Source organism: Urocampus carinirostris, chromosome 5 (genome assembly GCF_059441175.1).
Source record: "Urocampus carinirostris isolate Australia breed hairy pipefish chromosome 5, RoL_Ucar_1.0, whole genome shotgun sequence".
Lineage (NCBI taxonomy): Eukaryota > Metazoa > Chordata > Actinopteri > Syngnathiformes > Syngnathidae > Urocampus > Urocampus carinirostris.
This window is the reverse complement of record NC_142353.1, coordinates 3,895,656-4,017,655: the sequence shown is the minus strand read 5'-3', so window position 1 is coordinate 4,017,655 and position 122,000 is coordinate 3,895,656. Positions and strand designations below refer to the sequence as shown.

Sequence of the window (122,000 nt, the reverse complement as noted above, 5' to 3'; positions counted from 1 at the left end):
ATTGTTCTCATATTTTCATTAACATTTTTTTTTAAATAAACAGGAAACATAATGTGTTAAACAATGTTCCACAGGCAGATAATTGCTTTTTATTGTATGTATTTGTTTATCAAGTATATTTGTCGTATTCTATAAAAAATAAAAAATGGTAAAATTTTAACATCAGGTTAATATATAGTAAAATTCAAAATGACAGCATATTACTAACCAAAATGAATAACCTGTGTAACCTCTTGAGGCACAGTCTTTTTGTATCCCAATTATCTGCTAATTAGTGTGATACTAGGGAACATATGTAATAGCTTAATTTGATGAGGAGGATGTTTGGGTCTGCACTGGAAAAACAATAAAACAAATTAAATAAAGCAAAAATATTGCACATAATATTGCTGATTTTTATCATTATTCCTTTTTATTTACAGAAAAGTCATGTATTTGTTCCACTGGTGGATAATTTTTGCTAATTATGTATTATTTCCTTATTTTTTAGAAAGACAAGATAATCATACAGTAACATCAGAAAGAACCGCAAAATCTTTAAACAAAATGAATAACTTGGATCAACCCTTGCATCATGGTCTTTTGAAATACTAATTATAAGCTCAAGGTAGTAAAAGTAAATATATTAAATAGCCTAACCTATTTGATGAAGTTGTCTTAAGATGGCACTGGAGGAAAATAATAAAAATCAATCAAATAAAGTAAAACTCATGCACACCATTTAGCTTGCTTTAATTATTATTTTCTTAAATTACTAAAAAAATAATAAGTTTGTTTTTGCTCCGCTGGCAAAGTTTTTTTTATTTGCTCATTTTTAAGTATTATTATTTCATTTTTCTGGAAAGACAACGTAAAAATATAATTGAGTTCATAATGAAAGACAAATTATTAACCGGGAAAAAAAAACTATTACCTCCTGAGCCACGGAAAACAGAAATAATTTTAAAAATAAAACTTTCTACTCACATAATTCTGCTGTTCTTGATTATTATTTTATTATTTTCATTTTTTTTAAATAACATGGAAAAGAATGTGTCAACTAAAATGTTCCACTGGTAGTTTTTGCTCAATTTAAGTTTATTTTGTACTATATTTTTTAATCTTTTTATAGAATTAAAAACAGGTTAAAATATAGTTAAATCCTAAGTTAATAACTAACAAAAATAACCTGTATTACCTCCTGAGCCACAGTGACCACAAATGATAAGAAAAACATTATACGGTCAATTTAGACAATATAACAATTTATGATTAAAAAGACAAATATTCAACTGGTGTTGGAAATAATATTATTGTGTATTGTGACATTTTGGGGAACAACCTTCTTCCCTCAGTCAGAGCATTGAAGATGGCTCGTGGCTGGGTCCTTCCAACACGACAACGACCTGAAGCACACATCCAGGAAAACCAAGGAGTGGCTCCGTAAGAAGCATATCAAGGCCCAGCCAGTCTCCAGACCTGAACCTAATCGAAATTCTTTGGAGGGAGCTCAAACTTGTGTGTTTCTCAGCAACCGCCCAGAAACCTGACTGATCTAGAGAAGATCTGTGTGGAGGAGTGGGCCAAGATCCCTCCTGCAGTGTGTGCAAACCTGGTGAGAGACTACAGGAAACGTTTGACCTCTGTATAGCAAACAAAAGCTACTGTACCAAATATTAACATTCATTTTCTCAGGTGTTCAAATACGTATTTGCAGCTATATCACACAAATAAATTCTTTAAAAATCGGATTGATTTCTGGATTTTTCTTTTTGGTTTATCTCTCACAGTGGACATGCACCTACGATGAAAATCTCAGACCCCTCCATGATTTCTGAGTGGAAGAAATAGCAAAATAGCAGGGTGTTTGAGTACTTCTCTTCACTGTAGCTACAGAACTAAATTTCCTGTAAGCCTTAAAATTTAGCCAACATGACAAAAAATGGCTAGCACCGGCAATTCCCATTTGAGAATAGTGTTTGGCATTAAATGAGTTAATAAAAAAGTGTTTCTTGGCTCCAAAAGGGTTGGAAAACACTGATTTATGTGACCAACCTCTTCTCTCACCAGCACTGACCTATTTACCTCTGGCTGGTCACGTGTGTTTCTTAATAGGAGGACAAACTGGGAAGCTGCTGCAGAAATTGCAGGTAGGTCAGCTCTTATTAGCATTTAAATGAGCAAGAGCGCAGCAGCACACACAAACAAAGTTCACTTAAAATGACTTGTGCTATAATTACATTTTATCAACTCATTACGTTGTATGCTGACTTGTATATTCATGTTTACTCTTTGGCTTTTACTATTTTTTAAACTGAAAAAAAATGTTTTGAGTTGCCTTCCAGAGCCAAGTCATCAATATTTACATCATTTAAATATTCATGGATTGTATATGATACTGTTTGGGTTGGTTTGTTGTGATGTATTCCGGTCGCTATGCAGTTACTATGGTCCTTGCATTACCCACCCCCATATGTTCATATTTCTCGATAAAGTAGAGCGTGGGCTGAGATTTTCATTTCACTTTTTCCAGGCTGCATTTAAATCTATTTTGGGGACTCATTTGACACGTTAGTACAAAAGAAACAGAACAACTAATGCCTTTAGAAGACTTTAATAAATATTAATGTTTTCATGATTCCACAGTTACAGGGACACTGTATAATATTTGACCATTAGATGTCGCTGTATTTTGTAGTGCAACCAAAAACGAGTGCTACAAAAAATACGAAAAAGATTACAAGCTACCGAGGCTCCAAATGACCAAGCCGCACCATTTTTTCTGTTCATTTTTTGCCCAACCTTTCACCAGGTTTTTGTGGGTACCCGTAGCAGCAAGATGGAGGACAATCCTTTCAGCTCCCTGTATATAAGCCTCATGCTATGTAAAAAGATAAAAAATGTCTTGAGCTACGAGTAGTTTAAAAATATACCTTGATATGATGGTTTATATATATTGGGTTCTTATTCAAATCAATTGGAGGCACTAAATATTACTCAATGTCCCTTAAGCACAGTGTTGTTTCAAAACAAATTGTTGAGGTTCCTTTTGACTTCAGTTTCAAAATAATTTTCTTGCATCGTGATTATTACTGCAAAAAAGTAGCCTCACAACTTGTACAGAAGAAATACCACAAAAGGAAAACGATACGCTGATTGTCATAGCTGCAACAGTCACTATTCTAAAGAACACACGAGCACTTTTAACACTAAAACTGAGCCAAAATAAAAAGCACACTATTAAATTGTAAAATGACTAATTTTACCTTATGTACAAATCCCAACTAGATCTAAATAATATTTTTTTTAACCGCGGCAACTCAAAATGAGAATTACGAAGGCATCTTTTTTGAGCCAAAAAAAAAACAAAGAATGTGATCCCATTCATACTGCATATAATTCGTTAATGGTGGCTTGAAGGGTAAATATTACCCATACAAATGAAGAGTTATCATCACGCATCCCCAAAATATTTGAACGCTGAAAGCATCAAACAAAAAAACGTTTTTTGATGATGGACCTAATGCATCTAATACATTTGAATTTGTTTACTTGTAAATGCACAAGCGATTCTACATTTTTGATAATGCCACTGCGGCAATGCGCCATGTTAAAAAAATTGAGGCATCAACATTCATGACCGAATAATCACAAATCAGAAAATGAAGCACACTAAACAATAAGCTATTGCATAAAAATATTTGACCGTATGTCTAAATATACCCACCAAAAAAATGTAGTCCGATCATGCTCCCTTTATCATCAGGTGTCATGAATTCTCTGCACCGTGGGTAAAGTCGCTGGAGCTCACAGAATACAAAGCATGGCCTACATATTGCAAATGCGCTTAAAAATATGCACCCATTCACCCTTTTTTTCCCCATCGCTCGAGTACGCAAGCAGGATTTATTGGGAGTCTTTTCTATGGATCCAGAACCACATTGGCGGTGTTTGCTCCGTCTCTGCCTTGAAAGCTTGTGTGAGCCTTTTCTAGATCTTCAATCACAGACAAAAGCCTAGCGGCGAGTTTCTGGCCTGCCTTTGCACAGTCAACCTTACATTTCACGCCATCTGTGGGGGGAAAAAGATAGATGTGCTTATTTGGTGCTAATTACCGTATTTTCCGCACTATAAGGCGCACCTAAAAGTCTTGTTTTTTTTTCAAAAGCTGACCATGCGCCTTATAACACAGTGCGCCTTATATATGGCTCAATATTAAATTCGCAAGGTCTCGCAACTACGAGAAACAGCCGCCGACTCCATTTTTCGCGCTGTGCATACTGGGAAATATTAAACGATTGGTAGTTGCCGGGGCTCGTGTTGTATTTGTTTACTAAGTGGCAAAATGGCTACCCCATTAAACTGCTTAATTCATATTCAACAAATACAGTATTTGTCTGAATCCAGGGTTATGACTGGTGAAGATGTAAAGCACAATTTACCTTAAACAAACGCAGAATTATTCAGAATGTCACGTTTGAGAGAGAGAGAGAGCGAGAGAGAGAGAGAGAGAGAGAGAGAGCGAGATTCTCTTTCATACGTGCATTTGTATAAGAAAATGGCTCCTGTTAAGAGACACGCGTACAACGCCGAGTTTAAACTCAAAGCGATCAGTCACGCAGCACAACACGGCAATAGAGCGGCAGCGAGAGAGTTAAACTTAAATGAATCGATGGTACGGAAGTGGAGAAAGGATGAAGATAAGCTCCGCCAAGTAAGGAAAACTCAACAAAGTTTCCGTGGCAATAAAGCAAGATGGCCAGAGTTAGAGGAGACACTTGAACAGTGGGTTGTTCAACAAAGAGCGGCAAGCAGAAGTGTCAGTACGATAACTATACGTATGAAGGCAACAGCGCTGGCACAAAAACACCGGACGTATTGGATGGCCCATTCACTGAGATATGGTCAATTCGAACACAGCAGAAGAAGAATTCGAGGGATTCGTCGATGAGGAGCTTATAGAGTGATCTTTGTTTTTCTTTTGTGTGTTTACGTTTTACATTTTACAGTTATTATGTTATTGCTTTGCACTCGTTGTTTTTGCACATTACGAGTGTCACTTTATTGCGATTGCACTAACGTTTCATTTAAAATAACAGTATCAGACGTTTTTTTCTTTGCGTGTTGACTAAATGGACAAAAAATAAAATGATATGTCGATGTTGTTCAAAGATGTTAAAGATGTGTCACGAAAATGCTTTACCTCAGAGAAAATAATAAAACGGCTGTTTATTTATTTTGGGAGTGAATGGAGTTGTGGAAAGCTTGTTTGTTAATAAAGTTTGACCTTTTTGAATATTTTGTTGACATTCCCTTGAGCGTGGCAACATCTAGAGGTTGCATAAAGTAACTACATTCTCTACTGTAGTCAAGTCGTCACATTTATTTACCGTAAATAGCCCTTAATCCCAAAAATGTCTCCAAGGACTGCACAGGATTACAATTACAAAATTGCACAATTACCTGATCTTAAACCAGCATGCACTTATAGCGCCTTATAATGGGGTGCGTCTTATGTATGGCATAAGATTTAAAATATATCATTCATTGAAGGTGCGCCTTATAACATGGTGCGCCATATAGTGCGGAAAATACGGTATTGATAATTCAGTAATTCCCCAACATTTGGATGACTGGATTATGAGAGAAAATGTGGTTAAATTTGATTTCTCACGAGTATGTATGGGTGTTTTGTGTACAGTAATCGTTCGTTTTTTTTGCAGGGGCTGCGTTCCAAAAAGGTCCTGTGATAGTCAAGACCCGTGGAGTAGAAATATTTATTTATTGAATACTCTATGAGTGTTTCTCAACTAACGAGTTGGGCCCCAAAAGAGGGTTGTGGACACGTTTTAGGTGGGTAGGACGGTCAATTACATTCTTTACTAGTAGATGGTGATAATGCCCTGCCCTGCATCTATTCTAACTGATCAGTCAACCGGCGCCTTTGAGAGGGATCACATCTAAATGTAAATGGTAAATGGGCTGCATTTATATAGCGCTTTTCAAGTCAATAAAGACCTCCCAAAGCGCTTTACAATGTGCTTAACACTTACCCATTCACTCACACACCAATAGCGGCCAAGCAACCATGCAAGGCGCCGATCCGCTTATTGGGGGCATTAGGGATTCAGTGTCAATGACACTTCGACATAGCCGGGAATCGAACCTGCGATCTCTTGATCTCAAGAAGAGCGATCTACCTCCTGAGCTAATGCCGCCCACATCTCATTTTATTGTGATTTTGGTGTTGTTTTCCCTTTTTTGCCTATAAATATGGGTCCCAAAAATTTGTGATAAGTGGAAGGAAAAGTAGAAAACAGTGTTAACAATAATTAAGTCGAAGGAGGATACATTTGCAAAGTATAAAAAAATGCTGTTTAAGTGTTTGCCGTTGAACGACTGCTGAAAGTTTGAAAGTTACAATAAATAGCTTAAAATGTTATACTTCAATCTTTTAAAAAGTACAGTATATTAATCTTATTAACTACATAATTCAATAATAATTGATCTTTAGGTACATGCTTTATTCATATTTTAATTTCATTTAGTATTTGGCTATTTAAAAACGATTTTAGGAGGACTTATATGCAATGTTGGCTTACATTCGAGTATATACGGTACTTTGAGTCATTATGGTTTTGCAGGTAATTTTATATATATATATATATATATATATATATATATATATATATATATATACATATATATATACATATGTGTGTATAATATTTCCATCCATCTATCCATCCATTATCTGCACCGCAATTTATGATTTCACAAACAATCTTGCTTTATGGCATAACTGTATAGGGGTCACAATCCACTTTACTTCACAAAATACTAAGGAAAACTGTATGTACTTTCCGGTCGGAAACCCAAAATGTTGAAAGAGCCATTTTGGACTGCCCCAAAAAATGCAAAAAAATATGTCTTGGGCCGCAAAAAAAATAAAAGCCTTTATATGAGCCTTATAAGGATGGAAACAGATACTGTATCTGCATATAGTCATTGTTTTCCCTCTTACAGAAACCATAAAGTGTTCCATTATCAAACGTTTTTTGATAAACTGCACGGGAGCTACTAGTGAGCGTCAAAGTTTATCAGGAAAAGTCCAACTTTTTTGGTGATAAAAAGCACCTTCCTCTGCTTTTTTGTGTCTTTTTCAGTCCAGAATAGAGGTAAGAATGCACCTAAAAAATCCAGCCTCACCCCACAGGAATAAACCTCCTATGACATGCCGTCCACACAAGTGGACATAAATGCATATAAAACAAGTAGCTCGTGTCATAGAAGCTTACCCAGCCCCAACCTGACAAATTAACTGGATTCAAGGGAAAAGTCCGGAGCAAATCCAAGAATTTATATTCTATTTGTGAGGACACAGCTGGAGGGGGAGGGATTATGTCTGACTACCTCTTACCTTCCGAATTTTGGGTCGAGCTCAGGCTTAGATCTTGTCTATAGTCCAGAGCGTTATGTTGACATGATGACTATTAGTATGTATGTATAGATCAGACCCATATCCCTCTAGTTGGAGGTGGCTAGAGCCAAAAAAACACTCACATTCTTGCAGCTTTCTGAGAGAGGAGGCGATTCCCAGACCCTCACTAAACCCAACCAATATGTCACAACACATATCGTTGGGAGTCATTAGCTGACCAAACCCGAGTGCCAAGCAAGGAGGCAATAGATATGACTTAGCTGAGGCTCGAACTAGCGACCTCTAGGTCTTTGAGCAGGCGCCCTACACCCAAGGCCGAAGGCCTACAAGTTGGTCTAGGCTATTACAAAAACTTATAAATGAAAAAAAAATGCACAGACATAATGTGGGTTTGGCTGTTTAGCTAATTACAACGCAGAACACATTGGACAAAGAAAATCAGCAAAGTGGAGAAGGAGTGATTGGTGAAACACGATACACAAAGAAATTACTGTATGAGCGATTTTCTTATTAAAATATAAGCATGGCTAAGATGGATGTTGAAAATTATACAGCTTGGGACAACACCTGTACCTGTGAAAACGTGGCCTCACCTGGGTGAATGTCAAAGTTGATCTCTTCTTTATTGCTAGCCACCTGATCTGCAGCTGCTTCTGAAAGATATTTTTTCCTACGGGCAAATCAATCAGAGCATCGTAAACGGTCCCTTGGAGGATTAATTACAGTTCTAAAAGTAAATACAAGAGGTGGATGGAGCGTAAAACACTGTACTCCAGTGTTCATCTCGTGGAATGCAATTAGGCTAAGAAATTCCATTTTAAATCGGTCACAGGATGTTTTTATATTCCCTTCAGTAGAGCTGGGCAATTCTACCCTATAATTATACCTCTGTTTTTTTTCAACAAAAATAAAGTGGAGAGTGTACTTTTTTTCTGATTGTTTTAAACCTAAAAAGGTTATTTTATCATATAGTTATAAGTTATAGGTATAAGTTTATTCTTTATGTAATATTGGGCATCTGCAAAGGAAAGAGCATAAGATGCCAGTTTGATATTGTGAGGAAAACCTCACAGTTCTTCGTTGCTTAGATGGGTATGCACTGTTTACATCATGTCACTATCGGCCAATCATGTTGCTGTTCTTTGAATCCCACATCCTTCAAGGTAGATCTGCTTTTGTAACCTAGGGGATTTGATAAAATGAAAGGGCTCAGGGGAAGGCTTTTAGAGCAGCTAGGAATTTCTTATCGTGGTTTGGGCTCTCCTCTGTTCTTCTTGCAAGTTTAAAATCCATTGATGTATTTTCTCCTTATTGTGAGAGTCTACAAAACTATTAATTCAACAAATAATTATCAATAATAACTAATTACTCTGAGATAAAAGAAGTTATCCATATCGTAAACGGTACTAAATTTATAGAGCACTCTTGTGTAGTTGTTTTCCATGCTGATGCCAGCTAAGGATTTTCCTCTTGAATAGGGCTAAAGCTATCCATCTAAATGTCTGTTACAATGATAATAGAGATTCGAAATACACGTGAGCAAAACACATTTTACCTTCCAACAACCATCTGCGTCATGTTTTCTAAATAATCGTGGGTCCTCAAGTCAGACCAGTTGAGAACCAATGTTCTAGAGGAGGTTCTACTGATCACCACTCACCTGAGTTTGTCTCTTCCTTGGAGAAACTGCTTGTAAATAGTCTGAGTCTCCACATCGGGGTCAAGCGGGTCACTCCAGTCCCCCAGAGTAACGGCTGAGTGAGTTCGACTGCAACCAGGGACTGTGAGGGCAAGCACACGGTTAATGGTACGGGTATTGAAGGGCTTCTGTGATTGAGCGCTGAAAATCTTTAGGCGTATGCCACCTCTTTCCCAAGGTCACACACTCCATGAGGATTACCTGCACGGTCCATCTGCAGGCAGCACGTCCACTTGCCCGCGCGATGTGTCCCCGGGTGGAAAGAAGGAAGCATCTGTTCATTGTAAATGCTGACTTTCCTGATGGCCGACAGCCATTGGTTCAGCTCGTTTACGTTCTGTAGCGACGGAAAATACTCCACAGGTCAAACAAGCCACATATGTCATGAGTCTTTCACATATTTTTACAGAAATATGTAGTTCCATGAGGATGTTTTCAAGGCAAATGACAAAATGAATCAAATGATGGAATGGGTTAAAATAAAACCAAGAAATACAGAGAAATACATACAGATCTAAAGTGAAGAATGGGTACTGTACATGGATATTGTAAATCAGGGGTGTTGAACTCAGTCTGGCTCCGGGGCTGGATTCAAACTTTCTACTCTCAGGGAGGCCAGATCAGTATAATAATACCAACTTCTCAAAACTCCAAACTTTTAGCTTTTTTATTTCAATATTATGCTTTATCATCCAGCCTACAATATTAACCTACCCCTACATATTATAAACATGTATGACAAGGGATCCTTTCTTCATACTTGCCAACTCAAATGGTTTATGCATTAGACTACTACTTTTTGCCTTCTAAAAATGCCTACAGATGTTAAAAAAAAAAAAAAAAATCTACCGCTTTTTCATATTTAAACAACACAAAAATCTTTACTTGAGTCTCATATTTTAATCTACAGCTGCTGTATTTTGAAGCAAGACTAAATCTTTATACATTCAACAATCAAGAGAGACTTCAGTTTCGGTAAAAGTTTGCCGCTTCCAATTTGAAACAAGCACGTGTTTTTCTTCTGTGTGTGTTTTTTTTTATATTCTATAGACAGATTGTGTTTGCGTGTAAAAATGGAGTGCACGATAAACTCTACCGCTTTTCAATGTCAAGAGGTTGGCATGTATGCATTTACCCACATGCATTGAATGTGTTAATTGCAGTTGAGTGAATGCAGTTTTACACCTGAACCAACTCACCGCGTTATAAAAATTTAACACTGCCCTTTAGCACCCAGAGAGAGCATGGTATGCTTTTTTTCTTAAATCATAACTTTTTCTATGAACTAGAGACTCGCTTCTTTTTTCGACAGGCTCAGACATTTATGGCGGGCCGGATTAAACAATCAAATGGGCCAGTTCAGGCCTATGTGTCATATGTTTGACATTGCTGGTGTAAATCATTACTTTTACCTCTTCATGCTTTTGGTGTTTAAAAAAAAAGAGGCCATCCCATTTGACTGGCAAATGTACACACTTCAATTACTATTAAGGTTAAAATAGTTAACACCAGACTGAAATTGGAAAAGCCCATTTGTCAACAAAGAAACAGAAAGATCATTTTTTTAAATCAATAATGATTGTAACTGAAACTAAACTTTGTAACAAATATTATGTGTGACATTTTGGGACTTTTCATTTTTTGTCATTTCAGGATTACTTTGTAGAAGAATTAAGGTCCGCGAGCAGTTTTGAAGCTGTAATCGATTTTACTTTGTTAAACTATACAGAACTTTTTTTTTTTAAATCAATACAGAATTGATAGAAACAAAATGAAACTGCATAATTATGGGATTTAACACAAAAAACAACTTCGCTTAAAATGATTCACACAACAATAACAGTTTATTCCATAATGATTTACTATTAATATTTGTATTATTAATCTCATACTTCTTCTTCAAAACTATTAATTCAACAAATAGTTATCAATAATAACTAATTATTCTGAGATAAAATAAGTTATCCATATCGTAAATGGTACTAAATTTATAGAGCACTCTTGTGTAGTTGTTTTCCATGCTGATGCCAGCTAAGGATTTTCCTCTTGAATAGGGCTAAAGCTATCCATCTAAATGTCTGTTACAATGATAATAGAGATTCGAAATACACGTGAGCAAAACACATTTTACCTTCCAACAACCATCTGCGTCATGTTTTCTAGATAATGGTGGGAATCAATAATGATTGTAACTGAAACTACACTTTGTAACAAATATTATGTGTGACATTTTGGGACTTTTCATTTTTTGTCATTTCAGGATTACTTTGTAGAAGAATAAAGGTCCGCGAGCAGTTTTGAAGCTGTAGTCGATTTTACTTTGTTAAACTATACAGAACTTATTTTTAAAATCAATACAGAATTGATAGAAACAAAATTAAACTGCATAATTATGGGATTTAAGACAAAAAACAAATTCGCTTAAAATGTTTTTTCTTCTTCTTCTTTTTCTTCTTATAGTGTTATAATTGTAATTATCATTATTATTATTAACACACAGTAAATAGTGTTTATTTAACACCCCCAAACTAAATTTTAACACAACCCCAGTGAACTTAAAGTGTAAATTGTGCACTGAACATAAAGGTAAATGTTCAGAAATAATTTTACTCTGATAAGAGTTCTAGCTTTACACTACACTGCAAAAAGGACTGTTTGTGAAGTATTACACGAGGTGGAATGTCACACCCTTAGAGTGGTTATAATTCAACTCGGAAGAGTTCAGAGTCACTATCTGGGTGGGTGTCGGCGACTAATGAAACTTGAGTGGGCTTACTTGTATTCGTTTGAAAAATAAATGTCATTTAAATGAGTTGTGTGGAATTTTGAACTATGTTACACGCCGCTGCCATCTCTAAGCTTACCTCATCATTGCAGTCTTAGTCAGCTCGTTCGTGATGCGAGTGCAAGTATGTGCATATCTTAGGCCTGCTGAAATAAACTACTTCTTCTAGGTTTGGGTTGGCGTTAGGACAGTACTTGAAGCAGGTCTGTTCTTACTTTTACCATATTAATGCTACTCTGACAAATTAAGACAAAAATGGGCATGATATCACTCTCCAGCACTCCACACACCCTATTCCTCCTACCAAATATGTTTCGCGCCAAAGATCTTTGCTAATAGTAAGATAAAAGTAGATATGCACAGTGGAAACTAAACCAAAAGGGCTCTCAGTTGGGCATATATTTGATAGAGAAAATATTTAACAACTACTTAATGACACCTAAAATGACACACCCTACCTTTTACAACCTAAAGATAATTTAAATCACAATTATCATATATTAACATATAATGTAAGAATAATAATAAAAATCCAGGTACCAATGGCAGTATACTCTTGTGCAAAGTGCCCCACCTATGAACTTGTAATGAAAAACAATGTATGATAGGGGAAGAGTATCAAATGAAAGCACCTTGCACTGGATGTACATGCTTTGCAACTGCCCATCATGGTCCTGGGTGATGACCTGCATTACATTTTGCTGCTGGAAGGCATTTTCGTCCACTCTCTCAACGGCGCACACACAGTTGATAGGTAGCGATGAGCGCACCTGCAACAATTGAGCCACAAATTATGCCACTCATTTAGATGAGCTGATAATGAAGAATTCCATTGAGTATGGATGGGTTTGAGTAAAATAAATCCGTGATGGACTAGCAGATATATGAAATGATTTACTAAAGATTCAATGCGAAGGATTTACAGTGTGTGACAAATGTATGACATCATAATAAGAAGAAGAACAGCACAACGGCAAAGGACACTTTTAAGTGTAAATCAGCCTGCTCCAACGGGAGTTTAACCCGCTGAGAATAAAGAGCTCCAAGGGGCAGGGACATTGTTTCCGATCTGATTTGCAACATTAACATGAAAATCCGCAAGCTTCAATGAACCCGACCACAAAGCAGAGGCCTGCTCAAAAGGGGACAGTGTCCTCTGCCTCTCTTCCCTCTTGGGCCCCGGCTGGTGAATGGGAGCAGATCATTATCACGAGCTGGGAAGCACATGCTAATAACGCTGATGATGAGAGCAGCATTAGAGCAAGCTGAGCATGATGAAAGTGTTTTATTTTGACTGGGGCCAAGTTGCTCAACATTCTATTAAAGTGGCAGCCTTAATTTGCTTTTTCTTCTTGTTTCATATTATTGTAATATAGTGTTGACTGTGGGTAGTTTTTGGGGGAAGATGTAGTTGTATTTGCGCGCAAAATGGGCTCTGTGCTTGAAATATAACATCTACACGGATTGGGAATCTGCTTACTTTGAAAGGGACATATTGTGTTAATTGGTGCCTCCTAGTGGTCAAAAAACACTTAAATCATTAAATAAAGAATATTGATTTGAATACCGAAATGTCATATAAATGTGCATTTTTATAAACACTTGTAGATCGAGATATCTGTATTTACTTTACAAAGCATGAGGCAAAAAAACAAAAAACTTTGGGAAACGCTGGGCCAAAGAATGACAAGAAAAATGGTTTGGTCACTCTGAGTCTCCGTAGTTTGTATTCTTTCTTGTGCTTTGTAACACTCGTTTTCATTTGCAATAAACAATACAACGACATCTAGTGGTCGAATATTACACACTTTAACCAAACAAAATATTCAGTGAAATCATACAGACAGAACACAAATAATTTAGTATCTCCATGAAAACTGTAAGTGGGGGCTGGGGACGGACTTTTACCTGGTCTAGTCTCTTGGTGCACATCCAATCCCACTTTAAACTTTACATTTTTCACGAGAAAATGCCTATTTGTCTCAGGTTATATACATTATATTGTGTTTAAAGCGTAAGAAGAAGGATATAACAGGAAACACTTCTCAGAAACTGTAAATTACTGCATTTATTGTGATTCAAAAAAGGTGATCATTTTTTAATTGGTTAACAAATGATTGGTATAATGATGTAGGATATGATAATTTGCTTATATGATTGCATGAAGGGGGCAGCACGGCGGCGCAGTGGTTAGCGTATGTGCCGCACAGTTCTAAGGTCCTGGGAACCTCCTGTGTGGGTTCAAATCCAGCTACCGGACTTACTGTGCGGAGTTTGTATGTTCTCCCCGTGCTTGCGTGGGTTTCCTCCGGGCACTCCGGTTTCCTCCCACATTCCAAAGACATGCATTTCAGGTGGATTGGCCGGTCCAAATTGTCCCTAGGTGTGAATGAGCGAGCGAGTTGTCTGTCACTGTGTGCCCTGCGATTGGCTGGCAACCAGTTCAGGGTGTCCCCTGCCCACTGCCCGATGATTGCAGGGATGGGCTCCAGCACCCCCGCGACCCTACTCAGGATAAGCGGTGCAGCTAATGAGATGAGATGAGATGAGATTGCATGAAGAAGCATCCAAAGTTATTTTGGGGATGGGTCCCTTATAAGCCTTTGCCTTTCTGTCATCCCTCTTTTTTTAGGTGATTTGGTGATTTGTTAATACGGTGATGTGATGTCTGTTGCAACATGACTGAAAAGAAAAAATTTAAGAAAATTACAAATCACAATACACCTAAACAAGCCCGCAAAACTGTGAAAATTATTCTTGCCAGTTTCAACAAAAAGTGGTTTATTTGTTCTTTATCAAGTTTAAAAAAAATCTTGCTGCTTAAAGCCAGTGCTTTTCATTGCACTATTGTAACAATGCTCTGTGTTTCATTGCACTATTATTGGAACTCAGGCCAGTCTCCACGCACTACCCTGTAAATATTTTTCCCGCTTTTTTTGCTGACAGTGTTATCTTGGTTTCTTCTTTATTACGTGTTTATTCTGAAGTTCCATGTCTAACCCTTTTGTGAACAATTTTCATTACGTTGTTATCAATGACAATAAAGACGATTTAATTCAATTGGGGCGGCAGTAGCTCAGGAGGTAGAGCGATCGTCTTAGAATTAAGGGATCCCAGTTCGAATCCCGGCTTGTCCGTGTTACATGTCGAAGTGTCCTTGGGTAAGACATTGAACCCCCAATTACCCCCAATAAGCAGGTTAGCGCCTTACATGGCTGCACAGATCACGGCCGCTATTGGGAAATGTGAAGCACAATGTAAAGCGCTTTGGGAAGTCATTGACTTGAAAAGCGCTATATAAATGCAGATCAATTACCGGTAACTTTCATGTGACATGGGCGAAATAAATCAATGTTCCCTTGATGGATCATAAGTCAAAACACACAATTTCCTTTGGTTTTATAGATTTGACTTGTCAAATAAATTATTGAACCAGGAGATTGCTTTTACAACACATTGGCTTTACATTGTACAAAATTAGGGCTATGCCAAATATTGACCTTATATACACTTGCCTAATGTAAATCTCTTGCTTCAATTTGCAGTAACTTATTCATTGGTGCTTGGCACCATTTTAAACTTCAACATTTCAGGTCTTCCCATAAATACACTTTGGATTAAGTGTTTTATCTTCTAATAAACACAAAAAAATCCCCTAAAGGGACACAATACGGTATATACAGTGAAGAAAATGAGTATATGAACACCCTGCTATTTCTCCTACTTAGAAATCATGTAAGGGTTTGAAATTTTCATCGTAGGTGCATGTCTACAGTGAAAGAGATAAACTAAAAAGAAAAATCCAGAAATCAAAATGCATGATTTTTTTTACATTTTATTTGTGTGATATAGCAGCAAATAAGTATTTGAACACTTGAGAGAACTAATGTTAATATTTGGTACAGTAGCCTTTGTTTGCTATTACAGAGGTCAAACGTTTCCTGTAGTTTTTCACAAGGATTGCACACACTGCAGGGGGGATCTTAGTCCACTCCTCCACACAAATCTTCTCTAGATCAGTCAGGTTTCTGAGCTGTCGCTGAGAAACACAGAGTTTGAGCTCCCCCCAAAGATTTTTGATTGGGTTCAGGTCTGGAGACTGGCCGGGCCATGTTAGATCCTTGATATGCTTCTTACGGAGCCACTCCTTGGTTGACCACAAAACTTTCTCCCTTGACTCCTCTGTATCATCCAAATAGTCATATGCAAACTTAAGACGGGCCTTGACATGTGCTGGTTAAAGCAGGGGGACCTTTCTTGCCATGCATGATTTCAAACCATGAGTGTATTACCTACAGTAACCTTGAAAATGGTGGTCCCAGCTATTTTCAGGTCATTGACCAACTCCTGTCGTGTCGTTCCGGGCTGATTTCTCACCTTTCTTAGAATCATTGAGGTGATATCTTGCATAGGGCTCCACTCCAATTGAGATTGACCGTCATGTTTGGCTTTCTCCATTTTCTAATGATTGCTCCGACAGTAGACCTTTTTCACCAAGCTGCTTGGTAATGGCTCTGTTGCCCTTTCCAGCCTGTTGGAGGTGTACAATTTTGTCTCTGGTGTGTTTGGACCCCTCTTTGGCCTTCGCCATGTTACAAGTTAAAGTCCTACTGATTGTATAGGGTGCACAGGTGTCTTTATGCAGCTAACGACTTCTAATAGGTGCATCTGATTCAGGATGATACATGGTGTGCAGGTGGACTTCTAATGGGCGGACTAACTGGTCTTTCAGGGTCATAATTCATACACAGGTGTTCAAACACTTATTTGCAGCTGTACATAAATTGTACATAAATCACACATAAATTGTTAAAAAAAATCATGCATTGTGATTTCTGGATTTTTCTTTTTAGTTTATCTCTCTCACAGTGGACATGCACCTACGATGAAACTATCAGACCCCTCCATGATTTCTAAGTGGGAGAAATAGCAAAATAGCAGGGTGTTCGAATACTTATTTTCTTCACTGTAGGTTAATCACGAGTGGAAGTGGGGTATATTGTCAGGAAAGGTTTATCAACATGCATGTTTATTTTTGGGGGGATTCCGTGTTGTTGAGTAAAAATAAGTTAAAATTGTTGTGGTAGGGTTCCATTGGAACTTATGAACCCCACTAAACCTTTATATATCTATCTATACATTTTTATATATTTTGCCTATGTATACAGAAATGGGTATTCATATCTTATTTCTTGACTTGTTTTGAAAATTTGTTGCTAAATGTCATGCACTACCTTTTCATTACACTATTGTTCTGAGGCACTTACAAATAAGCCAGTTTCCGAGCACTATTTTGTAAATATTATTGTCTATTTATCCATTCTTTTGATCTTTTTGTTTATTTTTTAAGCCTTCATTACATGTTTATTCTGGAGTGCCATGTTAAATGTCATTGTAAACAATGTTTACTACCTTGTTATCAAATACAATGAAGACAAATGTAATGCTGATGTACTTGATGCAAAAGTTTTGTTAGCTACTGTACCTGCCAGTCAGGTGTCTTGGCGTACGAGAGGGTCTTGCTCGTCAACCAGAAGTAGCGCTTCTTAAAAGCAAAGCGAGACAGCAGCTGGGCTCCTTCCGCTTTGTGCTTGTGGAGGTAACCTTCTTTGACAATGACCGACGGGTGGAACACGGCCCGCTGCGGCATCTCCAACGCTGGAAGGGAAACACATTTTGTTATGATTCATCCTAAACACGAGCTAGTAGTCAGTTTCAGCCTATCATGTTTTTCAATCTTCTGGTTTAAGATCAAGTAATTGTGCAATTGTGTAATTGTAATCCTGTGTAGTCCTTTGAGACATTTTTGTGATTAAGGGCTATATAAATAAATGTGACTTGACTTGAGAACTAAAGCGTGCTTAGTTGTTTCACAGGATTATGCTGAACTCAAAAGGTCGTTTTCCAAATATCCAGTGATTTAGTTGCAAATAATTTTTAGGACTGATTCAGACACAAAGTTGTGTCACTTTTTCTGTGATCAGATGCCACCAAGATGATAATGGATTCGAAACATCCGTTGGGCTCCAGCGTTGTATCTCACCTACGTCATGGTCTATGTCAATCAACTTGTCCAGGAAATCCTTCACAGAGGCCACACTGCGAAGGATGATGGGGTGAAGAGGCGCCATCCACTGCTCCTTTCCATGACCGAGCTGAAGGCCAAGGTTCCCCACACTTTGTAATGCCTTGCAACAAAAAAGTAAATGTGAATTTGAGTCTTTATCATATGGAAGGTGCTATCGGTCCCTCGAAACAACGAAAAATAGGCTCAGAGACAGCTTTTTCCCCTGGGCCATCACCAACCTAAAGGAGCGCACAGAAAAGAGGAAAATATAACTTTCGACTTATTTTTGTTTCTTTTGTTGTTACTACATGTCATTGCACCAAACCATGAAAATACCTTGTCACATATTTGAGCTTTTTGTTGCTGATAAATGTTATTGCACTTCTTTTCATTGGACGATTCTTATGATGCCCATTTCTTTTTTATTCGCAAACATTGCACTATTATTTTAATTTAAGCAAGGTTCTTAACACTATGTTGTAAATATGTCTTTTCTGCCTTTTATACTCATAGTCTTTTTTTTTTAGATGTTTTTACTCTGGAGTGCCATGTATAATCTTGTTGCATACAATGTTTCACAACGTCAATGTCAATGACAATAAAGACCATTCGATTAAATTCAATACTCATTGAACAAGCACACACTGTGCAGAAAACTGAGTAAACTAAGTCAAGTATGGTTAAGATATACAAATCTGCAACTTATACAAGAGCTTAACGTTAGTTAAATGTGCGGCTGACTCAACGTCTGGGATGAAAAATGTCCCCTTGACTGAGCATGCTGTGAGGCCTTTTGTCCAGCCCCCACCTGTCCATGGGAGAGAAGGAAGTCCCTGTCTCTCCCTCTCTGATGCTGTCTTTGAACACATTCTGCTGGCAACCTACAGGGAAGTAAAAATAACCTTCCCTTTCACCGAGGAAGGACCCATGGCAACGGGTTTCAGAACTGTGGACAGCGGCCATAAGGGCCACAAAGGCACAATTATGGCTACATGCCTCACCTTGACATCAGTGTCTGAAGGTTGGTTGAAGATATATATATATATATATATATATATATATATATATATATATATATATATATATATATATATTATATACACATATACATATACATATACATACTTGCCGTGCTTGAATGTTCTGTGCTGTGTTTATGAGCATCCATCATTCGTCTGCCTGCATGCATGCATGCGTGCAGCATTTACTGACAGTGATACCTTGGCGAGCAGCAAAAGTGTCCTGCCTGTGCGGGTATCCGCATGCTGGTCCCTCAGCTGGAACAATTTCGGCGTGAGGATAGCGGGAGCAAAAAAACGCAGGAAAAGAAATCCGCTGATGGCAAGATATTTCACATCCTGTTGAACATAGGGTGAAGATGACAATCGTTAATAAAACCAAAAAACGATGTACGCTGAACCTGACCACCGTGACATACGCTAATATTTCACTCTGGACGTTTTCTTTATGTGCATGCTGACCTCATTCTCAGGTTCAGCAAACTGCTCCTCCACCTGCTTGTGCAGCTGTTTGAAGGCCACCCTCATGATGGGGGGACATTGTTTAACTGAGCCCACAATGGATTCTACGATGCTAGTTAGGTAGCTTTGCAGCGTCTCCACGCTGCTGTCCCGTACTTCTGCCTCCGAAATTGCCGCCTTGAAAGAAATTCGCCTTAGCAGAAGAAAAAGAACGTTAATATGGAATTATTTTAGCATCGAGGCCTTAGAACACTGAATGACACAGCAAACTTGTAATAATCCATTAATATATTACATAAGTAGCTCAGTATTTATCGGTGGTGGGCCATCAGGGCTTGCAAGGCCTTCTCTGTTGGCCTAAAAAAATCTAAATCATGTGCTGTTTTGTCCATGAAGACCCTGTAGCATAACATAGGCGTCAATAACACTGATGGTTTAGCCAATCAGATTTCGGGTTGGCAAAATAAGGGCCTTCTGGTAGGCCTCAGGAAACGTCAGCCAGAGAGCGGTAGTGCACCAAAGTCTAAAATCTATTTTTCTACTAAATCATAAAAGCATTTTTTTCACTCTACATTGACCATTTAACTCATTTAAACTTTGAAGTCTTTAAGCAACTTTTATGTCAAGCAACTCAGATTATCTGAAAAAAACAACAACTATGAAGTTCATAAATAAACTTCACATCCATCCATCCAATATCTGCACCGCTAATCCTCAGCAGGTTCGTGGGGGTGCTATATTCGGGCAGTGGGCAGAGGACCCCCTGAACCGGTTGCCAGCCAATCGCAGGGCACACAGAGACAGACAACTCACACGCTCATTCACACCTAGGGACAATTTAGAACGACCAATTAACCTGACATGCATGTTTTTGGATTGTGGGAGGAAACCGGAGTGCCCGGAGGAAACCCACGCAAGCACGGGGAGAACATGCAAACTCCAAACAGGAAGGTTCGATCTGATGACCCCAGAACTGTGCCGCACATACGATAACCACTGCGCTGCTGTGCTGCTAAACTTCACATGTGTTATGTAAAACATCATCGCTTAAAAACACAGGAAACATAAATTGAAACATTTACAACAATTTTAACTTAGATAGATAGATAGATAGATACTTTATTCATCCCCGTAGGGAAATTCACACTTCCAGCAGTCTACCCCGTTGTTTATTAACAGATTAACATGATGCCCTAGGGGTGCTTGTAGCGGAGCGGATGACGTCACGCCAGTCCAAAAGTTCGACATCCCTGCGGCAGATGGAAAACTTTTCTTTGTGAAAATCCAGGGATACACCACCTCGTGTTAGCACGTCCGCCTCCTCTCCGATTCCCCCCGGCTTTCGTGTCTCTGTTTAGCGGCGTTGAAGCCGGAAAGCTCCGGGTAGCTCCGGGTGGCTACACGTTAGCGTCCGGAATGCTAAACGTGAGCCACGTTTCCGCAAAACACAGCAACTGCGCTCCCTGTGCGCTTCGATGTTTTCCACCAGCACTCGATGAGCTTAGTTGGTCGTGAGTTCGCACTTACCATGATTACGGATGGTACCGAAGACTTATAACGCCGCTAGCCGCTTCGCTAGCTCCGGCTCTTCTTCCACGATAGGCCCCTTCATCACGCCGGCACGAGAATTCTTCAGGGCAAGGAGTTGAAATTCCTTGAATACACGCATTTTTGGGCGCTAAAACCCATGCCCCATAGGATAGAAGTAATCCATAGTGAAGTTGTCAAAACGGGAAGAAAAAACACCGAAGATAGGAGCAGACAATAAAACAATAGGGCAGCTGCTGGAAAAGGCAGCCGCTCGTGGCAGCGCCGCTTTGATGTATTGATGTAACTTATTTTTACTCAACAACACTGAATCCCCCCAAAAAATAAACATGCATGTTGATCAATCACAGCAGAAAATAAGTTTCTCATAGGGAACCAGCTCTTGATTGGTGGGGAGTCAGTTCCTGTTGTTCACTTACAAAAGCTGGCTCGTAGAGCCGATTCGTTCCCAAATGAAACATCACTAATGGCCATTACTGAAGGCCTAGGTGTGAAGTGGACGGCACGCCAATTGTATTTATATCCCAAAGTTAAATGATCTCTGCCAATCAGTATTTAATAAATATATGCTTGGCTATTGCAGGAATTCAAAGATGTTTGATTCTGGATCTCCCTCCATGTCATAGATTGATGTCTCAGGGGGCTCATAGCAGTTGCCAGGCAACAGCCATCCCCCTTCATACATTCATTTTTATTTCTATCCCAGATTCATGTGTTCTTTGCAAGGACAAAGTGTAAAGGAAGTACTCCAGCCTCCGGGCTACACATGAATTTAGAGCTACAATTGTGCAGTAACAGTTGTACAGTACATCTCAGTTACATGGGAACGCTTTCACGTTACTGATAAATGCGATAATGCATTTTGAATTTACCTTGTGTGATTCAGGTCAATCTTACATGGGTCCAATTCGATGTATTTTTTTTCATCAAAGATGCGGCTGATGATGGGCTTCAGCACTTCATGTAAATATAGCATGCCGACAGCCTGACAGTATACAAGACCATGTAACAATTCAGTAAGAGTTAAAGCAGGGGCATACTGTAATTATTTTTCGAAAAGCTAGAGAGAAAATATGTAGGCTCATTCAAAAACTGGAGTAAGATCAGAACAAACAGCTGCTGTTATGAAAAGAACAAAACAAGATCCGACCCACCTTCATAAACTGCTCCATGGCTTTGGACGCAAGAGAGTTGGAACGAAATAAAGTATTTGGATCAGCTACGGTGGCAAGGAAAGAAAACCACAAACAAATATTATTGGGGGAAATAGCAGTAACCACACAAAATGTCCCCAAAATAAAATTCTTTGGACAATGTGATCATTCTATGTTCTAAAAGATGACTCATAATGCCACATAATATTATATACACTGTTTGGCCCACTAGTGGTTGCGCAGTGTTGCCATGGAAACCTTAGGAGGAGACACACCATCTCAAACTCCGTGCAGACAAATACCAGATCTGAACTCATTGTTATTTCCACAATGACAGGCCACAGCATTATTAGCACTCGCAATGGAAGAGCTTTACCAAATATTAGTCGGTACAAAGATAACAAAGTGCACAGTGTTTGAGAGGATCTGCAAATCATTAATTCTAAGTTTCTTAACATATATTTGGCTTTGCACACTGAGTCAATATCAATATGTACTGTTTTAGATCCCTGCAAACCAGTGGTGGGCCATCAGGGCTACTAAGGCCTTCTCTGCTGGCCTAACATGAACAGACATCATAATCATACTTGTAACAAAAATCTATATCATTTTAAATGTATTTTTCCAGAGTGAATACTTGTTTATAATTAGTCCCCATATTTTGTAACTTTCATGATATATCTTATGTATTTGGCTAGAATTCGTTCCAGTAGTTATAGAGTTTTTGTCCAATTAGATTTCAGCTAACCTGTGTCTAAGCCTGTATGAAATGTGCACAAGGTCTTCAGAATCAACAGTGCCAGTCAGATCCCAAAATGGCGACAGTCAGGCCAGCTAGAAGGTTATATGTTCAACTTAACATGGATGCGTATTGTGAGGGGATACTTACTTGAGTTATGCAAAGGCCACCCTATGCAGATAAACCAAGCTAACTCATAGGGTTTTCAAAGATGAAAGGCTAAAAATGTGTCATGCTAAACATTTTAATCACTATTCCTGAAGGAAATGTCAACAAAGATTTTGTCGGAAGTGTACTTGCAAAGTTATTTTCGAGAGGGACCTTCCAAGAGAAGATCGCATTAGGAGCTAAAACTTTGAGGACAATCTTTTTGAATGTACAGCATAATGAATAGTGATACATTTTAATTACTGACTCAGGTTTATTGATATTTAAATTATATGGAAAAAGCCTGTGTTGCACACAATTAAGGCAATGTGGCTCCTAGTTGTGCGAGCACGCCCTTCTGTGCAGTATTTCTCGAATTGTGATGTCTTAGATAATTGTTTTGGATGGATGTTAGTTCAAGCTGGAGTAAGTAGGACATCACCAAAGGCCTAGGAGTGAAATACACGGGCCGCCACTACTGCAAACGATCTACTTTAAGGTAAATTATCTCATTCAGGTCATCGTGATGTGGCTGCAGTGCACATGGGCATATGAACCACAGGCATGACTAATAGAGCGCAGAACAAATGTCAATGACATTAACAGAGCTTGACCTTGCTTCACAAAGACTTGATTGTAGCATTAGTTGCCAGAAAATCAATTCTCAAGGGGAACTGCAGCTAAAACAAATAATGACTCATACGTAACAAGTAAGGTCTAACACAAGGTATAATGTTTGAAGTCCATTTTTTCCCACAGTTCAAAAGAAACATACAAATAGTAAGATAATCTTGCTTGTTAGTGTATGTTTGCTTATTTTACTACAACCTCTTAATAATTAATGTAAAGTGGGAAAACTGTTACTTAAAATGAGCAAAACTACATTCGTTTGAATTTTAAAACATATTAACCAGAACGACACCTTCGAGTCTTCAGACAAAATTAAATGTATTTTTTTTAAATGTACCGTATTTTCTTTTTTAAGTTGAAAGAGAAAATTAATTCTTAAAATAAGCAAAAATATTTAATAGGGCAGAGAAGTTTGCTTACTTCACATATGTATGATACTTTTAAATTTCTCAGATAAACTATTTTTTTGTAAGTACTTAATGATTTACTTTATTTATTATTTTGACAAATATTTATTTGTGTTCTAAGGCTTAAAATACAAGTTTGGCACAAAATTATCTGATATTGGATAATTTAGTTATTTTTTCACATTTTCCAAATATCTTAAGAAATATTTATGCTGATTTAAAAAGTAATACCTGAGATAAGGAAAATGATGGGTCAGTGGATAAAGAAAATACAGTAATCCCTCGCTATAATGCGTTTTACGCTTCCATGGCTACGAATTTGCATCGGGCATTGTGTTCTGCATTCTGATAGGCTAAACTGTCTTCCTTCCTATTATTTTTTTGACAGTACAGTAGTCATTTGTAAAGAAAATAAATAAACTTTTATACAGTACTTTTATTTGTTTAGCCAATCCTTATGCCTGTATAAAGGGGTTTGTTCTTTTGGTTTCAATGTAAAATAAAAGGTTCTACTTCACAGATATTGCCTATAACGGGTTATTTTTGGAATGTAAAATGCGCAAAAAAACTGATTACTGTGCAACTATGAAAAAAATAATGATTTGACTTTTTACAGTGCAAACTGTTATAGTAAAGTACAATTTTAATTATTTTTGTCATTCAGTAGTAATATTTATTGATTTATACTTAGCTGATGATGCATAATGTCTCACAATATCTCCATCATGCTTACACAGTGACAGAACAAATGCAGATTAAAAAAAAACAGCATTGTGATTAAGTGTGCTGTCAAACAGTGCACGGATATACCAAATTTTCCGGACTATAAGGCTCACTTGAAGAGATACTGAGATTCTAAAACATTTAAAATGTGAGAAAATAGTACACGTGTTTTATATAATGTCTATAACCAGTATGTGTCATTGGTATATTCCAATTATATTCCAAGATAATGCCTTTTGAATACAGTCAGTCTCGTCTTTGATTTTCTGAGCTCTGACATCATGTGAAGAACACCAGCATCTTCGAAAGACAGTCACCCTATTGTTTAGTCAAAAAGGTTTTGAGTGTTTTAAACCAAGGTTTGGTAATTTTTTTGTGGAGACTAGCTAGGCATTGTGTTGCAGGAGGGTGCAGCAATGGTGCAACAAAAGGCGAGCAGCCAAAACGGGGCAAATTGGCAAAAATAACACACAGAAAGCTAACAGGAGCTGACCCAGCCAGGACATGGAAGGCTAGCCGGCTGCTAAAAACGGCTAACAAGGACCGATTGGTACAAAAATGGGAAGGCTGGCTGACCAAAAACTAGTAGTAAGCACCCAGAATAACTGGCAGCCAATGACAAAAAAATGATTACAGCAACATTTGGGGCACTGACACTTTACTACTGAACACGAGGGGTACAGATGACATACGAAAAGGCATAAGAGCTTATCTCATTATGACACTGTACCAGAAACACAGATTTGCATAATGCCATCCATTATCTGCACCGCTTATCCTGCATAGGGTCACGGGGGTGTTGAAGCCCATCCCAGCTATCTTCGAGCAGTGGGCAGGGAATACCCTGAGCTGGTTGCCAGCCAGTCGCAGGGCACACCCAGACAGACAACTCACTTGCTCAATCAAAACCTAGGGACAATATGTACAAGCCAATTAACCTGGATTTTTGGATTGTGGGAGGAAACCGGAGTGCCTGGAGGAAACCCTCGCAAGTACGGGGAGAACATGCAAACTCCACACAGGAAGGTTCGATCTCATGATCTCAGATCTGTGCCGCACACGCGCTAACCACCGCTCCGCCGTGCTGCTCTGCACAATGCATTTTCATAAATTAATCTGTCTCTCCACTTTTTCACCCTTGCTTCAATGACATTGCAAAAAAAAGACAAAAACCGAAAACAGAAAGTATTTCAACAAAATACCCTTTCTTAGTTTACGTCACGCATGACGTCACAGTTGAACCTGGGGGCAAAAGAATACTTGCGCTGGTCAGATTTCAGAGGAAAAGAAAGCTTTCAGAGATGCTAGTTGTCATCATGTTGTGTGTTTGTGTGCCAGAATCGGAGCTAAAAACATTAGTGATTGCAAATTGAAGTTTTTCAGGATTCCAGTGCACATTCCTGATCAAAAAAAGAAGAGAATTGTGATTATTGCATTAAATAGAACGTTTATCATTGTTGTTATTAAGTCTATATTACTAATTATATCGGCAAAGTGTCTTGCTATTTTGAGTGCTTGAGCTAACTGTTAGCGTGTAGCCTAAATGCAATCATAAGATGCTTCTAAAAACAAAAAACACATGGATAATTAAATGTTTTGAATAATTACTTGGATTGTATGCCCAACTATTGTTTGAAATGGGTGCCTGCTTTTATTTTTAACCCACATAATGTTTACAAGGCTACTGTTGGCATTTAGGCTACACGCTAAAAACAGCGGTGTGTCTTGGGCAAGTACAGCCTGGTGGCGCCCATCCGACTCGATAGCAAAAATAGTAAATATCTCATTTCTTTTAGCTGATAGAGAGCATTTTTGAAGAGTGTTTTGGATAATCTTTTTGCTTCAATGCACAACTCTCTTCTTTTTCTTTGATTAGGTGTGACCGCTGAGATCCTGTAAAACTTTAATTTATGACCACTAAAGTTTTTGTATCTGATTCTGGTCACAAACACACAGCATGACGACAACTAGCAGCTACGACAGTTTCCTTTTATCTAGCTTCTGACCAGCGCAAGTATTCTTTAGCCTCCAGGCAATGTTAATCAGCGATTCTTATCAGTTTTAGGAGCTCTTAATATGGTCTAAAATATATGCGTTTTACAGTCAGGTGCACTTTGTGTATGAAAAACAAAAGATTATTTTTGGGGGTGCGCCACATAATGTGGTGCACCTTATAGTGTGTACAATTTTTTTAAAAAGTCATGCCAGAAATGCTCTATTAAACATTTCTGACTTCTATCTTACTGGTATGGTTGACCTCCTGGGTGTTCAAATAATCCAAAAAAGGCACCACGAGGCCTTGACCCAGGTAGATCTTCACCAAGGTCATAGCCACATCTTGTCGGCTCTCGACTGTTGTCACCTCCTCCAGCATGGTCAGTGCATTGCTGTCTTTAACCTGGTAAGAAAGCACTTTGGGTTATTTGTTTACTCATTACATTTTTGCTTTCCGCACATGGGGACTTTAATAATACTACAAAGGAGGACGTGTTGCTCTGTAGAGCAATGAAAGAAAGGTGCTAACCTCAGCAGGGGAGATGACTGACTCAACCAAAAGGTCAGTGAGGGGCTGATAGTACACAGATGGCAAAATTTGATCCTCAACCAAACGCACCTTGAGGCGCAATGCTCCTAATTTGCCACTGAACACAGAAATGGGATTCAAATCAAAAACAAATTCAAAAACAGGCTCTCTAAGTTATATTTGAAATGCTAAACAAAGCTTTAAAAGTGACCTTAAAATAGAAATCAATTCAAAAATATTCACTATCCAAGGAGATATTTGCGCTCCCAGTTGTCAAAATGTCGTTTTCTAATTCAGTCTACAACGTGGTGCTGGCAGCTTATATCCACCCGAGACAGGATAAAAACAAGTAAATTATTCTGATTAAAGGCACATGGTGTATCATTTGACCAAGAGATGTGGCTATATTGTTTAATGCCGCTAAAAATGATTGCTAAAACCACAAAGAAGAATACAAGCTACGTAGACTCAAAGTGACCAGACCGCACCAATCTCATAGAGCCAACATGTTTGCAAATGACACATCTCTAATATTTACAAGTTAGCGCTTGTTGACTGGCCTAGGTTGTTAGTGCATCATAAAAACAGGGCAATGAACGTGTTAACCGTCTTTTACTAGTACACTGTAAACAACATAATATTGTCTTTTGGCAAATATACCAACTTGAGTTTTCCTGCATATAGGTACATGAAAACTTGATAAGTAAAGACAAATTCAACAAGTCTGACAGTCATTAGAAAGTAATAACCTTCACCAAACATGCACACCCAAAATCCTCACCCTGCATCCGCTTCATTGTTTCCCAAAGGTAGCAAACGAAACCAACTGTCCAAAATCCGTGTCTTTTGCAAACAAGCACAAGGGATTTCCACCTGTAAAGATCATTTACCTTTAGGACATGGAAAATATGTGCAGGAAGCGAAGATGTAGCAATGGAGAATCACCATCCTCACCTTTCCTAGGAAGTCATTTTTGCCCACCATGTCCCAGTCCCAAACCTCCACAATGACAGTTCCGTTCTCACTGATGTCCAGTGGATCCAAATCCAGCTCCAGGGACTCTCCCCAATGAGGAAATCGGGTCTTCTTAATAATCTGAAACCCGGCAGTAAGGCATAGCCTTATTTCCTTACATTTCAAGAACAAATAGAGAAGACACAGCTCACCGAGGTCTCTGCGCTTTGTTGTTTGTAAATAACTCTTGCAAATGGATCAGAGGTTCCTGAGGTGTCTCTTGGGGCCAGGTCTCTTTGAAACAAACAAAAAGAACAAATATGTTCTTGGCGCGTTAAGCTAGTGTTTTTCAATAAAGCCGTGAAACCTTGTTTGGTTTGCTGCAGGAAATTGTCCAATCTAAATGTGCCCAATATTTTCCGTACTTTCCTTGATATTTAATCATTTGTAGTTTTCATCAACTATGCATTTGTCCCAAAACATTTTACAAAAGTAAATCAACAATTGAATCAAATTCCACTAAACTTTATTTAACTTGGGAAACTCATGCATACAAGAAAGTGACAAAAAATAGCATACAAACACTTATATAAATTATTGATTTAATGATTTAAAAGTATGTATGCGTTTCTTTTTTTATTGATTTTTGAAAATGTTTACCTGAATATGGGAACTTCACTGTTAGATTTCATATGTATTTTACAAGGTGCTAAAGCTTCTTTAAACTTCTGCAAAGAACCCAGGTGCATTTTTTATTTTGTGTATTGCCTTTAAAACTGCTTAAGTTACTTTTATTTTAAGTAAAATAACATTGGGATGGGTTTTCTCAATCATCTCTGGTTGTTCAATGGTAGTCAATAAATATAGCTACAGTGGGTGCTTTGCAACTGGAGCCTGGCTTTGGTTACATTCAGTGGACATATTTAAAGCTGCAAGTCATTGTTTGATGCTCATTTTCCTCTTGGGCTTCTCTCAGCATTGTCACGGGGGGCACATAAAATTATGTGGTGGGCCACATTTGGCCCGTGGGCTATGAGTCGAACACTTGTGAAATAAGGCTTCATTATAGCCTGTATTGACAGATTGGACGTTTAAAAGTTCAACTACACACTTTTTTAAACATTTTCTAGGCTGATGTGAGGCTTATTGTTTTAAATAATAAAAAAGTGCCTTGGCTAAAAAATAGGTTGTGAAACACTGCAATAAGCAAATAAAAATGATAATTGTGACTGCATCTTCATCTTCACCCATCAGAACCATTTATGAAGACAAGGAACAAGGCAGTCTCAGGCACTGAGTGACATGCTTATTAGTAAGGGCGAATGCAGATTGAACCCACAGATGGGATGCTGAGAGGTGTGAGAGTGCTGTGTTGACTCAAGCAGGGAAAATGATGGAACCCTGCAGTGCGATGATGATGATGATGGCGCAATTTTTGCACGGAAGATGATGTGAATGAGGGAGTTCTAGAAGAAGGAAAGAAATCTAGATACTGTGATTAGCAGGGCTTGGATACTGGTTCTCACCTCACGACAGCCATCTTTATAAAACATTAAACAAAAAACTTCTGTATATTGTTTACCTGGCTTCGATTACATCACATTGAAGGACTGTCTTGTCCGTGCCTTTCAGCAGTTGTAGAGCCAAATGGATCTCGCCTTGGACTTCTTCATCAGGATAAATTTTTGCTAGGTTCAACCAAGTGTCTAGCACTGACCACCACAAAACAGGCAAAGTAAGAGAATGAAAATAACGGCACAAAACAGACAAGCAGTTCCATAAATATGTATCTTTCACACTATAAGGCACACAAGATTAAAAGGTGCACCTTCCATATGACTTTGAGACAAATCTCTACCTATATAGATGTTGGGTAAATATTACAATAATATGTAGTTTACATTTTTAGTTGCCGGAAATTCTTCCGATTACGTCATACCACTGGGAAACACTACCTTAATTTTTTACATGGCCCACAATAAATATCCATAATTGATGTGTAATATTTGCACTAATACAGATTTAATAATTTCATAGGTTTAGCATGTAGCAAACATCTAGCAAAAAAAATCATACTTAAGCTAGTCATGTATGTCAACTACATATACATAGTATATGTATATGTATATATATATATATATATATATATATATATATATATATATATATATATATATATATATATATATATATATATATATATATATGTATGTCTAAATAAACATGATAATAAAGAAAATTCCAATTCTAATTATTTTTAGCCATTTTTAAAGGCAGGCTGTTTTAAATAAATCTGCTACTTTCTAACGCATAAATTAATGATGTCTTTATAGCAAAAAAAGCACACACAAATATCAACATTTCCTCAAGTTTGGTTTGAGAAAATAACCACAAAAACATGATATGTGAATCTGTGACCATTTGACCATTTAACCTTTGTGACTTGCAACTATCATGTGAGCCGTTACCTTTAGTTTGAGATCCAATGGCTTCTTTGGTCAGAGAAATTTTTCCAATAACATCGTCATGCCTGTTGGTGAAGAAAAAGCTTGATGAGATGTGATCAAAACTCAAGTTAAAAGGGGAGATTGTTTGCTTAAAACAGTATTGGGCGATGAATAAGTAACAGTTAAAAAGCCCCAGACTGGTGCCATGCAGAGGCATAATATTTATTTTTATTCAAAGCCTTTGGCTCTTTTCCAAAACATACAAACTGTACATGGGACTGTCTAGCTTACTCAAGAGTAATGTGACGCAAATAGGCTACCGAAAGTCCAGTACATTAACAACCAAGTTCAAAACTGTTGATATTATTTTGTGGCTTGGCAGCTTTACCCAATCGTATCCTCATCCATGACGTGGAACGAAAGCGAATGGAAACCCATTGGGAGGTGCAGCGTGTACTCTTCACCCCAGAAAGGATTCAAGTTCTTCCACACGGTGGCAGTCCTGAAAACAGAAGTCACATGTTTGACAAATGGAAGTTTCACCATCATAAATTATAACAACAGCGGAAATTGACAAAAACCCATGAAAAGAGGCATCAGTATCAGTCAAAGGTGTCATGGACATATGACAGGGGTCACGTATTGGGTGCCCTGTGGACCAAATATCCCCCAAAGAACACCAGTTGAGGGTCCTAGTGAACAATGCAACATATTCTTTGAAAGGTCTTCTATAAATCAGTGGTCGGTAACCACTGGGCCGCAGGCTCTGTTTTTTTTTATACCAGGCCGCACAGAAAGACAATAGATTGCTTATACCATATATATATGTGTACACACGCCTTTTCTTTTACCCCCAAAAAACGCAAAGTTTTGGTGTGCGTTACACCGAGGTTTTACAATAGTATACCACTGTAGTACAAATATCGCTGATCTCATTTACTCAGGATTGAATGCAACGGAATTCGAACCCAGATCACAGCAGTAAGAGCGTCAAAGACTAACCACTAAGCTATTTGGACTGTAGATGACAGAGGAAAAGGCGTTGAATCTTATCTCATCGTCTCACTACTTTTACAGACAATGGCACATTGTAATGATAAATACCTGTTGTTAAAATTATATTAAGATAGTAACAACACAGTACTGAAAGTTTTGGACTACAAGCCGCAGCTTATGCAATGATGAGGCTAATTTATAGATTCTGTCTAACAGCCGCCAGGGGCCAGTAAGGTCATTATCGACTTCAGGAAAAAACAGCCCAACCATTCCCCACTTCTCATCAACAACAAGGCTTTGGAGGTTGTCAGCAGCACCAAGTTCCTAGGGGTCCACATCACAGACAAACTCACCTGGTCCGTGAACACTGCATCACTGGTGAAGAGGGCACAGCAGCGCCTGTACTTCCTGCGGAGGATGAGGAGAGCCCACCTGCCCCCACCCACCATTAACACATTCTACAGGGGCACCATAGAGAGCATCCTGACCAGCTGTATCTCTGTGTGGTGTGGAGGCTGCAGTGCCTCCAAATGGGGTAGTGTGAGGGGGGTGATGAGGACAGCAGAGAAAATCATCTGGACTTCTCTCCCCTCCATTCAGGACATTGGCCAGAAGCGCTGCCTATCCCGAGCCAAGAAGATCATTAGGGACCCCTCTCACCCCCATCATGGACTGTTCACTCTACTAGCCTCTGGGAAGAGGTACTGCAGTGTGCGGTGCAGGACCACCAGGTTCTGCAACAGCTTTGTCCCCCTGGCCATTAGACTGTTAAATGGTCAATCACACACACAGTAAGCCTACACAGCTGCTAATCTGTACATGTGTTTGTTTGTTTGTTTTTTGCACTACTGGCCGTTCTCTTATGCCTAGCCACTCCTTTGCACATCGGTTCTCCTCTGCACTATCGTACTCCCGTGTTATTGTTATTGTATAGTGACTTGTTTACCTGACTGCCCATTTTGCCCATCTGGTTAGCTGCTCCTCTTGCACTCTTTGCACTACTGTATTATACTATACATAGCTATAATTATTTAGCATATTATTAGTACCGGTACTTCAATACTCTAACTCAGTAAAACATTTATTTATATCTGTACATTCAAGAAAACTGTGCGGGTCAGATGTATCGACATTTCGTTCTGTATACATGTGTACAAGAATGACAATAAAGTATATCTGAATCTGAATCTTAAAGTGGAATGCAAGGTTACTGTACCTTTTCTCTTTGTGCATGAATAAAACTAGCATGAACAGACCCTCATCATGGAAAAGATTGGTGACTCCCGACACATAACAACACACAGAACAATGCTAAAAAAGATATTTCAGTTATTCCGAAATGCAAAATCTATCATAACCAGGCAACATGATTTGAAGTTAATATATTTGTATAAAACAGCTGTCTTTGGTAAGGCAAAGCTTTCTAGCATGTGTTGTTGATGATGAAAGTGAATCTATTGCATTCCAATGCACTATAACTCAATTGCTGCAGACAAAGTCATGGACAAAAAAACAATTAGGGACAGAAATACAATTTGCTGGCAACTGTCAAGAATATACATGTACAGTAGCTCCATTCTCAGCTTTCCAGTGAATTCATAGTGAACGACAAAGGATTGTTCGGTAAAGACTAACATATATGAGGAGGTCATACAATTTCCTGTGATCAAAAGACCTCGTGTAGCATATTAATATTTTTTTCATTATATTTTATGTGACACACCCTGCCACAAATATTTACGTAAACTAAATGGAAAACAGAGTATATTTTCCTAAGGCATGAACTCCATCAACTTGGACAGAATATGCATAATCAACAAAAAAACACTCTTCTGCTAATGTTTCAAAGGCTACAGTTGTCTAGGTACATGCAACTAGTCATGCATTCTCTCCATGGTTACTTGCGGGTCTTTTAAAGGCCAGAAAAGTATCAGGTTCACTGCTAGGGATGGGGCCAACACAGTGTACCAGTGCATCACCACCTTCATCCTCCCCAAGACTCACAAGTGTACTAAAATTAAATCACAGCTTTAAAGAAAAAAAGAAACATAGCTCACAAATTGTCACTTACCTGGCCACAACTTCATTGTCAACTTTTACTAAGCAGTAGGGATCGCTGGTCCCAGACCTTGAGATGGGAACAACATAATGAGGAGCATTAAGCATGATATACATGTACTGTACATGATTGAGTTGACTTTTTATTGGGACATTATTGACTTTGTAGTCCATCTTATTTATAACTCGTATAATAAAAAGGCAGAATACTTGGGACCTTTCCAATGTACACAAACCTAACAAACAGCCTTGAGATGTATTAGACTAACAAAGCACACGAACACCTGCCATACTTACACATCTTTGGCTGGGAGGTTCCTGCCTTCGACTACGCGGAAATATAATGATGTGTTTTTGGCCATTTTGCAGGCAACTACAATGAATCCCAAGCTCCCATGTGCGCAGTCATGTTTCAAATGTTTTGCTGCTCCCTTCTCTTCTTCATCCCTCTGCACCCTGAGCGTGCAAGACAAGCGTGCGCGCGCCCACGTACCGGCGCGCTCCACGCACGAGCGCCCGGGATTGCGCAGGCACCCTCTTGTCGCGTCAGCCTGAGGGGCCAAAGAGGGCGCGGCCACATTGCCTGGTTTTATTGTTTTCGCTTTAAATACAGTAAAACAAAGACATTATTTGATTTTGGCATGTTGAGAACTTTCTAAACAGTCTTCCTGCCGTCAATCTATTTTTCCTTCGGATTCATTAAATTTCCTATAATGCGTCGCAGTTTTGATAAAGGTAAAACATACCGCAACCAACGGTTATTGCAAAGAAGGAAAGGAGAAAAAAAGGGAGGGAGAAAGTGAGTGAGTGAGAGAGAGCAAGAGAGAGGGGGGGAAGGGAGGGATAAAGAAAGCAAGAAAGAAAGAAAGCAAGATAGAAAGATAGATAGATAGATAGATAAATGAAATGAAATGAAATGATCTGCATTTATATAGCGCTTTTCAAGTCAATGACTTCCCAAAGCGCTTTACAATGTGCTCCACATTTCCCAATAGCGGCCTTGCAGCCATGTAAGGCGCTAACCTGCTTATTGGGGGTATTGGGGGCTCAGTGTCTTACCCAAGGACACTTCGACATGTAACACGGACGAGTCGGGATTTGAACTGGGATCCCTTGATCCTAAGACGAGCTCTCTACCTCCTGAGCTACTGCCGCCCCAATAGATAGATAGATAGATAGATAGATAGATAGATAGATAGATAGATAGATAGATAGATAGATAGATAGATAGATAGATAGATAGATAGATAGATAGATAGATAGATAGATAGATAGATAGACGGACGGACGGACGGACGGACGGACGGACGGACGGACGGACGGACGGACGGACGGAAGGAAGGAAGGAAGGAAGGAAGGAAGGAAAGAAAGAAAGAAAGAAAGAAAGAAAGAAAGAAAGAAAGAAAGAAAGAAAGGTGCCACCTGGCGCCTTGACTCAGGTACTACCGCAGCGTTTTTCGACTTCTAGACAGGCGCCTAAAAGGACAATCCAATGAGGTCCTTCTTAGTCGGTTTTTGAGCTAACATGGCCACCGACCATAATAATCCTGATGACGTTCAGTGGAAATACTTATAATAAATCAAATGAATGGTTCTAGTAGCTGTCCTTATTTCGTACCCAACACGTTTTGTATATATTATGTTAAGCTAGTGTTTTCCACGACAAACAGAACACAATGAGTTGGGCAAATGCCGACTTGAAGATGCATGGCTATCCTCCAGTAACAGACGCTGATCCTACAAAACAGCAAGGGCGACATTATTATCTGTTGTCGGAGCTCCAAACATTAGCAAAAGAATTACCCAGGTAACTTTAAGTTAGACACACGTAGCCGACATCATGGCATAATTCAACTCTACACTTTACGTTTCCTTTTGACTGTTATTAAATGCCCTTGATTGAGCTGGAAGAAATGTGCACTGCTACTCGGGACTTGGTCATGTATCAAGTTACATAGAAACTCGTTGCTTTTCACACCTATTGATTTTCCTTTTTAGTATGTAAACTGATATTAAGTCTTGCCCCATCTTTTCTTCCTAATGCCAATTGTGTTTTTTTGGGGTAGTTCATTTCAACAACGCCTGTCCTACAATACACTTGGTGACTTGGCACTTGCTCTCATAGACGGAACAGTTTATGAGATTGTGCAGGGGCTTTTGGATATTCAGCACCTGACTGAAAGGAACCTTTACACCCAGAGGCAAAAATTGCACTGTGAACACCAAGGTCAGAATGTTTTTCTATATTAAAAAACACTTTTCTGTTACTGGATACGCTACCAAAAAGAAACGTTTAGATGGAAACAACAAGAATAATATATGAGTGATTGTTTTTGCTGATCACCATATGATCCTGCAAAAAAGATTCCAGGGATAAGGTTTTCAATAGATGCTTTAAAGGTCTCACAAGTTATTAAATCAGTTATAGAAGAACACAAACAATGCTTACCTATCTCCTGTCCCTCTCCGCTGAGCTAGTCCTGACCATGCCAGTTTAACCCTCGTGGCAGGCGTTTGTATTTTGTTTTTGCTTAGTTTTATGTCACACAATGGACATCAGTGTTCATTATTTGGATGTGAACTTAAAGGGTTATAACTCTGCCATTTATAAATATTTCTGACCAACCACTCAAAAATGTTCAAAATTTAAGCTCCCAAGTATATACCTTTCAATGCTCTCCCACTGATTGAAAAAAAATGTTTTCTTTTTCACACCAGATAAGTAACATTGCAAACATCTGATGAACATCTCTTTATAGGAAATTAATGTCAGGCATCATCATTTGTTCCATGCGGTTTTAACCAGAGGGAGGCCCTATTCTTGTTGGAATAACGGTCTGAATCCGAATAAAAACATCTTCATTCAAAATCTGATTCCAGCACTCTTATATAAGTAGTCCTTACAAGTCTCTATCCAACAGTGCCTGTATTTTGGTTGCAGAGATTTTGTGATAAAAAAATACTGTTCCTCTGAAGGATTTATCTCTTTGCCTTGGCTAAAGATGACCCGAATTTGAGAAGAGGAAGACTAATATTAAATTTGATAATGCTAACTAAAATGACTGAAGGAATTAGAATAGTTAAAATGCACACTGTGTTGTGCCCAATTCTAATTTAGAAATAAAATCTACAAAAACAGCACATATGTAGCACTGAATTAGCACTGTATCAGCATTTCATCAGAAGTGAATGTTATCTCAGGACACATCTACTTTCTACAAATTGTTATTTTGACCTGAATTTAACTTTGTTCTGTATAAACTGGAAAAGAATCTTAAAAAATAAGAGATTGTAAGTTATTGTGTTTTGCAGCCTTAAAGCAAGATGTAGCAAGGAAGCATAAAGAAGCGCTGCTGTCATGCAAGTTTCACAACTTGGCACTGCTCAAATCAAATCAACAAGCTGAACAAGAGGTAAAAGGGAGAAATATAATCTCACGTTAGTAGAACTTTAGAATATTCTTAAACAGCAAGCAACTTAAATATGTCATTACCTCTCACTCATGTGTTAAACCTATGAAAACACTTGGATTACCTCATGTGCGGTCCCTTCTCAATGTTTTTTTTTTTTTTTCATTTTCCTCATGTTGAGGTTTTTAAGCTATTCCCTGCCCTCGTGTAGGTTTTAGATCAGGGGATGGTGTAGTAGTCGTCTGTATTCTGTAATAGTCTGTAGTCTGTGCAGTCCTTTGAGACTTCTTGTGATAAAGCGCTATACAAATAAACATGACTTGTGTGGTATGCAATATGCTTTACTATAATCTATGGAAATGTGCATCATCACAGTTAATTTCTTTACGTCCATATTTTTCTTTTCAGGCACTGGAAATCCGTGTGCGAGAGGAGCAAAGGATGATGGATAAGAAGATTGTGTCCGAAATTGATCAAAAAGTCACAGACCAACAAAATACCTTGGAGAAGGCTGGTGTTCCTGGATTTTATATCACCTCTAACCCCCAGGTTTGGAGCAATCTATTGTTGTCAGAGTTGTTTATAATACTACCTGTTGGGGAGCAAAATTTACGGCAAGAAATGAAGCATCCACTAAGTAACAAGTGGAAGAAAAAAAAAAACAACCTCTTACAAATCTTGACCTTTTGTACAAGTTGTATTAAAATAAATGAGTTGTTAGGTCAGCCAGTGCTTGTTTGAGACAAATTTTGTTTTAAGATAAAACGATTTTTTTCCCGCGACCCTACTGAGGATAAGCGGTGTAGCTCATGAGATGAGAGATGAGAGATGAGATTTTCCAATATATCTTGAGTCACAGTCATTAGTTTTTCTCATGACCGAGATAGATAGATACTTTATTCATCCCCGTAGGGAAATTCACATTTCCAGCAGTCTCCTTTGTTGTTTATTAACAGATTAACAGGATGCCCTCGGGGTGCTACGTTGTAGTTTGGCCACAGCGGAGTGGATGACATCACACACGCTAGTCCAAAAGTTTCACGTCCCTGCAGCAGATGGAAATCTTTGTGTCCAGGGATACACCACCTCGTGTTAGCTTTCGTGTATTCGTGTCTCTGTCTAACAGCGCTGAAGCCGGATAGCTTAGCTAGCTCCGGCTCTCCATCCACGATAGGCCCCCCCATCACGCCAGCACGAGAATTCTTCAGGGCAAGGAGTTGATTCCATGACTAAAAGCATTTTTTTGCGTTAAAACTCATAACGATAAGATAGAAAGTAATCGAAAGTGTAGTTGTCAAACGGGACGAAGAACACCGAAGATAGAAGCAGACATTAAAACAATAAATCACAAAAAGTGCGAATTAACACGGAGCTGCTGGAAAGGCTGCCGCTTGCTGCAGCGCCGCTTTGATCTTGATCTTAATACTGTATGCCTATAAACTTTCACTGACAACTTTTTTTTTTAACTCAGAAAACGTCCACGCGTGCCAGCCATTTTGGATCATAAGTTTTTTTGTTTTTTTTTCCATGAGCCAAATATAACACTATCCTATGACTTTTTCACAAATTAAAAAAATACATAAGTGATAGTTGTTTGCCTAGGAATAAAAAAATAATATTGATGACATCAGGAAACATAAAAAGCTAGGGGAAAAAAATGTGTTTTTGGAACTGAGTTCATAATACAATGGTGTTCACGGATCCCTTAACCACTTAAATTGTCGGCGCACCACTTCCTGTGGTGTGTCTTGGGCAAGTACAGCCTGTTGTGTCCGTCCCTCTCCAGGACGTTTTTTGGGTAGGGATTTGCTTCCCCACATGGAACGGATACTACTGGTCTCAGTGGATATGAGTCGCAGGTGAAGGTTTTGACTCAAATACAGCACCTTCTTCATCTGGTTGCCGTTGTTACGTTTGTAAAGCATCCTCCATCTCTTTCGAGATAAGCATATTTAACTACACAAAACCAGGATCAAATATCCTGAATCAAAAAAGAAACACATAAAAAAGGGCAATTTTGTTTCAACTGGGTAAGAATCTATTATTTGCAATGTCGTTTTCTTGAAATAAACCAAATGATATTGTATTTGCTACATAAGAGAATTTATATTATTTATGTTATATCGTGAATATATGCCACCATAAAATAATAACAGATGACCAACTAAAACACAGGTGTGACTAGTGGATTAGTTTTTTTCATGCTCCGAAAATGTTTTATTTTTGTGAATCTTAATTTGTTCTTAATAAGCTATGTTGTGTTTGTCTTTTGTCTTAATTCAGTTAGTTTTGGTAGCATCTAAAAACAAATGCCTAAAAAATCCTAGAATGAGTGGTAATTGCATTTGTTTGTTTTTGTAGGAGCTGACGATGCAGATGAATCTACTTGAATTGATCCTGAAGCTTCAACAGAAAGAATCTCAGTCTGGATTTATTTAACAACGGTATTAAATAATCTATAATTGTGCATGAATGTCAAAGTATGATACCAATGCAGTTATCACACTTTTTCCTTTCAAGTCACTTTTGTCACGTTTTTTTCTTTTATTCTCATCACTTTTAGAACTACTTTCACCCAATTTGTTAATCCAGTGACTTTTGCCATCTTTTGATTGAGCTTCAGTTTTGTTCATGAAGTCTGTTGAAAATGTTTTCAATTTACTCCTGTCATCTGCACATTGTTACTGATACAGTAAACAGTTCCCGGTGCCTTTTTTTACAGCATGTATAAAGTAAATGTATGTATATAGAGTATAAAGCTCAAAATGTTATTTAGTGGAGATCCATGTCTTTAATTTTACATTATAGCACTTTGTTTCTTGTTTCTCAAATAATTTTTTTATTTGACCAAGCTTGAAATTCAGGTCACCTTTGCGTTTTTTTGTGTGTGTGTTTGTTTTTACACGAATGTAAATACCACCGTATTAAAATTAAAAACTATACGGTTGTGTGTCTGATGCTTGTCACAAAAATGTTCAATTTGTATTTGAGTGGTTGTTTGATTCAATTAATGGATGTGTGTGCATTAGCAACCGGCTCTCCATGTTATAACTTGATTCAAGCGGTGGCATATCTCAGCATTCATTGGAACTCAAGTTTTGTTTTTGGTGGTAAAAAAAAAAACGTATCTAAAAAAAAAAAAAAGACCTTACTGTAATCCCTCATTCATTCATTTCCAAAAAGAACCTGTTATTGTTGAAATCCATGAAGTAGAAACTTTTTTTTACAACTATTATACAATTAAGTACTTTAAGTGGGAAGCAAATTGTTAAGCACTTTGGGAGGTATTCAGTGACTTGATAAGCCATATATTAATGCAGACCATTTACATTGAATAAAAAGAACAAGAGTGTAGTTTTGGCAATGACCGAGAGGACGTGTCCACACGAATATTAAACCATAATTCTTTTGTCTCCACCAACGTTATATGATAAATAAAAACACCCCCTAAAACGGACTGGTTACACCCAGGTTTTAGTTATAAAGGGCATCGAGTACACTAGATCATGGGCGTCAAACTCATTTTAGCTCGGGGGTCACAGGGTGGGGAAAAACACCTCACGAACCAGTCGATTAAAAAGAAAAGGGAGGTCAAGAAAGAAAGTGGGTAGTGAGAAAAGTGAAATGTCGGAAAGAAGAAACAGAACGGTAAAAATAAAAACACAACCAACAGTTAGTGGAAATAAGGAAGGGAGAAAATAAATTAAGGGGGAAGGAAAAGAAAGAGCATAACCAGCAGTTATTGGAAAGGAGAAAAGTAAGGGAGGGAGAAAGAGAAAGAAAGAAATAGGCTGCACGTTTGACACCCCTGCTCTAGATACTTTATATTTGTGTTGCCAGCTTTTATTTCTCTGGCGTGTTTGTTCGCTTATGCTGAATAAACAAGTTGATTGTCGTGTTTACGCCGGTTCGCCTTAGCGGTTGCACGTGATGTGTTAAGTGGTGCGTGTCTCTTTAAGGCGCGCCTCATGATGCGACTCGCTCAGGATTCTTCCCCATCATTGAGCGCCTCTCTCCGGCAACCTCCTACTGAATTTGACACCTGCAGGCTCAGATGGAGAATCGGACGCGGTAAATAAATAGCGTTATTCTTAAATGTATGATTTTTTTAAAAATATGTGTTTTAGGTTGGCCTTTTTGACCTGAGAAATGTGAATTGCAGCAGCGATTATTTACATCTCTTGAGTATAGCAGCGCTGTTTGCAGCTAGCTCCATTTTGTTATGCATTATTAATTTCCTGTTTCACAGACTTTTGTGTTTTTCTGCGCGCTCAGGCGTGGATATGTGCGCTAATATACCAGTAAGGGGTTGTGGTAATGGCAGATATCTCGTTGGCATCGAAAAGTGAAGCGTTACGTAATTATTCTGCTGTATTATAAAGGCAGAAGTCAAAAGCTGTACCTAGGTGGATTCGTTTACTACAGGCAACATTGTGTGGACGAAAAGAGAAAATGTCTTTTCAAATGTTGTTTATGCGATGAAAAAAGATGACGTGGCCAGCATCACTCAACCCATAAGCTTGTTGATGACGTGCAACATCCATTGTTTGATCTTATGGAACTGGAAATTACACGGCAATTCAAATTATTATCTATTGCAATCTTATTTTGCTTGTCCGTGTACATGCTACGCGATATAATAATAGCTGTGGGGGAAAAAGCTAATTTAATCAATGTATTTTCGTTTAATTGTTCCTTTTTCCAAGTTCTACATATAGACACCTTGACTAATAACAAAATAACCTAGCCGATAAGTTCTATTTTACCCTGAAGCTTAAAACAAAGGTAAAAAGACTCTTTGCTTACATGTTGGGCGTGATTTGAATGAAGTACACCAATTTAAGAAGTGGTAATTAAAGTGAGAGGAGCTGCGTTCTTATTTTTTATTTACTTATTAGGGGCTAAGTTTAGCTCACAGCCTGGCAACACTTAAACTGGTTAAGGACTAATCGGTTTCCCAAAAGTTATTTGTTTTGTTTGTACTGTAAATATAGAAACATACAATATTTCCCTAATCTTCATGAGGACTAATACAATCTTTGCACACATAGGGACCAACATTAGTATTTGGTTTTGCTTTGTTTTGTTTAAATAGGCCCCATAGTAACAAAAGAGTGCAAACACCAAATTCCCACCGTTTCGTGTCTTCCCTAGGACATCAACACCCTAAATATTTTAGTGTCTGGCATACCTCCCACCACCAGAGGGCCCCAACTGGCATTTTGAACTGGGCACAGGTGTGTCCAATCCTCACACACCTGTGTCCAATCCTCACACACCTGAGCCCAATCATCCTTTAAAGGACCCCTTTAAGAACATTTTTTTCATCAAACTCTTTTGGGTTATTTTGAGTTCTCCTGTCATTCTCCTTGTGTCATTTTCACCACCTTAGCAGGTTTGTTTATATCAGGTTTCTTTGCTACATGCATTTTCCAGGTTTAGATAGTTGTTTTGTGCCCATATTTTGGTTTGGTACTTTGGTCCTGAATTTGTTAATAAATACCGTCCTCTTTTTGAGAACATCTGTCTACAGTTCCTGCCTCCCCCACATGAGTTCATCTTCCACAAAACCTTAACAAAACAAATGCAAAAAGCTGTGAAAAATGTATATCTTGCCTATGTTTGGAAAAAAAAGCTTCACATGATATTTATGACTTATATTTTAAGTTTTGTTTTTGCTTAATGTTATTGCACAATTGTTTTTTTTTTTTCATTGCACGATTGTCACGATGCACTTACAACTTAGGCTAGTCTCAATGCGCAAGCTTTTAAATATTTTTGCTTATTCTTCCCGACATTCTTTCAAATAAGAAAAAGCCCTGAGATCCTCTGCAAACTTTTTTTGCAGGTGTATGATAGTAGAAACTGAATTAAATGTTGTCCCTCCTTTTATATTACAGCACAGGAAAAAATAAATCATTCTTCATTGTAAAATTCATTAAATCAGTGGTCTGCAACCACTGGCCTGCGGACCAAATGAAATGAAATGATCTGCATTTATAAAGTGCTTTTCAAGTCAATGACTTCCCAAAGCGCTTTACAATGGTACACCAGTAACGGGCAATGGGTGGTTTGGTACCAGGTGGCACTCAAAGACAATTCACCTATTTAAAAAATTTTTTTTTTTTTTTTTTTTTTTGCTTTCACCGTATTTATTTTTGAGTGTACACATTTTATTTATTTTTTACCTCCCAAAAAGCCTAAAGTCTAAGTAAATGTTATCCAAAGCTTTTATGGTGGTACATTATCATATCTGAAGATTGATCAGTCGAATTACCTCTAACCACATCTGCTCAATATTGGTTGCTATGGGAATTGAACCCGTATTGCAGCGATGTATACTGAATCCTAACCGCTAAACCGCTTGGATTGTAGATGACGTAGGACGTTGTTTAGGCTGAACTCTTTCCTATAGTCATCCGTGAGTAGAATATCGTGAGATAATGTGAAAATGAATAATATGACTTCTGATTACACCGTGGATTTTGGCTTATTATCCTTACTATTACTAATGTTATTATTAGGCTAGGCTGCAGGACGTTACACCGGTCCGTGGTACAGAAACGTTTCCGGACCGTTGCATTGGATTAATTACTTAACAGTATCTCAATTCATTGGACATGATTAAAGCATGTTTTTGATTAGGTTGTATTATTTTGTCTTTCAGGTGAGCTTCTTGTAATGGCTCGAATGTGACTCGTTGGCCGATTTTCCCAACCCGTGTACTACTCAATCTATAACTATGGCTACCTGTCAGCAAGGCTGCACACCAGCTGTGCGCCTTTGTCAGAAGCTGAACCGACTCAAGACTTTCGACGATGACTTGATGGCCACCTCGCTAAAACGTTGCCTCTCCACCCTGGACTTGACACTCTTGGGTTTGGGCGGCATGGTGGGTTCAGGCCTTTATGTCCTGACGGGCACTGTGGCCAAAGACTTAGTGGGACCTGCTGTCATTCTGTCCTTCATTTTTGCAGGTTTTGCTTCTTTGTTAGCTGCTTTATGTTATGCAGAGTTTGGAGCACGCATTCCCAAAACCGGATCAGCCTACATGTTTACGTATGTTTCTGTAGGAGAGGTGTGGGCCTTTCTCATTGGTTGGAATGTGATTCTAGAGAACCTGATTGGCGGAGCTGCTACAGCACGAGCATGGAGTGGATATTTGGACTCTATTTTTAACCACGCTATTCAGAACTTTACTGAAACCCACATTATGCGTTGGGATGTGCACTTCCTTGCTCATTATCCTGACATATTAGCAGCTGCAATTCTAGTGCTTGCCTCACTCTTTATTTCCTTTGGCGTTCAAGTGTCCTCTTACCTCAATCATATATTTTCTATGGTCAGTATGTGTGTTATCATTTTTATCCTAGTCTTTGGATTTATGTTGGCGGAACCGGCAAATTGGAGCCAGAAGGAGGGAGGTTTCGCACCTTTTGGATGGTCCGGGATCTTAGCCGGTTCAGCTACGTGCTTTTACGCGTTTGTAGGTTTTGATGTCATTGCTTCCTCGAGCGAGGAGGCCCGGAATCCACAAAAGGCCGTCCCCATCGCCACAGCAATATCTCTTGTACTGGCCGCATCTGCCTACATCCTGGTGGCTACGGTGCTCACATTGATGGTTCCCTGGCATACCCTGGACCCAAACTCTGCTCTCGCCGATGCTTTTTTCCGTCGAGGTTACAGCTGGGCTGGAGTCATTGTGGCAGTTGGATCAATCTGTGGTAAGTGTAAAACTGTAAGCATCAATGTTTTTAAACTTTTTTTTCATTGAAATCCCCCATATAAGTTGAATAATACAGCTAAGGTAACCCTTAATCGGTGCTTCATTGAAGATTTTTGATATTGAACATAGGGGGAAAAAAGACATCAAGTCCCAATGGCAGAACTTTCTCAATATACGTATTTTTCAGGTAAAATAAAAGTAAAATAAAAATTTCTAAAGATTACCTTTTTTTTGGTTATATTTTGTCTTCGTTTCTTGGTAAAATGAGACGGAAAATGCTTAGATTAAGCCAAGGGCGCCCCCACTAATATGGAGCAGTCACCGTTTTGTTGCCACCAATTTTTATGTGGTTAAAAAAATGTACTATGTCGACAATAATCCCCAGACCAAACTTTCGTCCTTGAATTGAGCATTAGTAAACTACAAAAACAAAGTAAAAATAGAATTACAAAATAAGAATTTCTGTAGAATGAGCAACATTTCCTGAGAATTGTGCTAAATTTAGGGATTTATTTGTAGGAAAATTGTTTTGAAAATAGCCAAGTACTTGATATGAGAACATTTATCCGCCAGAGTGACAGATTTCAGTCTTTCTTTTTTGTTGATGGAGACTGCAATAAATAATTTCCAGTAATGTGGTTCTGTTGTGTATTTTTAAAAATTTTAAAATGTTTTTTATCGTAGGAGAATAGGATCCATACTCAAAATAAGAACTTGCCTGATAGCATTTTAAGAGTTTGCTTTTAATTTTGTTGAATTTTTTTAACGAGAAAAAATGATTTACCATTCGCTAGATAAGAACATTTTGCTTTTTTGAAAGATGATGTTCTTATTTTTATTCAAGAAACATGACAAAACAAATCTTGAAATTAGAAAATATTTGTACTAAATATAAGTTAGATTTTCAGGAAAGAGGTCTAAATATAGTGGAAGCCAGAGCTCTTGTTGGTGATAGGAATGAGTGGAGAGGTGTTGTAAAAGGATAGTAGGATGTTAGGACATGTTCTAAAGGATGGGCCTGGCACCTGTATCATGTGACAGGGGTGAACCAGTGAAAGCTGTCAGGCCCTGCTATTGAACAGAAGAGTGTGTTGTGTTAACCTGACCCGAGTGACATTGCCGCTTTCTTGTGTCCCGTTTCATCTGGCGGGAAGAAAGCATGACCAACTTGGGTGCCGAGGTGTTTGGGCATTTGGGTTGGCCATGGCCCAAATATTGTTTTGTGTGTTTCTTGCTACTTTTTATTTTCTCTGTTTTTGTATGTGTTTGTCTTGCTGTCGGTCACCCCTCTCGAGGGATATGACCAGGATAGGTAGGTAGATAGATAGATAGATTTTCTGCCAATCAACTAAGAGTTGTTGTTTTTGGTTTTTTTTGCAGTGCAGGTTAAAATGCTGTTGAATAGACTATATCATGAATCAAGAAAAATAAATCAGAAAACTGTCATTGTTTAACTGGGTACATCCCAACATCTCACGTAGTCCTGAGAAAAATGAAATCAAATTATACTTCGGAGGATCTTTGTATTTTATTATTTAAACGTTAACCAATGGTTTTCTTTTCCTTCTTGCAGCCATGAACACCGTGCTGCTCTGTAATCTCTTCTCCCTCCCTCGGATTGTCTATGCCATGGCAGAAGATGGGTTGTTCTTCAAATTTTTTGCTCGTGTCAATCCTACCACCAAAGTCCCTGTCAATGCCATTCTGGTTTTTGGTGTCCTCATGGCGGTTATGGCTCTTACTTTTGATCTTGAGGCTTTAGTTCAGTTCTTGTCCATTGGAACCCTCCTAGCCTACACCTTTGTAGCCGCCAGCGTAATCGTCCTTCGCTTCCAACCAGAGAGAAAACACTCCAAAGAGACTTCCTCCACATCTCCCAATCAGAACGCAGAGTCTTCCCCGGCGCCTTCAGAATTCCAGAACATATCCGAGGACAGCGGGGAGCTAAAGCAGTATGAGTCCTTCTCAGACAAGCTCCAGTTGGTGGAGAGGCAGAAAACCAGGGAACACAGAGTGGTAGGACAGCTGAAGGCTAGTTGGGAACCATACCTTGGCCGACTACTGGGAAATTGCGAGGCAGGAGAGATGGTGGCCCTCTGCGTCTTGGGTCTGCTGGTGATCTCAGTATCGTTTTGTGGCGTGCTTGTTTTTGGAGACACACAACTGCAGCTCCCAAACTGGAGCTATATCACCCTGCTGGTGGTTTCTAGCCTTGCTTATGTCCTTTGTCTGGCAATCATATGGGTCCATGAGCCACAGACTAACACCAAAACTTTCCAGGTAAGCACATTTGAGTAATCAAAACACATTTTACAATTCCACACTCTCTCAATACAGGATATTTCAAAAGTCCTATAAATCTGTATTCGTTATGTTTGGTATCTTATGGAAAAACGTAAGGACATTGGCATTACAGAGTTAAGGTTTTGCAGTTTTTATAGTCATGAGTAGCACATCTGTATAAATGCAATTCAGAATTTCTCACCTAGATTGCTTGCTACACTACCATTGATGTTAACACAAATTGTTTGCAATGCATGGGAAAGTATCGATAGAAACTGCAATCGGTAAAATAAAAACTTCGTGCCAGGTAACAATTTTGCAATGCTGCACAAATGTCAGTTGGCAAGGCATATGGTCACAAAACATGCCTAATCTGTTTAAACAATATAGGTCATAAATTAAATAAAAACATAAGTAAAAGAAAAATAGTACTTGAAATAATTTGCCAGCAGTACAAGAAGGTTTTGCTTGGAAATACCCATTTCCCTAGTGTACAGTGTTTACTTCTCAATATTCTAAATTGACTTTTTGCAGTGAATGCTTGTGAGTTTCCATTCATGCTGGTGGAGCATGCATATTGTGTATGTCTTTAAAGATTTTTGTCCATTCATCTGGGATTTTATTTTATTGGTCAGAACTGTCACTGATTACAATCTCCTCTAATTCATCTCTAAGAGTAAAAGGTCAGTTTCCAGTTCTTCAATATTAACCCCCATTCAAGCGTTCACTTATGGGCCGGAGTGTGATCAATTCGACCTCAATAAATCTTGATTGTTTTCTGCATTTTGTTCATTCAGTGATGTAACACAATTTTGATCACCATTTGTGACAATTTATACTTTGGAAGACACTCAAAAAGAGGCGGAAAGAAATATTCTAATGTTAAACAGGAAGGGAACCAAATCTTTGATAAAAAATGCTAACCTGTTTTGAAAGCCCTTCCCTGAGCTCTTTCCTTTTATTAAAACTCGTAGGTTACAAATAGCAGATCCGCCCAAAACCATGTGGAAATTAAAGAACAGAAACATTATTGGCCAATAGTAACTGATTTGAATCGTACAAAATAGTCAAAGTAAAAACAAAGTGAGCAATAGGAGTCAAAACAAAGAACTGGCATTTTATGCAATCTCCTTACCAGGTGTCCAATGTTAAAATCGATGTGCTTCTAAATTAAAGATTTTCGTCTGCTAATCTTCATTATTTCATCAACATTTTACCAAGTATGATATTTGTTGATTAACGTTAAAATGTGATGTCTTTTAGGTACCTTTGGTTCCACTAACTCCAGGAATCAGTATCCTCTTTAATGTGTTCCTTATGATGAAGCTCAGTCTTCTAACCTGGATTAGGTTTACTATCTGGATTGCTATTGGTAAGAACACCCTTCATTTTGCTGTATCAAATTTGAATAATATGCAGCAGACATTGTAATATCTGTAAATATTTACGATTTCAGTGTTTCCCATACCATTACAAGTCTCTGGTGGGCCTTCAGGGCTTAATTGGTCCCCGCTAGGGTCTCAAAAACTTGTATTATTAAACAAAATAAGAATATTTTGTAATATATATACATATATGCATGTATGTAGGTAGGTATGTATACTCGTATATAAACAGGTCAAGGGGAGCGAGAGCTTCTAATTTTAATTCACATTATGCGTGTTTAAAAGGTTCTGTGTTGTTCAGTCTACATTGGTTAAAAGTTGTATTGTAAATAGTTAAATGTTATTTGATTGTTTTTTTATCGCACTGAAGGGTAAGTCTTTTAATTTGTATTGGTGTGTACTTTGTTTTTCAGATATTCTATGTTAATTGCTTAGTATAAAAAAGTTTAAATTATTTGTAGAGTGAAAAAAATAAAGCTAGTATAATAAAGCAGTACAATACATTTTTTTAATAATTCATTTCATGCATAACGTTACATTATTTTTGGTACTGTATCAGATAAAGTAACAAAATATCAAAGGAACCATTTGGGAGCCAAATTGATTAAGTGAGCTGAGCTGAAGGAGTCTGTTCTTTAAAAATATTCCCACTATTTAAAAATATTACTAATAAGATTAAAATAAGGTACTTGTCAATTTGTACATTTTACCCATAATTACATGTTGTTTGAATATTTCAAATTTAATTACAATTTTTGTACATGGGTAAAAAAAAAACATGTAAAATAGTTTAGACTGATCTTGTCTTGACCATTTAAGCTAAATGTAAATTGTCTGCATTTATATAACACCTTTCAAGTCAATGAAGACCTCCAAAAGCGCTTTAAACCTACCCATTCACACACACTAACATATCGATAACAGCGTCAGCCATGCAAGGCAACTACCTGCTTACCGAGGGTATTAGGGATTCAGTGTCTTGCCCAAGGACACTTCGACATATAACACGGAGGAGCCGGTAATCAAACTTGCGACATTTTGATCCCAAGACTAACACTTTACCTCCCGATTGTCTCCGTCATTGGTAGCACACAAAAATGTCATCTAAGATTGCTAATATTTGCACAGTACACGAGCAAATGCTATCTCCGTTCAAGCATTTACTTTTTAAGCGAATTGTTTACACTTTTTTTATTCTACGTAGTCTGTCTTGCTCTATGTTGGGAACTTATTGTTTGGTTGAAACTCCTGTCTGGTTTACCATGCTTTGTGGGTGTGATACTGCCTTTCATACCTAGAGTATTTTGTGATCCAATGGTTTACAAGAGCACACATTTGTTAAAGATCTTGGATCTTGAATGCACAGGTCGATGCATTTGACTTTTAAAATGTAAAAAAAATGTGTCCGGGTGGGGTATGCTCCCAGACCGCCCTAGACTGTCCACTCAGCGCGGTCACACAAATTTCTACGGGAAACATTGGATCTTTATACAAATACATAGTCATATGTTGGTCAACGAAGGTATAGAGCATTTATGTAACCTATTGAATCCACTTTTGCAGGTCTCTTGGTGTATTTCGGCTATGGGATTTGGCACAGTAAAGAGGGCAAGAGGGAGCTGCAACCTAAAGACATGGCTGCCCGTTACGTCGTGCTCCCCAGTGGTAGCCTGGTGGAAACTGTTGAGTCTGTCCAACCCGAACAAGCAGACGGCACAGCACCACACGTAAACCCTGCAATGACAGCGGAAGAGGTTTCTGGAAGATGATATGTGACCGCCAATCACGATTAAGCCTGCCTGGAATTTGCTTGTTTTACACTGCTGACCAGTCTGTTGCTTTCTATACTCATTCCTCTGCAAGTGTAAGCGCACCAAAGGGTAAAATGTGCATCCTCTGTCTTGTTGTGAAACCTATTTACAAATATACTCGTATTCAAGTGCTAAATTAAGACTTTTCTTACTGAACTGTTTCTTATCAAATAGACATAAATTCATATGAAGGTGTAGCTTATGCTGGTTTTTGAAAACCTTTGCTTTTTTGTTGTATCTATATTTACAGCAGACCAAGAAATGTTAACAAAGGTAATCATTACCGGCAGTAGCCTTTGTCGATACCCATTTGATACTTAAGAACAATCATAAACACAGATACAACTACTCATTAAAATTTACTTCAAAACTATGGAGGACCAATCCTGCCATGAGTAAAAATAAATTTAAAGTAGATAAATACCAAGAAATACATGCCATATGAAAAATGAACACATAAATAAATGTGATGCTTAGATACATGGCATAAATTCAATATATTCATGTATTTATACATTTTATCATTCATTTCTGTATTTCTTTGTCATTTATGTTTATTTAGTCGATTTATGTATCACTGACCAACTAATGGGTGAAAAACTCAGCTAGGATGATGCAAAACTTTATCTGAAGAATACTTAGATGAAAAAATACACATCAAAATACATAAAAGATACACGATTATCACACTGCTCATGGATCCCTTAACCGCCAGGGTAGTAGGGGCTCCACTTTCTGTGGTGTGTCTTCGGCAAGCACAGCCTGATGGCACCCATTCCTCTCCAGGCCGTTTTTTGGGGGTTAGGGCTTTTCACCCCCACATGACACAGATAGGATTGGTTTCCAAGGTTACCAGTAGCAGGGGAAGCCACTTGAGCTGACTTGGATACTACACTTTCATATTTCAATACAATAAATTGCCAAACTTTTCTACATTATTTACTATACTCTTCAGCAATTTTAGGTACTTTTCCCATTTAAAACTATTTTTCCACTCCTATTCTGTCAGTACCAGAACAGATACAGGACCCAATCGCGTGACGTCCTCACACAGGCCTTTTATTTTATGGGAAATGGGGAGTCATGCACGTTAGGAAACCGGTCTGGCGTGAAGGAATAGGAAGCCAGAGACAGATTTCAATTGCCCGAGTTGATAGCGGACGGAAGGGGTCGATACCGGGCTGGAAGTTACTGACAGGATAGATAACGGATCAGGAGAAAATAGACCAGAACGAAAACTGGAGAAAATAATAACCAGGACAAAAACGGACGGAAACTAAACTGGAACCCAAAATTAAACAGGACAACAATAAACGGGAAAACAGGACCGAGTTCGTTTGACGGGCTGACCCTGAAGCAAGAAAGCGCTGAGCTTTATATAAACAGAAAGTCATTTTTTTAAATAGACATAAATCTATTTAATTTAATCCCAATTTAATATTTTTTCCTTTAACCTCATAAATTTAATGACAATCTTGCAGTAACACTAAGCATCTGATATTGATATTGGCTACTATTTTAACAGATACCTTCAGGTAGGACTGGTATCAACACCAATAGAATATTTCGTATCAGTACATGCAAATGTCATAATCAGCCGTGTGTGTTGTTGAATTTTCGTAATCAATTGTTGACATTGCTTATCCTGCTCTACAAGCCTGACTATCACAGATTACAAATATAGCTGAATTTTGTTGCACTTCTGTATTTTCCGCGTATTACATCTCAGCATCCCTGAATGTACTGTACTTTTTAAAATTATTTTTCACACTCTTTATTAACATTTGTTTTTCTACCACTGTGAGTTTTTTTGTCAGTATCACACAGTCAAACACACTCTTGAAAATAGAGACACTTTAGCGCTTTGTTTAATCTCCTGAATCACATGACCCTGATTACATTTGTGTCACAATTTTCTGACATGCACTGTTATACGGCAGTCCTTTGTCAGTGGCATAATTGCTATCAAAGCACAGTCTTTATTTATTTATATTTTAAAAAATCTTAGCACAAGTTAAAACATTAGGTTTTTTTTAGGAGAAATTTTCCAAACACTGGCTATCTGTGATTCATCTATTAGGCCTCCTTAATCCCAGATTTGGAGGTGTCACCAGTCTGTAGTTTGACCTCTGCCACGGATATAAACCTGTCTCCTAACATAGGCTGTGATACATTCCCACAGACAGCACTTGTGCACAACTAATGTGACTACTTGTTCATTCCATGTCTATTCATTAAACCAATGGCCTTAAACATATTAACGAAGAGGACTGGTTCATGGAGTGATGTTGGGGTAAAACAGTTAAGACTTGAAATAGAATGTAAATGATAAATATTTCTACTAGAAAAGGGTAAAGGACCTCAGAGAAACTGAAAAGTAGGTGACACTAAATAGATATTTATTTTATTTTAGGATGTAATTGTTGTTCTAGGATGCACATATATTGTTTTCCTTTATATAAAGTGTGATTTTCCTGCACAAACAACTTAATTTCTCAGTCTTGTCTTTATGAAAGTTTTGTGTTATATGCCGCATTGAAAATAAATGTTTTGAAGCATTTATAAAAATCTCTCTTTTTAATTTACTGTATTTGTTAAATGTAGTTGCTTTTGAGATTATTACAAACTTCATTGTGTAATTATCAGGCTTCGCACACATTTTTCATGGCCAAATTCAAGTACTTCAGGACTTTCAAAGCCAATTTTTGAATTACTCCTGTACAAAAAAAAATTCAGTGTGAATCCTGTATTTTGCAGCGCAACAAATATGTATGTGATTTACATATGCAATTTTTAATATTGCACATGCATTTGTCAAGACATATAAATTTTACATCTTGAGTAAATCACAGATTTGTTTTTGAGACAAATCTCTACCTGTAGATGTTGGGTAAAAATTAAATGAATAATTCAATTTAATATTTAGCATATATTTACAGTCGCAGAAAGTTCTTCCCTTTACAGTTTACCGTTCGGAAACGCTACCTTAATTTTTTTACATGGCCCGTGTCAATGGTATATAATCCTTGCATTAACACACATTTAATTATTCCATAGTGTCCTGTTCTGGTAAAGCATGTGGCAAACAGTTAACTAAAAAAAAATCAGTTATGCTAGTCATCGCCACAAATTACATTTGATATGACTGGAGTGGGGCAGCACGGCGAATGGGTGGTTAGCACGCTGCCCCACATTGAGGTTCAGGGTTCAAGTCCAGCTACTGCAGCCTCACCGTGTGGAGTTTGCATGTTCTCCCCTTGCTTATGTGGGTTTCCCCCGGGCACTCCGGTTTCCTCCCACATTCCAAAAACATGCATGTCAGGTTAATTGGCCGGTCCAAATTGTCCCTAAGTGTGAATGTTTGAGTGAGTTGTCTGTCTCTGTGTGCCCTGCGACTGACAGACAACCAGTTCAGGGTGTCCCTAGCCACTGCCCAAAGATGAATGGGATGGGCTCCAGCACCTCTGCAACCCTACTGTAGGGTAAGAGGTGCAGATAATGAATGACTGGAGTGACCTGACTCTGTCATTGTTGAGTTGGATTTCTGTTTTTTGCATTCTTTACACCATGCTGTGTGTGGACTTTTTCCATGTTTTAGCCATTGGAATTTCTGTTTCCTAGTCACCTTTAATTAAAACGGTAACCTCCCGGCTTCTTGGGCATGACGCGTATGGGGCAGTGACGCTTCACATGACAACGCTAACTAATGCCAGCTGCTGTCAATCATGACAAAAGAAGAAATATAATGGCAAAGTGAAGCCACAGGCGTGTTGGTGTTGTATTTAAGCACTTTTTTTTACTTTTTTATATTTAATGCATTGTCAGACTGCTGAGAAATATGGCAACAATTTCAAGCTTTTACAAGCATACACCCAAAATTTAAGCAATTTTCAAACCTTTAAAAAGCAACATTAGAATTAAATAATTTTCAAGTATTTCAAGAATCCGTACGTCTTCTCGGTCACAAGACGAGTGCTTAACAAATTTGTCATATTTGTTTTTAAGAGGAATATGATGTTTAAATGGTATGGGATCATGTTCACATTTCAAGGATCACTCATTAACAATTCCAAATGACTTAATCCCTGTGATTTTAATCACAGACCGTGGCATCAGGTGAAAAGTCTTGGGACCTCAAATTACACGCCTGATGACTCAACCATCTAACCGACCAGTGTCAGGGATTACCTTAAAGGTCATGAGCTGTCCATTTGAGCAATGAATTGTCCACTGGTGTCGTAACGACAGACACGGATCGCCAAGTTGATCTGTTGTTTACTATTAGGTAAAAATAGTTGACCACTTCAAGCGCTCAGACACAGTTAGTCATGTTGCATAACAGATCAAAATGTCAAAAAGTGTTGGTGAAAAATGGACACAAATGAATTTAGGTGTTTACCAGAAAATCCTAAAGGAGAGCAGCCATCCATTTGTGCCCTCAAACTCAAGCACTCTTAGATCATGCAGCAGGACAACGCTCCGAAACACACCAGAAAGTCCACTTCTGAATGGCTTTTAAAAACAGACATAATACAAAATTTGTTCTACTGTGCCTGTCTGCTTTTATCTTTTTGCTAAACTGTTCCGGCCACGAAACACATTGGGTAGGAGGAAAAGAAGGGTTTATAGAGTGATTTTATTCTTGTCCCGCAGTTTTATGTTAGTGCAGCATGAAAATGGTGAAAGTAACAAAAGGTCTGTTTCAAGTACACTCCAATGGCCAACCCAAAATGAAAAAGGAGAGTTTATTTGAACGCGTCTAAAAAAATGCGCAAGCCACATAATTAGCTTGACAGAGGCTGCAATAATGACAAAAGCCAGAAGACGGCATCAGCGAGGAGAAAAGTTCTCAATTGCGTACATCACTTTTAAAAGGAAACTAATGGCGCTGCATTGTGTCTGCAACCTAAAACGAATGCACAACAAAAAATACAAACTACGTGAATGCAAATGACCAAAAAGCAACATTTTTCCTCTCAATTTTACTGCCCATCCTTTCACATGGTTTCTGGGGTTACCAAAGCAGCAATATGGTGGACGATCATTTCAGCTCCCTCTAGGTGAGTCTCATGTTACGTAAAATAAATAAAACATTGTCAACCTACAAGTATTTTTAAAAATGCATGTTTATATAATTTTGCTTACTATTCAAATCAATATAATCATTTTTTTACGTACCTTATGTGTGGTCCCTTCTCAAAGTTTCTTCATTTACCTAATGTTGAGGTTTTGAGTTTTTCCAAATATCGATATCATCAATACTACGCAAGTACTTGTATAGGATTTATATCTTCCTGTGATTAATACTTAGCTTATCCACCACACGTAGCACAACAATTCTACACAAACAGCACAACGCCTCCATCTCTTACCCAGGGCCCTATGATGGCCTTTAAGTGTATGCCGAGTTTGTGACTAACAGGCCAACTTTTGCACCTCTCCCTACCTGGCCTGCTGCTGCATCCCGCCTACCATTATTTGCACATGTGATCAATTCAATTTGTAATCTCACATTTCAAAGACATATATTCACAAAAAGGGCCCAAAAGCTTGCGGAACTCAATGGAGATGTGTTATTTTTGTCCTGTGTTTCAAGCTTCTGGTTTCCGGTAAATGAGGCATTTTGGCCGAGTGTCGTTTCACTATTTTACCAGGAGCAGAACTGATATTGAAGTGAACAGTTTGAAAGGAAATATTGTTAGTAGATGGAGGGGCCACAGAAATGGCCGGCGCACGACAAAGCGCACCAGTTGACACCCAAACGTGTTCTACTCCGATGACTTTGTTGCCTCTGTCACCGTTTCCCAACCACGGGGCCCAAATGTTCTTTTTCCTGCATTTAGAGGAACAAAAATGATATGATAAACAATTTATAAATATTTCTGGAATTAGGCTGGAATTTTAAAAGTGATACGCACAATGGACTCCTGTGTATCTGTTTGAGAACGTCGATTTGTCCCACTCTTGGGCTGGCCGGAGAGAAGCGAGTTATTTTCAGATTTGAGCTTTCCTGTAAATTGGTTTTGCACTTCTGATTAGAACAAAAATATTTTTAGATTGTGTCTGTTGATTACAATAAACTTACAAGAATGGATTTTCAGTTTCCAAATCATTGCATTACATCAGTAGTATAATAAAACGTTATCATAAAGAAACAATAACTTGGTTTGATTGTAATGCAGATAGTCCTATTTTATTTTGCCAAAGGATGTTACAGTCGGGCAGCACGGCAGCGAAGTGGTTAGCCCGTGTGCGGCACAGTTCTGAGGTCATGAGATCAAACCTCCTATGTGGAGTTTGCATGTTCTCCATGTGCTTGCGTGGGTTTCCTCCGTGCACTCCGGTTTCCCCCCACATTCCAAAAACATGCATGTCAGGTTGATTGGCCGGTCTAAATTGGCCCTAGGTGTGAATGAGCGTGTGAGTTGTCTGTCTCTGTGTAATGAAATGAAATGAAATGTTCTGAAATGATCTGCATTTATATAGCGCTTTTCAAGTCAATGACTTCCCAAAGCGGTTTACAGTGTGCTTCACATTTCCCAATAGCGGTCTTGTATTGCAGCCATGTAAGGCGCTAAACCTGCTTATTGGGGGTATTAGGGGTTCAGTGTCTTACCCAAGGACACTCCGACATGTAACACGGACAAGCCGGGATTCGAACTGGGATCCCTTGATCCCAAGACGAGCGCTCTACCTCCTGAGCTACTGCCGTGGACCCTGCGACTCGCTGGCAAACGGTTCAGGGTGTCCCCTGCCCACTGCCCGAAGATAGCTGGGATAGGCTCCAGCACATCCGCGACCCTACTGAGGATAAGCAGTACAGATAATGGAAGTATGGACGGATGGATGGATGTTACAGTCAGAGTCACATTTTATTGTTTTTTTCTTATATATTTGCAGATACTTAGCATTTTGTGTATACAGGCAGGGAAGAGATTACTATTACAAAAGCCGGCCACAGTCAAATGACATCCGCCCTCCAGTTGATATCAGCACCTTAATTACCACGTTGTCATTAGTGAACTAGACATACCATATTCGATATAAAAAAGTAGTTTGTCAATTTATATAATATATCCATCGATTACCCCCTCGGATGGGTCTGGCCTTGATGCGGCTCCGGGGCTTGCGTGTTCCAGTTACCCTGGAGAGCGATACCGTCGGGAGCTTGCTCCTGGTAGGGTCACCCATGGCGGGCCGGTCTCCGGGGTAGGTTCCAGACAAACAAAGACCCCAGCGTGTCGGTACGCTGTTAGGTGGCAGCCCCACCAACCGACTATCCTGCGGAGGGCTAACAACTCACCCAGGAGAAACCCCCTTTGTTATGAAACTGACCAGAGAAAGAAGCCGGACTGACCAACACGGTAACGGACCCCAGCCTGCCCCCGACCAAGGAGCACGGATCGACCTTCGTCGTAAGACCCGTGTCGGCACCTGGAATGTCCAGACACTCCTTCGCCCCGGAGCTGCGACCCTGCTGTCCCGAGAGCTCTGTCGCTATAACATCACCCTGGCAGGGCTCTGTGAAGAACGATGGCAAGGCAATGATGAAACAACAGCTGGCAACCATTGCTACATCTGGAGTGGCCCCGAGAGTCGGACCGGCTTTTTCGGTGTGGCTCTCGCCATTCCGAAAGCCCTCCGGAGGTCCCTCATCAGCTGGACACCAATAAGCGACAGACTACTGTCTGCTCGCTTCCTCCACCATCACGGCAAGATGACAGTGATCGTCGCCTACGCCCCCACCGATGTCGCTGATGAGGATGCGAAGGACGCGTTCTTTGACCAACTCCACCAGGCTGTCGACCAAGCCCCACCACACGACGTCACCATCATCCTCACTGATGCCAACGCCACTCTATCCAGCAATGATCGGTCCCCTGGCTCACCTGTCGGCACCACCTTCGTTGACAGCACAACAAACGACAATGGCAACCGCCTCCTCCTCCTCTGCCACCAAAACAACCTTTGTGTTGCTGACACCTGGTTTCCCCGGAAATGCATCCATCACTGGACGTGGTACAGCCCAGATGGCAGAACCAGGAAGGCATTGGACCACATCCTGATATCACGACGCTGGAAGTCGTTTGTAACCAACTGCCGGGTGTTCAGAGGAGCACAGCTTGGCAACACAGACCATTGTCTGCTGGTGGCCCAGCTCAAGTTAAAGCTCCGAGCCAACCAGCACAAGACTGTGCCTCGCCCCGACTCCTCCCGACTCAGCGACCCCAACATCGCCAGAGACTTCAGCTCCATCCGCCGCACTCTCGATGCCCTGGCTCCTGTCAAGCTGACAGACTGGGCGGCCTTCAAGGAAAGTGTCCTCCAGTCTGCTCACAATGTCCTCGGACGCCCGCGATCCTCCCCGAGAAAGCCCTGGATATCAGAGAGGACACTAAACATCGTAGACCAGCAGCGTGAGGCCCGGCTCCGAGGCAACCTCACGGAGTATCGGAGACTGAACCGCCTGCGCAATGTGGCCATTGCTGAAGATAGGGAGAGGTTTTGGCAGGCAGAAGCCCAACAGCTTGAGTCCGCGGCCAACAACAACAACATGAGCCGCGTATTCAGTCTACTACGCCAAGCCCGTAGCGGCCCACACATAAAGACAGCCCTGGTAAAAGACTCAGACGGCAACCTCATCATGACAGAAGCCAACTGTCTCGCGCGCTGGAAGGAGCACTTTAGCCTCCTCTTGCAGCACAGCACCATCCCGGCTGATCCCACCCTCCTAGTGGCTGCAAACACAGCACCTCCTAACGACGCCTGCTGCACAGACCCCGTAACACCCAAGGAAGTGAGAGCTGCTCTGAAGAAGCTGAACACCAAGAAAGCCCCCGGCATCTGTGCCATTACCGGCGAGATGCTCAAGGCCGGCGGTGATGGCATGGTGGAGTGGCTAACCTGCCTATTCAACCAGGTGTGGGAATCGGAGCAGCTGCCCACCGACTGGACCAGAGGAGTCATCATGCCCTTCTGGAAATGCAAGGGTGACAGGCTTGTCTGTGGAAATCACAGAGGTATAACCTTACTCTCCATCCCGGGCAAGGTCTTTACCAGGATCTTGCTCAGCCGTGCCCTTCCAGCAATCAGAAGCTGCCGCCGTCCCCAGCAGGCTGGCTTTATGCCCAACCGCTCCACAACGGACCACATCTCTGCCGCCCGTTTGCTGATAGAGAAGACCCGTGAATTCCGTAAAGATCGCCATCTATATATCGGATTCATTGATCTGAAGGCCGCCTTTGACACCGTCTGCCACTCTTCACTGTGGAACATCCTCCAAGCTCTCGGAGCACCACCCAAGATCATAGCCCTGTTCAAGCTGCTCTACAGCAACGCAGAGAGCTGTGTCCGTATCAACAGCATTGACTCCGACTGGTTTACTATCTCCAGCGGCGTTCGTCAAGGCTGCGTGGCTGCTCCCAACCTTTTTAATTGCATCATCGACCATCTGATGTTCAGGGTGAGTGAGCGCATCCCCGGAGTGTCTTTCGGCAACTACCACCTGACTGACCTGGAGTATGCTGACGACACCATCATGCTCAGCACTTCCTACAGCCAGCTGAGAGACGCTCTGGGCATTTACAGCGAAGAGGCAGCGCGGCTTGGCCTCCAAGTGAGTTGGACGAAAACCAAGTTCATGTATGTCGGTGATGGACCAGATCCACCTCCCATCCAAATTGGTAGCGACATCGTAGAGCCTGTCAAGAGCTTTGTGTATCTGGGGTCCATGGTGACACACAATGGGGACCTAAAACCAGAGATTCTCCGCAGAAGAGCCCTGGCAGCATCTGCTCTGCAGTCTCTCTGGAAACCACTCTGGCGGCACCAGACCATCGCACGCAAGACGAAGCTCCGCATTAACAACCTCGCCGTACTCTCTATCTTGCTTTATGGCTCAGAAACATGGCCCCTGAACGACACCCTGGCCACAAGAATCGACGGTTTTGATAGCAGGGCTCTCAGAACCATCGAGAACATCAGGTGGCCCCAGCGAGTCTCCAATAAAGAGCTCAGAGCCCGCACGTGCCAGCCCCGAGCATCTTCCTTGGTCGCACAACGCCGCACCCGCTGGTTTGGCCATGTCCTTCGTCTACCACCAGACCATCCGACACGAGCCATTCTCCAGTTTGACCCAAAGGCAGCAGGCTGGAGACGACCACGAGGGAAACCCCGCACTCGATGGCTCGACGTCGTTGCGGGCGACCTCCAACAACACGGAGTTGCTGTAGAGGAGGCAGAACAGCTGGCACAAGACCGCCAGCATTGGAAAAACCTGGTTCATCTGGTCGGCTCAACGCACAGGGACGGGACCCTCCGACCTTCGCTGGAGCAATAATCAATCAATCAATCATCCATCGATTATCTGCACCCCTTATCTTTAGTCGGGTCGCCGGGGTGCTAGAGCCCATCCCAGCTATCTTCGGGCAGTGGGCAGGACACATCCTAAACTGGTTACCAGCCAGTTGCAGGGCACACAAAGAAATACAACTCACTTGCTGACTCAAACCTAGGGACAATTTGGACTGTAACCTGATATGCATGTTTTTGGAATGTGTGAGGAAACCCAGAGGAAAGCCCACACAAGCACAGGAAGAACTCCGTACAGGAATGCAGGGAGCTGGATTTGAACCCATAACCTTAGAATTATGCCGCGGACGCACTAACCACTGAGCTGCCATACCGCCCGATATAATATTTGTGTGTGTGTGTGTGTGTGAATAGAATAGAATAGAATAGAATATACCTTTATTGTCATTGTTACAAAATGGGTTAACATATTGTGACAACGAAATTGGGCATGACACTCCAGTTTTATACATTCACAGTGAGGTATGAGCCAAGAAGATAAAGGAACAGAGAAGATAAGGTTATAAAACAAGGGGGATAAGGCTATAGTTATAATTTACATGGTATTTACACAAGAAATGTCGGCATGTGGGATGTTACATACAGTGTTATCGTGATACCGTTGGTATCGTAAGGGTTGTGCAATATTGCATTTGGTGCAAAGTCATCATAGTGCAAAAAAATAGTCAGCATATGCATTGGTGCAAACATAGACATCATAGTGCAGAAAAAAAGGAAATGGTCAGACATTGTGCAAGGTGAGCAGTAAACGTAGTGCAGTCGACATGTGCAAGAACATAGACATGAGTACCATTATATTCGTATGAGGTAGTGTTGGCACGAGTTTTCAGTTTTTTTGTGCGGTGTCTGTTTTAAGCAGTGAACAAACATAGTCAGCATGTACGTGAGTACCATTTTACATTCGTGTGAGGTAGTTTTTGCAACAGTTTACAGTTTTTTTGTGCGGTGTCTGTTTAGGGTGGTAATGGCTGTAGGGAAGAAACTGTCTCTGAGTCTGTTTGTTTTTGCTTTGTGTGACCTGTAGCGCTTGCCGGAAGGCAGCAGGTCGAAGAGGTGGTGTCCGGGGTGAGAAAAGTCCTTGATGATGTTTTCTGCTCTGCTGAGGTAGCGAGAGCAGGCAATGTCCTCCAGACTGGGCAGAGAGCCACCGACGATTCTCTGGGCTGTTTTGATGATCCTTTGGAGCTTTTTCCTGTCTGCTGCTGTGCACCCAGCATACCACACCGTGATGCAGTATGTTAGGATGCTCTCCACTGTGGCTTTGTAGAAGGACACCTGCAGCTGCTGTTTTAGGTTATTTTTCCTGAGCAATCTCAGGAAGTGCAGTCGCTGCTGGGCCTTCCCTACCACCGCTCTGGTGTTTGCAGACCAGGAGAGGTCGTCGGAGATGTGCACACCCAGAAATTTGAAAGAGTGGACTCTATCTACACAGTCTCCTTTTATGGTGAGTGGTGCTGGATTCCTGCCATTCCTTCTGAAATCCAGAATCAGTTCTTTTGTTTTTGTGGTGTTCAAAATGAGGTGGTTTTCCGAACACCACGTTGAAAGTGACTCCACCTCATCCCTGTATGCCGCTTCGTCCCCTTCAGAGATGAGGCCGATCAAGGTGGTATCGTCAGCAAACTTAATTATAGTGTTTGTGGGTTGGGTCGGTGAGCAGTCGGAGCTGTAGAGGGTGAAAAGCAGGGGGCTCAGTGCACAACCTTGGGGGGAGCCAGTGTTCAGTGTTAGGATGGGAGAGACGTGGGTACCGAGTTTCACCGACTGTGGGCTGTTGGAGAGGAAGTCCATTATCCAGTGGCAGATGGAGGGAGAGAGTCCTAGGTGTGCAAGTTTCTCCACCAGGATCTCCGGGATAATGTTGTTGAAGGCTGAGCTGAAGTCCAGAAAGAGCATTCTAACGTAGCTCCCCCGGTGGTCCAGGTGTTTCAGCACGGTGTGAAGTGCTGTGTTTATGGCGTCGTCAGTGGAGCGGTTTGCCCTGTAGGCAAACTGGTGGGGGTCCAGTGTGAGTGGCAGGGAGTTTTTGATGTGCCGGGACACTAACCTCTCGAAGCACTTCATGACCACAGGCGTAAGAGCTACAGGCCTGTAGTCGTTGAGGCTTCCCACTGCTGACTTTTTTGGGATGGGAATGATGGTGGAGGTTTTGAGGCAAGGTGGGACGGTCTCCTGTGACAGGGACCGGTTGAAGATGGTGGTGAAGACCCCAGCCAGCGGATCGGAACAGTCCCTGAGTACCCTCCCTGGTACTCCATCCGGGCCAGTTGCCTTCCTGGGGTTTATGGTATTCAGCGCACGCCTAACTTCGTGCTCCTGAAATGTGAGGGAGTTGCTGCTGGTTGTTGGTGGGTGTGATGTGGCTGTTTGTGGCCTTCCAGCTTCAAAGCGAGCGAAGAACTGATTAAGGTCCTCAGCTAGTGAAGCCTCAGCCTCAACAGTTGCCAGGTTGTGGCCTCTGAAGTTGGTGATGTGTTGAAGGCCCTGCCACATCCTCCTCGGGTCATTTCCAGCGAAGAGGTGCTCGATCCTCCTTGTGTAGGCTGCTTTTGCTTTCTTGATGCCTCTCTTCAGGTCAGCCCTGGCCACCCCGTAAAGAGCCTTGTCTCCAGACCTGAAGGCGGTGTTGCGGTGTTTGAGGAGGGCGCGCACCTCGCTGGACATCCAGGGTTTTTGATTTGGGTAGTTTTTGATTTTTTTATATACTGTGACTTCATCCGTACAGTAACGGATGTAGGATAAAACAGTGTCAGTGAATTTCTGGAGGTCATGGTGTTCAAATACCTCCCAGCAAGTTTGATCAAAACAGTCCTGCAGCTTGGAGAGGGCTCCCTCAGGCCACGTTTGTATTGTCCTCGTTACAGGTTTTGTTTTCCTTCAGATGGGGGTGTATGAGGGGGTAAGGGATAAGCATAGGTGATCGGAATTTACTAGGTGGGGGAGGGGGGAAGCTTTGTATGCGTTTTTGATGTTGCTGTAAACGCGGTCCAGTTTTTTCACCCCTTGTTGCACAGTTCACATGTTGAAAAAATTTTGGAAGAACAGTCCTTAAAAATGCCTTATTAAAGTCGCCAGCGATAATGAAAGCTCCGTCGGGGTGTGCAAGCTGTTGTTTGTTTATGGCAGCGAGCAAGAGGTTTAGCGCTGTGCTAGCGTTAGCATCCGGAGGAATGTAAACAGCTATCACAATGAGCACAGTTAGCTCTCGCGGTATATAGAATGGTCTACACGATAACGCCAGAAACTCTAGATCGGGCGAGCAGTGTGCATCAATAATTCTGCTGTTATTGCACCACGCATTAGGTACGTAAATGCATAGTCCCCCACCTCTTTTTTTTCCGGAGTCTTCGTTGCGGTCGTATCGGTGTAGCGTGCGTCCTGCTAGCTGAACTGCAGCGTCGGGGATCCGCGGGTCAAGCCATGACTCCGTGATCACAAAAATATTGCTATTCCGTACGAAGCTGTTGGTAGCTATCCGCAGCTCAAGCTCACTGATTTTGTGTACGATGGATCTGGCGTTGGTCAGGAAGATACTCGGAAGCGCTTGTCGGTGTGGTCGTCTTTTTAGCTTCTCCGCTAAGCCTCCCCGAGAGCCTCGTTTTTGTTTACGTTCCCTCCGCCGTCTCCGTCGCTTGTTGGGCGGGCATGTAACCCAGGGAGATCCCGGTGGTCTTCGTATGTCCTTTGGGATGTTGTTGTTGGTGTTGTAATCGTGAAATGAGTCGAAATCTAATCTTAGACCCAGGTTAATAAGTTCCTGGCGACTTAAGGTGATAGTTGCCGAACAGGTATTTATCAAAGAAAAGATGATAGATAGAAGAACACTTAAAGTAAAAAGATTTACTGGAGAGACACGTGAAGCCGCTGCGTATAGTCGCGCCGCCATGTTGAAAAAAAATAAAAATTAAAAAAAAAAATAAAAATAATAAAAACACCGTGCTGAAACACCTGGACCACCGGGGGGAGCTACGTCAGAATGCTCTTTCTGGACTTCAGCTCAGCCTTCAACACCATTATGTGTGTGTGTGTGTGCGTGCGTGAAACCGAAGGAAATACAAAAAAACTGTTTCAAATCTGCCATATTGGAGGGTTTTATAGCATTAACTGGCTGTTTAAGGTCACACCACAGCAACGTAATTGGACTTCAACCCGGACTCTGACTTGGCTCCTCTAGAACCTAATTTTGTTTTTGTTTTTTTCAGCCATTCGTAGGTGGACTTGCCAGTGTGTTTTGGATCATTGTCTTGCTGCATGATCCAAGAGCGCTAGAGTCTGAGGGCAAGCACTGATGGCTGGACGTTCTCCTTTAGGATCTTCTGGTAAACACCAGAATTCATTATTTAGTCAACCATTGCAGGTTGTTGTGGTCCTGAGGCAGCAAAGCAGCCCCAGACCATCACACTGCCGCCACCATGCTTTACTGTTGGCATCATTTTATTTTGGTCAAATGCTGGGACATTTTTACGCCGAATGTGAAGAGCTGCTCACCTTCCAGCAGTTACTTTTGACATAAGGCCAGAAAGAATTAAGTTTTTTGTGCCTTAATAGATGGAATCAACATTTAAGAAAGTAATTTTGTAATTCATTTGGTTGTCTCTGTGTGATATTATAATTGGTTTGATGATCTTAAATCTTTGTGAGTGATGAATACAAGAAATGAGAAGATTTGATATATATATATATATATATATATATATATATATATATATATATATATATATATATAATTCCTACCTTGGCAGCATTGAGTTTGGCCACCTCTCTCAACTTCACTAGACTGCCATGGAGGGAAGCATTCTCCTTCTCTAAAACGTCAATGCGAACGTAGTTTGCCTGTACCTGTTGCTCCATATCCAAAAGAACATTGCCTGTACCTTGTGAACAAGAATGAGTAAGTCAACAAATGATTCAAAAGTAACTCTCTATCCTGCAAAATAATCATTATATTCTGTATGCAAATGTAATAATGGCATAAGTGCATACGAACTCTTTGGTTGGGCATGAGCCAAAGGGCTGAGTTCTGGGAAAGCCACCAGCAACCGCACCCTCTCTTTGAAGGATTTTAGACTTTCCTTGAGCTCAGCCTCACTCCTCTGGAAGTCATTGATGCGTGTTTGTAGAGTTTTATTCTCAAACTGAAGCTCTGAACAGCAGTCCTGTCAGGAGTTAGATACCAAATGTGAGTATTAGGTGAATTAAAGGGAATGGGTTAAGACAGGAATTTCAAACTCAGTTTGTCCCTGGGGCCAGATCCAGAATTTCTGTTTTCAGCCAGGGGATTTCTTTAAACATTGTAAACTTAACAATTTTAGCTTAATAAGTTTTTTTTTTAGTATGATGCTTTATCATTCGGCCGACATTAGTATCCTAGCCTGTTATTATAATCATGGATGACAAGGGATCTTTTCTAAGCATGAGGCATTTATTCGCAAACAATAGGAATGCAATGATTTTCATGTTTTTCTTTGAATGTGTTAACCGGTTTATATTAAAAGTTGAGTCAAGTCAATTCATGTTTATTTGTATAGCCCTTAATCACAAAGAGTCTCAAAGGGCTGCACGGACTATTATTACACCATCCCCTGATCCAAAACCTACATGAGGGCAAATAATACACAGATATTGTCAACATAAAATATATGTTATTCATATAAAATAGAATCGAAGTGTGTTTTAAGCTTAGATTTAGACATTTCCACTGATGTTGCAGATCGAAAAAATATGGTTTTTCACCTGAACCAACTCAGTACTCTATATAAACTCAATTGTGAGCTATGAAAAAAATAAAATCTTTGGTTTAACATTTGTACTGGTTTTAGATGAATAAAAAAGAAATATAAAATAAAAGTTTTAGCAGTGCATGGGCAACAAGATAAGACTACATCAGACCAAACTGATAGGCCGGGCCTGTTAAAGTTAAGTGTGAAGCTTTTACTGCTCTCTAGCAGTCAGATGGATCATTTGGTTTGCATGTATTGTAAAACTCATAACTTTAGATATAAATTACATAGAGACTTGTTTATTTTTTTCACATGCTCATAAATTTATGGCAGGTCGGATGAAATCATTCAACAGGCTGGGTCCAGCCCGCGGGCCGTATATTTGACATAGCGTGGTTTAAGGCTACCTGTTGCGAAGTAACATGCGATTTCAATTGTTTATTGTCTTTCGACATTTGTTGCAGCTGATTGTGAAGGTGAGTCTCTATTTCCTCCTTCTGTCCCAACTGTTTCTGGAGCTCCTCGCAATCTTCATCGAGAGCCTCCACTTTCTGTAGCAAAGATTTTTGCTTCGCTTCCATTGCCTGTTCGCAAAATTGAAGTGGACAAGAATAAATTGACTTGAAATGTTTTTGGTCAGAAATTATTGAGGCCAAATCTGTACTACCAACCTACCTGCTGGTGACTACATGCACTTTGGTATTTGGCTTTCTCTTTTTCGAGAAGTAGATCAGCCTCGCATAGCTGACTTTCCAACTGCTTGATCCTCTCTAGCTGTTTTGAACAAGTCTCTTCTTTTATGAGCAGGCTGTTCAGTTTCTCCTGCAAGGTACATTCTGAAAATAAAATGTAAACTACACTTAATAAACTATCATACTGTAAAATGTCTTCTAAAAGTATGTGAACCTCTCAAAATACATACACTGGAAAAGAAAATCTTACTCCATAGTGCTCATTTGAAAACATGTTCATCCAATCTTGTAGTTTGATATTGTTTATCAAGTAAAATAACAGATAGGAGATGATTTTTCCTCATTTTGGGAACGTTTTGCTACCAGGAAAAAAATGTGAAAAAAAAAAACTATCGTATGCGAGATCAAACTATTTTTCCTGTTTTAATTATAGAGTTAAGTAAAGCCCCAGTGTGTAATATTTGACCACTAGATGGCACTGTGGTGTGTGGTGCGAGCGAGGGCCAGTGCCACATAGCACAGAATGGCGGCAGGATGCTAAACAAACATGGTGGCGACCTAGGTATGGATTCCACTGTGTACAAAAATCACTCGACCGATGATTTTTTTTTTTTAATAAACAGTGAACCACAGATTGTTCATGTATTTTTGCCAAGTATTTAAATCAATGTTGTTGTTTTTTTTACTAGATTAAAGTTTTTTTGTACCACAATGAGGCACTTAATATCGCACACTGTCCCTTTAAGTTAAAATAACAATTAGGAAGACACAAAGATTTAAAATAAGCAATATATTCTGCCAACGGGGATTTTTTTCTGTTGATATCTGACCGTGACTTTCACTTTTTCATCAACCCAAAAAGCCTTTGTGACTTGTTTTGGGAAAATAACAGAATATAAAAGAACTATAATCACATTTATTTTTGGTATTTTGTTTTTTTTTTTTTCAAATTAAAAATAATTTGAATCCACAATAAGCTAAAAAAAAATTAAAAAATGTCAATTTTCACTTTATTGCCATGGTCAATATGTTTTATAATGCTTAGCTTGTAGTCCGAATTTCCACATCTAGATTTGTGTCAAATATTTGGAGTGTTATTTATGCAGAGAAGCTACTTCTTAGCTAGTGATGAGTGCCAAGTGCAAGGGGCTAACCATTTGATACACAATTATGAGCTAAACTAGCTCATAACATTTTAATAATCTGATATTTTAGGATGATCATATTACACATTTTATTTTTAATGTATTTTAGATGGGCGTAACCAGCCCAATCCACCTAAGCACCCCCAAAAAATAACTCTCTTTTCTTAATAAAGGACTGGATAGGTGTAAATATGATGAAAAGTTATAGATCTAAAATGTAAAAAAGTAAAACAAATCAAAAAATGTGAACAGGGCAGTGTGGAATACTCCACTGCCTTGAAAGATAAAGATTAGTCCATTCGATTCCTAGCACCGCTCTCACCCCTCTTCTCACTTCTCTTTTGCTTGCAGCGGAGTCTGTGGAGGCTCCGGTGTATTACGGTGACACTCCTGAAGAGTTTTGAATGATCCTGAATCACTTTAAGTGAAACGATTTTTTTTTAAACCGCTAGACACTCTGGAAGTGCTGGCACTTCCAAAGCTCTGAACCGAAAACTGCCCTTGGTATTTTGTATTGTTTACAAATGTCATACTGTACACAATTACAATGAGCAGTAAACAATTTTTGCAACTGGTCATTGGCCTTCCCCTGTGTTTCTTAGGGGCTACTTCACATAAGTGATACATGTGCTAGTCAGGTCAAATCAAGTCATGTTCATTTGTATAGTCCTTAATCACAAGGAGTCTGTAAGGGCTACACAGACCACAGATTATTGACAACTACAGACTATTATTACACCATCCTCTAATCTGAAACCTACAAGAGGGAAAGGAAAAACTAAAATAAAACCTCAACATGAAGTAAAAGAAGAAACCTTGAAAAGGGGCCGCACGTGAGATAATCCCCTTTCCAGGATGACCAGGCTGCAACGGATGTTGCAATAACAAATAATACACGGATATCGTCAACATGAAATTTAGGTCATTCATTGGCTATTGATTATAGGTGTGTTTTAAGCCTAGATTTAATCAGTTTCACTGAGGTTGCAGATCGAATCTCAGGGGACAGAGCATTCCATATTTTTAAATGTTTAACTGCCTGCTTTGGCAGAAATCAACACAGGATAACTTTTTTAGATATTGTTCTTACCAAGATTTTGCAGTCTATCTTGCCTTGTTGCTGCTTCTTGAGTCAGATCAGAATAACTCTTCTTTAGGGATACATATTCTGTAGAAAAGTGAATGACATTAACATGCTCACATATTTAAGCATCGCATGTGGGGGTTTTCTCACCTCACCTTTCTCGAGCTGTTGATACTCATCTCTTAACCTTTGTTCGGTTTCTTTTGCAGTCGCTTGTGCTTCTTCTAAATTCAGAATGACAGATTTGTGTTTTTCCACTTCCTCCTTGACTTCCTTCTGTGCAAGTTCCGTGTCTCGGCAGAATCTGTCTCGATCTGCCTCTGCATCTGCCAGTTTCTTTTCAAGAGGCTCGATTGTATTGCGCACATCTTGTATGTGTTTGGTCAGTCTGCGCATATCTCTAAGTTGCTCATTGGCCCACTGTGCAACCTCACCTACTGTCATTTCTCCCACAGTGGTTGGGGCAGCATCCAAGAGAGATTGTAAAGAAGAGGGCAATCCTTGACCCTTGAGCAGTTCTACCAGTACATTGGCAGTCTTTTGAATTGTGGATTGTGCTTGTTGGCACACACTGCAAGGAGCAGGAGGTGATTCATCTGTTTGACAACATGTATTTTGCATGTCAATTTCCAGAGAATGTGGAGGTCTCTGAGTGGCACTGAGGGGGACATCATAATTGGGTAAAATGCTGGAATTTGTTGACGTTGGAGATGAAATGTAAAGAGCACACGTTGAATGTGTCTCTGGTTGTGATTTGTTTTCCTCACACATCTGAAGAAAAGGAGAAGGTTAGATGATTTAGAAGCGTACATAGATATTTTACTTGAAAATGTAACATTTAACTAATCTACCTTAGTTTTGGCAAATTGGAAAAAATGGTGCCAGTAACTTTTAACAACAAGTCCAATTGACTTGCATCCTTTCTGGTAAGCTTGTTGATTTATGCTGTTGCTGCTCAGATCTTCAACATAAGCGTCAGTTGTTTGAAGAAGAAGCACAAGCCTTTTTTCATAAAAAGGAGGGAACGTTTTATTTTGAATGTTGCAATTGTGGAATTATATCTAAAAGTGTAGTCGCCTTTACCTGTCTATCACTAGCTCCAATAAAACAATATGAACATGCTGGTTGAACTCGTCCTCTCCGTGGACAAAGTTGTACTTCTCTAGATCCAATTCCAGATTGCAGGAAAGTTTGTCAGGGAATTTCCACGAAAAAACATCCACCCGCCCGAATGTGGAAAATACCTCCTCGATTGCACACTGAATGTCAGCAAGATCTTTTTGAAGACTTTCTATACAGTCCCGGCGACCTAGAAATTGAGACATTTTTTCATACAAAAATATTTTGTTTTTTCACAGCAATCGCTGGGAACTTGAGTTTCTTGTTGATATCTTGTCTCCGAGACAACCTCGCAGCATTACAACTCCAAGTTCCAAGTTGCTTTGCAACATATGTACCCGGAAGTAGAAGGCAGACATTAGAGTTTGGTGTAGCAAAAAGACCACGCAGTAAGTTTTCATCAACTAAATGTGTATTAATTGTATTTATGACCCATGTGATTGAGTTGTAACATTTTACATACCCATGAACGTCTGCTCAATTTGTATCTATTTTAGGAGACTTTTTGGTCCATAAAAAGTCGCGATCATGCCTCCTGGCCCTGTTCAAGTTGTCCAGCCTGAGCTAAATAAGGTAATGCATTCCCGTTAGCCGATTTTAGCAAGGCCGAAGCTACAAATTTTGCGTACTGTTTGCGTATTTTTAATGGCAAGCATTACTATGATGTTCTCTTCCGATCCACGTAGCCATACGAGTAAGAATTGCGTGATAGTTTTGTTAACGTAATCGAAGGTCTATTTTCTGTATGATGTCGTTTGCCATTCATTCGCTAAGAATCATTATTTACGATATGTTTTATTTATTTTTTTGTCTGTGACTATTTATTTGTGCACAGTACCAAAAAACATCAATTATTAGCTAAAGGAAATCGCAAGATATTTTCACGAAAAGTTCCAAATGACCATAAACACGGGCATCGAAGCCGACCCCTTAAAACTGATTAAAAATAGTCACTCGATAAACACAAAATAGAAGAAAAGGTTTACAACAATATGTAAAACTGTTGAAGCCTTCATATATTTTTGTTTGTGCAATCTTGAGAGTTTGCAAAATAACAGTTGAGACATCCTATATCCACTTAGTCTTTCAAACTCAAATTTTTTCTTCTTGATTTTTGGGTAATGCCCAACACGTTTCTTTCTTAGTCCATGCACGGAACGTTGAATAAATACATTTAGAAATAACATGACTATAATTCAGCACTCTTTTACTGTAAATATTGTGCTTATGTTTGCCTATTAATTTCATTTTTCCTGTCTACGTCACGCCTCCCTCTCCATGCGCTGCCTGCTATTTGCTAGTGGTGACACACAACCAAATACGAATGCACTTAAAAGCTGCCCCCCTGATTTCAGTATTATCTTTTACTGTATTAAATACGGCTTTGAAGAGAATGCGTACAGTGTGTAGAATATCACTAGGGAGAAATTACATGTACTTTGTGCATGAGACAGCGCCACCATAACTATTCAGTTGTATTTTTTTTATGAAGCTATAAATCTCCCAGCCCTTCTATTTGTTGCACAGCGATGTGTTGATTGCGAGACTACAAAATTGCAGTAGACATTGTGATTCACGATCCGCTTTTAAAAAAACAGCAAAGTAACGCACCATGTTGTAACGACAGTTGATTTACAAACGTGCGTTACAGTACTCGTTACAGAGAAAAGTAAATGCGTTCAAGGAACGCGTTTCATTGTCATGCGTTACTCCCGATATTGTTCATTAGTGTATTTAAGTATTGTGTACAAAATTGCCCACTTGATATAACGGTATACCGTTGCTGTAAAGATGCTTCCTGGCGTTTTGACATGAACTGCAAATGTTTTGAGAGCTGCTGCTGATAAATTGTTGTTTCGTCCGTCACATATTCGTATGTGTTGTTGTGCTATCCAGGTTGATGCACCTGAAGAAACACCAGCAACCAAACCGATTGTTGGTATAATATACCCACCCCCGGAGGTCCGAAACATTGTTGACAAAACAGCTAGCTTTGTTGCAAGGTGGGTTTATAATGACAAATAAAAAGTGCTTACGTTGTTCGCATCTGGATTTCTATTGTTACATTGATCTCAATGCTTAATTGCACCTTGTCCATTTTTAGGAATGGGCCAGAATTTGAAGCAAGAATCCGCCAGAATGAAATCAACAACCCCAAGTTCAATTTCCTCAACCCAAATGACCCATACCATGCGTATTACCGACACAAGGTTAATGAGTTCAAAGAGGGTAAAGCCCAAGAACCGTCAGCAGCTGTGCCGAAGGTTATGCAGCAGAGCATGCAACAGACCCAGCAACTTCCTCAGAAAGTATGACATTTTTGATTTCATGGGTGATTTTATTCTACTTACACTCTTTTGCCTCTACTACTTTACTCTATTACAGATCTTGATAGTAACCTTTTGTGTTGTTATTGTCTAAAGGTGCAGGTGATCCAAGAGGCCATCATTCCTAAAGAGCCGCCAGCCGAGTTTGAGTTTATTGCTGATCCTCCATCAATTGCTGCATTCGATCTCGACGTTGTCAAGCTCACTGCACAGTTTGTTGCTCGTAATGGCCGTCAGTTCCTCACTCAGCTCATGCAGAAAGAACAAAGAAACTACCAATTTGATTTTCTACGCCCGCAACACAGTCTTTTCAACTATTTTACCAAATTAGTTGAGCAGTATACCAAGGTAATTAAAAAAAAACAATCATCAATGGATCTTAACGGTTATTTTGATTGGATATGTAATGCCATTCTTTTCTGCAAATGTAGATTTTAATTCCTCCCAAAGGACTGCTGGTAAAATTGAAGAAAGAGTCTGAAAATGCAAAAGATGTTATGGACCAGGTAAAAAAAAAAATCTTGGAAATCAAAGCTTTCCGCAACTTATTATTTACATGAATCTCTCGTGCCACAATAGGTAAGATACCGTGTCGAGTGGGCAAAGTACCAAGAGCGTGAAAGAAGGAAGGAAGAAGAGGAAAGGGAGAAGGAACGAGTAGCGTATGCTCAAATCGACTGGCATGATTTTGTTGTGGTAGAAACAGTGGATTTCCAGCCTAACGAGCAAGGTAAGGTACTTTTATTGTAGTTACGTTTAACTAGATTAGCCACAGGAAAAACTGATTTGGCCTGGGTGATATCGAGGGAATTTTTTTTCCTTCTTCCTCGCCAGGCAATGACAAAGATCACAAACTCAATCAAATTTAAACAAACGCTTCGGCCGCATATTTAAAAATAGAGCAGAAGCAAGTTTGGCCTTGCTTGTGATTTATTTAAGTATTGATTTCAAAGTAAAACACACTAATAAAACAATTGAAAAAAAGCACTTTAGCGACTCGCATAACGGGGTGGGAGAGGTCTTCTTTTGCTGTTGTGCTTTGCTCGATGATCCACTGCTCGATTCAGTCATCAAACTCTGATGCGGAAGCTCAGCTGCATTTTCTTTAATTGTCTGAGTTCGTTTTTTTCAGCTTCCTCCATTTGCAAACAATCAATTCAGAATTCTTTAAATCTCTCGCTGGTGCTCGGGGTGTCCATGTTCTTCCGCATAGTGTAGAAATCAACACACCATGGCATACATAAAATGTGGAAAGCATTCAATAATGGGAAAGTTAGGTTTGGTATTTATTTAATATTTAGGTGGAAAACTTTGTTTAGCATCCATGAGTACTTCCGCAAACAATGGCCGCATTGTGTGTGATGTCACGTGTCCTCGTCTGCGCATGCGGGACGCTTTTGGCATTCAAACAGAAGACACTAATGTCACAGGAGATTGCATACAAGTCACATTTTGTTGGAAATGAGTACAATCTCACAAAAACATTGGATTTCACCCAAAAATAGGAATTGAGCACTGAGCTCTGCAGTTTGAACCTACCTTTGTTTACACTTCCACACTTCACACTTAAGCGATGATGCCCACACTTCCCAGACAGCTTCTTGGGGTTCTCAGCTACGTCCGTTGCTTTACATCACACACAAGGAGCACTGCACAATAGGGAGTCCCGACCAAATCTGAGACTGTTATGTGCACCTTATGGTTGTGAAAATACGTTACATCTGTGTTGAAACAGTCCCTACCCTGATAAAACATTTCAAGGATGATTAGATTAACTTGGTCACACTTGCTTATTTTTATTCCTAGGCCACTTCCCTCCACCAACTACCCCTGAGGAACTCGGGGCCCGCATCCTAATCCAAGAGCGTTATGAAAAATACGGTGAGAGTGAGGAAGTGGAAATGGATGTCGAAAGCGATGACGAGGCTGATGAACGGGAGGTGCGGAACGTTAGCCATGCCCCGCAGCCGGATCAGGACACACAGGTCCAGGATATGGATGAGGTAACAAGTTGCTAAAAAATAGTGGTTACTTAGTAGTAACAAAGTTGTGACAATAAAGGCTTTTGTCAATCTTGTTTTGTAGGGCTCTGATGAAGAAGATGTTGGTATAAAAACAACAGCAGCTGTCAGCAACCCAATGCCACCCCCACTTCCACCAACCCCAGACCAAGTTATCATCCGTAAAGACTATGATCCAAAAGGTGGGGTAACCAACTATTTTATTGTATTAATCTTGTTATATACACCAGCACCCGTTTCACTAATGTCTGTTGATCTTATGTTATCACCAGCTTCCAAAGCTCCAGCACCAGTTGCTACTTCAGATGAGTATCTTATCTCCCCGATTACTGGTGAGAAGATCCCAGCCAGTAAAATCCCAGAGCACATGCGTATCGGTCTGCTGGATCCACGCTGGCTCGAGCAAAGAGACCGCAGCATCAGAGACAGGCAGACCGAAGACGAAGTTTATGCGCCTGGTATGGACATCGATAGCAGCTTGAAGCAACTGGCTGAGAGACGTACCGATATCTTTGGTGTGGAGGAAACTGCCATTGGTAAGAAAATCGGTGAAGAGGAAATCCAGAAGCCAGAGGAGAAGGTGAGAAAGTTTGTGGTCATTTATTTAAACACAGCTCACCAACATATTTTAAGCTGAGAGCTACTTTGTTACTGATTAGGGCTACCAGTTACCATTCATTCTGGACTACAGAGCTGTAGCGAAATGTGGTTGTAAATAAATAATTCAAACAAATAATTTATTGACCAAGTAAACAAAAGAGCGGAGTTTATTCTTTTCATAACTCATTTCTCCCTTTTGAGCACCACATATGTTTTTAGATTAATGTATCACTAAAAACAAATGTAAAACAGTTTTAGTTATTCTGAAGGCTGGCTACACACAACTTTAAGTGAATTCTTTTTACCGTTTTTGATAGTTCGATATACCTTAATCAAGACAAACACTCTTGGATTTATAGAGGGTTTTTTTTAATAATTACAGAAGAAGTTTGAATAGAACACAAAACAAGAATGAGAAAATAAAACAAAGACAGAAGTTGAGATCTTAACTGGCACCATTTAGATACAAAATAATGTTGGCTTGGTTACTACATTTGTTTAATTTGGTAGAATTCTTTCTAAACGTCATACCAATACCTAGCACAATGAAATAGACTACAGTTTTGGTTCGGTGAAGGTGATGCCCAGTCTTGGTGTTCTCTGCGGCAGAGCGGTAAGGAATCTTGAAGGTTTAAGACCTGGTCAGGAAGAGGACCAGAGCTCTCCTCTGCCTAAAAGAACAATACTGTCCCAAAGTTGAGTCCTCTACAGAGCACACCTGATAAAAAGCCGCATACTCAAATTCAAGAACACAACTACAATTATGTCTTTGTACAAGCCAACTAGATTTACAGCTGCAGGATTAAATAGCCATAAAAATAGACAAATTCCCGTCCATTTCTTACATTTTAAACCCCATGCACACTTGCTGCCAACCGCAAGGTAATTTGGCATTGGCGCCTTTGGCTGCAGAACGCAATTTTCAGTTGCGTAATTTTTCAGTTATTGTCCGAGTTTAAATTAGGTGTCTTGGGTTAATGTGATGCGTTGGCACAGGGTTGCCGTGGATCTTTGAAAAGTCTGAAAAGGCCTTGAGATCATTTATTCTTAAAGTAAGGGCCTATTGGAATTAAAATGTCTTAAATCTAATTTTTTGAAGTCTTAAAAATGTCAACACAATAATTATATTTATATTGGTGTTACTAATAAGATTTAGTAACATTTTAGTAATGTTTACAGAAATGAGCACATATTTATTATGCCCCGAAAGAAAACACAAATGAAGGCTGCGTTGCGTTAAATGTGAGCCCTACATCTCTATACGATAGTCCCATGTTAAACCATACTGTGGAGAATACTGTCATATTGCTGCACTGGTTGGTGGTTGCCGTGGTAATGGACCAAATTACATTTGCTTATCGTTTTTCGAGGTTTAAGGGAAAATTTAGCGACCTAATATTGATGCAGATTCTACCGCTGTTCAATTTGGATGTAGGAATTTGATGATTTATTTTATGTTGAAAAGGATGAAATATCTTAAATTGTAAATAATAAAGTACTGTAAAACCTTCCATTTTGCACCTGTAATGTATGATATAAATAATGTTAACAGAACCATCAACTCATATATCCTCTAAAGGGGTGTTATAAATGTTTCCAGATGTCATGGGTATTTTGTATTTAGTACGCATGCGTTGTGATAAAGGGCACCTAGGCGTTTTCCTTGGGGCCACCACGAAAAAAAAGAATAAACTGCATCTTGTTTAAAGCTGAAGCAACTTGTAGTCCATAATTTACTGTATATATGCATTTCTGAAATAACTGTTACCATGTTATAAAATTTGTGTTATGGCTCTTCAGGTCACATGGGATGGCCACTCGGGTAGCATGGCACGGACCCAGCAAGCGGCTCAAGCCAACATTACTCTTCAAGAGCAGATTGAAGCCATTCACAAGGCCAAGGGGCTGGTAGGAGAAGATGACAATAAAGAGAAAATTGGGCCAAGCAAACCTAGCGACACGCACCACATGCCTCCAATGCCGTCACCCATGGCCATTTTGCAAAAACCAAGCCCTCCGATGCCTGGACTGCCTCGCCCACCCACTAATGTGAGTATTATTCCCCATAAAGTGGGGTGTTTCATAGGTGAACTGCCGCTACACACATATAGAAACGCTCTTGTTTGCAGTTGGGCCCTTCTGTGCGCACTACCCTCCTGTCAGCTGTGCCCGTCATTCCGAGGCCGCCGGTGGCGCCAGTCGTGCGTCTGGCTCCAGGGCAGGTTTTGACATCGATGCCTCCTATGATTCCCGGCCCTCCCCGCATTAATGTGGTTCCCATGCCTCCAACGGGACCTCACATGATGGCTCCCAGACCACCTCCTATGGTCGTTCCAGCTGGTAAGATCCCATCTTGATAAAATTATGTCAAGAATTGTCTTTATTTGATTACTCATTTCTCAATCTTTACAATTTTTAGCATTTGTTCCCGCTCCTCCTGTACCACAACCTCCAAGTCTTCCTGTGCCGCCATCTCATCCTCTACCGCCTCATGATGATGAACCAATGAACAAGAAGATGAAGACAGAAGACAACCTTATTCCCGAGGACGAATTTATTCGCAGAAACAAGGTCAGTAGCTATTATTTGCTGCACTTTATATTAGTGGTCTAACCACCCGGCAGCGGATTGTTAGCGGGCCATGGTTTGTTTGGTGCCGGGCTGCACGGAAAGAAACAAAGGGTGTTCACAAAAAAAATTAAGTTTGGGTGTGCGATATACACAAGCTCTTACGATAGTATAATACTTAATTTTAACAATGATTGAACAGTCGACATATACTGCTGACCAAATTTGCTCAGTTTTACATGCAACGCGAATCGAACCGCAGCTCTGGGATTGTACATACAATTGGAGAAGTAATCACATTTGATCTTATCACACTAATCTCGGGGCCAGGTTGCACAATGTTGTAATGGAGCATTATGGGAAAGAGTACAGCCAAAACAATGTGGCAATGTATTTAAAAATGCTGTGATGATGAGATAAAATCTAATGCCTTTTGATATGTATTTATAAACTTGGTGGTCTAATGATGACCAATTATTCTTGTTTGTTATTTTTATTTGTTATTATTATCAAAAGTTAACAGTCCGCGGTACACCCAAGGTTCTTTAGACTGCTTTTTGAAAACAATATTACTTTTGGTTGTATAGTTACTAAAAAGACTATCCATCGTATTGCTTGATCTTTCATTGTTCCATTTTATTTCAAGGAATGTTGTATTGATTTTTTTTTTTTTCAAGGGTCCTGTGGCCGTTAAAGTTCAGGTCCCAAATATGCTTGACAAGTCTGAATGGAAGCTCAATGGCCAAATGCTCAATTTTACTGTGCCCCTCACAGACCAGGTAATCAGTGAAATCATCTCTTTTTGTTTTTTAGGGGGGTGGGGTTCTCCGAACATGAATTGGTGTAAAATTATGTCCCTCCACAGGTTTCTGTTATTAAAATGAAAATCCATGAAGCCACAGGAATGCCGGCAGGGAAGCAAAAGTTACAATTCGAGGTAAGTTCAGTTTTGTCAATTGGGGAAAAACTAAATTGTTGAGTCAAAAATTTCATTTTTATGTTAAACTGGCATTTAAACCTATTTCTCCTTTTTTGTTAAAACCAAAGTTCAAATTGCAAAAACATGTGTCTCCTATTTAGACACTTATGCTCAGAGTGCACAAAATCACGTGAAGTACTCTTCCCTTCTAGTTGATTACTTTTGTGTGTATGAGATTAAGAAATCTGTATTGCTTTTTGTTTTTAGGGCATTTTCATTAAGGACTCCAACTCTCTGGCTTATTACAACATGAACAATGGCGCCATGATTCATCTGGCATTGAAAGAGAGAGGCGGAAGAAAGAAGTAAACCTCTAAAAAGAAGCACATTTTGCATTCCATTCTCAAATTAAGCTTCTTTAACTCAACTTTCAGCTACAATAAGTCAGAGCATGTTGTCTTCAGTCATTGATCACCCTGTAGTTTTCTCTATGGTGCATTTAATAAAAACGAAACAACAAGAAATGTCTTTGAATTCTTTTTTTTTTTTAAGCAAAAAATTATCCCATGCCTTAAATTTTAACACATTGACAGTGGAGTGAAGTTCACGGATAACTTGACCGCTAGGATCGTCGGCACCACTTCCCTTTTCGTCTTGGTCAAGTACAGCCTGGTGGTGCCCATCCCTCTCCAGGCTATTTTGGGGCTCAGGGGGATTGTTGATCCCCACATTAAACTGAAAGTACTAGTTTCCATGGTTACAGTACCTTAATCATTTGTTCGAGTTGTTTTTCAGTGTAAATAATCCACTTTTCAGAGATGAGACAGATCTAGGCATTGACTGGGAGCAGCGTTAGCCAATATTAATACATTACTGACAACAAAAATTAGAATATAACTTGTTACACATTACTGTACATAGTCAAATTTAGGAAACCACCTAAACCGTTCTAAAATAGACACTATAAAATAAATAAAAAGACTACTTTTAGACCAACCTGTGGAAGCAGTAAAGCCTTCATACTTCTTGGTTTGGGCAATCATGAGCGCTTGCAAACAAACACTTAGCTGACACACTCATCCATTTTGTATCTGGGCCTTAAACCACTCAAAGATCATCTCTATTTCTATGTACTGTCCATATTTATAAATCTACAATCATACCTTAATACTAGGGTAGACTGTTAGGACCTGCAAAGCCTTTTTTTCTGGCCTAAAAATATCTGCATCATGTGATATCAGTCATATTTTGTCCATGAATACTTATTAAATAATTCCAAATCGTCAGCTTCCAATTATTGCGCTGCTTCCAGATGTGTGCTTTCATATTTAGACATTTAACCAATCGCATTTCAGCCATTACTTGTTGCTAGGGTATGAGATCTATCCAGAGGCCTTAACAATCACTTCTGAAGGCCCTTTGGCATAGAAGAAGTGTCGTTAAATCTGTTTCTTTAGCCAATCAGATTTTGAGTTGGTGAAGCCAGGTAGAAGAGCAAGGGAAACTAGCATTTTTACAAACTGGCTTGGTGGCAGCAATGCACCAAATGGATTGCGCAAACCATAGTTGAACTTGAGCACGAGCTCCACAAGCAAATACATTATTGTGTCTATTTAATAGCATTTTTGTCACCCAACAATGGATGAAGAAGGGAAAAAATTGCTTTGGTCGCAAAGCCATTTTAAAGACTGACTTCTTGGTACACGGTGAAAGTGCTGGATCCCAAAACCAAGGACACTCTGTGGAGCTTCTTTCATAGCTGAGCGAAACAAGGATTTACATTACCACCCGCCTACTAGTAAGTGAAAAAAGGAGAATAGATTTTGTGTACAAATAAAAATGATTTTTGGTAAGTACAGTGTGGCTATATTGCTTAATCATAATGCAATTTTATGATGTTATTATTTTTTTGATATACGTGATGCAGCTCTAGCCGCAGTGGCTGTGGCCGCAGTGAAGGTTTTATAGCCATCGAATATTTATTGAGGGTTGATTCATTCAGATGTAGCACTACTGAAGGCTTAGTTGTGAAATGCACGGCCCGCCACTTGCTTAATACCGATTAATCATCTTAGGTTTCCATTCTGTTGCATTCACACTAGAGGTAACAGCTTATATCTGAACTTGGCCTGAATTGTCAATCATTACAGTCGGTTCGGGTCAGGCTTCTTTCGCGCTGACTTTATCAAATAAAATGAAAAGCCACTTGTCATTGTTCTGTTTTTCTTTTCTGTGTGTCGCAGGCTCGGCGGTGCACGAGAGGGGGTTTGAATCCACCACGCAGATCCTCCACTGAGTGAAACAAAAAATGATGGGTGGGTAATTAAAAAAATATATACTTTTTTTAATCCAGGTGCTCACAAATGAAATATAAAAATTGTGGTGTTTTTCAGGTTCAGTCCCTCAAATCAAGTTAATTGGTCAGGTTTAAGCTGAGTCGGGCTTTAATACCTGCGGGCTGGATTTTTTTTTAGGTTCAAATTTACCTCTAATTCATAACATACGTTTACTGCAGGGGTAGGGAACCTAAGGCTCGGGAGCCATATATGGCTCTTTTCATGAGTTTATATGGCTCTGAAATAAAATGTAACTATTGCACATCTCTCTGTGGCGTTCCAAAGTCAAGTGATTTCATCCCGATTTTGGTCCATATAAAGCCGAAGCAACTTAATGCAGAAGTTCGATAAGAAACCATTTAAACTGATGAATCAAAACGCTGGCAAACGACTTATATTGGGTGAGCAGGACAGGTGGGCGGATCCCTGCACACAGCGTAAGGCACTTCCTTCTCTCTCGCTCAGTGCAGTCTACACCGAAAGTGAATATGACGATATGCTTATCGTTTGCAGTAATTTGTGACATTTTTACAAAAGAACTTTGCATTCACATTGTTTTGAAACCGTTATCAAGGACACATTTCATGGAAAAAAATTGCCTCGACACTCTTAACTGAAGGTGGAAGACAAATTGTAAATGGCATATTTACATTGATTTGGGGCACAGGATTTGGCATTATTATCATTTCATACATTTGATTAAATCATCAAATGAGAGAAAGTGAAATATAATGGGCTGTCTAGACTCCAGAGAGCGTGTTTGGCAGTTTTTTTTTTCAATTTTGTCTGAAAATATATGATGTGGCTCTCTCAATTTCTTTTTAAAACATTTCTTGTTTTTATGGCTCTTTGGGTCAAAAAGGGTTCTGACCCCTGGTTTACTGCATAGCATTTTTGTTCACGCTTACTGTATTTTCCTGCACTAAAATAATAGTAACGAGAGAAACCGCTAGGGGCGGGCAACACGATCATTCCCATCCTAAAACAAATCTTTTTTTGCACCACTGGACAGGATCGCTGCCCCAAGCACAATTTGACAGCCATCTGCGAGCAGTCCATTAACGTCACTCTGGGTTCCTTGCAATGACGTCGTTAGTGGACAGGGGGGCACGGGTTCGAATTCCGAGCTGTTAACGTACTGTAAGTTTGTTTAGCATCCGAGTCAGCTCACGCTAAACCTCGGTTTGCAGTTGATGTTAACCCACTTTTCACCAGCTCCGGATCCAGTTCTATTTTGTTGGTATGACTTTGGCATGACACCTTTAATTGTCGATATTTCTTATTTTCATTCCGGCACAATGGTGTCAATACTATCCCAAGTTGAGTTTAGTAGTTTTTGACCTGGGCTTGTCAACAGGCTCGCTGGCGTTAGCTTAGCATGCTAGCCGTCGACGCTAACATGGCCAACACGGGGAACGGCGATCGCCCCGTGGACACGAGAAGCATCCGGACCCTCAGTAGCAGTCGTATCGACGACGAAAGTTCCCTGGGATCCGACTCCGAAATCAACGGTTTCAGCACCGACAAGCAAACCGACAAATATGGATTTATTGGCGGAGCGCAGCAGTACACCGAGGCTTCGTAAGTTGCCTTTTATACGTCTTGTTTGCTGTGTTGTGATTTAATTACTCCCTACCTGGTGGTGTGTTGTACAAACTGTAAGCAAACGATACCAAAAATTGATTTATCTACAGATGTGTGCTGTTTCGAGACACAGGCTGCGTGGCACAATGTGGTCATTATGCTGTGTGTTTTCTTCGCTTTTGCCTAGAATGTCCAACTTTGCCTTAGCATTTTTTCACAAAGATGAGAAACTACTGAGACTGCATCGGTTTCTGTTTGTGAAATGTATAACTGCTTTATACATACCTTAATATATGTATGGGCGTCAATGTCAACGGGGTTTAATTTAAGCAAAAGAATAGCAAATGCTACCTGTATTGGCTACATTGATTAAGCTGAAATCGTGTGACAGCGTGATTTGCAATTTAGTGTTAAATCCATAACTTCTCATTAAGTGAAAGATAGCTTAATTATTAATCTTCCTGGACCTCATGTGCATGTGGTCATTATGCTGTTTGTTTCTTCACGCTTGCATAGAAAGTCAAACTTCGTCTTTGAGAAACTAATGTTACTGCATTGGTTTCCTTCCTACTTCCATAAATGTATGGTTTCATGTGAACGGCTAAAGAATAACAAATGTGGTTTATATTTTAATATTGCCTATATGGATTAGGTTAAAATTATGTGACAAGGCCGTTTTGAACTTTTGTCCTAGATCCTTAACATCCTTAAGTGGAAAAATGGCAAAAATATTAATTTTCCTGAGCCTCATGTCCAGTGAACTTGTATAGATCAAATAGTGTCTAAAAGTAGCTCCTTTGAAGCAATGTAAGCCTTCAATTACACACTTTAGCTGCTGAGATAATTGTATAGTTTAAAAAGCATCAGTCCTTGGTCAGATGGAAAAGCCGCCTACAGTTTAAGTCATATTTTTTTAATTTGGCTTTTAATTATGGTGTGATGGTTTCACTCTTCTACTTCAAACCTGTTTGAACTCACATGACTGTTTAACTAAATGACACAAACAGATCACACTCAAACCCCTTGAAGCCTTACTTATAGTTGTCGACTGCTGGTGTTTTTACTGTAAAAGTGATGGTCTCTCAATGCTTACGTCAACCCTTTTACAGTTTAATTTGTTTAAACAGGCAACATGTGTTTACATAGCGAAATGATATAGGTTATCCTTCTTATTTGGGTCTCCAGGGCTCAGGATTTGCCTACAGCAGTGCTCAGGCAAAGGGAGTTGAAGTGGTTGGATATGCTCAATCACTGGGACAAGTGGATGATCAAGAGATTCAATAAGGTCAGAGCCAAGCGCCACACAGTAGTGATGGTCTTTTCAAATTATGCAGAAGTGTTTAGTTCTACTTGTTAAATTGCAATTGTACACACACATTTTTTAAACCTCAGTACATTTATATTCACATGATCAACAAATAAAGTTAATTTGGTCTACCAGCTCATCCAGATATTATTTGCTCACTCTGCAATAGTGCAATTATGGGAAACTGGAAGTCTTTTTTTATTTATTTTTTGTTAACTCTCCCATTTCATTATGAGTTACTACCATGATTCAATTGTTTACATATAAATTGAATGAAGCGTTTTTATATGGAAAATATCAGTAGAGAACATATTGTATGGCATGGAAATTTCTAGTTGTTACAACAAGAATTGTATCACATGTCAAGTAACATTGTATTATCATTATTATTATTGTTCTTCTTATTTTAATATCGGTGTTGTGTGTGAAAAGGGTATCTCAACTTTTGTCATTTTTACCTTTTTGAAATGATGGATTTTTTTACAACCCAATTTACGAGCTTCTTAATGGAATGACCTACTGATATTATTTGGTGGGCGTTGTCTTATAAATAATAAAACCCTTTTGGGAGGTCGTACAGTACAACACGACCCAATTTACATTGTAAACATTCCAGAAAGGCAAAATAGAAAAAACGCGGAAAAAAATCAGAGATTAGTCTTTCTTTTCCCCATGACAGTGATATATTTTTTATTTTTAACAATATTGTTTCATCATCCTGTTAATCATTGGTAGTATTTGTTGTTATAGTACTAGGCAATTTTGTTTTTATTAAATGTTGGAATGTAAAAAGTAATTCTGTTTCAAATGTGCCGACATGCCGTGCCAATAATAACCTGCAATGTTTTACTTGAACAGAATTACCAATGTTATAGTCCGCTGTGTGTTAGAGATGCAAAGAGACCGTTTAGCAACTTAACACAGAGCTGCAACTTCACCTGATTGTCATGAGTCAGCAGCCTGGTTGGCCCCAACCCTTCTTCATAATGTACAACTTTTGTGAGTAACATTCAGGGTGGGGCTGAAGTGACATATTAGTTGGGTTTGACTAAACATTGTCCAAACTTCCTCTGTGTATACGGTGTTGACTGTGTTTATCACAGCTAATTGGATTGTACACAATTGCTTTCTTTTAGCTTATTGTCCAGATAGTTTACCTGCTGCAAATATCAAGAAGTTAATGTTGACTGCTCATCCCAGATACAGTTTGTGTGTGCAAACTGTTTTGTTTTTTTAATAGAAACTGTTTTATCACTTGACATGTCAAACTTCTTTTTTGTGCAGTGGCATGAACAAAGAGCACAACAGACATCCAAGCTACATTTAATAGCCTTTATCAACTTTTACTAATGTGTAGCATTTGTTGTATAATCCATCTTGCTAACAGGTGAGGCTTCGATGCCAGAAAGGAATCCCTCCTTCCCTGCGAGGCCGTGCGTGGCTTTACCTCTCAGGAGGGAAGGGCAAAAAAGAGCAGAACCAAGGAAAGTTTCAGGTCAGGAACATCCCTATTTTACTTCCGTTCTATCTTTGGGCTCATTTTCTTTTTTAAATTTTCTTAGTGTCATGTCGTTTGCTAAACATGTTTTCTTGAATTATAATCAGAGCTTATCCCTATAAACCAAGAACAGGCTCATTAGAAGCAGCAAAAGAGTCAATAAAACAAATATGTGAATTTTGTGTCTTCGGTAAAAGTCCATTTAGTGTTGATCTGCCAAGTCTGTATCAAAAGAACCTAACGTTTTCAACAGCTTTCTTATTCGGAATGCATGCTTTCGTTTCAAATGTTTTTGTCAGGCACAGTACGGCATAATACATCTTTTATTGTGAAATATCCTCCTATAAAATTACAATGCATGTCACCAACACCTTATTGGTTTGAATGTTACTTGAACTTTCTCAAGGCGAGTCAGGTTTGTTCAACTGCCCGACTTGCTTTCTCTTTAAAAGTTCCTGCACTGAGGTACTGCCATGGTACACAAGGTCTGCGCTGCAATCTTTGCAAGTAGTCTTTTTTATATGAAATGCCCAGATAAAATGTTCCCAAACTTTAGAAGTTCTGGTTCGTGCTCTTGATGTTGACACCATCATTTAAGCAACTCTCAGCAGAGATAGCAATCATGCAAGATGCCGCACCCTGTTGGAAAAAAACGTATCTGGTGACAATAGTCAACAATAGAATTCATTGTCAACTCTTTCTATTATCAATTTTTGTCGACAACGTCAACTAATTGTTGCAGTCCTAATTTGAATGACTTTGATTTTCAGGGAAATGCCATTGTACAGAAATGTTTTTGATTGTTAGGAGTTGGACAGTCAGCAAGGGGATCCCAAATGGAGTGACGTGATTGAGAAAGATCTCCATCGACAGTTTCCTTTTCATGAGATGTTTGTGTCGCGTGGAGGACACGGGTGAGCAAAAGTTGCACCAAAAGTCGAATCCAGGACAAAAATTTCCATGTTGTATGTTTTTAAGACATTTGTGCTCGTGCCTGCAGGCAGAAGGATCTTTTCCGTGTGCTGAAGGCCTACACGCTGTACAGACCGGAAGAGGGCTACTGTCAGGCGCAGGCTCCTATCGCTGCAGTGTTACTCATGCACATGCCTGCTGAGGTACTTCACTCCCACGCTTCATCTCCTAACTCAAGCGTTAGCTATTCACAGAGAGGTGCTACCACCTATCAGAGGTTTTAAACCACAACTCTCCAAATCATGGGCTGGGGGCCGAATATGGCCTGTCACAGAATTTGGTCCTGGCCACCGAGTGCTTAAAAGGTCTGAGCGTCTAAAACGAGTCAAAAGATTGCTTTGACCAAAAACTACATTTGACACGATGTCTGTTGACTATGATATTCGTGAAGTGCCTGTTCAGCGCCATTACACCCAAAGTAATTCATATCAATGAGTGGAATTGAGAAATAAATGATCTTAAAAATGTCCATTAAGATGTTGTTATTTTGTTTTAGAGTAATACCTAATACTACCTAAAACATTAATTCATTCTTGAATCGTATTTTGAGCGAATTTTCCCAAAACAAAATAACTGAAGACCATTTAATTTGTTCTTGGCCTTCTAGAAACATATAAGTTAACCCGGGATGTAAAACACATCTTTTTGATCATTAAATATACATTTAAATAGTAACATAAATATATGGTGATAAGAGAGATGACAATAAATTGAGTTTAAAGCCCCATTCGTTTATTTCTCAGCTTAATTTTGATGTAACATAGTTATCCAGTGCTAGAGGAAAAATCGGCTCAGGGATCTAATCAAATGGAATTAAAATCAATGAACAACGTGTTTCAGAATAATTTGAAGGTTTTTTTTGTTTTTTTTTTAACTGGATATTTTATCCAACAGGATGCCTTCTGGGGACTGGTACAAATTTGTGAGAAGTATCTTCCTGGCTACTACAGTCCAGGCCTGGTGAGAACACTATCAAAAGTACAATTTGTATCCTGTTGTCTGACACAATACTTCAAAACATTTACAGTATAACTGGAAGTAAATGTGGTTATGAGTGAGAAATCATATCTTGTGATTTTACATGTACCGTCCTCTCAAGTGAAAACAAGATGTATTGTTAATGAGAAGATGTTATGTAATTTTCCCTAAAACCTGCTGCAACATGATGCAATTTTTATTGGTTTTTCAATTGTGGAACATAGGCATACCTTGTTTTGTCCCCACTTATTTATTTTTTTGTCCTCCTCTCTGTTCTGTAGGAAGCAATCCAGTTAGATGGGGAGATCCTTTTTGCCTTGCTTAGACGGGTTTCTCCTCTGGCCTTCCGCCATCTGGAGAAACACAAAATTGACCCCATCCTCTACATGACTGAATGGTTTATGTGCGCCTTCTCTAGAACCTTGCCGTGGGCCTCCGTCTTGCGTGTCTGGGACATGTTCCTCTGTGATGGTGAGTCTGACGTATACATGCGCTCGCCATGGACATAAACATGTTGGACATTTGAAGTATTTTCAACGATGAATTTTCTACAATGGTTCAACAAGTTTCTATATAAAGTTACCCTTCCAATTTACTGTAGCATTTTCCCCAAGTCACAGGGGATCCAAATATGACATAATGCGTAAAATACAATTGATGACCTTTTAAAAAATATATATACAGTGGAACCTCGCTAGTTCGCGGTTCCACTTTTGCAGGTTCAGAGCTTCGCGGGTCTAAAAAATATACCTTACCTTCTCAATAAAAGCATTTATTGACTTGACGCCATTGAGCGCGAGCTTATATCAACTGAGGACACAGTGTGGACACTCTTATTGTGAAGGGGAGGGGGAGGCCCTGACACAATGCTTAGTCATGGTGAGTTACCGCTTCGCTCACCCCCCCTCCTAGTCCTCCCACCTCACCCCCTTCTGATGTGGCGCTCAGTTTATCATGTAGGAACTCGGCGACGCGACGTAAGTATATTCTCTTCTGTCACATTTCATCTCAAATTTGACTTTTATCATACCAAAAGCGAGCAGTTGTTTGTACTACCTAAACACGGCTAATTGTGTGTGGTTTCGTGTATTTGTTGTACAAGCCGTTCGATGCTGCTAGCTAAAGTATGTTGTTATTGTCAGAAGGTAGCTCTTTCACTTTCATTCAAATGAACACAGACCATTTTTTTAACTGTTGTTTCCCAAAACGCTTCACAAACACTCATCAAATATCACATTTTCACTGTTTTTATTTTCAATATGTAACCGGTAGTGTTAACAAGCAAGATAAACTGCGATTGCTGCATGTGGTTGAGAGCGGTTAATACAATCATACTGAATGGTTCGTAGTGGTTTCGACGCAGTCATATTCCGTGTAAATTGATTATGTAAGACATGGCTACACTAGTGGGTCATGTTTTGGTATGTTCAGTTCCAGTGTGAAGAGTTCTGGATGAGTCACCCAATAACTCCTTGCCATCATGCCAGCAATCACTTACGTTTAATGGCGGGGGGGTATACTGTATACCTGTATACGTTTTTTAAGCATTTTTGAAGGGGCGCCGCTACTTTGCGGATTTTCAGTTTTTGCGGGTGGTCTCTGTCCCCATTAACCGAGGTATTACTGTATTTTTTTTAATTTTTTTTATTTTTGGTGAAAGGAGAAGGCATGTATGCAAACTGTTTGAATTTCTACCCGAGTTTGTCTAGTAAAACGTATGTGTTTTTTGTTTGTTTATTTCTTTGTTTCATTTTTAATTATTTCTTTAGGTACCTTACAGACACACCTAACTTGTTCTGTATGTACCTTACTAGAAACACCTAACTTGGCTATTCTCTTTGATTGTGAAGTGCATTTCTAAATATAAAAATATAACATGCCTTCTTAGGTATTATTTTGTCTTCATGATTATTTATAGCTCTTAGTTTATTTATGCCAGCATAAAAGCAATTGGTCTTTTTTTATTTTTTTTATTTTTTTACTTTTGTTGAGTTTTCAGAAGAAGCATCTGATACACGATGAAAATCAAAGTACAACTGTGGCTACACCGTCGTTTATGGACTTGGCTTTCTCTAATTATGCATTTACTGGAACATATGATCGTTTCATAATATGTTTTTCCTTTAAAAACAAACAAATAAAATAAATTCAATGAAACTATTTTTTGGAAATGATGACATACACCACATTTGTCACACTTATGGCCTGAGGGCCAAATGTTGTTTGCCACATCAGTTGATGTGGTCGCGAGAGCTAAAAATTCTGAACGTCTACAAAGAAATGGGTCATAACAGTGCTTTGAACAAAAACAACATTTCCCACATTGCCTTATATGTACAATACCTGCAATTTGATGGCTGAGGGCCTCTATGTGGCAGTAATGTTTGTCACTTGAATAAGTAATAAGTAATAAATTATTATTAAGGAGAAGTGACATTTATTTTACACTTAAGTTTCATCAGTCCCTTTGAGAACAACTATTATTCCAACTTAATACTCCTTGTGATAAAGGGCTATACAAATAAACACTTAATGTGTCCCTCAGTAAAAATGTGTTTAACACCCCTGCTATACAAGACTAAGATAATTTGATTTGTCTCGCTTTTGTCTTTCTCTTGTCGAAATCAGGTGTGAAGATCATTTTCAGAGTTGGCCTAGTGCTGCTGAAGTGCATGCTGGGTAGTCGAGAGAAGCTCAAAGCGTGCCAGGGCCAGTATGAAACTATGGAGCTTCTGCGAGCTGTGGAGCCTCGGTACATGCAAGAGGGCTTTCTTGTCCGAGAGGTAAAATCAACAACATCTGTAAGCTTACTTTCAAAATGTTAGAGCCAAGTAGCAATGATTTGCTCACGTAGTGCAAGTTACAAGACAAACATGTCAGCAAAATAAGAGTTCAATACCCCTCATCATACAGTTATTTCTTATTTTCCATAAGAAATAACTGAAAAGCAATTAATACGTTCCCGGGCTTCCAGAATCCATGTTAACCGCAAATAGCTAGAAAAAATTTCTACTTGATTACTAAAATGCATTCAAATAGTATTTTAACATCAAAATACAGTAATAAAATAAATAAGATGATATCAACCAAATAAAATGCGAGTTTATAATGAGCAGTTACTATGGAGGAAGTGGGCATATCTAACAGAGGTGTATGTTGTGTTTGTGGCTGAGGAGTGAAAGATCCCTGATTGTACACTTATGCAGTGGTGGTAGCATCTGGAAATTATTGTAACTTTGATTTAAGGTCAGGCTAGCTTTTATCTCAAAAACATCTTGTATCTTGAACTCCTCGCAACTTGAATAGCTCATATCTGGAGGGGGCAATTGTAATTGTGGAAATAAATAGCTGAAACGTACCCAGTCAGTATAATGCAAACACAAAAATCCCACACATTAAGAAATCACTGAATGAAATCGGTTGAACCAGTGTTTACTCTTCTGTGACAGAAACTTCCAAACAATTCAATATTTTTCATATTTAATAGAATGAAACTCATACTAATGGTTAATCTCATGTGACCTATATGACCTATATAAAATTAATTAAAAACAAAGGACCAAAATTTAACTTGTAAGGTGCATTTTCATGGCATTTGTGATTTAACAAAACAGGAAACTGACATACGTATTGAGTTGATTTTACCTAAGCCAAATCATTTTTTGGTTTTGATTCAAAAGACAAAATAGTAGTTGTGGGGATAAAAAAAGCATCAACAGCAAAGGGGCTTCAGACAGTAGATCAGGAGGTAGAGCGCTCGTCTTCGGATCAAGGGATCCCAGTTCGAATCCCGGCTCGTCCGTGTTACATGTCAAAGTGTCCTTGGGTAAGACACTGAAGCAGGTTACATGGCTGCAAGGCCGCTATTGGGAAATGTGGAGCACATTGTAAAGCGCTTTGGAAAGTCATTGACCTGAAAAGTTCTATATAAATGCAGATCATTTCATTTCATTGGGAATCAACTTGACATTACCATATTTTTCTGATTATAAACCGCTCCAGATTATGAACCTGCGCAATTTTTGCTAAAATTGTCCCACCGCGTAAAATGCCCTCCCCCCTAGCATACGTTACTTTAGCAAACCGTACCAAAACAACTTTGTGTCTAATTTTTGGGCTATAAATTCGAACAGTAATACACAGAGCATTTGGACCTTGTATAGAATCACTTTTGAATAAGTTGAAAATGTTTAATTTGGCAAAATTACCCTTTATTTTCTGAATGTCCATCTCACATTATATCTATTTCTAATTCAATAGTCCAATTAAGCATACCGTAATAAGCTTTATGGTGGAACACATAACAGTTTTCATTACATTTTTGGGGGAAGATTACTATTTTGAATCGCTTGTTAATTGCTATAAAAGCAACTAGTTTACATGTCCATTGATTGGTAAGAAAATCCAGTGTCATTACGCCAAAGCAAATATTTCCAAATTGCTCAAAAGTGATTTCTATAGGTTTTACAAGGTGCTACATGTTCTACTGGGTGGGTGGATCCCTTAACCACTAGGGTCATAGGGGTGACATTTCCTGTGGTGTGTCTTGGGCAAGTACAGCCTGGTGGTGCCTATCCCTCTCTATGCCAACAACTACATTTCCCAAAAAAATAAGATACGAAGTCAGACACTTCGCTTATTGTTCTTCATTTTTAAATAACTTTTGCAAACTACACGCTTGAAAAATATCCAAGAAATGGTAAAAGGCAGATGTCACACTCACATATGTGTTGTGATGCATCTATCTCATTGGCTATAAACAAAAAATCCTGTTGACATCTTGTCCCACCAGCCTTAGGGGGCGGCAGTAGCTCAGGAGGTAGAGCGGTCGTCTTGGGATGAAGAGATCACAGTTCGAATCCCGGCTTCTCTGTGTTACATGTCGGAGTGTCCTTGGGTAAAACACTGAACTCCTAATGCCCCCAATAAGTAGGTTGGCACCTTGCATGGCTGCACGGCCACTATTGATGTTTGAATGGGTAAATGTGAAGCACATTGTAAAGCGCTTTGGAAAGTCATTGACTTGAAAAGCGCTATATAAATGCAGATCATTTCATTTCATAAAGATAGAAAAGTGCCTCTGCAGATAGTGGTAGAAATGCGTCATTGCACTCCTGACCTCAAGGCGTTAAAGAAAATCTCCAAGTCAGATGTACTCATGAAAAGAGTAATACCTGGCTCGCGTGCCCACCCCTGCTTTTAACAGCAGTCCCATGTGCAGGGCACAACGTCACAGCCCGCTGAGCCTGGCTTGTTATCAACTTATGTTCATATCCAAAAGGGCTTACCCAGTCTTTATAATAAGCTTTTTGTCTGTGTGACTTGACAGCCAGCGACCCTGCCAGTGGCCTTTGGCACTCACATATAAAATTTCAACATTCAACACAAAGACCAGACATGGCCGGAACTAACTGTATCCCCCACAAAAGGCGGGGTTTTTCCTCCAAAAATGACCTAATCAACTTGATGTGTCTGTATGACTCATGTCTTCCTCGTAGATTTTAGAAGTTCCAATTACGGCGCGAGACGTGGAGCGGGAACATCACAGCCAGCTGAAGCGCTGGAGGAAGAACCACGGAGAGCTCAATTTCAAATCCCCTCCGAGGATGCACGGCGCTCGGCTCATCATGATGGCCGACCCGCCCAGGAGCCAGGACCTCCTTCAGCACCCTACCATTTTGGTGGAGGAAGCTCAGCTCAACCCGCTGCTGAAGGGCAAAGAGCAGAAGAGCAAGAAGAAAACCCCCAAGAAGTCTCAACTCTCAGAGGAGATCCAAAACCCGTACCCTCTCCCCGCAGCCGCCCCACCACCGCCGTCATTTCCCCCGGCACCGCCTCCGGTGCTGAGAAAGCCCTTGGAGATTCCGAAACAGACTCAAGCAGAACCAGTTCACCAAAGCTACGGGCCTTGTGGAGATCTCCCCACTGCCAAAGAGACCCCTCTGCAGCAGTCCACACACAGCCTCAGCAGCACAGACCAGGACACATATTTGTAAATCTGCAGTTTTGGTATGCGCAGAAGGAGTGCCAGCAACCATCATTCCACAGCCAGCTACGGAGTGTGTTGGACTCTTAAGATACCATTTTGGCCTCCGATCTGACTGATGTGCAGTTTCAGTGACCAACCGCCTTTACGCTCTCTACAAATCGACACCTCACTTCCTAGGGCAACGTGCTTCTTTTGCTTTCGTATGCATGAGAGAAAAGGATTCAAATTGCTAAAATTGATTTGTATGGGTTTTTTTGTCCATTCATATTCAACACTACAGTAAAAGGTTTGATGTATTCAAAGCTTTGAATAGACATTTTGAGGTTATGAATGTTTTCAATATACCGGATTTTCTAGTCTATGAAGTGCACCTGAAAACACCAAATTGGCAAGGAATTTAATAGTACGCCTTATAACAATATGGTGGACACGATTAAAAATGCATACAGTATTTATAGATGTGCATTACTGCATGGGATTTTATAGTATACTACCGTATTTGGACAATGTCTGATCAATCAATAGTCATCACTGACCCTTTTTGCAATACATTGTGTGCAATGAGATTCAAATCTTGGTTGTGTTGCTGAGGGCACCAACACTTTACCACTAAATTACTAGTTGAGCAGATGACATACAAAAAGGCATCAGAACTTATCACGCTATTTTTATTCATGGTGCTGGATACACTGATTTGCATAGTGCATTTTGTTCTCCTATCTGATAAGTTTAACAGTCTCTCCTCTTCAACTGTGCGTCAATATTGTTGCAAAAGACAGGAACATAAAACGCAAAGTCTTTCAACAAAATGCTATACAAGCTCTTTTACCCACGTACACATAACATAATGCTACGTTATTGACGCTCTGCTGAAGAATTTGGAAGCATGTTTAACCCTACCAGAATGCAAAACAAAATGCACTATGCAAATCACTGGTCTGGCACCATAAAAATGAAGTGAGTATGGGATAAAACTAATCCTTTTTGCATGTCATCTGTACCAGTAGTGTTAAAGTGCCAGTGCCCTCACCGTCGCGACGTTCATTTCCTTGTTGCAAACGTTTTTTTGCGATTTAAATCAGAAACATTCTAGTGAACGATCAATCGTTCTACTATTTTATGCTGTAAGTTTATAAATAACCTAATTGTTATAAACACGGTAGCTCTTACTGTGGTCGCCAGTGCATGCGGGTTAGTCCATTGCACCGCATTGTGTGGAAAATACGCTAAAACACATTTTGCAGCTTTTATGGAATATCAGGCCATTTGCCAGCTGCCGTTCCACAAGGTCTGCCGGGAGATGAGCTTTATGTTAATGTTTTTTTGTTTTCAACATGGAAACTTGACCATTTCATTTTCATAGTCTTAAATTTACAGTCAAATTTGACCCGTCATCAGACTGAGAATCTTTCTATCGCAGTTATTTATTTTCTTAAAGCCTTGCAGCAGGTACACTATTTAGTTGTCTTCTTTCTTTTTGTGTGGATGGTTTAACTCAGTCACTGTGCCACTTTCTGTAGCTCTGGAGCAGCAGAAATATACTTTTTTTTTCTTTTGGCAGTCGCCAAAAGAACACTGCTCCAACATTCCCTGCGTCTTATGAGCTCATTAGCCTTAAAGTGCTTGTTTGCCAAACGCTAATCAGTTTAACGAATGACTTTGTGTTTATGCGTTTGAGTCAATACTTTGTGCTGAACTTTTTAAATTTTGGCTATTGCATATTGTTTTACCTTTAAAGCCTGGTCCTTGGCTTCTCTGGTTGGGAGATGTTTGAGCAATAATTTGAGTCCATTTTACAAAGTCACGTGATTTTATATTTTTGACACATTTTCATATTAGAAAGTACTGCTATGCGAAGCCACTTTTATTTTATACGTGTAATTTTCCAACACTAACGTGAAGCTTGACTAAGGCATTTGGGAAAAAGTTTTTACTAGAAAACTTATCTGGAAGATATTCTAAATATTTTTATTATGCCATCTCTAGATGACTTATGAAAAATGTGTAATGGCAACCGAGAGGCACTTTGCAAAATGATTTTTTCTTTTTTAAAAATAAAATGTTTTGTATTTGTTCAATTTGAAACTATCTTCATTTTTCCATTGTGGACCAACCATTGATTTGATAAATGTCTCCGAATGACCAGCAGATAGCGCAGTGTAAGCGTTGCTGAAACCAGGGAACGTGGCGCAGATGAGTCTCGAATTTGCATCTTATTCCTCCTTGCCTGTTATCTTGTGCCACAAATCAAAACATGATTTACGCACTTTGAACTGGGGAGAATACAATTAAAAACCAATGCACAAACGAGCAATAGACAGTTTGCTTAGTTTCACAGACCAGCTCTGAAATGAGTTAATGTGAACAGTGGTTTCCGTTAGCTGAGTGCGATACTGGGAATTATGGGGTTTTTTTTGTTTTGTTTTTTTAATCCAAGTAAATTGCAGGGTAGTTTCGATCGATCCCGATGCCTTTACCTATAAATCATGATGAAATAAATAAATGAACGAAAACTTTATTTTGAACATTAGAAAACAAAAACAGGACCAAAAAAATCAACAAAAATAACGTTAACATGTTCGAAAAGGGGTAGTAAGTAGCAGAAGACTATTTCCCCTACTCCTTCATCTTCCGTATTAATTTACAGATAGTTTTTCTTTTGTGTCTAAATATAACAAAATCTCACGGATATACATATTACATAGGTCGGATATCAATAATTATAATACTACACATATGTCATATACTAATCATCGTACTATCTATCAACGTTATGATTCTTATAGTCTCGATATTATTGAGACACCTATGATGATAACAATAGCAATAATAACATTTATAATATAATAATAGTAACAATAACAACATGATCAGTGAATAGCTCAACCGATCCCCCACGAGTTAATCCATTACTTCAAATTAACACTGCAAAAGGTTTTGTTATTTATTAAAGCCCCAATGTGTAATATTTGACCATTAGATGGCACGGTGTTTTCTGGTACCTGCGAGGGGCAGTAATACACGGCAAAGCACGGCGGCAGGATGCCGGTACATTGCGCCGATCCAAGAAGGGATTCTACGGTGAAAAAGAAATACATTTTTCGACCTACTTTTTATATTTATTTTTATAACAATTAACATTGGTATGATAGTTTATGTATTTTTGCCCAGTATTCAAATCAACTGTTTTTTTTACATGATCAAAGTTTTGTTATACCACTAGGAGGCACTAAATAATACACACTGCTCGTTTTAGATAACTATAAACATATAAATAATAACTGTCTGTGCCTCAACAGACACCATCTACACAGCACAACACTGGTGCCTTTAAAGGAGTTCAAGTGTTTACATACCTGTCAATTTCCATGGCTCCATGCCCATACAAACTGCCGTATTTCCCCGTACAAAATACAAAATAATCTTACACCATATTTTTTTTTCGGAATGATGCATGATGGGAAATCGCAGGCGGCAGACGCATGCGCACAGTAGCATCAAACCGCTCGCTCCGTTTGCACGAAAAAACAATACCAAGATAGAGGCTTCTGCGGTGAACTCGTCTGACTTTAATTATTTGCCGTTTCGTGATAGACGGTGTTTACCGGATGGTACCCATAACTGACAAATTTGCGTTTTTTCTGTACAAATTTTCTTGTACGTCGTACACGTCTTAAAATGTGTAATAAACGTAATTTGTACGGCAAAAAACGTACAGGTTGACAGGTATGTGTTTATTCCAAATAGTTCTACCCATTCAGCCCATGACTTTATGGTCTTCTTGAGGAAAAAGATTCAACGCATACGGGAAGAAATTTCTAAAGACAATGTTAATACATCACTTATTAAAGGTCTGAAATCTATAGATGTGCGACATGGTTGCTGTCCAGGGATTTTTTCCCCGATTTAGTGACCTGTCACTTGATAATCTTAAACAGGTGGTGAATACGTCCAAACCGACTACTTGCCTGTGACCCGCTTCCGAGTTCGCTGATTAAAGGTCTTTTTGTGGTCCTTGGACCTTCAGTTCTAAATATTATAAACATATCACTCTCCTCAGGTGTAGTTCCAGCGGCCTTTAAGTCCGCTGTTATTAAACCTACACTGAAACGACACAACCTTGATCCAGAAAGCCTATGTAATTATAGACCTGTGTCAAACCTATCGTTTCTTTCTAAAGTACTTGAAAAAGTTGTGGCACAGCAGCTGAATTATTTTATATCCGAAAACAATCTCTTTGGTATCAGGATTCAGGGTTAACCACTCTACTGAGACAGCCCTGATTAAGGTACCCAATGATCTTCTACCGGCAATGGACTCCGGCGCTTCATCACTCTTGCTGCTGCTGGACCTGAGTGCTGCCTTTGACACATTGGACCACAATGTCGTACTAGAACGGTTGAAAAAATGGATTGATCTCTCAGGAACCACCCTCTTATGGTTCAGATCCTACCTCTCAGATTGGACTCACTTTGTTAAAAATGGTGAAATGACATCTGAGCCCCTTTTGTGTTACCTGTGGTTTTCCGCAGGGTTCAGTACTTGGCCCCCCTTCTTTTCAGCATTTACATGCTTCCATTAGGTGATATTATTTGCAAGTATAATATCAGTTTCCATTGCTACGCAGATGACACTCAACTACGGTATATCTTCCGATGGCGGAATCTGCCACACTAAACTGTAGAAATTTGGAGGCCTGCTTTACTGAGATAAAAGAATGGATGTCACTCAACTTCTTGCGCCTCAACTCTGAAAAGACCAAAATGTTAGTTATTAGTCCATTTAATGCCTTGTTCTCAAAAACTGCTCTAAACATTGATAAATGTAATATCACCCAGAATGACTCAGTGAGAAATTTAGGTGTCATATTTGACCCCGATCTGTCCTTTCAAACACACGTTAAGAATATTACTAGAACAGCTTTTTTACGTCTTCGCAACATTGCTAAAATTCGCCCTGTGCTGTCTCAGTCGGATGCGGAGATAATTCACGCATTTGTTACCTCCCATCTCGATTACTGTAATGCACTACTCTCTGGTCTCCCGAAGTCCAAAATCAAGAGCCTTCAGCTGGTACAAAATGCTGCAGCGAGGTTTTTAACTAAGACAAGAAAGTTTGATCACATTACCCCGATTTTAGCTAACCTATATTTTCTCCCTGTTAGCTTAAGATGTGATTTTAAGGTTAATAATTAATAATAATTATAATAATTTTAAGGTTCTGTTGGTAGTATACAAAATCATGCAAGGACTTGCTCCCTCATATCTTTCAGATGTAATTTCCTCCAATGTTCCGGTTCGGAGCCTTCGCTCTGAAAATGCTGGTCTACTAGTGATCCCAAGAGCCAAGAAGTGATCCGCAGGTTCGAGAGCGTTCTCCATTCGGGCCCTGTTGCTGTGGAAGCTCTTCCCCCTGTGATTCAATCTGCAACCTCAGTGGAAATGTTTAAATCTAAGCTTAAAACACACAACTATTCTATAGCATATGAATAACCTATATTTTATGTTGACAATATCTGTGTATTATTTACCCTCACATAGGTTTTAGATCAGGGGATGGTGTCATAAAAGTCTGTGGTTTGCAATTATGTGTGGTCTGTGCAGCCCTTTGAGACTCTTTGTGATTAAGGGCTATACAAATAAACGTGACTTGACTTGACTTTACATTTAAAGAATATGCATCTCATTGTTTTTGTATCATAAATTTTGATCAATTTCCAACACTATTTGTTTTTGTATTTTTTATTAAGCATAATTAAATGTATATAGATTAGGTCTGCAAAAATGTATCGATTAAAATCGAATATTAAAAATGTTGGCATAACCATTGATTTGCGGTGCCACACGATTTATGCACATTCAATGCAAAAGAGTGCACTTACTTTCTTTATGACGTTGAAGGGATGTGCTTGTAGTACCACTTGCGTCCAGCAGATGGGGACTTGAGACCACTTTTTTTGAAACGTCCTCCAGGACTGGCAACAAACTTGTAGAAGCACTTTGGTCCGGCAGAGAGCACTTCGAGACCATATTTAATTCATTAATGAATGAATGACTGAATAAATGGCCCTTATTATCATTATACAAGTAACACGAAATTGGAGGGCTTCTCCCTTCAATGTAAGGTAACAAATCAAAAAGGTAAACAAAAGGATCAAAACGTTAAAATGTCCTTTTGATCTGACCAATGACTCGCATTCTCCTCCAAAGTTGCCTTTCTTTTATGCACTTTATAAAAAATATATATATATTACATATTTGCTGGTGTATTGCATACATTTGTACTTTTTTTATTCCTTAAGCTATTTAACAAATATTTTGATTATTTTATTGTTTCATATTATTGAATATTCTGTTGTTTTGTGCACTATTTTTCTACTCGCCCTAATACCTATATAAAAAGGAGGAAACAAAAACGTGTTTTTAAAAAAATCAGATTTATCCAATAATTTAAAAAAATAATTGACCGATTCATTAATTATTACAATGATCGTTAGTTGCAGCCTTGATATAGATGCTTAGCTAGAGTAATATCACGAGTTGTTTTGTGCTAATGTCAAGTTTAAACTTGAGTAAACATTCAAAATAAAAAGAGAAGACATCAATGGGTTTTTACTTGCAAGGAGGACAGAGTTGAAAGCCATCAGATGAGGGGTTCAAACCCCCCATCTTGAAGCTCCCCTGAACAACTTATTTTTAGTACACCTTCAAGGTAACAAAAAGAAGATCATCCCTAGGAGATGTGGCAATTGAATAATGGCAACATGATTGGTCAATAGGGTCAAAGATGTAGATAGCGCATAATAATCAAAACAACGACCCATGGTGCATAATATGATAGGGGAAATAATGAACATGAGCCAGAATAACAAGCAACTGTACACAATAAAAGTAGACAAAATAATGGAACGACCCTGGCAACCTCATAACTTAGCAGCAGCTCAGAAGCAAAGAAACATACAACAAACGACTTATTTTACAGTTAATCATGATGTTTACCATGCAACTGCACCATGTCAAACGTATCATCGTGGATAGGACTGCATGGTACAAATTCTAATCTCTGGTCTGTCGTCTACTTCTGCTAACAAGACAGCAACATTTGGACAGTGGCGAGCGTGTGAGGAGTCTGTTTTCTCATCGTAAAAGTATTTAACCTTTCGACACCGAGACTTTGAAGCTCCACCCTCGATCAGGGGGTCACTCGGCCCCTGTCTTTAAACTAATGACGGACTTCTGTTGTTTTCTTAATTCATTATTGAATCTTTTTAGCAATTATCTTTACTTTGAGGTTTAGGGTATTTAGTGTGTTGCCTTGGGCCGCAAAGAGCGAGTTGCCACCTTGGTGATCTCGCTAAGGCAGCCAATTTATTGCTAATTATCCAGCGAGGCGTTAGCTGCAGCTGTTGACTTCTGACCTTTGTTCTTCAGTGGGTCAAATTACAAAGGAAGACGGCACATCACACAGAATTTAGAACTTACTGTTTCATTGCAAGACGCAAAAAGTGTTGCAACTGACAGAGTACACCTGCTGAATCTTTGATTAATAATACGTGTTCAGTAGGGAAGTCAAGAACACGACAGCGGGCAGGGAAAACACACAGAGTAATCAACACAGCCGAGGGGATCATGACTGCTCCCTACCTCGTCTGGATGACATTGCCAGTTTCCGATACCGCAGCATAGCTGTCATGTTCTCACCCCGGCCACCACCTCTTTGACCTGTTGTAGGCGCTACAGGTCCCTTAAAATAAGGACAGTGTCTTGCGACTTTCTTGCTGCTAATGTTATTGCACTATTACTATAAAGCGGTATTTTTTTCAATGCAATCTAATTGGGCGAGTCTCTAAGCACTATGTTATGAATATTTTTGCCTATTTATTCTGAAAGCCTTTTGTCTTATTTTTCTCTTTAAAGTCTTTATTAGAAGCTTACCCTGAAGTGCCATGTCTTATCTTATTGCATACAATGTTTTACCACGTTGATATCAATGACAATAAGGACTATTCTATTTTGTTCTCTACTGTTTTTTTTCTATTCTATTCTATTCTGTTCTATTCTATTCTATTCTATTCTATTCTATTCTATTCAGTTCTATTCAGTTCTATTCAGTTCTATTCTATTCTGTTCATCCCAAACATTTCCTTCTTAATAATTACTTCTATAACGATACAGTCCACTAGTCTAAAAATGGCCTTATAACTAGTATGATGTTTCTGGAATATGACTTTAAAATAAGGGTTGGAAAACTATGGCCCCCGAGTCACATGTGGATTGATTTTTAAAACCTTTTCCATGGCTGGGATGCCTCAAGCTAAAAAAAGTGTAACTTGACTCATAAAAAGTTGAGGAACACATAGACATAGAGCATACATTTCAAACTCATGGCCCGCGACTAAATCTGGGCCTGCAGAGAGAAGCACAAGAGAAAAATTAGTAGGGATCGACGATCTGCCGTTTTGAATATGTCCACTGGATGTAGCCAAAGCCAGGCACAACCTTGCAAAGTACCCACTGTAGCTGTATTTGCTGGCAACTGTTAATCAACCTAAGAACATTGAAAAAACCCATCAAGATGTTCAAGGCATTACCTGTCTTTCTTCAGATGTTTAAAGACACTTGCTCTATTCTATAATAAATATGAAATCTAACTGCAAAGTTCACATATTCAGGTAAATACGTTAATACAAATACAAATAAAACGACTTTTACATGATTGAATCAATTATTTAAATTAGTGTTTGTATGCTATTTCTGTTACTTTCGAGTATGCATTAGTTCCCCTGATTTAAGTAAACTGCAGTGGAAATAAATCTACCGTATTTTCGGCACTATAAGGCGCACCGGGTTATAGGGCGCATCCCCCCCAAAATAGTTTTTGGTCCTATATTTTCCATACATAAGGCGCACCGGATCATAAGGCGCTACAATGGGAACGTTGACAAAACAGTCAGATAGTTCAGTCAAACTTATTACTCCCTTAACATTACGAAAGCTTGCAAAGAAGCAAATACGTGTCTCAGACATGTATGGAAACAGTGTCTGTAAGATGTCACCAATCACTCAAATGCATCATTCCAAATAGCATTCGGAAGGTTAAAGTCTTGGGATTCAAGAAATGCTAAACATTTCTTAGTTTTCATTTTATTTTTTTGCTGGCAACTGTGTGGACAGCAAAGTAAGAATTTTATTGTGCAGGGGAACGGCGTTCTTTACTGTGCATATGACAATAAACACTTTGAATTGAATTTAGTTTAAAAATAGACTCATCACAGAAACATCAAGATCGTTCTAAAACAAGATACCGGGAAAATATAAATCCGCATAGCTCACTTAAGTTCTCTTGCAGCCATCACGTTCAATAATGATACGTAACCATGGTCTTCTTACAATCGTGAGTGTGGTAAATCCAGGAGAGTAAAATATTTACAAATACAGAATAGTAAAAAATGTTTTCTCTATGCCATAGTGCAACCCAACGTGGGATTCACATTCATCTTTTTCAGCCAATTGCAGGCTTTGTTTCGCCCCTTTAGCCTATGCGAGCCTGTAAATGATAAAAAGGATCCGCCCCCTTTACCTCCGAAAAACTTTAGCCAATAGTGACTGATTCAAATGATGATTGACACATTGGTTAGGAAATGAAACGCCGGTATATAAATCCCAGCATACACCGCGGACTACTTCGCCTTCGGGGGAAAATCTAGTCGGCGGCTGCTTGCCTTATTTGCAAGACTTTGCGACTTAATATTGATCCATATATAAGGCGCACTGTAATATAAGGCGCATGGTCAGCTTTTGAAAAGAATAAAGGCTTTTAGGTGCGCCTTATAGTGCGGAAAATACGGTCATTGTTTTTTTTGTTTTTATTCTACCCTAACCCTAACCTTAACCCTATTCCTAACCCTTTACCCTAACTCTAAACCTAACAAACACATTTACTTGTCCCCCTCCAAAATTTATTTTCTTCAGATTAGCAGGCTCAGGGACATTCCTGAGTTGTTCACACCAGGATTTGCGCGTTTTACAGCTCAATGATGAAACTAATCCAGTCAGTTGGCTGTCCTTTGGGCATTCTATTTAAGAAATCCAAATGACTCGGTTAACACCTAGAAATCGGTTTTGTAAAATTGATTCAATCCAATAATACAGTCGTTGTTTGAGTCCCATTCTACAAGTCGTCCTTTCACCTCACCATGATTCTGCGTTCCCCCCACAGGAGGCCAAGCAATGGTTAATGGCAAAGGTCCCTGAGGAACACATGCACCGTCAGGCTTTGCCTGTGTGCAAAGGACACCTGGCCCCTTTTCAGTGCCACCACCCATTTGCATGTCAAAGGAGTTCGGGCATGAAGGCCTCCTCTGTGCTTTTGCTTTTTACTCCAGCGATGATCTGATTTATCTCTCGTCAACAGAAATATACGTCTGGAGAGGGCCGACTTGTGATGCTCCATGCGATCCCAGAATCAACGGCTTCACGTCACATTGATTGATTCATGTGACGCGCGAGACTTTCTCCCAAGTCCCAGGCTCCGACGTGTGTTCAGGCAAAGCAAATAGGCGCCCGTTTGTTCCTCAGGTATCCGATTCCCACGTTTGATAGAGCGTGACAGCTTGACTCAGATCGGCTCAACGAGCACTGGTGAGAATTTGGGAGAGACATTGAGGCCATTGTAACAAATGTGCAAATTACTGAAAAAGAGTAATTAGTCACAGTTAATAGTTACTTCGTTTAAAAATAATGAAGTTACTTTCATATTAGTGACCCAAAAAGTAGTGCGTTACTCTGAAAGTAACAGTCTAGTTACAATTTACAGTATATTCACGGAGAAGCCTATCCCCTCAAACGACTTTAAAATAGTCATATGCCATATAACCTTGTTTAAAGCGCGCGCGCCCAAACCTAATTTCCTTTTTCAGGTACAAAAATGTTGCGTTATACGAAAAAAAAAATTGGTATTAAAAGAAATAGAAAAAACTGGTACACCAGGGTTCTCCGACCTCGTTCAACCTGAAAGCTACTTTTTGTTACTAATTAGCACAAAGGGCACCCAGTTAAATATGCATTTCTAAAATAACAACTTGTCATGTTATTATTATGTTGTTATTATGTTATTAACAGGTTAATTGTTGTATGCAGGGTTAAATAGACTCAGTCAACCACTCTACCAGAAAACAACAATGATCCAGCACTGGTGAGCTATATTCAGAACATGCGTCTGCTGTCCTTAGCGGCCACCATGTTGGAAACCCCTAGTGTACACCAACCTGTGGAAGCAGTGAACCCTTCATATTTCTTGGTTTGTTCAAACTTGAGTGCTTGCAAACAAACACTTATCCCAGACAACCCATATCCATTTTATTTCTGTGCTTGAAACCACTCGAAAACGATCATCCCGATCTCGTTCGTAAGTAGGGCATCGTCTGTTTAATCAAAACAAAACTGTGCGCAATAACAAAATAAAAAATTGGCATTTAATGCAATCTCCTTTACACGTGTCCAATATAAGAAACATAATAAACTCATCAGCAAGTCAAAACACAGGGGACCGATATTTTGTACTCCGACATCGACTTAAATTGAAGTCACAATTGCTCCAGGCGTCACATGACCATGACATATTCGGGATAAACAAAACAACTACCGAAAAAGGAAACTGTAGTTGAATATTCTAATTACCGGTACCTTAAAGTCATTATAGAAAAGATTTATGAAAACTTTGCATTGTGACCCTTTCTGTTCAGTTTTCCAGTTCATGAGCTTTATCCGATCATCCAGCCAACACTTTAATTACGCCCTAAAATTTGTCTTGCGCAACACTTCTAAATGAAACCTTTGAAATTGAGTTTTAGCACCTGTGATGTCTTCACTGTTGTCGCTTGGCTTCCATTTATGGTCCACAAATGGCCGCACATATGGCTGCTCGATGGTAAATTTAACATAAGACAACAAAGCGGGAATCTCATGGGTGCATTTAGCAAAGTACTTAAAATATCATCAGGGCTCACTTGCCAGAAATTCCCACAGGCCTGCTCGGATAAGGGACCCTGTAAAAGTTGCTATGGTGCCAATCATGATTTATTTTACTTGTTGTTTTTTTATCTGATGGAAAAATAAATAAACAAATATAAATAAATACAAAGGATAAAATGGTCAAAAATCCAAACATCAAATAGAAGTGGATTTATATTTTGTTTACTGTCAATGGATCCCTTAACCACCAGGGCCATAGGTGCACAGCTCCCTGAGGTGTGTCTTGAGTGAATACTGCCTGGCGGCGCCCGGGTTTGCTCCCCAACATGAAACAGGTAACAGGACCACAGTAGCAGTAACAGGAGAGCCTCCTGTATGACTTAGATACAGCACATTCATCATGTAGTCGCTGTTGTTTTTCGCCGGACCTGAGCATTGACGGGCAGATCCTAAATCACTCGGGAAAAACTATATCGTTCCAAAATTTTTAGAATTGCATAATGTAATTCGTATTGCATCCGTTGTGGGTTTTTTTGTTTTATCTAAAAAAAGTTAGGCAATCTAGGGTAATGGCCACAAAATGAAAACTCCCAAAATGTGACTATTGTACATTATTACTGTCATGGAAGAACTATTAATAGCATCAACTAATGCTGTCACTCAACTTGCATATTGGCTTATGCTTTTGCCAGTTAACGGCATGCCAATTTTACATTTTCATCGCTTTAATTTTGCAGCCCGGTTTTACTTTTATAGACCCACAGTGTAATACAAAAAGCCTGAAGTGGACACTATTAAATGTTTTCCCTCATTTACATATTCAGTAAAATGGCCCGTGGTAATTTAACACCTAAACAGTATATTTTAACACTACCCCAGTGTACATATTTTCTTTCCTACAGAGTGTAAAATATACACTGAACGTTAATTTCACACTGATAAAAGTCATTATATTACACTTCACTGCACTAAGGAGTGTTCAAATTTTAAACGTGTTGAAAAGTCTCATCCTTGTTGTTAAAAATAAACACTGAAGAGTTCTGAGTTAAGAGATTAATTATGCAGGGTAAAACATATTTAAAACAATTGATTTTATTTAATAACTCCAGCATTTCTCTAAAAGTGTAATAATTGCGTTTCCTTTCACTTCATTGTCCATTGTTGGAAGAACACCAGAGTGTCATGGCGAGCATGGTCGCCGTGGCGACCGGCCGGCCCGGCTCCTGGGCACCAGCTGAAGCAGATCGCCTAATTTGCGCGTTTGCTTCTTAAGGGTGGGTTGTGGGTATTGCGGGTGCTGGTTCATTACATCTTCTGTTCTGTTTTGCTCTGTCCTGTTTTGTTTGAGTCGGAGGAAACCTGTGTTTGCACGTTTTGAGTTAAAACCTGTTTTGTGAGTATTCCCTGGTCTGAGTTCCTGTTTGCCTGTAAGCCTGTTTTTGTTTTGTTTGTCCCTGAGAGTTGGACGACTTTTATTTTGCTAAATAAAAGTACTAATCGTTAACGCAAATGAGTTCTCCCTTCCTGCCTCCTGCCTCCGTTCTGGTCCGGTCTCCTCCTGACACCAGCGGAGTTAAAACACTTTGAAAATGCATATTTAACTTTAATTTACTGCATATATTTTAACAACAACAATAAAACATGAATCTATTGGGTATCTCATTCCAATGTATGTGTTTTCCCATTATTCTTATAAGTCTTTTGATCATCACAAATTGTGTACAGCTTTTAAAGTCTGGGACCATTGAAATAAGGGGGGAAAAGTTATTATTTTTTTTGTTTAGACATATCTAGCCCATTTCAGCTCTTCCCTGGAGCATCTCGGTCACTGATAGTAGATAAAAACGTTATCATAAATAGCTAATATTGTCACAATATTCTGCATAGGTGCCGTTTGTAAGGTTTATTATCGCTTAATAAGGGGAATTGCTGTCATTAATAGGACGGTAAATGGCTCAGATTGACACGTATTGTGTTCAAACATTGGGTTAATATACTGTATAGTTTTTTTCCTACATACAGTCTAAATACTAGATACTGTCTATGTGTCGAAAACTATTTCTTTAGAAGCAAAAACTGTAAATGCCTATTTTTACTGACTGGATCCAATTCATGAAGATTCATGACCCGTAAATAACTGTCTTAATAGCTGACAGCTGAGTGGCCTTATGGCTGAGTGTCCGGCCTGAGACTGAGGGGACATGGGGGGTTCAATCGGACCTGGCCTCTGCTCACCACTCCCTCAGGGGGTGGGATAAATGCAGCGGACAAATTCATCTCACTTGTGTAATGTGTATGCCGTCAAGTGTCTTATTTTAGTAATGGTTGGCAATTGCTGTAGTTTCAGTTCTCACACATTGATTAACTGCTTCCTGACTGTTTGCACACAGAAGGTGGGAGTGGGACGCCACACATTTACGGCCATCAAAATCGAAACTGGCAAACCTCAAGGATGTGTTTTGAGTCCCTTGCATTACAACCTCTTTACATACAACAGCACCCTGGTTTACAACAGCAACGTCTATGTGAGGTGTGCAGATGGCGCCACAGTGGTGGGGCTCATCTTGAGGGGGAGACGAGTCAGCCTACAACATGGGTGGCCAAACATTTAATAGTACTTATTATTATTATACAATTACACTTAATTAATAATTTTAAACTGTGGTAAATGTGAATTTCCCTTCGGGGATGACTAAACTATCTATCTATCTATCTATCTATCTATCTATCTATCTATCTATCTATCTATCTATCTATCTATCTATCTATCTATCTATCTATCTATCTATCTATCTATCTATCTATCTATCTATCTATCTATCTATCTATCTATCTATCTATCTATCTATCTATCTATCTATCTATCTATCTATCTATCTATCTATCTATCTATCTATCTATCTATCTATTTCTTTTTGTTGTAAATTATCTTGCATCATCATGTCAGGAAACGGGCCAGGAAGCAGGAAGTGTGAACTCAAAAGCGTAGATGATTTGTCACTTTAATTTAGGAAAGAAAAGTTATCCAACACAAACGGACCAAAGACAAAACAAAACACGCCTAAAGGAAATCAAAATTACAAACTAGGCATTTACTCAGAACAAACAGGCATGAACAGGTTTTCCTCAAGGTTAAGCAATGGTCTGGCAACGGGCAGTCTCAAAAGGAGCGTTTAAGTACTCCACAAGCAATCAGTCCAATGCGTATCAGCCGGTGTCAAGGGGCGGGGCTAGCTGGGCGCCATGACAACCGTGCAGGACATGACACATCAGGATGGTACTTTTTGAATTTTGTTGTGCAACTGACATGCGACAATGACAATGAACTCCACTCTACTCTATTGCAGGGATGAGATTTGGTCGCTGTACAGTTTGTTAAGTATTATCTTAAGTAGCCACTGAGAAAAAGGTGAGAAGATATCAATAGATTTTGAACTTGCAAGTAGGTCCAGGAGAATGGCTCTCAAATAATAAAATGTCATCCCTTCGTATATCCCTCCTCTGAGCGTTTTCTTTTTATCAAATCTTCAACATTACAAAAGCAGATCAGCCCTATAGAGTGTGGTGATCAATGGTGACAATGATGCAATAGTCGAAACAATAAACAATTGTAAATCAAATTAAGGACCTGGGATTCCATGAAATTTTTGGATTTGTCCAATAGTAATCAACTGAACTTCGTTGCCTTTTAGCAAATTAAACAATAAATAAGTACAGTGATCCCCTTCTGTATCGCGGTTTTGGTTTTTCATAGATTTTCATCATGCATTGTGTTCTTCATTCTTATTGGCATGACAGTCACCCCCACCTTTTTCTACCTGTGTCTGTGAGTCAATAATGTTGCAGTCTAAGTTGTACTCATACGCAAAACAGCTTGACAAACCTTTATTATGTACACGCAAATCTTTCAATTTTAATTTTCTCATGTGAACACAATGCTCGGGATCGACAAAAGCTTTTGCCGCCTGGTAGAGAAAGATGCTTTTCTATTGTAAAGCCATTTTTATGCCACATTTTTGTTTTCCAATAATGTCTGAAGTTAAAATTTGAATCATTATTATTTTTACAATACATAAGTTATCTCTAAAACAAAATAAGTTTATAAGACGCAGTACTTTTGTTTGTTAAACAAATGCTTGAGCCTGCAAACGGGCTATGTTCTTTGGTTTCAATGTATAACAGAGTAGTTAATATATAAAGATTTCTACTTTGTAGATTTTGACTATCTTGTCGCTTTTGGAAAGCAAAAAACATGGATTACTGTATATAAACCTTGGAAGATACAATTCAAATAAATGATAAATATTTTAACCGACGGTTCTCTTACTTAATTTTTCTGTTAATCTGTGACATGAACCCCCTGATTTTTTTTAGCACACTAAATTCTGGTCCATGGAAGTTATGAAAAGTCCTATTGTCATTCATGACACCGCCAAGTCCCACATCCATTCAACTATGTCGTAAATGTTTTCTCATTTGTCTCAATAACTAAATCCACACCACTATATCTGTATCTCCTTCTTGTTGAGTAGCACTTAAATGACCCACCAGGTCAAGAATCAGCCTGTCAAAGATTCACTCCGGGTGTTTGTTTACTTATTTGTGAGCCCATGGAGGCTCTTGGGCGGCCCGGTAGGGTGATGAGTAACAGACACAGATGGTAGGCATCAGTAAGTGGGCAGGCTGGTGGCAGATTAGCAGATTCCAGCGTCTTTGTGGTAACCCCATTCTATGAACTCACTCCTACCAAGCACGGAGGAGCCTTTGTCTGTAACTCTACTCTCTTTGGCAAGCCTCGTGTTGACGGAACACGACTATGGGCTTATCTCGTCTCATTCCACCACTTATGGGCCAAAAAAACTCCCGGGTATTGTGTTAGTGTCTGTCTTAGAGAAAATAGTCTTCTTATTTACCTAAAGTTAAGTCAAGTCATGAGTATTTGCATAGCCCTTTATTACAAACTGTCACAAAGGACTAGCAAGGTTACAATTAGACAATCCCCAGATCTAAAACCTACATGGGGGCAAGGAAAAACTCAAAACCTCAGCATGAGGAAATTAAGAAACCTTGAGAAGGGTGACTAGGCCATCAACAAACAATACACGGACATCATCAACATGCAATAAACACTACACATACATCATCAATGTGAAATATAGGTCATTCATAAGGTAAATAATATAAGTGTGTTTTAAGCCTAGATATAAACAGTTCGACTTGGGTTGCAGATTTAATCTCAGAGGGAAGAGCTTTCCACAGCATCGGGGCCTGAATGGAGACTGCTCCAACGCTGCAGATTTCTTTTTGGCTCTTAAGATCACTAGTAGACCAGCATTTTCCGAGCAAAGGCCCTGAGCAGGAACAAAGGGGGAAATTAAACCTGAAAGATATGAGAGGGGCCAGTCCATGCATTATTTTGTATAATACTAACATAAGGGAAGCACATATATGAATTGCTGTCATGATTACCAATTCAGAGCATCTGTAATTGGCGCCAACAGCCTGGACAGCTGATTGGCTGATGCTCTCTTTTTAAACCCCCGGCTTCCAAGAGGAAGCCGTCAGATCGTTATTGGAACTGTTTCCACCAGCTCAGTAAGCCTTTTCGTCCGACTCTGTTCCTGCCCTGCTTTTCTCTGCCTGATCTTCGTTGCCAACCTGTTTCCGGACCTGACTTCGCCCCGTTCTGCCTGCCTGTTAACTGACCTGTTTTGCCCCGTTACCTGCCTGCTTCCTGTTACCGACCTCGTTTCCGAACTTGACACTGCCTTTGCTCTCCAGTCCCGGCCAACAACTTGTAATTCCCACCTGTCTCCAATCCTCCTCGCTAGACAAGGAAGTGCCCCTTCCGCATCGCCCACTCCTCTTGTCCGTCAGCCATCGGATTGTGGAAGCAAGTCCTGCTCTCCCTCCTTATTAATAAAAACTAAGAAAACGAACGCTACTGGGTCCTTTGTCCGTTCCTGGTCTGTGACAGAACGATCTGACCAAAAGAAGGTGACCCAGCAAACGTTTCACACAAGCGCCGATTGGAGGAAGAAGGAGATATGCAACGTTCGCATTGTACCGAGGCGGAGGTTCGACGGATGTAGGGTGACGTGTCAGCCATTCTACGGACTGTTCGGTGGCAACAGGAGTGGCTTCAGCGCCAGCAAGAGAGGTTAGATCCGCTCCCGGAGATTCTCGCTCGTCAGCTGCACGTATCGGCCCCGCCCCCCTGTGATTCTTCTGCTGCCATGCCACCGCACGCCCTGCCTTTCCTGTTCATGAATTCTCCCGCCACCGAAACGGCAGAACCGCGAGTGGACGCGCCGGAGAAATTCTGTGCAGGATCGCTGCACAGGTTCGTGCATTCCTATTCAACTGTCGGCTCATTTTTGACTTGTGAATGGGTAAGTGTGAAGTACATTGTAAAGTGCTTTGGGTGGTATCAAGTGACAGTAAAAATCCATTCCCTTTATCTTCTATGGCAAAACATTGAATCCTCTTCAAAAAAACTACTATCAGAATTTTTTGCTCTTCTACTTAAGATTGTGCACAAAAGCTAGTATTGTCTTCTTTTTCTTTGACAGCAAGCATTTTTTTCTTCTACACTGAAAATGACCATTATCTTCTTCTGCAACAAGAATTGAAATTGAATTGTCTTTATTGTCATTGATATCATCATTATGAAACATTGTATGCAACGACATTAGACACGGCAACCCAGGGTAAACATGCAATAAAGGCTTTTAAAAGAAAAATGAGATAAAAGACCATCAGGATTGACAAGCAAAACAAAATTTACAGTGTAATGTTTAGCAACTGGCCTAAGTTATAATTATAATGCAATGAAAAAGGATATTGCAGCTTAAAAATAGTGCAATGAAAAGAAGTATAATAACAATAATTTAAAAAAAAACAACAACAAGGTGTATACAGTGCTGTGGAAAATAATAGCAGTGCAATGTGACTAACCAGAATATCTCAGGTTTTAGTATATTTTTTATTGTTACATGCCAAACAAGTTCCCAGTAGGTGCAGTAGATTCTCAGAAAACAAACAACAAAACCCAACATTCATAATAGGCACGCTCCAAAGGTGATGCAATTGGGCAAGTTCTAATGGGTGTGTTAAATAAAATAGCAGTGTCTGCTGTTGACTGTACAAACTCAAAACTAATTTGTGTTTCCAGAAAAAAAGGTAGGATTTAGCAATCCTAATATTTAGTTGCATTATCACAGTTTTGTACAACTGCTTGTGTGGCACAAAGTCAACCAACTTGTGGCACCTCTATCCATCCATCCATCGAATATCCTCAGCAGGGTTGCGGGGAGCCCATCCCTATTTTTGGGCAGTGGGCAGGGGACTCCCGGAACTGGTTGCCAGCCAGTCATAGGGCACACAGAGACAGACAACTCACTCGCTCGGTCATTTACACCTAGGGACAATTTGGACCGGCCAATTAACCTCAGATGCATGTTTTTGGTATATGGGAGGAAACCGGAGTGCCCGGATGAAACCTACGCAAGCACGGGGAGAACATACAAACTCGAAAGGCTGGTAGCTAGATTTGATCCCGTGACCTCAGAACTGTGCCACGGACATGCTAACCACCAAGCCGGCGTGCCGCCTTTGCATATGATAGTTGTTGTTGTTCTCCCATTTCCCTCTTTTTTTTCTTTCTCTCTAATCTACTAGTCCGGCCCCCAAGAGAATGTTTGTTCAATCGTGTGGCCCCCGAGTTAAAATGAGTTTGACACCCCTGACTTAGATGTACAGTTGCATGAGCCGTACGAGCAATACAAATGCAGTGTTGCACTATTGTAGAACGATGTTGACTGTCTTGTGTGACTTTAGGCCCCAACATCTATGCTTAAACCCTCAGGCTACAGGAAATAGCATTGAGCACCTCCACGTGGATGACGGTAACCTCCTCTTCCGATAAGTGGAAAATGCCTACTGTGCAGATTTCACCTCGATGGAGTCTCGGTGCCCCTCTGGACAGGAAGTATAGTTCAAACGATGAAGGTCATAGGTCAGCCAGATGCAATGCTAGGGTTTAGGAAGAAGGGGGGTTAGGCAGCCACGAGGTCAGTGTTCAGGGGGCTGTTTATTTTATAAACAGTAGGAGAAGATTAGTAGTGGAGCCAGACTCTTTCGCCCCCCACTATATGGGGAGGATGTCCTCTGTGTGAGGAGGCTCTTGGCCCAACCATTGTGTTATTTTACTTGGCATCATCACTACAGATGAGATAATGTATATGTGGACTATAGTGATGTGCCATTCGCAAACGAAATGGCTTCATGAGCCTGCTCTTCGAAGTGAACGACTCCAGGGAGGCAAGGGGCTCTCTTTGAAACACTGTCTTTCACCAGTACTCTCTCTTTCGCTCTCTCCCTCTCTCTCTCTTCCTTTCTCTCTTTCTCTCTCACTTTCCCTCTCTCTTTCCCCCTCTCTCTCTCCCTCTCTCCCTCTCTCTCTCCCTCTCTCACTCTCTCTGTCTCTCTCTCTCTCTCTCCCTCTCTCTGTTTCACTCATTCCCTCTCTCACTTTATGTTCCTGTTTCCCTCTCTCTCTCTCTCTCTCTCTCTCTCTCTCTCTCTCTCTCTCTCTCTCTCTCTCTCTCTCTCTCTCTCTCTCTCTCTCTCTCTCTCTCTCTCTCTCCTTCTCCTTATTTTTATGTGTCTTTGTATCTTTCTCGATTTCTCTTGCTATTTATTCCAGTATCTCTCTTTTTCTATCTTTTTGCTTTATCTCTCTCGCTTTTCCTGTTGCTGACATTCTGTTTCTCTTTTTCTCTGTTTCTGTGTTTCTCTGTTTCGCTCTTTCCCTCTTTCTCTTGTTTTTTCTTTTTCTTTTCTAATTGTATTTCTTTCTCTTTTGTTCTCTTGTTCTCTCTCTCTCTCTCTCTCTCTCTCTCTTTCTCTTCTTTATTTCCCTCTTTTACTCTCTCTTTCTTTGTCCCTTTCTAATGTTCTCTCTTTATCTATATTTTCTTTACCATCTCTTACTTTTATTGTCTTATTCTTTTTCCTGTTCTTTTTCTCCTTTTCACTTTCTCTTTCCCTTTCTCTTTGTCTTTCTGTTTCCCCTTTTCTTTCTCTCTCTCTCTTTTTTATCTTTGTCTTTCTCTTTGTCTTTGTCTTTCTCTTTGTCTTTGTCTTTCTCTTTTCTCACTAATTCTCCCTCACTCATTCTATCTCTCTTTTTCTCCCTTCCTCCATCATTCTCTCTTTTTTGTATTTATTCTCCCTCTTTCTTTTTTCTTATTTTATGTGTTGTTTGTCTAGTTACTCTAGTACAAAGAATTTGAAAGTTCAAATTCGGTAAAAGTTCACTTTATATTAAAACAATGAAGGCTATTATAGTATTGTCATATAATACATTTTCAAAGCTAATTCATTTGGTGTATAATGTTTCATAATAATTGGTGATTTATCATTAAAAACAAAACAAAATCTGCAAAACCGTTTGGGAGCTGAGCCGAAAGAGCCTGTTCTTGAAAAAAGGTTCACAAAAAAGGGCCGGAATTCCTATCACTAGTGGACTAGAGGACGTGTATACGTATCCACTGCTTCCATAGAGGGCATGATTAAACACCCAATGATTATTTAGAGTCATTAGCGTTGCTGGCACATGCAGGCCTTCGTCAACCCTGAGCTAAGAAGGTAAAAACAGGAAATGGAATTACCCGCTACCCTCTACCTCCCCATAATCTTAGCGCCAATCAAGTGAATCGTGCTAGAAGATGTTTGTGTGTGGCTCATCTCCTGAAGAGTCGCAAGCCCCTTCCTGTCATTGTTTGGGCCCTTTGCACAGTCCGTTGGCAGTTCAGGCTCTTTGATGACTCCCAATTTCGTGGCCTGGCGGGACTGACCCATCTTAAAGGCACACTTAAGGATTTATGTCAACACGAGCATGTTTGATTGTTTCGGCGCTTTCATCCAAACCTCTTTACTGCAACAGCAAAATATAAATTTGCAAATCAGGCTTCATGCCAAAAGCTTTGTACAATGATCCTTCAAGTTGTTTACTCGCTGCCTTGCTGGTGATCTTTTTTTTTTTTCCCCAACATGGGGGTGAGGGGTGTGGCTTTTGGGGGGTGGTGCTTTTAAAGTAAACTTGTATTTTAGACTTTGTATAATCATGGATCCTTCCTGGTGCAAGTGGTTTGCCAGGATATCAACATGAAACATTGTATGCAACAAGATTGGACATGGCACTCCAGGGTAAACATGTGATAAAGATTTTAATTAGATAAAAAAAACGATAAAAGACCATAATGATAAATGGCAGAAAAAAAATATTTACAACATAGTGGTCAGACTCAGGGGTCTCACACTCAATTAGTTCTGGGGCCTCCAGAGCTAGGGTCTGGGTGAGGTTGGGCCAAATTGGATTTTCCACACTAAGTTTACACAAACACATTACTCTGTTTTCAAATATCAAGTTTTTTCTAATTTTCTAAATGAAACATTTAAAGATTAAAAAAATACAATTCATATGAAGATCCATTTCATCTCTCATCTCATCAGCCGCACCTCTTATCCTCAGTAGGGTTGCGGGGGTGCTGGAGCCCATCCCAGCAATCATCGGGCAGTGAAATGAAATGAAATGATCTGCATTTATATAGCGCTTTTCAAGTCAATGACTTCCCAAAGCGCTTTACAATGTGCTCCACATTTCCCAATAGCGGCCTTGTATTGCAGACATGTAAGACGCTAACCTGCTTATTGGGGGTATTAGGGGTTCAGTGTCTTACCCAAGGACACTTTGACATGTAACACGGACGAGCCGGGATTCGAACTGGGATCCCTTGATCCCAAGACGAGCGCTCTACCTCCTGAGCTACTGCCGCCCAAAATAGGGGGAAAATTACCTTTTGGGTTGTAGAAATCCAAGGGGCACAAGAAATGGACTTTAGAATCTGCACGATGGTCATTGAGTTGCAGTGGGCAGAGGACACCCTGAACTGGTTGCCAGTCAATCGCAGGGCACACAGGGACATATAACTCTCTCATTCACACCTAGGGACAATTTGGACCGGCCAATTAACCTGACATGCATGTTTTTAGAATGTGAGAGGAAACCGGAGTGCCCGGAGGAAACCCACGCAAAAACGGGGAGAACATAAAAACTCCGCACAGGAAGTCCGGTAGCTGGATTTGAAACCATGACCTCAGAGCTGTGCCGCACACGTGTTAACAACCGTGCCGCCGGCTCTTGGGCCTTGAGTTTGAGACTACGGGCTTAGAGACTGTCTTGAGTTATAAAAATTAGGGTGAAATATTATATATATATATATATATATATATGCGTGTGTGTGCGTGTGTGTTAAGTTTCATTTGGTTGCAACAACAAATAATAAGTCTCAAGATATTTTTTCACAGTTTTGTGTGCCTGTTTGGGCTGGTTTAAGAGATAAGATCAGTCTTATCCTTCTGATTAAGTTACCCCCTATGTTCCTGCTTACAACCTTCCCTGGGAAAATGCTGGTCTACTAGTGCTTCCAAAAGCCAAGAAGAAATCCGCAGAGCGTTCTCCGTTAGGACACCGGTGCTGTGGAATGGTATGGTAGGTTTCAGATGAAGAGGTCGTTGTAGTAGAGGTCCGAGACTTTTATGATTAAGGGCTGTACAAATAAACAGGACTTGAATTGTTTTTCAACCACTGTGCCGGAGCACACAGGTGTGATATTGTCAGGTGTGCTGTGGGAAATTATCCAAATTGTGTGGCTGTGCAGTCTAGCGCCTGGCAGAGTAATCTTGAAGTTCTCTTACAAACTACAAGCAGCAGCAGCAACAACAGGAGTAGGTTGCTAATTGCTAAGTGCTTGGAAAAGTGAATTAGTGAGAGAAAGACCTAGAGCTGTGGAAGATGAGCATCGTGAGTGTCTTCAATTTATTCCAGCCAGGATATCAACTGTGTTATTCCAACAGGCCCAGGTTTCACACTGAGTGAGTATAAATATGAAAGATTATAAAATCTTTTATTCTTTGTGTTTATTTGATTCCTATTCAAGACGTTATAACACAGGTGCCAACAGGTGGCCCGCTGGCCGGATCAGTCCCGCCAAGGGTCCTAATTCAATTCCACTCAATGTTAGCCAAGCCAGGCATCAATTGCAAAGAAACTTTGGTAGTACTACTTTCTCTCCTTCTCTCTCTGTCTCTCTCTGTCTCTCTCTCTCTCTCTCTCTCTCTCTCTCTCTCTCTCTCTCTCTCTCTCTCTCTCTTTCTTTGTTTCTTCTCTCTTCTCCTCTTTTCTCATTCTTTTAATCTTTCTCTCTTTCTCTCTTTCTCACCTTGTTTCTCTTTTCATTTCTTAAACTTTCTTTTTCTGTATCTTTTTACTCTTTCTTTATCTTTTTTCTCCCTTTCTGTCTCTATTGTGCTCTCTCTCTCTCTCTCTCTCTCTCTCTCTCTCTCTCTCTCTCTCTATCTCTCACCTCTATCATGCTCTCTGACTCTTTCTCCCCTTTTCTGTCTATTTCACCTTTCTCTCCATAACTCTGTCTCCCTTGTTCTATCTCTCTTTTTATCTCGCTCTTTTCCATTCTCTGTCTTTCTCTCTCCCTTTCTCCCTCTTTTACTTCTTTCTTTCTCTCTATTTCTTAAACCTACAAGTCTGGCCTGGATTCTTTTTTCTAGCATGTGGCCCCCAGCCAGAGGGAATTTGACACCCCTGCGTTATCAAATAATGTCATTCTTCAAACTTAAAAAAAAATCCACATCTATTTTAATTTAAGCTTTTTAACAGTACCAGCTGGTGGTGGCCCAAAGGATTTCTTCAATGGAAGAAATGTGCCTTGGCTCCAAAAAGGTTGAAAAATAGTGGATTAGATCAAACAGCAGAGTTTCTGAGCTCTGCAGACGTCTGATTTTGATGTCACGCATAAATAGGACATCACTGTGTGAGAATACCGCTAAATCGGGAGGGCAAACTACAGCCCGGGGGCCATATACGGCTCGTCAGGGGCCCGCCAAACAGAAATGGTGTTAATATAATGCTAACGTACAACTAAATTTGTTGTTATTTTGGTTTCTTCTATTCTCAGTGTCGATTTGAGTCCCCATAAAGACTGTTTTTATTGTGCACATGGCCAACATTCGAATAGGTAGCTACATTTTCTGTGCTGTTTTAAACATACATTTATTTTTATTCATTATTCAAGATAATTATCAAATTCTATGAAAAAAAACACTTATGAGCTAGCCCTTTTGCATTTTGAGTTTTTCAATGCAAATTATTTCATTTAGTGCTTACAAAAAGGGAGATATTTTGTTTCTTTGCTTTAATTATGAGTCTTTCAGAGTCAATTGATTTAAGTGGTCCATTAAAGATAAATGTAAGATTAAATAGAGCATCTGTCTGAAAACGCAAACAACAGACTCAAGACTCTGTATCGAAATGTACAAAAATTAATCAGTCATAAAAAAACTCTTGAAATAAATTGTAAAACAAGGTAAATATTCTTAAAATGTGCAACATTCAGTAGAACAAGATTTTTTATTTTATTTGCCGTGTGGCAACCATAATCTAACTAAAAACTGAAAAAATATTTTTGTAAGATAATAAAAACATGTATTCTTAAAATGAGCACACTTATCTACCATCTATTTGTTTATATTTTTAGGACCATAGATAATAAATATATCCCAAATAAGGAAAACCACGTATTTCTGTTTTCAAGTCAAGTCACATTTATTTATATAGCCCTTAATCACAAAAATGTCTCAAAGGACTGCACAGGATTACAATTACAAAATTACACAATTACCTGATCTTAAACCAGCATGCGGGCAAGGAACAACTCAAAAACCTCAGTGTGAGGAGAAAAAAGAAACCTTGAGAAAGGACCTCACATGTGGTAATCCCCCTTCCAGGATTGACCAGGGTGAATTACAATTAGCATTACTGTACACATAATAGTAAACATTAGGTAAGATGTTGAAAATGTCCGCAAAGTGCATGACATCAATGACGCCCCCAGCCTGCAAACCAGTCCAGAAAGTCTATGACGGCCACGACGCTGCCTCCCGTCTCTGCCAGCTGGTAAATGCAGGGGTTGACATGCTGCAGGTCAGACGCTGGTCCACTGACCCATCCCAAATCATCCTTCTCCTTCGTATCAGCCAAGCAGGCGTCGGAAAAAGACAGGACAAAACAGAATATGAGGTGGGCATCAATCATATGCTTTGGAATAGAAGTGTGTCTTAAGCCTCGATTTAAAAACATCCGTTGAGGTTGCAGATCTTATCTCCAGAGGCACGGCGTTCCATAACACCGGGGCCCGGATGGAGAACGCTCTCGAGCCTGCAGACTTCTTGGCTCTCGGAGTCACAAGTAGACCGGTATTTTCCGAGCGCAGACTCCGCGCAGGAACATAGGGGGAAATCAAATCGGAGAGATAAGAGGGTGCAAGCCCATGCAAACATTTATATGTTAATAAGAGAACCTTAAAGTCACATCTTAAGTGGACTGGGAGCCAGTGCAAGTTGGCCAATACAGGAGTAAAATGCTCAAACTTTTTGGTCTTAGTCAAAAGTCTAGCTGCCGCATTCTGAACCAGCTGCAAACTTTTAATGCTAGACATCGGGAGACCAGAAAGCAATACAATACAGTAATCAAGCCGAGAAGTAATAAACGCATGAATTCAAATCTCTGCATCTAATTGGGACAGCATCGAACAAATCTTCGCAATATTACGGAGGTGGTAGAAAGCTATTCTAGTAATATTTTTCACGTGTAACTGAAACGACAGATTAGGATCAAATATAACACCTAGATTTTTGACCGAGTCACTAGGGTGATATTACATTTGTCTAGGTTCAGGGTAGTGTTTGAAAACAACTGACGACAGTGAGCTGGACCAATAATCAACATTTCAGTTTTTTCTGGGTTAAGGCGTAAAAAATTATTTGACATCCATCTTTGAATCTCAGTAAGGCAAGCCTCCAGATTTCTACAACTTAAATGTCCAGTTTTTTCCAGTGGCACATACAGTTGAGTGTCATCTGCATAGCAATGGAAACTAATATTATACTTGCGGATAATGTCACCAAGCGGGATCATATAAATACTAAAAAGAAGGGGGCCAAGTACAGAGCCTTGAGGAACACCACAGGGGACATTAGATTGTTTAGAGGTCAGATTGCCATAGTTAACACATTGCATCCTGTCTGACAGGTAGGACCTAAACCACGAGAGTACAGTTCTTGAGATACCAATGCGTTCTAGACGAACCAATAATATGTTGTGGTCGACCGTATCAAAAGCAGCGCTGAGATCCAGCAGCAGTAACATTGATGAGGCACCGGAATCTATTGTTAAAAGGAGATCATTGGTTACTTTAGCCAGGGCTGTCTCAGTAGAGTGATTTGCCCTAAATGCTGACTGGACAGTTTCAAAAAGGTTATTTTCTGACATGAAGTCATTTAACTGCTGTGCAACGACCTTTTCAAGTAATTTCGCAAAAAATGGCAGATTTGACACTGGCCTATTATTACCTAGGCTTTCTGGGTCAAGGTTAGGTCGCTTAAGCGTGGGTTTAATGACGGCAGACTTGAAGGCTACAGGAACAATACCCGAGGATAGCGATATATTAATAATATATGATGGTCCTAAGATCCCAAACAGATCCTTCACCAGTGAAGCTGGAAACGGATCAAGCAGGCACGTAGTTTGTTTGGCCCTACTGACCATCTGTGTTAGATTATCAAGGGACAAATCATTGAAACTGGAGAATGTTTCTGTACAACCGCCGACACGGTCCATACCTAACACCTCCACATCTTTGATATAGGAGGAGGAAACAGCGTTCTTTTAAAATTTCATTCCTGATTAGTTGAATCTTTTTATTAAAAAATTCCATAATGTCGTTAGCAGAATAAGTGCAACCATTTGGGTTAAGTTGTTGTCTGGTAAGTTTCGCCACTGTGTCAAACAAAAATTTCGGATTATTCTTATGTTTAACAATAATCTTAGAGAAAAACGAAGCTTTAGCTGAGGCAAGAGCTACTTTATATTTCAGCAAACTATCACACCAGGCCAATCGAAAAACCTCCAGCTTAGTAGTGCGCCATTTTTGTTCAATTTTTCTGCAACTTTGTTTGAGTAACCAAGTTTCTTCAGTAAACCAAGGTGTATTCTTCTTGGGTCGGAATTTATACCTTAGGGGCACCACAGAATCAAGAACATTAACCAAAGCAGTATTGAAGTTGTTTGTAAGTGGGTCAACAGACCCAGTGTACGAAGGGAAGGCTGCAGTTACCGTAGGTAATAATTCTTTTAAGGCTAACACCGTTTTAGGGGGGATATTGCGACTGCTAAAGCCTAAATTTTCCTTATCACAGTAAACATTAAACAGCACCTCACATTTACCAAGATAGTGATCAGAGATGGCATTAGGATACGGTAACA

At 39.6% G+C, this 122,000-nt stretch overlaps 6 protein-coding genes across 17 annotated transcripts; 4 read left to right on the top strand and 2 right to left on the bottom strand.

The window, feature by feature from the left end:
- Positions 1 to 2,577: 2,577 nt before the first annotated feature.
- Positions 2,578 to 34,279, bottom strand: rasal1a (RAS protein activator like 1a (GAP1 like)). Its single transcript, XM_088335397.1, has 21 exons — positions 34,077 to 34,279; positions 33,793 to 33,849; positions 31,114 to 31,227; positions 30,747 to 30,808; positions 29,861 to 29,990; positions 28,491 to 28,572; positions 28,279 to 28,419; positions 28,106 to 28,197; positions 27,325 to 27,442; positions 27,045 to 27,198; positions 22,155 to 22,219; positions 21,873 to 21,985; positions 19,453 to 19,645; positions 19,192 to 19,329; positions 17,948 to 18,092; positions 17,390 to 17,562; positions 12,537 to 12,674; positions 9,321 to 9,456; positions 9,081 to 9,201; positions 8,014 to 8,090; positions 2,578 to 4,050 (listed from the first exon to the last, which is right to left on the bottom strand). Exons 1-21 carry the CDS (start codon positions 34,139 to 34,141, stop codon positions 3,902 to 3,904), a joined length of 2,463 nt encoding a protein of 820 aa, XP_088191523.1. The 5' UTR covers positions 34,142 to 34,279; the 3' UTR covers positions 2,578 to 3,901.
- Positions 34,280 to 35,281: 1,002 nt separating this feature from the next.
- Positions 35,282 to 40,131, top strand: dgcr6 (DiGeorge syndrome critical region gene 6). The gene is made up of 5 exons (XM_088335008.1): positions 35,282 to 35,586; positions 35,846 to 36,006; positions 37,092 to 37,192; positions 37,598 to 37,738; positions 39,551 to 40,131. Exons 1-5 carry the CDS (start codon positions 35,456 to 35,458, stop codon positions 39,626 to 39,628), a joined length of 612 nt encoding a protein of 203 aa, XP_088191134.1. The 5' UTR covers positions 35,282 to 35,455; the 3' UTR covers positions 39,629 to 40,131.
- Positions 40,132 to 41,149: 1,018 nt separating this feature from the next.
- On the top strand, positions 41,150 to 52,956 carry slc7a4 (solute carrier family 7 member 4). Of its 4 annotated transcripts, none has more exons than XM_088335393.1 (5): positions 41,150 to 41,260; positions 43,857 to 44,913; positions 46,489 to 47,195; positions 48,462 to 48,570; positions 50,147 to 52,956. In XM_088335393.1, exons 2-5 carry the CDS (start codon positions 43,932 to 43,934, stop codon positions 50,350 to 50,352), a joined length of 2,004 nt encoding a protein of 667 aa, XP_088191519.1. In that variant the 5' UTR covers positions 41,150 to 41,260; positions 43,857 to 43,931; the 3' UTR covers positions 50,353 to 52,956. The 4 variants fall into 4 exon arrangements, with proteins under 4 accessions (XP_088191519.1, XP_088191521.1, XP_088191520.1 ...); XM_088335395.1 differs by having other exon boundaries at positions 41,236 to 41,286; XM_088335394.1 differs by lacking the exon at positions 41,150 to 41,260 and adding an exon at positions 42,507 to 42,584.
- A 2,055-nt stretch (positions 52,957 to 55,011) lies between these two features.
- ccdc157 (coiled-coil domain containing 157) lies at positions 55,012 to 71,155 on the bottom strand. 7 transcript variants are annotated; one of them, XM_088335392.1, is made up of 12 exons: positions 70,989 to 71,155; positions 70,651 to 70,715; positions 70,490 to 70,568; positions 70,258 to 70,408; positions 69,562 to 70,177; positions 69,413 to 69,490; positions 67,161 to 67,321; positions 66,893 to 67,069; positions 65,753 to 65,921; positions 65,500 to 65,639; positions 56,313 to 56,404; positions 55,012 to 56,227 (listed from the first exon to the last, which is right to left on the bottom strand). In XM_088335392.1, exons 5-12 carry the CDS (start codon positions 70,175 to 70,177, stop codon positions 55,954 to 55,956), a joined length of 1,707 nt encoding a protein of 568 aa, XP_088191518.1. In that variant the 5' UTR covers positions 70,258 to 70,408; positions 70,490 to 70,568; positions 70,651 to 70,715; positions 70,989 to 71,155; the 3' UTR covers positions 55,012 to 55,953. The 7 variants fall into 7 exon arrangements, 4 of the variants coding, with proteins under 4 accessions (XP_088191518.1, XP_088191516.1, XP_088191515.1 ...); XM_088335390.1 differs by having other exon boundaries at positions 70,490 to 70,715; XM_088335389.1 differs by lacking the exon at positions 70,989 to 71,155 and having other exon boundaries at positions 70,490 to 70,731.
- On the top strand, positions 70,824 to 79,484 carry sf3a1 (splicing factor 3a, subunit 1). Its single transcript, XM_088335388.1, has 16 exons — positions 70,824 to 70,914; positions 71,023 to 71,098; positions 72,422 to 72,528; positions 72,630 to 72,834; positions 72,949 to 73,200; positions 73,284 to 73,358; positions 73,432 to 73,582; positions 74,659 to 74,855; positions 74,938 to 75,055; positions 75,146 to 75,453; positions 77,274 to 77,522; positions 77,603 to 77,813; positions 77,893 to 78,044; positions 78,719 to 78,820; positions 78,907 to 78,978; positions 79,228 to 79,484. The coding sequence occupies exons 2-16, from the start codon at positions 71,054 to 71,056 to the stop codon at positions 79,327 to 79,329; spliced, it is 2,346 nt and encodes a 781-aa protein (XP_088191514.1). The 5' UTR covers positions 70,824 to 70,914; positions 71,023 to 71,053; the 3' UTR covers positions 79,330 to 79,484.
- A 2,781-nt stretch (positions 79,485 to 82,265) lies between these two features.
- Positions 82,266 to 95,708, top strand: LOC148365014 (TBC1 domain family member 10A-like). 3 transcript variants are annotated; one of them, XM_088335386.1, is made up of 10 exons: positions 82,266 to 82,436; positions 82,654 to 82,877; positions 84,066 to 84,165; positions 85,574 to 85,681; positions 86,492 to 86,598; positions 86,685 to 86,799; positions 87,551 to 87,616; positions 87,916 to 88,105; positions 90,263 to 90,417; positions 93,133 to 95,708. In XM_088335386.1, exons 2-10 carry the CDS (start codon positions 82,675 to 82,677, stop codon positions 93,628 to 93,630), a joined length of 1,542 nt encoding a protein of 513 aa, XP_088191512.1. In that variant the 5' UTR covers positions 82,266 to 82,436; positions 82,654 to 82,674; the 3' UTR covers positions 93,631 to 95,708. The 3 variants fall into 3 exon arrangements, with proteins under 3 accessions (XP_088191512.1, XP_088191511.1, XP_088191510.1); XM_088335385.1 differs by having other exon boundaries at positions 82,266 to 82,536; XM_088335384.1 differs by having other exon boundaries at positions 82,266 to 82,877.
- The last annotated feature ends 26,292 nt before the right edge of the window (positions 95,709 to 122,000 follow it).

Bases quoted from the DNA above. Each gene is read 5' to 3' on its own strand.
- rasal1a (XM_088335397.1), bottom strand. From the start codon at position 34,141: ATGGCCAAAAACACATCATTATATTTCCGCGTAGTCGAAGGCAGGAAC. The intron at 21,986-22,154 runs GTGGGTCGGATC...GTATACTGTCAG, and splicing joins CCATGGAGCAGTTTATGAAG to GCTGTCGGCATGCTATATTT. The intron at 9,202-9,320 runs GTAATCCTCATG...TTGCCCTCACAG, and splicing joins CCTGCAGATGGACCGTGCAG to TCCCTGGTTGCAGTCGAACT.
- dgcr6 (XM_088335008.1), top strand. From the start codon at position 35,456: ATGAGTTGGGCAAATGCCGACTTGAAGATGCATGGCTATCCTCCAGTA. The intron at 37,193-37,597 runs GTAAAAGGGAGA...TTTTCTTTTCAG, and splicing joins ATCAACAAGCTGAACAAGAG to GCACTGGAAATCCGTGTGCG. The intron at 37,739-39,550 runs GTTTGGAGCAAT...TTGTTTTTGTAG, and splicing joins ATATCACCTCTAACCCCCAG to GAGCTGACGATGCAGATGAA.
- slc7a4 (XM_088335393.1), top strand. From the start codon at position 43,932: ATGGCTACCTGTCAGCAAGGCTGCACACCAGCTGTGCGCCTTTGTCAG. The intron at 47,196-48,461 runs GTAAGCACATTT...GATGTCTTTTAG, and splicing joins CTAACACCAAAACTTTCCAG to GTACCTTTGGTTCCACTAAC. The intron at 48,571-50,146 runs GTAAGAACACCC...CCACTTTTGCAG, and splicing joins TACTATCTGGATTGCTATTG to GTCTCTTGGTGTATTTCGGC.
- ccdc157 (XM_088335389.1), bottom strand. From the start codon at position 70,731: ATGTCTCAATTTCTAGGTCGCCGGGACTGTATAGAAAGTCTTCAAAAA. The intron at 70,409-70,489 runs GTAAAGGCGACT...TTATGAAAAAAG, and splicing joins TTGGAGCTAGTGATAGACAG to GCTTGTGCTTCTTCTTCAAA. The intron at 67,070-67,160 runs GTAGGTTGGTAG...TTTTGCGAACAG, and splicing joins GTGCATGTAGTCACCAGCAG to GCAATGGAAGCGAAGCAAAA.
- sf3a1 (XM_088335388.1), top strand. From the start codon at position 71,054: ATGCCTCCTGGCCCTGTTCAAGTTGTCCAGCCTGAGCTAAATAAG. The intron at 72,835-72,948 runs GTATGACATTTT...TATTGTCTAAAG, and splicing joins CCCAGCAACTTCCTCAGAAA to GTGCAGGTGATCCAAGAGGC. The intron at 73,201-73,283 runs GTAATTAAAAAA...CTGCAAATGTAG, and splicing joins TAGTTGAGCAGTATACCAAG to ATTTTAATTCCTCCCAAAGG.
- LOC148365014 (XM_088335386.1), top strand. From the start codon at position 82,675: ATGCTAGCCGTCGACGCTAACATGGCCAACACGGGGAACGGCGATCGC. The intron at 86,599-86,684 runs GTGAGCAAAAGT...TCGTGCCTGCAG, and splicing joins GTGTCGCGTGGAGGACACGG to GCAGAAGGATCTTTTCCGTG. The intron at 88,106-90,262 runs GTGAGTCTGACG...TGTCGAAATCAG, and splicing joins GGACATGTTCCTCTGTGATG to GTGTGAAGATCATTTTCAGA.